Raw genomic sequence first — 130342 nt, 5'->3', positions numbered from 1 at the left:
CTAAACAACACACACATACAGTGCCACGCAAAGCCCCCCCCCTCCTGCACCTCAGTGTAAAATTCTAAACCAAACAATTCAGATGTGATTAAAATGCACATTCCAGACTTTAATTTAACTTAGTTTTTATAAACTTACATTTATTAAGACATTACTTCAGTAAAACATGTATTTTTCTTTTATTATAATTTCTGTTGATATAATACCTAATTCATATCCAATTTGGAACTTGTAATTAAACTTCCTGCATGAAAATACAGATGCTGATGAGTAGTGAGACTAATATTAGCCCTTTTTTGCCATATTTAGCATCAGTGTGAACAGGACCGAGGTCAAGCAGCCCTCCTCACACCAGCATCCCAGGCAAAAATAACTCCATTAACTGTTTCCCATGCACCATCCTCTCCACTTCCTGTCGTCCCCCTCATTCCTCCAAACACACACTCTATATCTTCGTGTCTCTCTTTCACAGACACACACAAACAGTGCACACACACACACACACACACACACACACACACACACACACACACACACACACTTCCTGTCATGACAAGGCTGAAATTGAAAAAGTCTGTTAGTTTGGATCCCTCCACAGCTGACAGTGAAATTAAGGGCATATTCTTACAGGCTTTAGTAGATAGTGTCTCTCATTAGTGATGAGATACAATGTAGCAACTTTCTGTCAGTGTGTGTTTTCACGTGCAGCTATAAAAAATATCTGGGATTAAGTAAACAATGACCTATAAGCAGCTTCTGCTTGTAAAGCCATGAAAAAATACCCGTCAGCCAAGTTTGAATAGTCTGCCTTTTTTTCTCCGCACATGAGCATTGTAAATAATACCCTGTAGGCAAGGCTACTATAAGCAAGATGTCTTTCATTACACAGTGTCACAGTCTGTGTGTGTGCACGTGTATGTATGCGATGCAAATGTGTGATTCCAAAGCAGCTATCAGGGAAAGAGCAAACAGATACAGGCTCCTTTCGCTGACCTTGTGTCGAAATTTTGTCAGAGAGACAGACGACAGAGTCTAATATATTCATTTGATAAAACAATTAAGTCGATGCTTTCATTTTATTCCCGATATACAGTGATTTAGTAGATTGCTCAAGTATTTGACTTTGGATTTAGTCTGACTCCTGAGTTCCAGCAGCAGCTGGTGACTGTTTCTACTAAAACTGGGATACTAGCTTGTTATGTGCAAATAATCTGTGGGTACAAAGTAACAGAACAATGTTGACAAAAAGAGAGCATTTTATTTTCACTGACTGAATTAAATAATGCGCCCTGGCAACACATAACTATATTACCTGTTGTTATATTCAAAGACATCTGACAAAAGATCCTCGGGAACAATGCCCATAATTCAGACTTCACCTGTAGTTTTTTAAAAACACAATCTTTTCTTTATTTGCAAGAGTGAGATGATAATATTGGTATCAGTCTTATCTGGAACTGGCAGACATTGATTATTAATAGCTCTGAACAGGAAGGTAATTATACAAGCACCTTTTTTCACATTTTCTTTTAATTTCTTCTCAGATTTTGCTCAATTGAGGATGAAAAAAAGTTTTTATTTTTATTTTAAAATATTTGGAAAACTTGGAAATCGTATCTCAGGAATACTGATAGCTTTAGAGATACATGTAGATATCATTTCATTTATGTTAAAATATGTGAATATGGAACAACATGAATGATTAGGAAATGCTAAAAGAATCCCACAATCTATTTTTTTTTGGTAGTGGAATAGAAATAATTCCACTGTTGTGCAATCACACTTGTCCAGGAGAAAAAATCACCGTGAAAAAATTTACTGGCTATGTTTGTCTTTTTGACACAAAACTATCTGAAAAGGGGAACAGTCTTGTTGAAGCACAACAAAGGCTGACATAACACACTGCGGAGCAGATAGTTGATTTCACTCCAGTTTCAGCAAGTCACTATTTACATGTAACATGTAACTAAGCGATGGTTTTGGCTTCCTTCGTTGCCGGTGGAAAATCCCCACAAGGTTAGAACACACCTTTGTATGTTCGTGGGAAATAGCTCAGTAGAAACCTGTCAGGCTGGTTTTTTTGTGTGTTGCCGGTGGTGACTGGGTGTGGCGCTGAGTTATCACCATAACATCACATGACACTGCTCCACTTATCATTCACACACTGATGCTCAAAACTGAATTCGGTAAATAGCTGAACACTGCCACTGTGTGGAGGCTTAAAGAATTGATGTGAAATCAGACCACAAAAACATTTTTTTCATTTATACCCAGGGACCAACTTTCAGGGTGAAAACTGGTCAATCTAAGCAATCAGTCCTGCAATGAATCCTCATTTCATGTGCAAGCTGTATCGTATAATACTAACCATATGATCCTTTGGTCAGGGTTGATTTTTTATTTACTTTTAAAAATAAATATAATTTCAGTTTGGACTCAGCAACATGTTTCAAATATGTTAGTATTGTAGCAATGAATTCCTGGAAAAGCTGTGTAATACTAAAAGAGAATGCAAAATGACCCCACAAATAACTGATCTGTCTGGTAAAGTTTTAATAACATGGTCTTACATTAAGAGCATCCCAGTGAGGCGGATCATTTCATGACAAAAGGTTGGGCCATTCATTCAGAGCCTTCAGTTATCAGGCCCCTCTCTTGTGGAATAAGCTGCCAGTAAATGTCCGGGAAGCAGACACCCTTTCCACTTTTAAGACCAGGCTTAAAACTTTCCTTTTTGATAAAGCTTATAGTTAGGGATGGCTCAGGTGATCCTGAAACATCCCATAGTTAAGCTGCTATAGACCCAGACTGCTGGGGGGCCTCATCTGACACACCTTTCCTCACTTTACTCTCTTTATGTATATGTGATATTATTGTGGTCATTAACTCGTGTTTCCCTGTTCCAACAGATATCCTTTGAATGGTGTTACAGTGCCGCCCCCCCCCCCCTTTCTGTCTTCTCAAACCCCAGCTGGTCAAGGCGGATGGCCACCCTTCCTGAGTCTGGTTCTGCCAGAGGTTTCTTCCTGTTAAAAGGGAGTCCTTCCTTTCCACAGTCGCCTCCCTGACATTTGCAAGTTCTCCGCGTGTATGCGTGGGTTCTCTCCGGGTATTCTGGCTTCCTCCCACCATCAAAAGACATGCATGTTAGGTTAATTAATGGTTTTAAATTGTCACTTAGATTGAGTGTGAGCGTGAATGGTTGTATGATAGTCTGGCGACCCTTCCAGGGTGGACCCTGCCTCCTGCCCAGTGACAGATGGTATAGGTTCTAGACCCCCTGCTTCCCTGAATTGGATTAAGTGCATATAGAAAATGAATGAATTGAATTGAATCAAATTAACGTCATACTTTATTTTTTTTAATTAAACACATGATGTATCTTTACAGTTATTCCTTTACATTAAAAAAACTGCTATTACTGTTTTCAGCATCCCCTTCACCTTTGTTAAGAATGTTGGGCTTCATTATCTAAATGATTTTGGCAAATGCTCACGCTCACCTGTAAGAGAAAGGGTCCGCTTACTATTTATGCAGGACGAGAAGGGGTAAGAGAAAGAACAGCCCTTCTGAGCCCTTTGATAAAACCTGCAGTGCTCAACTCCCTACATCAACAAGTGATGCCTTTTCAGTATTTAGTGCATGTATCCAGGCATTTCTATTAACAAGTCTTTGGAGAGAACTGGTGACTGTAAAACATCATTTTCATTTACTGACCCAGTAACTCACAACAGTGCTCTACCTACTGGTAATTGAAAGTGACACACATTCAATTCAATTCAACAAATTTTTATTTATATAGCGCCAAATACAACAAATGTCATCTCAAGGCACTTAGAAAATAAAGTCCAATTCAAGCCAATTGGAATTCAATTAATTGTAATCATTATTATTTATAAAATAATCCAATTCATTTATATAGACCCAATTCAAAAACTATTTCCTAGCTAAGGAAACCAACAGATTGCACCTAAACTTGTCTTCAGTCCAATCTCCCGTCCTGAGCGTGCCTGAGGCAACTGTGGAGAGAAACGACTTCCTTTGAACAGGAAGAAACCTCTGGCAGAACCAGACTCAGGAAGGGTGGCCATCCGCCTCCACCAGCTGGGGTTTGAGAGGACAATAAGGAGGTGGGAAAAAAACACTGTAACAGCATTCAAAGGATATCTGTTGGAACAGGGAAACACGAGTTAATGATCACAATAATGTCACATGTACATAATATCATTTGAGAAATTAAACGGGGGAAAAAGAGAGTAAAGTGAAGAAAGGTGTGACAGATGAGCTCCCCCAGCAGTCTAAAGGCTGATTCATACTCGGCGCAACCTCGCTCATACTAGCTGGTCGCAAATGGCGCAAACGGTCACGTGTCCCAAAATTCCGCCACGCCCCCCTTCGCAAGCTAGAAAATCCTCGCGCGGCGCAAGGGCGCGCACACAACTTTTTTTCTGACTTCACGCGCGCTCAACCGGAAACAGCTGACCAAGAAAAAGAAAAAATGAACACTACAGAGACCGCGGTGACCGAGAGGATGCGCCTCTACAAACATCTGTACGACACGTCTATGAAGTTACACTGGGACAACGTTTGACAAAGTTCGTCTTGTTGCAAAGGACGAACATTCCACCTTCTCTTCTGTTTTTGCTGCAGCCGCTTAGCTCTGAGATACATATACAGTTCTACACCCAGAGTAAATTCATTCCTCATCAGATGTGCCAGCCTCTGCTGACGTGACACCACAGGTGGCATTGTGTATGCTTTCTTCGTATGCTTTTCTTCGTATGCTTTTCAGCTTGTTTCCTCAACAGTGACGCCCGCTGGTCTGGAGAGAACTGCAAATGTGACGCATACTCGGCGCAAACTGCGCTTATGAGCTGAAGGGACTGTGAAGGGGCTGGCGCTTTCGATGACGTCATTAATGGTTCTCGAGCCAGAACAGTTGCGCAACCTCGCTTATACTAGCTGGTCGCAAATGGCGCAAACGGTCACGTGTCCCAAAATTCCGCCACGCCCCCCTTCGCAAGCTAGAAAATCCTCGCGCGGCGCAAGGGCGCGCACACAACTTTTTTTCTGACTTCGCGCGAGCTCAACCGGAAACAGCTGACCAAGAAAAAGAAAAAATGAACACTACAGAGACCACGGTGACCGAGACGATGCGCCTCTACAAACATCTGTACGACACGTCTATGAAGTTACACTGGGACAACGTTTGACAAAGTTCGTCTTGTTGCAAAGGACGAACATTCCACCTTCTCTTCTGTTTTTGCTGCAGCCGCTTAGCTCTGAGATACATATACAGTTCTACACCCAGAGTAAATTCATTCCGCATCAGATGTGCCAGCCTCTGCTGACGTGACACCACAGGTGGCATTGTGTATGCTTTCTTCGTATGCTTTTCAGCTTGTTTCCTCAACAGTGACGCTCGCTGGTCTGGAGAGAACTGCAAATGTGACGCATTCTCGGCGCAAACTGCGCTTATGAGCTGAAGGAACTGTGAAGGGGCTGGCGCTTTCGATGACGTCATTAATGGTTCTCGAGCCAGAACAGTTGCGCGTTTGCGCCGAGGATGAATCAGCCTTTAAGCCTATAGCAGCTTAACTATGGGATGCTTAACTTAACTGCTTAACTTCCCGGACATTTACTGGCAGCTTATTCCACAAGAGAGGGGCCTGATAACTGAAGGCTCTGCCTCCCATTCTACTTTTAGAAACTCTGGGAACCTCAAGTAAACCTGCAGTCTGAGAGCAAAGTGCTCTGTTAGGAAAATATCTTATAATGAGATCTTTAAGATGTGATGGAGCTCGGTCATTAAGAGCTTTATATGTAAGGAGAAGAATCTTAAATTCTATTCTGAATTTAACAGGGAGCCAATGAAGAGAAGCTAAAACTGGAGAAATATGATCTCTCCTGTTAGTTCTCATCAGAGAACCCGCTTAATCTGCCGGTCGGGTCATGGGGGGGCTGGAGCCTATCCCAGCAGTCATCGGGCGAGAGGCGGGGTACACCCTGGACAGGTCGCCAGTAAAGTGACACACAGTCAACTCCAATTACTTCCTTATGACAAAAAAAACTAAAAGAAAAACTGCAAGAGATATGGAAACAATTACAGTGTTGTAAATATTGTGTTGCTGTGGTGTATTATTCTACATTGATCAGTTATAAGCATGAAAGAAGAACAACATTTGGGCAGTAGGAAATTCTCCTTTTAGAATTTACAATTTAGGACTTATGGCTCACAGCTAAACCTTTTAAGTAGAGAGGTTACCACTCTGTTATTTTCCCACCAGTCATGATACACTTCATCTTGAATGTAAACAAGACAAAGGAGATAACTGTGGTTTTCAGGAGTACCTGGGATAAGCCAAACACTATTTTTACTCTGGAAGAAGTGGTGGAGGCACTGAGTGAAAACAGATACCCGGGTGTTCACCTGGACAACAGATTGAACTGTCTACAAAAATAGACCAGTTTGTTCAGTTTCTTTGTGTCAGGGACACAAAGAAACTGAACAAACTGATAAAGAGGGCTGGCTCTGTGTTGGGGACTTCTCGGGAGGCCCTTAATTTTAGTCTACTCACGGCACTATACATCACTTTTAGATTTGTCAAGTCAAATTTAATTCAGTATCTCAATCTCAATGAAGACTATCTTGCATCAGTGTGTCCTATTTAAAATTTAGGTCAACAAAGCATTGATTAGTTTACAAGCCAGAATCAGAATTACAGTGTTAATTGCTAGCGGGACAATAATAAAGTGTTGTGGTTTCCTTTATTCGTTATCTATGCATGCAAGTGGGCCTGCTGTTACAGTCATCGTGTCCTCTTTGTGACAGATCAGCCACCATCCTCCTGCAAGTTGAGGACCCAAATTGAAAACAATAGGAAATCCTTTCCTTGATGTAGCTGCAGAAACTAACAACTGTCACCATAATCTTGCTTGAATGGATAATAAGTAATGTGAATCAGTTAATCATTTCCTCACAGCATAGTCTTAAAATAATGTGTTCTTATTCCTCACAGACTCTGGCTTTCTGGTCTGTTCCGTTTTATGTGAAATGAGTGCCTTCTGTCTCAGTGAAGTTATTTATCTACTCAACGCAACACTGCTGGCTCTAAGATCATATCAAATTAAAACTGAACCTAAAAACGTGCAATCGTCAGTATGAGCCAATTCAAAGCAGAGAAAAATTACACTTTGGCCTTTCTGCTGCTTTTCACATGGTGAGTTTAAAGGTTGAACAATTATTCTTGCATGTTACAACTGATAGACATGGCTGAAATTGAATTTAATTCGCTTCTCTGTGGTCTGCTACGATCAAATAATTCTTTGGTTACATCTACTCCATCTATTTACTCTGCTCAAATAATAAAATAATAGTAGGCTACTATTGAAATGAAATGGTCCCCGTTTGATTTGAACATGTTCTGAGTAGCCTTCGTTATGTTATCTGTACATGTGGACAAAGGTCTCCATGAATGACTTCTAGGAAAATCGAGGCGTGCCGCTGCATGGAGATAATATACATAGACGCCTCATGGCATGCTGGAACGTAATCCAGCGTCACTGCCATATTGGGTGGGTCTCCTCACTCTAGGCTAGCACCTGAATCAATTGGAGTCGACGGACTATGCTGGTTTACTGGTTTCAATAACCAGTAAACTGCAGTATTGATACCAGAACGCCTGGGATTACCTTTCACAAGTAAGATTGAACAATAACTTTGGTTATTTTACCATATATAATATTATGTCATCCTAACTAATGTTACGTGTAACGTTATTACAGCGGGAACTAGTACTCTCTCTCATTTGTCTCTTGCTGTTTTTTTTCTTCTTCTTCATATTTTGAAGGTTTCCCAGTGATACAGGCTTCAGGAGGCAATGGGAAGTTGCTATAAAACCGGAGGGTTTTGTTGCGACTGAGTTGTCAAAGCTCTGTAGTGAGCACTTCAAGCCTGAATTTGACAGGACGGCCACTTCCCCCCAGAAGAGCTGGAGGAAGTGGCTGGGGACAGGGACGTCTGGGTTTCTCTGCTTAAAGGGGACATATTATGCAAAACTCACTTTTTTGCGGGTCTTTGTGTTCATATTTGGGTCTCTACTGCTCCTTTAAACACTCCAAGCGGGAAAAAACCCATCCATCCATTTTCTGTAGGTCAGTAGAAAGACTTTGGTGTCAAGAAAAAAATGCTGCTGTGAGCCATTTGGCTGGCTCCCTTATTGTGACGTCACAATAAGGGAATTTGCATGTACCTGTCGAGTCCCCACCCACTCCCCACCCTCTACATTAGTTGAAGATCCGCCATCGTGCATCGAGCGTCGAGCATACAGCGCAATGGCCACGAAAGGAAAATCACACATGAAGTGTTGTGTTGTTGGCTGCACCTGTGGTGCGTTTCTGGAGACCCAGGTGTCCAGCGGCAGCTCCAGTCTCTGCCGGTGATATCTCCCGGTGGTTTTCACAGCCACGAACAGGTCAGCCTGTGTGAGCTGCTCCACCGGGGCCGAGGGGGAGCGCTCCTCCGCGCCGGGCCGCTCAACCTCTCCTCTCCCGGGCCAGCCGCCTGAAATAAGTTGAGAAAACATCCTCGCCCCCTGCAGCCGGCAGCCCATTCTGGTGTCCGCCAGTGAGCACTCGCATTCTGGCCACCAGCAGACAGGTGACCGCGGCGACAGCAGCGCGAGGTCCCGCTGTTGAGAAAACACTTCTTTTCTGTCCACGAGTCAAGTGGTGAACCCATCCACACAGTCAACATGTGGAAGCCTTCCGGGGGACCGAGGCTCGCCTTCAGCTCAGCGGGACCTCGCGCTGCTGTCGCCGCGGTCACCTGTCTGCTGGTGGCCGGGAGAGGCTCGTGCTCAGGGGACATGGTCGAAGCTCTGCCGGAGGTGGGAGTTGAAACTTACAGGGGATTCCGCCAGCCGTTCCCAACAGACCCTCACAATACGTTTGGGCCTGCCAGGTCTGACCGGCTTCCTCCCCCACCAGCGGAGCCAACTCACCACCAGGTGGTGATCAGTTGACAGCTCCGCCCCTCTCTTCACTCAAGTGTCCAGGACATACGGCCGCAAGTCCGACGATACAACCACAAAGTCGATCATCGAGCTGCGGCCTAGGGTGTCCTGGTGCCAAGTGCACATATGGACACCCTTATGCCTGAACATGGTGTTCGTTATGGACAGTCCGTGACGAGCACAGAAGTCCAACCAGGGCTCGAAATTAACTTTTTTTCTTTGTGTCCCCCAGTGGTCCCGAATTCTGTGTTGTATTGTCCCGAATGCAAGCAATAGTGTCCCCATTTTTCTCTTGTCTGAAATTGAGCGGAGTGGTTAAGAATCATCTGAATATTGTATTAGGCCTATATTTGTAACTGCAATGTTACAATAAAAGTTACAAAACGCAAATGACATGTCCTGTCATATACAATATCTTCTTCAAAATAAGACTTATTCCATTTCCAGTTTTTTTAACTTTGGCGACCGCACTGAATAGACACCTGTTTATTTAAAGGAGCCAAACAGCTCATTTAGAAAATGTTTCATCTCACAGCATCTGCACTACACTATAGTTGAAAACAACACCCCTTTCATGTTCATTTCATCTACTTGTACCTTCAATATTTGATGCTACTAAAGCTAGCCGCTCTCGTCCCGTTAACGGAAAAGAGCTACTGTAAAGCAGATATCAGAAATGCACTGCTGATAAAGAGTTGTGTTGCATGAATTGTGACAACGACAAACCCAAGCGACAACCACACAGTAGTGCAGACTCAGTACTACTGAGTTTTCCCATCAAAAGAACTTCACTCAAATGCTTAGCCAACTTTACACCACATATGCCATACAATATGTGCCTTAACACAGTACTTAACAGAACAAACAGATAGGTGGGAAGTCTTTAAAAGCAGCTTCAGAGCGGCGTTCTGAGAGGTTATTCAATTTCAGCTTTCAGAATTCGGCGCTACTAAAGCTAGCCGCAGTGAGTAACGCACTTCCGGTTTTGCCGTTTTGACAGCTCGTCACGGCCCGTTTTAACCACCTTAACATTTTCAGCCTTCAGCTCTTGTCACGCGTGTGAGAATGATTTGATTCTGTAAACTGTGTCTTGCACGTAGTAGACCTAGTACTAGCGTTAGTTCTAACTCTAGCAAGTGAGGGCAGACTTGGGCCAAAGATTCTAGAACATTCTAGAATGCGCTGCTCTGTACTGATGCACCGACATGCATGAACATCAATGTATTTTTCGCTGTTAGCTTTTTAAACAATTAAAATGGACAGAGGGGGCTTATAATAAGTAACTAATAATAATAACTTTTTTTTTTTTTAAAGTTTTTTTCTCATTGTCCCGCGATTGTCCCAGATATGATAATGTTGTGTCCCTGTGTAATTTTTTATGGTCCCCGGGACGTCGGGACACCGTTAATTTCGAGCGCTGAGTCCAACAACAAAACACCACTCTGATTCAGATCGGGGGGGCCGTTCCTCCCAATCACGCCCCTCCAGGTCTTACTGTCATTGCTGGCTCCAGGGGGAGGCCCCGGTGTCCAGGCAAGGGAAGACGGTGTCCATTTTCTTTAATCATCATAGAGGTTCTTGTGAGCTGTTCTTTGTCTGGTCCCTCATCTAGGATCTGTTTGCCATGGGTGATCCTACCAGGGGCTTAAAGCCCCAGACAACATGGCTCCCAGACTCATTGGGGCACGGAAACCCCCCCCACCACGGTAAGGTGACAGCTCAAGGGGAGCAAACCGTGTGAAAAAAAAATTCGGACAGTTATGATTATTGGAGTTGGGGATATACACCTTCTTCAGTCGAAATAAATTCAATGTGGAGGCATTGGAGACCCATCCAAGATGGCGGCCGCGCTGATACGTCAGCTCCTATAGGCAGCGTCAGTCTATGAGGCGTCTACGTTTATTATCTATGTGCCGCAGTAATAACAGTAATAGCATATTATGGTATGTGTTATGTTATGTATGATTAATAAGTTGAACAATTAAGAAATAATACATTATACATCCATATTAAAAAAACAATATCTATATCAAAATTGATTCAATTTGGCCTTATTGGCATGAATGGTCTCAACCATTGTTGCCGAAGCAAAACATGCCAAAATACAATTCAATTATAATACAATTACATTGAATTACTTACATTAATTATTATTTAATTACTCTCTCTCTCTCTCTCTCTCTCCTTTTTTCAAGTTAAACGCAAAAACATGACACCACCCCGCCCCAAACCATATTTACACAAAGTTGCTCATGATAGTTTAAATGAGCAAAAAGCCCTGAAAGAGGACTGTTTTGCAGAGCTTCTTTCTGCTTCCTTTCTGCAGGTCAAGAGAGGTGAGTTTGGAAATGTGGTGGCTTGGTGGCTTATGACTGGCTTGCAGTGAATCCTTCCCTCCTCAAAGCAACTTCCCACTTCTTGCTCATATCTTTGTCTTTGGGAAACCTTCAAAATAAAAACGGGATTTTTGAGAAAGTCAACACAAAAACATTTTAAAAAGGAGGTCAAGCTTAATTTCTTCATTCTTCATATTTTCTTCCTGCAAATTTCTTAATCCGAGGGTTCGGGTCAACAAAACTCCCATTTTGACGCATATCTGTTGATAATAAACCAAAGCTGCTGGAATTGTAAGTAAGCTTGTTTGCAAACTATTCTGCAGTCAGATGTTCTGCTGTCTGTATTTTTAAGTAAGTGGGGTGGTTATGAGACATGAGAGGTATCTTACTTTTGTAAGGATGAAAGAATTACATGTGAATAATACAGCCTGTGCCACCTGTGTAAAAAATGCTGGTCAATGTTATATCAGCAATATTTGCATTATTTCTATAATAGCATTCTTGTGTCAGTTGTAATCTAAGCCTGTGTTATGAAATATATGATTTATAAAGTCTCCGTTGGCCTAATAGCCGGGTGATCACCGGCTATAAACATAGCCTAGCTTAACGTTTGCTGGCTACGATTTCCGTGGCGGACATAAATACAGTATTCCTGTAAAATTCAACATTATTATTGATTGTATTTTGTGAATAGAATATTATTGTTGACTACTCTGCTGTCTATGGGTAGGAGCAGAGCTATGGAGAGTAATACTATTACTCTCTATATGCAACTTGAATCTGTTTTTGGGGTTGAACCAGGGCCCAGTGCTGTTATTCATGTGTGAAAATTTTAGTAATATGTTTTGAACATATGTTGTTTAAGTTTTTTTTTCCAAGATACAAGTTGAATGTATATCAGTCACTGTCTTGTTGTAGTGACTCTCATGTACCCACACAGTTTGGCCTGCATATGTGAGGTGTAAAAGGCATCTCATTTTGTCTGTGGAGTTTCATGCGTTCCTTCTAGGCGACAAGCAGTACTCTGATTCTCTTATCCTTTACATAGGAAGCCTATTTTGCTGTTTTTTTTTTACAGTTTGTAATATTTGTGTGATTTTGTGCCCAATGTTTAATTGTGTGAATTGTTACACTCCTCTGTATTTTGTGTAATTCTAGGGGGGAGAGTGTAACAGAGACAGTTATGCAGGTCGACATGTTGATGTATATATTTTTTTATATAATTACCCAAAATATGTTTAAAACGTTATAATTTATGTGTGTGCCCCATATTTGTCATGTGGGACTGTTCTCCTTTGTCCTTGTACCTGTGGGTCTCTTTGAGTGCAGCACCTCCCTTTATAAGCCACCACTCGCCCTAACCTCTGGGTAGGATGACCGTGCCAAGATGGCGGCCTTGTTTCTCGCGCCCCAACGGTCCATGCAGCGTCTACTCTTTCAATGCCGCTATGATGCCATTACGGTGCTTCCGTGTTACTTCCGTGTTCTACGGAGGTACGTGAGGACCATTAACGAGGAGGGTACATTCCGATAATTAAGTTTTTATTAGTTTTACTAAGCAGAACCAGGGTCATATGTTGGAAATATTTTGTTTGAAATATCAATCATCGCTTCGAGTGAGTTTGGAGGCATGGCTGACGACCGAGAAGAGGGGGAAACTGAGAAGGGCGCCGTGGGTGGAGAAGGTATGTGAAGCCATGTCAGAACACAGAGTACACAATTAGCTAAGACACAGTGTTGTTTTGATTCGCTTTGTTAATATGATAAAAAAAAAAGAAAAGTTAACAAGGGAACAAAGTATCAACACGAAATACTGGAGACACTGTTGTTTTTACATTCTCTTATTAAGAATGAGGCTGGAATTTACAAGTTACATTTTCGTTTCAACGTTGATCAACTCCCTCAAATTGCCCTATCCCCAACCATAAATATTTAATATAAACCCCTAGTTAACTCCAGCCCAATCTCCGAACCTGGTCCTATATTTGTGTGTGTTTCATATGTGGCCTGAGAGTGCATCCGAGGTTCGTTAGTCAGTAGCCTGGAAGTATCAAGCCCCGTCTTACCCGAAGTAATAACTAGTCTTAAAGTAGTAACTTACCAGAAAAAGTACTGTCACGAATGTTAAATGATGGTTGGATAGACATCAACAGAACACATGCCTTGTTTATTTTAAAGTAAAAGTCTCCCAATTTTGCTCCCTTGAAATACACGACTGGATTTTAGTTGGAGCCATTTAGTCTCTGCAAGTTTTGTTTAGGCCCTAAAAGCTCAATTCTTCATACAGGACCACCTTTAAGCTTAATTTGATGTAAAGTTTCATTTTCCTGTTGCTCATGAACATGTAATCAATCAGCAAACTGAGTTTATGAGTCGGGTTGCCAGCTTTCAGAAATTAAAAATAAGGGACGCCCATGTAGCTGCTCCGGGCCATGACCACAGGGGGGCGCCACATGCAGCAGATGTGTTTTTTGTTCTGCGAGTGTCTTCAGTAAAGGGGTGATCAGGAAAGCAATTACTCATACTTAAATCCCGAAATGCTTTATTACCAATGGACACATTTTTGTGCAACAGATGAACTTTTAAAATATAACCTAAATAAAGAACGTACATTTTGAAGTGGATAACTGTTGTTGCTGTGGGGACTCTTTGTGAACCCTGGGAACATTTTAAAATAGAAAAATAACACTTACAAAACATTACTCCTTCCCTCAACAGTCTTTGATCAGAAACTCCAGCTCACTGAGTTACTTCTTTTTCCAAATGTATTTCTTGTTACTCCTTGCAGCCCTGAGTAATGCTGCGTGTACACCAAGGGCGACCTACGCTGCCTGGCAGCGGAGGTCGCTGGAGAAGCTTCGCTTGAGAATTTGCTTTGGTAGCTTTGTTTGCTCGTGACGTCACATTTAGAATGTTCAATTTTTAAAGGCCCCGCGGCTGTGCAGCACCCGTGTGAAAAAGAACAAAGGAGGAAAGAGAGGGCAGGGACACGAATAAACCTGTTGTTATTTACAATTTGTTATACAAGATATACATCACGTTACAAATTATGTAAAACTACATTAGGTACACCTGAGAAGAGCAGGAATAGCAGAGAAAGCTGTGAAAAATTAAATCCGTAAAATCCGAAATAAATCCGAAATAAAACTTAATTGCAGTGAGAAAGGTATGCGTGGGGTTACTACACTATTGTATTGAAGCATTAGCCGCTTTCGGACAGAGTAGTTATAGGAACGCAGTTATCAGAACTGTCCTACTCGAATTTCGTTCTGATAACTGTCCTTCAGTTTTAGTCTGCATTCGCACAGAGTCGGGACCTGATAGGGACTGATGCGGTGCGCGCAGCCGTCTGCGTCAGTGACGTGTTAGCCGTTAGCCGTTTAGCGCTACATTCAACAACAAAACAAAACAGAAAGTAAGGAGAGAAGAAAAAACACCACAAAGAAGCTAATATGGAGAGCAGGGAGGCCACTGTGTTCACGGTCTGCATGATGGTGATATTAATCATGGACGATCACATCAGGCGTCTAATATCGAGGCTGGAAGACCTCATAGAGAGTCAGGAGACGATACTTTTTCATTTCATGAAGAAAAAAAGGAGAGCAGAGCGCTGCAGACAAAGGAGACAAAGTGTAAGTTTAACTTATTAAACACCCGCAGGTTGTGTCCGTCTCCTATGAGGAAACATTTCAGCCGTGATAGCATGACAAGGGGCGTAGCTACCGACCACCAAACACCTCCGTGTTCGTTCTATAGAACCATGAAAAGACCCGACCTCGGAGAAGGAGCTAAATAGTTATAGGAACTGAGAGAGAAAGCCCCGAGTTCCTGTATGTCCGAACACGGGAGAAAACGGCCCCGCGAATTAAAAGGTTATTAGAACTGCCAAAGGTTCCTACAGCCCGAAAGCGGCTATTGACACGGCAGTTGCAAAGGACGTAGGACTAGGAACCAAAGTTTACACGTCTGTTTCCGCGAACCCCACGGATAGTTTGTTCCCACGAATTCGGCGCTACTAAAGCTAGCCGCAGTGAGCAACGCATTTCCGGTTATGCCGTTTTGACTGCTCTCGTCCCGTTAACGGAATTTGACCGTTCAAATGGCGATGGGCAACGTCACATTACGTTGTATCTTGGATAGTTTGAGTGTGACAAGTAACCTCATGATGAATACTCAACATTTCGGCGAATCTAGTATGCATTAGGGGTGGCACGGATCACAAAACTCACGGTTCGGTGTGTATCACGGTTTGAGGTCTACGATTTACGGTTTTGTACGGTTTTTTTAACTTTTTTTAACTTTTAGCCCCGTAATACACACCATTACACCAGTGGAACACTGTAATAATCGCTGAAAAGATTTTACTACCAGGAAGCTAGTATTTTGAGAGAGAAAGAGGGAAGACAATGGATGATTTCAACATATTTTACATTTATTACTCAAAAAAAGTGTCAGGAATGTTTGCTGCCATCTGGTGTCATCTACAGGACAACCACAATAGAAATGGGAAAAAAAGTGACATACCGTGGCTCCAGCACCTTCAACATGTTTCTAAAGCCTTCAGCCTCCACCACGCTATAGGGCTGCATGTCCTTCGCAATGAATAAACCAATGGCTTTGGAAATTGATTTTGGTTTTGCGGTGTCCTCAGCCAGAGGCTGTTTAAATGCAGCGCTGAATGTAAAGGCTTTTTGGCAGGCTCTCCTCTCCTCTCCTCCCCTCCACTGACACACTTGGGTGATGTCTGCGCAAATGGCCGGACATATTTGAAGTGTTTCCACTAGCGTATGCAAGACGGGTTTTGCAATGCTTGCATGTCGTAATCGTTCGATCCACGCTTTTGTTGCCAGCATCGGCCCGACTTCACTACTTCCACTTGCCGTGTTTGTGCACGCCGCCACACCTCTTCGCTTTCGCTTCTTTGACGTGAATTGAAACCACGTGCTAACATACGGGCTACAATGCGAACGTCGAACGTCTGGACACAAAAAAAAAACTAACTAAATAAAATTAAACCGTGGTACGGTTTGCACACGCCCCGCCCCTTGAGAAGCAAACCGTACGGTTCGGAGCGTCCACCAAAACCGTTCCATGCCTAGTATTCATCTAGTGTACATCCGGGAACTTAAAAAAGTATGACTAGTAGGAATAGTAGGAGAAGTAGCCGGTTTCGAACGCAGCCTTGGTCTTTCAAAGCGCAACTCTGAACAGCACTGCTCAGGAGCTCACTCCTCATAAGCTCCATGGAGCACCTATTCCTGCAGTCACTCCACTTGATACACAGCATGTTAGGCAGGTCAGCTACCTCAAAGAGAGCCACCCACCTGGCAGCCACCCCTTAAAGGGCAGATTATAGTTCTGCGTCTATCGTCTTGACGTGTTGCTTTGCTCTGGTCGCGAACCACTTTTCATGTTATGGTTCTGCAACCTCGGTCTGGAATTTCTCGGGACGCACAGCAGTTTCCCCTCGCGAGAATGTCGGTGGGCGGTGACTAGGGATGGGTCCGATTCGGTATCGGGTTCCGATATCAACGTAATTCACCTATCGGAAATTTCTGATCCACACCCCGAGATTTCCGATCCACACATTATGCTGAAAAGATTCTCCGCGCACAGTTCTGGTATGCTGCTTTGCTACTGCAAGATGTGGAATGGATTTCCTAAACGGGGCCATCTCAGTGATCACAGTATTGCACAAGCACGCCTCCGTTCAAGAATTCCATGCCATAATTTGCAACAAGCCAGCAGGCGAACGTTGAGCTGGGAGCTTCAAAGTAAGATGAGGGTTGATCTACTACTGTAGACAACAAAGTATATGCTATATTCTACATGATTTTTTATGAATTTTTATGTTGTAGAGTTGTGAATTTATTTTATCAATGGAGAAATTGAGCAGCCTTGCTTTGTTGTCTACAGTAGTAGATCAACCCTCATCTTACTTTGAAGCTCCCAGATCCCTGAAGTGACGTCGACGCAGCTTTAGCTGCAGAAAAGCTATCAGGCTTGTGTTGATAATAATAAACTCCTGGACTATGTACAAACTTCCAAATGCATCGTTTGGTGAGTACAGACCATATTTGTACTACTGTAGAAGTTTGGTGTCATGGCATGTGATTTTAGTGTGGTAATTTTGGAGATACTGCCAGGGTCCATTAGCGCTTGTACTAAGCTATTCGGGATAACTCAGTAACTCAGCTGATGTTCAGCCAAGATCGGAAAAACTTCGGGTGGGCTACTTGGCTGGATTTCACGGTTCAAATGAGGATGAATCTACTCCGAACTATCACTTTAAGCATTCACAGCTTGCACAGTCTCGCCTGGAAGACCTGCAGCGTGAAATGCAAGTGGGAACGGTGAGCCACTCTATGTTGTTGCCACTTTAGTGGACGCTCGATACAAGGACAGGTGAGGCATTTTTTGTTGCAATTTAATCAAAATGCTGCTGAATCAAGTGTTAACATATTCCTAACTTTAACGTGAATATTTCTTAATGACATTAACTTAATGTAAACTAAAAGTAATTGGATAATGGGGAAGTGTGTGTGTGTGTTTGCCTGCCTGCATGCCCAGCTGTATAAATTTGAAAGAACAAGACTGTTATCAGAGATATCGGAATAGTATAGGTATCGGCAGATATCCAAATTTAGTTATCGGAATCGGATCGGAAGTGAAAATATGTGTATCGGTGCATCCCTAGCGGTGACGAGAACTTCGGCGGCGCCGGCAGAAGTGTTTCTTTCAAAAAAAAAAAAAAAAGTGTATGCAAGATATGGATCTGGAGTTGCTCGACATCGAAGAAGAACAGCTTCTTTTATTGGAGTTGGCGAAAATGCAAAGGAGGAAGCCACACAGACAACCGGAAAGGCACACCGAGGACCAATCACAGCCGCTTTTGTCTGCGCACTTCCGTTGGTGGTCTGCGTGCGTCTGTCGCGTAGTCAGGATTTTTCTGAGGTGCACGACAACGCGCGCAGAGCCTCTGCGTGGGGGAGTAGTCAAGATTTTGACGCTCGCAGAGGCTCTGCGTCCGAGCGTCAGAGGCTTTGCTTCTGAAGCATAAATCAGGCTTTAGACCTCCAACCAGTGGTTGCGCTAGGCTTTTTCACTGTCCGTCATTTTGACGGACAGGGTCGTAAAAATTCCGTCATTGTCCATTATTATCCGTCATTTTATTTTAAATGGTAATATACAGGCTTTTAAATGGTAGGCTAATATACAGGCTATATCCTAATGCTTATATTTAATAACTCGTGTTTTATTGACTTATTTTCATTTAAAAAATAATTCACAGAACAAGTGTGTATTATCTAATATTTTTTTTATTTATGCATTTCTTCAGAGATTGACGTTCGATCACTTGTGAACTCGTTTTTTTCGCTGCTAAAAACATTGCGGCTGTTGGGCATATGAACATGTTATTTTATAACGTAGTCGAACGAAGAAAATTGTAGTGAAAATACGAACAGTCCACTTAGAACAATTGAAGTGAAATATGAACAGTCCACTTAGAATGGTTGCAGTGGTAATCTGCAATTGACCTGTTGTAGCTCAAACCTTCCTTCTGGCCTGCATTGATTTGAATAGGGAGCTCGCTTATGTGTAATCGAATGCATCAATTGAGACTGCTGCCGAGGCGATTGTCATTAAATTTTGCATCCTTGCCTCTGACAGACGACTTCTCATTGAGGTTTTTATTTTATTTTGAAGGCTGAACCCACGCTCAGGAATGACCAGCGCCACTTCAGCCAAAGCTCTGAAGTCGGGAAACATGTCTCCCAATGAAACGATAAGAAGCCGGCAAGAGCCTCTGAACGTTGGATTTCCCGACCCTGCCAATACTCTCTTCATCGGGAGAAAATCCTGCAGCATGCGGTCTTTCTGTACAAGAGGTGCAGCTGCATCCCGCGGTGTCCCGTAGTGGTCACAGACGCGTTCCAATGCATCCAGTCCATGCGTCTTCAACGCGCTGTCAGCAGTCGGATAGCTGGGTGCGCAAATTGGAGAAGGCCTGCGCGTCTGGCTGTGTGAATGTGATTCCACAGAATCTGCCGTCTTGTGATGACTCTTTGAATTTCTTCTCCGCCTCACCTGGCTCATTCATCAGGTCATCTAGGCTAGCGAGTGTCATGTTCACCACTGGCTGGATGGAGGAGATGTTAACCTAATCTTTTTGGAAAGGTTCATGCGGTTCACCACAGCTAACACGTGCTTTTCCATCTGCACACTGTCTTGTCACCGCGCAGGCTTCTATGTGGCTGTGGCTGTTTTTGTGGTCATTTAGGGCCGATTTCTGCATAGTCGTGCAGCCCTTAACAAACCCATTGCTTACTTTAGCCCTCCTGCAGATGTCACAGAACATTTTGCCCCCTTCTGCCCTAAGCCAACTAAACTCTGTCTCCCACTGAACCCCGTACTCTCGCCTGACCTCCTTCCCGCTCGTTGCTTTCCCCGTAGTACTCGCTGCTGGTGCCGCTGGCAGAACAGCCTGCCCTTCTTCCTCCTCCATCGCATCGCTCCCTCTCTTCTCTCCTCTCCCAACAAGACCACTGGAGTTGGGCTTTTTAAAAAATCCCTTTACACTGAGCTGCCTTGACATCTTGCTACATTGAATGGTAATGCTGCTGTGCTGATCGTAACTCGTAATGCTGACCATATGCTCGAGCCAGATAGACAACGAATGCACGTGCGGTGAAAGAGATGACAGCTAATCAATCGCTAATAAATTGCTAATTATATGCACGAGCTCGCCACCACCAGGTCGGGCGTGAGGTTACCGGTAGGCTACTTTTATGATTCATCATCTGTCAAAGTTACAGACGGGCGGCTATCAGAACGCCCTCGCGCAGCTGGCTACAATTGGTCCACTGAACACCAAAGCTGCGGCTCAGATTGAAAGTCGGTGACGGCAATGAAACTTATGTAGAGTAAGAAAAATGTCATAACTTGCCTATGATTTCAATTGTGTGTTTTATTTTTATTTTTTTTATTATTGGTAATGGTCAAATCCGGACGGCCTTCAAATTTTTCCGTTATAGCTGAAAAAAATCCGTCAATGACGGACAATTGTCGGTTAACGCGACCTCTGCCTCCAACCATCTTCAGCATCTTCTTTGAGCCTCTTCAGAATGGGTTTTAAGGTGGAGCATTCATCATAAAGTTCATCCATGTTGACTTTGCGAATGAGGTTGAGCTCTGTGGTCACCCTCTCAATGTCACTGACGGTCATGGTGCCATGGTACAGAGAGAGCTATTGCAGTGAGAACAGTTGTCTTCTAAAAAGTTGATCCATTTCTCAACATATGACAGTGTTGTGTTGAGAAATGCTGTGAAATCTGCCCTTGCCATGTCTGGATCATGTGGAAGGAGACGCCGCTGCTTTATTTTAGTTAAGTAGCCATAGAACTGGTCATCTTGTCTCTGAGTGAGTTTTTGCTTGAAGTTTTCCATTATGGAATATAACTCAACACAGGTGGTTTTGTCACTCTTCAGCTTCTTTACAACTTCCTCAAAGAGACGGAGGATATTATTGCAGAAGAGAAGGTAAACCTCCACAGTGTCTCCATCTTCCTCAGTTGAGTCCTCTCTGAGCTTTAATAAAGCTCAAAGTTGTTTGGGACACTCCTCTCCCCAGGCTGGTGAATAGGACTTCAGCAGCGCAGTCCAGGTTTGCATTAGCCGGGTGATGGCTGGATTAAGAGAGAGCCACCTGGTTGTGAGACGTCGTAGAATTTCCTGGAACTCAACATCACTAAACCTACAAAACTCAGTGGCCCTCATTTATCAAACTTGCGTAAGACGAAAAACGTGCGTAGGTCGTGTGTACGTTCTTTTCTGCGCAAAGGTTGGCATTTATCAAATCCATCGTGAACGCAGGAAAGATGAAATCGCCACGACAGGTCTGAGGCCGTGTACGCACTTTTCCATTTTGACTTGCGGTGACTGCAATACAGCAGCGTCACTAGTGCGTGCTCAGGAGTCGCAACAAATCCCTTGGTTAAAATGACAGACTTATCACTTTAAAGAAGGCCCATGTTTTATTTGACTTCAACATAAATATAAACATAAACGCAAATTAAATAAATTAAACAAGTACAACTCCGTAATTGGAAGAGTGATGGCTCATTATTCAACCGTGCACCCTCACACCGAACAGGAGAGGCGCTTTAACACTGCGCATTCGCGCACGCGTGCCACTGTGGAGAGGTGTATAGGGCTCCTAAAGCTGGATCTGTCTCTCGGCTGCGGGGGGAACCCTATCCGCCCGAAAAAGGTATGCAATATTATTATTGCATGCGGGGATCTCCATAACATTGCCCAAAAAAATGGAGTGCCATTTCCAGATGTACATCCAGAGGACCCCGTACCCAGAGATCCCTTCCACCAGCCTGCACAGCCAAGAGCGCTCAGGAGGAGAGAGGAACTTATTCAACGATTCTGACTTTCGGTAAGCATTCTGTTATTCAAGGAAAAAAGAAAGGAGAACAACGATTTCTTTCAGCATTTATTCTGTGACTTCAGTGTTTCATTTATGTCTTTCAATGTACTGTCGATAGATTGCATGGTGTGTGTTAAAGCCATCATCCACTTCACGATCTCTGTTTGTCTTTCTAGGACCTCTGTGGTCAACACGGCTGGCCGGTGTGACGCTGCAGACCGGGGGGCAGAGGCTTCGGATGTTGACGGGGCCGCGTATTCGTTGCGCGGGTCAGGTTGCCCGGATGCCACTTCGGATTCATCTGTGAATGAAAAATATTAGTTTGATTAGGAACCTCATTTGTGTTGAAAATTAAAGCAACTGTTTTATTTAAACGTCTTGGGTGTGCAGTCATTCTTACCATTCTCGAGCTCTGACATGGGCGCATCAGTGTCAAGTTTCCCTGGCACGCCTGATGAGGACGTAGCTCCGATCACGCCAGCCACCCTCTCCTCCAAGGCACTCAAATCCAAACCTGGATTCTCCCCCGCCCCCCCCCCCCCCCCCCCCCCGTTTGTGACATGCTGCATCGGAGAGCTGCAACCTTCTTTTTTGGCCAATTTCATATTGGACCACTTCTTCCTGATCTTACTGGAGAAAAAGTAAAACATCGCTCAATTTTAGATTTAATTTAATCTGGAGTTTATCACATTTTATTGACCATCACAGTAGGGGAAAATACATACCTCGTCCGCTCTGCGATTTACATCGCCAACGCTGTTGACAGCCCTCCCAGCTGTCAACGCTGTTGACAGAATTTCTTTGCCGCCTTTCGTCTATCCATGTCGCAAATTCTAGAGGTGCGGCCTCTCAGCCCCCTTTTGTAGAAGGCGTGGTTAGGATCATTACGATGGATTTCAGCCACCGGATTTATCAACAGCCGCTCGGTCTTACGATGGGATTGGTGTGGTACGCATGTTCTGTAAATCTCACTTGAGCCTCTGCGTACGACGAGTTCTCCGCTCATATCTACGATGCTTTCTACGACGGCTTGATAAATGAGGGCCATTGAGTGATTCTCTCTTTGGCAGATGAGGAAAAGAAGCCATAAACCTTCAGCACAACATTTTCCACATCGACAGTGAGCTGGTCAAGAGCACGCTTCACTGTGTTGTGCTTAATGTGGGCATGGCAGTTTCCTTGCAGCAGATCTTTTTGTTTCTTTCTCAAGTTGGTGAAGACAGAGTTGTGAATTCCGTAATTCACATTAGTATTGTCTGCACTAAATGCTTTTATTTGATCAAATGATAAGCCAAATTTGTCAAGCGACTGCTCTATGAGAGCTACAATCCCTGCAGCAGACTCATCTGTATTTTCAATGAAATCAAGCATTTTGTTGGTGACCCCACATTCTGGAGTGAAGTATTGAACAGCAAGGGCAAACATCTTCCTGTTGCCTTTATTTGATGCATCTGTCTGTATGGAGAATGGGGGGGGGGATCTGATGTTAGGGCCTCGAGAATATCACCCACTGCATTTGGAGAAGGAACATCTAACCACTGCCTCTGCCTTTGTTCTCCCAATACTCATTTTTTTCTAACATTTTTGAAACCGATAAAATGTTTTGATCCAGTTTATGTGCACAGTCAGCACTGTTGTAGCTGAGATTGTGTTTGACTGTGTGGTACACTTGTGCCACCTCTCCTGCGGTAACCTGGAGGGGAGGAGTGGGATGAGAAAGTGTTAATTAAACTGAACAGTATTTGTCTGCTGCCTGTTTTATGACTTGAAAGGAAGTCAGGTCATCCTAGTTAAACCACACTCATAGAATAATTTATGTCATGATCACTGAACAATGTATTCCTAAAAATATGAACATTTTGACATAAAATACACATAAAACTGTACAAACATTTCTAATCAAGGAAATGTAGCTTATATATGTTAAAGAATAAAGCTTTTCTCTTAACAATATTTATTTATTATCTCTTGATTAGGGGTGGAACGGTACAAAAAACTCACCGTTTGGTACGTACCTCGGTACGGACCCTACGGTTCGGTACATTTTCGGTACAGTGCCGAAGGAGGCGTGTAGCGAGGTTCGAGCACATGTAATAGATATCTGAATCCTGCCTCTTCTACAGTGGAATATGGGCGCATAGCAGATGCGATGTAAATTCCAATTGCTTCGGTAATTTTTTTTTGCTCTGCATGTATTCGTGTCCAGGGGTTGTTGTAATACATTTGGGAGACGTAATTGGTCGGGTCTTTTCATGGTTCTATAGGAACACATCTGACGGAGGTGTGTGGTGGTCGGTAGCTACGCCCCATGTCATGCTATCACGGCTGAAATGTTTCATCATACCACACAGACAGAACCGGCGCGTGTTTAATAAGTTAAACTTACACGTTGTCTCCTTTGTCTGCGGCGCGCTGCTCTTCTTTCTTCCTTCATGAAACGAAGAAGTATCGCCTGCGCTTGATCCTGACTCTCTGTGTGCTCTTCCAGCCTCGATGTTAGACGCCCGATGTGACCATGAACACGGTGGCCTCCCCGCTCTCCATATTACCTTCTTTGTGGTGTTTTTTCTTCTCTCGGGTTTTGTTTTGTTCTGTTTAGTTGTTGAATGTGGCGCTAAACGGCTAACACGTCACTGACGCAGACGGCTGCGCGCGGCGCATCGGTCCCGACTCATGTGCGAATGCAGACTGAAACAGCTCCGCTGGGGAATGACAGTTATCAGAACGAAATTCGAGTAGGACAGTTCTGATAACTGCGTTCTTATAACTACTCTGTCCGAAAGCGTATATCTCTACGGACCAATCAGAGCTTGCATGTGGCAGTATTTAAATGGGTCCTGAAGGAAACTCTTGCAAAATAACAGTTCCGCGTTCAGAAAACTTCCGTACCGTGTGTATTCTGCGTGGAAATGCACGTACCGAACCGTCACGGTTCAGTACGAATACATATACCGTGCCGGCCCTACTCTTGATCCATTACTGTGATTTGTTCTTTAAATGGCCATGTATAATATTTATATTGGCTAATACTACTGTATATTCGTCTTCAAAAATTCAACATCCTCAACAATTAATCAAACCACAACAGTCTTGTGAAGTAGGCAATGCGCATGCATGTACTGACATCTTCTGCAAAAGTGCAACCAGATCAGAAATTGAATGAATCATGACATATTTGGGTAGGGTTCTGACTTGTCTGCACTGTTGCTCTCCTGATGCATGCTGTCTTATGTCAGACAGCCTGCCGTGCGCCACTGAAAACACGCGCCTGCATACTTTGCAATTTGTTTTGTGACGGTCTCCACTGACGCTGTCCAGCCAAGGATGGGCCTCCTCCCACTAATTTCGGTACTTCTGTAAGCGTTTTCGCTTCAGGGGAAACGCAGATGTTGCGGACAGTTTTAACCCTGTAAGACCCACATATAGAAGAAAATGAGCAAAAACATTTTAGACCTCTCACATATTGTTTAAGGAGGCCTCTGATGTAGAAATGAAAGGATTTTCAGATTTTTTTATTTTTTATATTTTAGTAAGTTTTTAGGGAAATGTTGTAAATTTTCAACGTTGGGCATAGTGGGGGGGAGAAGAACTGTCTGGGGTACCACCTGCAGGCATTTCTCCCTGAATGAATTCCATTTCCATCTCTGACACAGTCAAGTTGTTTATCATACTATAAGGAACTCATGCATTCCCCCAGAGCACTTAAAGATTCACATTCCAGACCATTCGCACTTGTCCCTAAACAATGCCACACGCATCCCCCCAACAATTGCAGAACATTCAGAACCTGTTTTCTATCTCCTAATGCTACTAACTGCTGCTTGGGCAACACTGAGAAAAATAGCTCAGGATCATTTCAAGTTTTTAATCTAATTAATCACATGATTTCCCTGATTAATCACGATTAATCACATTTGTACGCAAAATCCAAAAATATGAATGATGAATGAAAGTGCCATAACATTTGTTGTGCAAACACACTTTTAACATCAGCATCTTTCTGTAGTTTTTATGTAGAAGCCTCGCTCCACTGTCTGTTTCCTTGAATGACTTGCTGCTATCAGTTGTGTGTTTTGCCTTTAAGTGATATTTTAGACTGGAACTACTACGCTGAGAAGACAATTCAACTTGGCAGTGTTTACAGATGACTTTGGTTCTGTCGACTCCGCTGTCTGGAAGAACTTTAAAATGAAAATGGCCGAGTAAAAGTTCCGTACCCTTCTCCATGTTTGGTGGATCCGCCGATTACTTTCTTTTCCGGTTCCACAGCAGACTTTTGCAATAATAAAATAAATAGTAAAACCTGCGTTAATGCGTGATAAAATATTTACCGGCGTTAAATAATTAACGAGTTAACTCGCCCAGCCCCAGTTAAAAAACAAACAAAAAACTACAAAGATAGTTGTTTCAAATACTGCTATAGATGCTGGAGTTTCAAAAATCCAATTTATTCATATGTTTAATTATGGTCTAAGCTAAACTAAAATTTAACAGAAAAGCACATTTAGCGCTTAGTTGCAATGAATCATCTAACACTTTAAATTTCTACTACATTTTGTTTTCAGTTAGTGATCGTGTGAGAAGTGCAGTGTCCTTATGTAATGTGTAAGGAGCACAGGCAATTTTGACTACCACTGCTCTAAATCAACAAGCTCTAAATCAAATTTGATGAATGTTTTTCAAAATAACTAAATATGTACATGTTCTACACATTGTAATAAACACAAAAATTATTTAAGGAATTTTACTTACTTGAATCCTGACAAATCCAGTCCAAAAAAAGATGAGCTCAGGGAAATTTGCAGGTAGAGTGAGTTCTTTGCCAGGTGACCGGACCTATAAACACTTCTTCTATCCAATAGCATTGTGACCCATTAACAATAGCCGCTTTCGGACTGTAGGAACCTTTGGCAGCTCTAATAACCTTTTAATCCGCGGGGCTGTTTTCTCCCGTGTTCGGACATACAGGAACTCGGGGCTATCTCTCTCAGTTCCTATAACCATTTCAGCTCCTTCTCCGAGATCGGGTCTTTTCATGGTTCTATAGAACGCATCTGACGTAGGTGTTTGGTGGTCGGTAGCTACGCCCCATGTCATGCTATCACGGCTGAAATGTTTACTCATACAACATGGACACAACCGGCGCGTGCTTAATAAGTTAAACTTACACTGGTCTCCTTTGTCTGCAGCGGTCTGCTCTCCTTTCTTCCTTCATGAAATGAAAAAGTATCGTCTCTTGACTCTCTCTGTGTGCTCTTCCAGCCTCGATGTTAGACGCCTGATGTGATCGTCCATGATTAATATCACCATCATGCAGACCATGAACACGGTGGCCTCCCCGCTCTCCATGTTAGCTTCTTTGTGGTGTTTTTTCTTCTCTCCTTACTTTTACCGGGTTTTGTTTTGTTTTGTTGTTGAATGTGGCGCTAAACGGCTAACGTAACACGTCACTGGCGCAGACGGCTGCGCGCGGCGCATCAGTCCCGACCTGGTCCCGACTCATGTGCGAATGCAGACTGAAACAGTTCCGCTGGGGAAGGACAGTTATCAGAACGAAATTCGAGTAGAACAGTTCTGATAACTGCGTTCTTAGAACGGCTCTGTTTCCGAAAGCGGCTTATGTAAATGTGGTCTTGAGATACAAAACATTTGCAGATGATGTTGTAAATATGCAACTGTGGGTCTTACAGGGTTTAAAGGTGCCGTTGTTGTTCGTAACTATGGTAACAGCACCATCCGCAGGAAGCCAGAAACAGAGGACTGGAAGTCCTGCGCAAAACCTGCCCATAAAGTCAACGATTCCACCACGACAATTTTAGCCTTAGTTTTTCCTGTAATGTTTTTCAAAATATGGAAAAGTACGGAAACAATACAGGACGTGACATTTAATTGCCAAATAAAGGACGGTTCCGTATTTTACGAGACGGATGGCAACCCTACTTATGAGAGTGCATGAGTGCTGGCATGAAGTGGGAGACAGTAACTGGTTGTTAGAATAAGGTTACTCCAACCTGCAACTGTCATGACATTACAGGGAGACATGTAATAAAGTTTAGTTGGATAGTTGCTTTTGAATTTCAACAGTGGCATCATCGCTGAGCATTGGGGTATGTTTCAGCAGACACTGTGGCTGTGAGTACTTTTTCTGTTAACATGCATCCTGGCGGATTCATCACAAGCTCAAATTTTGTGAGTTTATATCTGGATTTCAGATGCATCTCCACATGTGAGTGACCACTTGTGACTTATTGTCTCTTCCCTGCTCTATCTGTAAATAGGTTCAGCAGGCAGTCAGGTGTGATAGACCACAAAGAGAATGCTAATAGGTTGTTGATATGTTTGCATAATTCTGAACTACAGTCAGTCACCAGAACATAATATCAGGTTCAGGTATTATCAGATTACAAAATCACCTGAGTCTTATTAATATTTGTATTCTGACAAATAATTGAGTATTCCTTGCCAAGCAATAAATGCAGTGTGAAAGAGCAGTATATAAAGAGCATGAAGTTGTTGCAGAGCTCAGTGTCTGTGCACCAGTTCCGTCTAAATACAGCCAAAATGAAGCTTTTAAGCTTTGTATTTTTTTGCTCTGAGCCAGCCTCTGTGCACAGATGTAAAAGCCTTAGCTCGCATCCAAATTCATGGTAGCTGTCTTTGCGTCCAAATCATCTGGAACTCTGTTAGGGCTGAGCAGTGTACTGACTTTTTCATTTTTATCTGTAATTTCTTCAAAATTGAATATAAAATATAAAATTTTCCTCACTCACAGTGCTGATCCACTCTGGGATTGGCACACCCAGGTGCACATGCCAATGTTCACTGAGGATGGTGTAGTTTGTGCAACGAGACTGGACACAGCTGACTTTTTATTCACAGAAACGCATGCTTACTGGCCATAGCGTCTCAGATGGGAGCTCTGAAACTGACAGCCCCAATTCAGTTACAAAAAGAGAAGAGATTTATTTTACCACCCACAAACACCACTGGCAGCTCACTCAAGTGCTGCTTCGTGTGGTCTGCAGTCTACTTACAAATAATTAACTAGCCTAATAATCCCAGAGAACTGTGATTATCATTACATTACATTACATTGCGGTCGTTTTGCAGACGCTTTTATCCAAAGCGACTTACAATAAGTGTGTTCCATATCGCTAGGCAAAAGAACTTCAGGTCACAAGAAATCATAAGTGCATTTCCTTCCAAAACAAAACAGCTAAGAGTATAACTAGTGCTAGAGTAAGTGCAGTAAGTTAGGTACCTAGACAAATGGGAAGACAGTTTAGAAAACAAAGACAATTTAGGAAACAAATAAGTGCGTAAGAAGCAAGGATGAAGCACGTGATGTCCTAAGAGGGCGGATCAGGGTATGGGAGTGGATGACAGAACCAAGAGATGATGTGTAGAGGGAGAAAAGAAGAGGACCCAAGACAGAACCTTGGGGAACCCCAGTGGTGAGCCTACGTGGCTTCAAGACAGACCCTCTCAGTGTAACCAGGTAGGAGCGACCTGTCAGGTAGGATGAGAACATGGAGAGTGCAGAGTCAGAGACACCCATCCAGGGTAGAGAGAAGGATCTGCAGACAGGTCCAGGAGAATCAGGACAGAGGAGAGAGAGTTAGCTCGAGCAGTTTGGAGTGACTCAGTTACTGCTAGGAGGGCTGTCTCACTTGAGTGGCCCACCTTGTACCCGGTAGGGGTCCAAGAGGGTGATCTAGTGGAGGTAAGAGGACAGTTGTTTAAAGACAGCACGTTCAAGAGTTTTAGACAGGAATTGTAGAAGGGATCTGTAGTTCTTGATCTCTGAAGGGTCAAGAGTTGGTTTCTTTAGAAGAGGAGTGACTCTTGCAGTCTTGAAAGCAAAAGGAAAAGTCCCTGATGTCAAAGATGTGTTAATGAGGTGGGTCAGGTAAGGAAGAAGATTAGGTGCAGCAGAATGAAGGAGAGGGGAAGGGACTGGGTCAAGGGAACATGTGGTGGGGCGGCTGGATGATACATGGTGAAGGACCTCATTTGCAGAGAGGGGAGAGAAGTGGGACAGAGAGGGAGGTGGAGAGGGAGAAGGTGGTAAAGAGGGAGGGTAGGGAGAGTGACAAGTGTGGGTGGTGTGGTCAGCTGGGGGGTGAGGGAAGGAAGATCACTTCTTGTCAAAGAAGTCGGCGAAATCGTCAGGGAGGAGGAGGGAAGAGGGGGTGGGGGTTGGAGGAGGGACGAGAAAGTTTGAAAGAGTTTTTTGGGGTTGGAAGCAGAAGTTTGAATTTTGTTACAGAAGAAGGCAGTTTTTGCAGCAGAGAGAGAGGAGGAGAAAGTGGAAAGCAAAGACTGGAAGGCAATAGGGGTGGCACGGATCACAAAACTCACGGTTCGGTGTGTATCACGGCTTGAGGTCTACGGTTTACGGTTTTGTACGGTTTGCCGGACATATTTGAAGTGTTTCCACTAGCGTATGCCACTAGCCCCATGTCATGCTATCACGGCTGAAATGTTTCCTCATACGACACAGACACAACCGGCGGGTGTTTAATAAGTTAAACTTACACTTTGTCTCCTTTGTCTTTGGTGCTCTGCTCTCCTTTCTTCCTTCATGAAATGAAAAAGTATCTCCTGACTCTCTCTGTGAGCTCTTCCAGCCTCGATATTAGCTGATGTGATCGTCCATGATTAATATCACCATCATGCAGACCATGAACACGGTGGCCTCCCCGCTCTCCATATTAGCTTCTTGGTGGTGTTTTTTCTTCTTTAATTACTTTTACCGGTTCTGTTTTGTTGTTGAGTGTAGCGCTAAACGGCTAACACGTCACGCAGACGGCTGCGCGCGGCGCATCAGTCCCTATCAGGGCCCGACTCATGTGCGAATGCAGACTGAAACAGAAGGACAGTTATCAGAATGAAATTCGGGTAGGACAGTTCTGATAACTGCGTTCTATAGAACGGTCTGTCTGAAAGCGACTATTAGCCGAACGTCGAACGTCTGGACACAAAAAAAAAAATAATAATAATTAAACCGTGGACCCCGTACGGTTTGCACACGCCCCGCCCTGTGAGAAGCAAACCCAGTGTTTCCCACAGATGTGAAGGCAATGTGTGGTGGTGGGCCACGGGGGGGGGGTTGGGGGTTAAAAAATAAAAATTCTTAAAAATAATTCCTTCGTTAATAATTGGTCACACAGAACTTTATTGTATTAACCCATAAGAACCCAGACCCATTTCTACTTAAATGCAAATTAAAGGGGTTATAACACAGACTAAATAGACCACATAGAACCCATTTCAGAATTTTTTTCCAGAATACCACCCCCCACTGTCAGAGATCTGTAATGTGACATATATGTCACATTGGGAGTTAAGAACCTGGATAATTTCTCCATCAAGGAAAATTATGGGGGACGTAAGGATGTGTGACACCTGTGTCACGGTGGGTGACACAGGTGCGGCTTCTCTGCAGATTTTCACATCTTCATTGTTGTAGCGTGCTCTCAGGAAAGACAGAGCACAGAGATGTTTACATAAAGATCCAACCTTTCTTGACATCAAGAAACGTACCCTCTTTACGACCCTCTCAACGGATCAGCTCAAAGGAGATAACGGAGCCAGATGTGAGACCAACTAAATGGGGTTCTTTGTTTCCGAGTCTTCTCTCCCCCAGACCAGCTACGAATAATAAATTATGTAGGACACCTCCTGATAAGGGAGCAGATGTAGCCTTAAATGTCCTGCTGGTCCAACCTGAAGGAATGCCACACTTCCCTATTTTCAGAGAGTGAAAATTCCACTATAAACCTCGCTTTCCGTAGACCGAAAGTGTGAAAATCATTACTGGACAAACCTACAGATCATTTTGAAACATTCGCCATTCTTGTACCTTCTTCAATTAGCAAATTATGAAAATTGGATTTAAAAGGGATCCCTCTCGTGGAGCCACAGTGCCCCCCAAAGGACATGGATAACGGACACTTTTCAATATGTCAGCCTAAACAACCATGGACAATTTCAACTACGGATGTTAATGTTCTCATTATGTGCAAGGCATGACCTAATAGGGTTTAATTCCACAGGTATTACTCAAACAGCTGCAGATCATTCTAAATTAACAGCAAGCAAAGTTGTCATTACCATTTTTGTCATGATAATATGAAGTATTGTATGCTAATAAGTGTTTCATGCTCATATTTGTGTTTATGCCTGCTTTTATGTGACATTATTGTCTGTTAAGAACATTATATTGTCTAAAATCACTGTCATATGGGTTAAATACGGTATAAGAAAGGAGCAGAATCCCCCCTTTTTGTCTCATGAATTCAGCATGGTCAACCCCCCTTTTTCCCTTGGGTCAAAAGCCAGCTGAACTCTGATTGGACGAAAGCTGACATGTGACCTCGAGTTTAAAACCCGAGCGCACCAGAGATTCTCTCTCTCATATCTACCATCTTCCCCCTCTTAGCTCGCTCTTACTGCTTACTCTCAAAATCCGCAACTCTGGGACCTCCCTGTGGTCCTCCAAGCCTTGACCACTCCCTTTGTCCCCTAAGCTTATGCTTACAATTTTCGACCTCTCTCTTGTCTTATCGCTTGCTCTTAGCTCAAGTCTTCTGTCCTCTCTCTATTTTACTCCGTAACTATTAATTCCCATTTTTTTTAGACTTCCTTTTTTTTATAAAGTCTGGTCCGATACACGCGAGTGTTTGCTAAATCACACCGCCCGGCCCAAGAAGAACAGCCGACTAAACGTCACCCAGCCGGTCACCAAGGAAACGTGGTCTCCAACAACGACGCCCAGCCGCTGGTAACCAAGGAAACGTGGTCTCCAACAACGACGCCCAGCCGCTGGTAACCAAGGAAACGTGGTCTCCAAGGACTGACGCTCACCTTGTAAATAACCACGATACTCTACGACAAAGTAAGGTGCTGGTTTGAGATCTTTTGAAACCGTGGATAAAGTGAAAACTTTCTCTGGAAGCGACGAATGAACAGACCTACGCGGGCAGAAGACTGTTGGCACAATATCCGTGTTATGAACCAGATTTAGTCACATTTTTGATAGGTAACCCTGTTAATGGCCTGCTCCTTTCTTCCCTATTACCCTTTTTTTGGTTTCCCCAATAATTCTAATTTCTGTCTCTTTATCAATTGTTTATACCCCTATATACCTGTGCAATGTTGAATAAATGTTTATGTTAAGCCACTTAAGAGTGTCACAGACAGTTACTAAAGCCGGTTACCAATCCAAATAGGACGCACGACTCAGAATGAGACTGATTCTTAAAATAACATACTAGGATTGCAAGATTTTAAACAGTCTTCCTCTTTGGACTGTAACGTAACAAATTAAAATAAAAGAGGTGGTGCCCTACTATTTTCGAGGTAAATATTAATTAATAACGTGTCAACGCTACATATATTTTGGTGCTCCGTCCGAGGCTATTTGTGAAGTAGCCGCGCTTAGCAAAACTGCCTGTGTGTGTGAGCATTGTTCTACAAACTGTTTGTTTCCTGCAGTTAAGAGTTAACGAAAGCAAAGATATAGAGCCGAATAACAAACTTTATGGACGCATAAACTTGTTGTTTGAATTGTTTTTGTAGTAAGAAAGTATTACAAAAACACAGAAACGGAACACGTCAGCGCTGCCTGAGTGTGCTTCCGCCTTAAGTAATTTTGCATGCAAGAGCGTGTTAAAAAAAACGCTCAATTATATATATGGCCAAGTGGGGATTAATGGTGCGAGTATCCATCATTTGATCTAACCGCTCTGAGAAACAGAGATAATTATCCGCGAGATTCCGGTGATCATCTGCTGAACTCAGGACTCCGTGCTGAAGCTAGTGTAGCTACATAGCCAGCAGCTGGTTTGTTTACAAACAGCCAGGAGATTAGAGGCGGCACGGCGAAGCTTCCCGTGACCGAAAAGTGACGCCTACGGCGTATATTGTGACCTCCCGAAGAGAGGGTAGTTATAGTCAATTTTGAAGAGTTGAAGCCTGTTTTAACTTGGTCATCGGAGAAACGCTCACGAGACCAATTGAGTCAGCACGTCGGCAGAAACTCTGACGTGCTTAGAAGCCCCTTAAAAGTTTAAGGTGGAAAGTGGAGACTGCCACGTCTCGCAAACTGCTGCTGTCTTTTCTGCAAAACTGTGTTAGAAACCGCCGTGTTTCTTTTTGCTTGTGACATGAATGTTGATGTTTAAAAGCTTGGTTTTGATTCTACTAAAGCTAAATTGCTGTGACAAAGAAAGCCACACGCTAACGAGTCTTCCTGAGTGGGAGGTGCCAAAGTTGTCAACATCTGACGTCAGCACTTTCTCACTCTTCCCCTGGAAGTCCGCTGCAAATAACGCAAGAACGAGCCTTAGCGTCATCTGCTGGTAGCTTGGTTAATTACAACAAAGTGAAGGAATTCTGGGAAATGGTGTTTGACTAACAAATCTGACCAGCGCCATTGTAACTTGTGGTGAAGTGATTGAATTGAAAAGCAATCACGTGGTTCACAACTAATTCCTGTACTAACAATGACTGTTTGCATAACTTGTTTAAGGGTTTAAGAGAAAAACGATTCTTAAATAAATAGGAAATTTAAAATCAGAAAACTCAACAGTAACTGATTTTTAAGGTTAAAAGAGAGTCAACCTAAAACGGTGGATTATATCCACAACTCCTAAATTGTGACACCCCAATCAGCAACCCCAAAATTAACATCATTAGAAAAGGAACGACACTTGGAAGAAGGAAAGAACTTATCAATAATTTGGCTTAATCAAGTAAGATAAATTTTATTAAGGAATACTTCTTTCTGAATTTTCTTTTGTTTGATTATTTCCATCTTGTTGTTAGTTAATTTTGTTTTAAGTTTAATTTCAAAAGCAATTTGGAATTAAATAATTTTAAGCGATAAACTTTTAAAACATTTTTTTTTTTTTTTTTTTTTGATCATTAATTTTAATTTTAATTTTTAATTATTTATTTTTTTTTTTTTTTATTTTATTAATTTTAAATTGAAAGAATTTTTTTTTTTTTTTTTTTTTTTAATTTTTTTTTCCTTTTCTTTTTCTTACTTTCCTTCCCTTCTTCCAGACACGCTAAACTTAGTCTATAACTTGCCTAACTGCTTACCACGGTTACGCCTAAACAAATAGATTAACAAAACTTTTCTCGACAAATCAACATGACTTCTGACACGTCCAGTCAGGACGATCCATTCGAAGCAATGGAAAACACCCTGATGGATTTGACTGAAGAGCTAATTCCAGGTTATGTCAACAAAATAACAGGCACTGACCCCAACGAGCTCGGGGCAATAGTGTCAGAACTTATTGCAGGAGTGGAAGCGAAGACGCCCAAAGACAAAACTTTAACAAAGTTATTGGGGAGCTTAGCTGTCGTCTTCTCCGCGCGATTCAAACATGCACATAAGGTGGTGGAGCAAGCCGCTGAAAAACTCAAAACTCGGTCGCAAACGATAACGCAATTACAGGAGGAAAAGAAATTCCTCCAACATAAATTAGAAGTCTCTGAAAGGACAGCAAGCCAGGCTGCTGACCAAATAGAGAAATTAACAACCCAGGTTGAACAATCAGACAGAGATATGAATCAACTAAAAGGGATAAACGGGGAGCTTGGGGAATCGCTCCAGCAGTGCCAACAAGAGTTGCTGGCTAACCAAGCTAAACTGGAAGAGGTTGATAAAGCCCATAAGGACTCGCAACAACCTCTCCACGATGCCCTGCAGACAGTGCAGGATTTGAACACTGAAGTCGCATCCTATGAGACGCATCTCAGTGCTAAACAAAAACAGATACAGCTTTTGCAGGAACACCTCGGCGAAGCTAAAGACAAAATCAATGAAGCGTATCAGCAAAACGAACGCCTAACAGGAGAGTTGATAAATGCAAAGAGAGATTTACGTCAGTCCTTGGAGGCTGAACGCAAACTGAAAATGCATGATCCCTCTCAACCAGAAAAGGAAGGCCGTTTTAGCTATAAGGGAGCCCAGGGGGAGTCGTTCTTTCCCCCAACAGGGCCAGCTACCCCAAATCCTTTCAGAGCCCACGGTGAGTCCCCAGAACCAACCAGACTGGATCAGTCGGTCCTTGCTCTGGGAAACCACACACCGTTGGGACCTTCTGACCGAGAATTAGACAAAATCGCTCGCAACGTGCCAAGGTTCGAACCCACTCCTGGGGGGCCGCACGACACCCGAGCTTACTTAAATGATATTGACTTCTATTTGCGTCGATTTCCAAACGCATCCATTACGGACAAAATCTACTTGATTAAAATCACGTCCAGCCGTGAAGTAAGTAGATTCATCGAACGTCAGCTTGATTCCATCCAAAATGATTATGCACTTCTCTGTCAAACGATGGAGAGGGAATTTTCAGATGAGCTGTCTCAGTCTGGTCTAAGTACCGCCATGATGGTTAAACAGGGACGTAGTGAGCTGCCTCAGCAGTACTATTACCGTCTCCTCAAAGCTTATTTTGGCTCACGCAACGACAAGGGAATGGAGGAAGATATAAATTTCAAAACGCTCTTCATCCAAAATCTCCATCCCGTTACTAGTCACCACTTGGGGGTCATGGCTAATCCGCGAACAGCCACAATTGTGCAGCTCCGTGAGTGGGCCACTTTAGGTTTCCAGAAACACAGACAAGCTAAACAGCCAGAGCATAACACTGTTCTGACGCTGAACGCCGAACACCCACCTATGGAGCTCGAAGGAGCCCAAAGGGGTAAGGCACCTGGTCACGACACCCGACCACAACGGTCTAGTGAGAGTCACAAGACATCACAGACTCAACCGTCTCATCCGAGAGACGGCTACTCGAAACCTCACTGGCCCAGTAAAGAGCGATCTTACTCACGTGTAGAACACAACGAACCTCCCTTTAACCCTCACAGAGGAAAGTTCTTCCCAAACCGGTTTCCCAAATACCCAGCTCGGGAGAATCAGGGTGACTATAAAAATAGGCCTCGGGACACACATCCACGCACGGAATGGTCCAAATTATCCCAACAGGAATCGAATGATTCACACAAAAGGAGCAACAAAGACTCTCCAGGCATGAGATCTGAAAAGGAAAAAGAAGCCTTTGGTCTCAGCCAGGATGAGATAGACAATATTAAACGTTTGTTGCAAGAAATGAAAGAAAAGAAAGTTAACAAAAAGTCTGATCTTCTGTCTATAACCACTGTGACACAGAACCTGGCCCTGCCAGCTGATTCCCTTTCACAGCCAGAACGAGTAGCCGAGCCAACTCCAGAATCTGAGCTGGACCCACAACAGGCTCAAACAGAGTCACAAACTTCTGTGAACAGCACAGAAGAAGAGGCAAAAGATCCTCTCCCACCTAGCGCAGTCTTGGTTGTACAGCTGGATCAAAAAGAGATCTCCTCTGACCAGGATGCCTCTCTGATACAAGTTGAACCACCTGTACACCAATTTCTTTGCAACCTCTCTGAAAAGGGAGTCGCACGCAAGTTTTACATCTCACTAACCTTGGAAAATGTGCTGAGACATGAAGCTCTCCTCGACACCGCCGCGGATATAACTTTAATGTCTCTATCTCTTTTTAACAGACTTCGTAAGGCAGCAAACCACGGCAATAAAGAGTTAAAACTCCAACCTTGCTCTCTGGAGGTGCGCCCGTACGCCTCTAATAACACTACGCTGTCAGCAGTATCTCTGATACAACTGTCAATCGGACCAATGACTCTGATTCATCCCGTGTATGTGTCATCGCTTGAGTCCATTCCTTTGCTTGTCGGAAAAGATCTTCTGAACCGTTTCGAGCCTTTACTCGATTTCAAACGATTGAAAGTGTGGGCACAAGTGCGAGAACCTCTGACGATTACTTTTCCGTACAATGAAGATTTTAGCTGCTATGTCCTTGAAAGTGAAAAGCATAACTCTGTCCAACAGATAACTTTACTCGAGCCGTCCGAAATCGTAACACACGATGAGGTTGTCCACAGCAGTCCAGCCGCTCAGGCCGACCCTGACAACCTGGTGACGCAGCTCGCGACACAACGAGACACTTTCCTGTGTGCATTACAACCGTCAGCCACGCAGGACGAGTACTGTCCACAGGTGCTCGGAGGTCTTGAACTGCAAAAGTCGCAGATAGATGATGTGATTATAGCTTTATGGGCTGATAAATCCGCAATCAGTAAGGATCTGTATGAGTCATTGGCACGAGAAAACGCCAATCTCCGGATGGTGAAAAAGACATTCCGTTTCCCATCAGATCCTACACCAACCACAACACTCACTGCCATGGGTGTTTGTGCTCTCACAGTAAAGTGGAATAACAGAATGCTGGTTCACACTTTTCTGGTTATTCCCGACCTTCCACACTCAGTGTACGTAGGAGGTGATATACTGGTGAGACTGGGAGTCCAAATTGACACAGTAAATAACATTCTGTGGTCACTAACAACCGTGCGTGATTCTTCTTATCTGCCTGACGCAGACAACCTGAAGTCAGGACAGACAATTCCAGAGGTATGTCAAGTAGCTAACTCCCAACATGCCACAATTCCAGCGCGCACGGCGAATGTCCCTCTCCAGATATGCATGCAACCAGGCCAGAGCCTTAACCACTCACAAGCTCTGTTTCAACCTTCGCCATTGTTCTTCGAACTTGGACTGTCCCTGGAAGCAACTCCTCTTTTGGGCCTAAATTCTAGGACCACATTCTTGCTGATCAACAACATCGGCGAGGAAGCCATACTGATCCCAAAAGGCACGCCACTGGGCTGGCTTATCAGTACTGACTTCCATGACTTTGAGCTGGGCATCCCAATACTGGGACAAATCCCAACTCCACTCTACCCAAAACATCAGACAACTCACGTTGTCTACACAAAGCCTTCAAGGGCGATCGCACTCTTTTCGGTCGTGACTCTCGACCAGAACTCAGTCAGTCGCATTGATCTTAGTCATGATGAACAAATGACACTTCACACGGTTGACGTCTTGGCGGTTACATCAACCCCAGATTCTCCCGACGCACAGGAAAAAGTAACAACAGGGCCATCCCCTAATGTTGCTGATCGAATCGAAGAAGTGGTAACGCAAGCTAACGCTCTCGTTAATGACGAGGAACGCGACAAGCTACGCCAAACCCTTCTCAAATATCAGGATTTTTTCTCACTTGATTCTTCGGATTGTGGGTTAACCACAATCCACTCAATGCGCATTCCTACTCCACCAGACGCACCGCCAACTTTTGTGCGTCAGTATAAGATTCCTCTAGCATCACAGGAGCCTATACAAGAAATAATAGACGACCTGTTGAAAAACGGGATCATTCGGCCTTGTAACAGCACTTACTCGGCACCGCTCTGGCCGGTCGTGAAACCCAATGGAAAATGGAGACTCACGATCGACTATCGAAAACTCAACCAACAGGTCCCTCTCTCGAGATGGCCAATGACTCAGCTTGAACAAGAACTTCCTCGCGTTAAAAATGCCAAATACTTCTCCACTCTAGACGTGGCGTCAGGTTTCTGGACCATTCCAGTACACGCTGAGGACCAACACAAGTTGGCATTCACGTTCGCTAACCGTCAATATACATTCACCAGGTGTCCTTTTGGCTACGCCAACTCACCTGCTGAATTCAACATATTTCTGAACAAAGCATGTCCTGATGCCGGCGAACGAGGTAACCTCATCTACGTCGATGACATCCTCCTCCGTAGCCCCAACCTGGATGCACACATTCAGGAAATCGACCATGTCCTGGGTCAACTCACCACTGCGGGTGCAAAAATATCACTCTCAAAATGTCAGTGGTGCAAAACCAAAGTAGACTACGTCGGTCTCCTAGTAGGACCAAGTGGTGTCGAGCCACAAGTTAACCGCATCCAGGGCATCAGTAACATCAAAGTTCCCTCAAACGTCTCTGAGCTCCGCAGCTTCTTAGGAGTCTGCAACTACTCTCGACAGTTCATTGAGAGCTATGCCGACATAGCAAAACCTCTAACTGAACTACTTAAAAAGGACACACCTTTTATCTGGGCTGAGCCACAACAAAAGGCCATGTCCACCTTAAAAGAAAAACTGTGCACAGCACCATGTTTAAACTACCCTAACTGCGACAAACCATTCCACCTCGAAGTGGGCTTCTCAACTCACTGTTTAAGCGCTGGTCTGTATCAGAAATACGACCAGGATAAGAGAGTAGTGGCGTACGCCAGTAAAACGCTAGCTATACCCGAGCTGAAATATTCTGACTGTGAAAAAGCTCTGCTTGCCACAGTTTGGGCAGTTAAACATTTCTCCAACTACCTTGGAGGCCAAAAGGTCATTGTAGAAACACAACACCAACCTACCACGTTCCTTAACAGCCAACGTATAAGGGATGGAGTTGTAACAAATGCCCGTGTGGCCTCATGGCTAATGGCTCTGCAAAGTTTCGACTTAGAAGTCCGCTACGCGCAGAACAAAAAGAGCCCTCTCGGCACCGATCTTGCTGCATGTCAGAACTGCACTGCAGATACACCTCCACTCTGCGCAATTACAGATAAACCCTCACCTGTAACCAACCCCCACCATCACTACTACGATGAAAACGTGTGTAAAAACATGACTACTGCGTATGTAGATGGGTGCTCTTTTCATCATGACACGGTTACACGAGCAGGTGCAGGCGTCGTTTGGCTCCAGAACAACCCCTATGAACCTCAAAGCTTCCAGCTTGGTTCACAGTCGTCCCAATACGCAGAAGTGGCAGGTGTCCTGATCACGGTACAACTCGCTGCAGAAAAAGGTGTGAAAGACTTATTGATTTGTACTGATTCAAACTACGCTCGTCTCAGTTTCTCTTGCCACCTTGCCACGTGGAAACGCAATGGTTTCCTGACTTCCAGCAGAAAACCTGTGAAAAATAAAGAATTGTTCCTGGCATGTAACCACGCCATTGAGTCCAACAACATGCAGATCTACTGGAAAAAGGTCAGAGGCCACTCACGTGTACCGGGGCAAGACAAAGAACTGAACGACCTAACTGATTCCTTGGCAAAACAGGGAGCGATGCATGGCATCCCCTGGTCACTGGATCCCTCGTGGCTAACCGCAGCCACCGCGGACTCCTCCGAACCACAGATCTGTATGGTGACGCGTTCCAAAACGAACCCTCCCGCCCAGACATCTAACGATGGATCAGTGTCAGTGGAACCAGCGTTCACCGACACTGACCTGGTCACCCTTCAATCGCTCGACCCTGCCATCAATAAAATGGTGTTGTTCGTGTCTGACGGCTCAAACACACCCTCTGAGTCTGACCTCAATAACATCCCTGATTTAAGGAAACTCTTTGCCACTCGATCAGCCCTGCGGTTGGTCAAAGGTGTCTTAGTTCATGTTTCCGACGCACTCTCTTCACCTGCGTTCGTGGTCCCTCGAAACCAAAGGGGGGTGATGCTCGTGCACGCACACGACCTTCCCGCGGCTGGACACAAAGGTGTCAAAGCAACATACAGCGCGTTAAAACAAGTGGCATACTGGCCAAAAATGAGAAAAGATGTAGCCGACTACATCAAAGGATGCCTTGTGTGTTGCCAGTTTCAGCCGACAAACCCGATACACCGAGCTCCGTTGCAGAGGAGAGGCATCTCATTCCCATGGTCAGACCTCCAAATTGACTGGGTGGGACCTCTCACCAAATCAACCAGAGGCAACAAATACTTCCTCACGGTTACATGTGCATTCACCAAATGGGTAGAATGCCTACCAGCTGCAAACGATACAGCTGAAACTACCGCCTACCTGCTCATGAACCATGTGTTCTCAAGATTCGGCCTTCCGAGTCGTGTCAACTCAGACAGAGGAACACACTTCACGGCAGAAGTCATGCAACAGTTGTGGCAAGCTCTGGGTGTGAAAGCAAACTTTCACATCAGTTATCACCCGCAAGCCTCAGGTCAAGTAGAGCGAGCCAACCGAACTGTGGTGAACATACTCAAGAAGTACGTTGCATCCAACCAACGAGATTGGGATGTAAAATTGCCGTTGGTCTTAATGGCCATCAGAGCAACACCACACGAAGCAACGGGAATCTCCCCGTTTGAAATGATGACAGGCAGACAGATGACAATGCCACTGCATCTGCTCTACCAACCAGGTGAAGCCAGTGTAGCAACAGCGTACACCACTCACCAGTACATGAAGGACCTCAGCAGACACCTACAGGTAACCTTTGCATTCGCTCAGAAACACCTGGAAAAATCGGTCGAGGGAAGAAAGAGCTATTATGACCAAAAAGCCTCACAGGAGGAACTCCAAGTGGGGGACAAGGTCTGGTACTACAACTTCACCAAAACCGGTGAACAGACGAGTCACAAGGTTGGAAAGCTGGCCAAAAAGTTCCTTCCTCGATGGACAGGACCCCACCTGATCACCGAAAAACTGTCACCAGTGGTGTATCAGATAAAAATCAGCCAAGGACAGAAAGAAGCCAAGTCCAAATGGGTCCACAGAAACCAAATTAGACCACATAAAAGCTTTAGGGGACCCGCTGAGGACAATCAGGTCTCAGCAAACCCATAAAACCGAGATCCACAAGGGGGGGAGCAAAAGCCTTAACAAAACGATAAAAGAAAAGAACACAGAGCTCCCTCCTAAACAATATTATTAGCAAGGAACTAAAATCAAAATAGGCAAAACCAGAATAGTTCAAACTAAAGTCCGTCTTCCCGATCCGACTGCCTGTCTAATAAAAGCTACTAACACACTAACTGCAAGTGGGGGTGAACTAGCCAACTCTAACCTCCGTCCAACCAAAAGTGTATCAATTTGAAATAAGCCCTAATATCCATCACTGTTTTTCACCAGGATGATGACACTCTGGCTCATACTTGCGACGATGGGACTGGCAACTATTCCCACTTGGACTGAGATCGTTGAACCCGGACCAGACTCCGGAATTGTTCTAATGGAACAACCCGGACTCCTGATCACCAACTGCCGGCTACACACCCAGAAGGTGTATGTCCGGTTCAGTCCTAGTGTGCTGTGCACGAGGAACGTGCCTAGCTCCGCCAAACTGACTTCGTGGGCCGGCGCTCGGTGGAAGAGAGAAGTCATCACTCATGCGGAGGTAGACATCACCCATATGTTGCAACAACTCCAGAAGTTCACCATCACTCAATCAGAACTGAGTGGGGCGAACAGAAGGGAGAAACGCTTCATTGGGGGACTACTGGCAGCCGCATCCGCCGTCGGCTCCCTATTCAGTTTGGGGGCGTCAGCCGTGAATGCCGTAAACATTGCCGCGATAAAGCGTCATATGGGTGAGTTGCAGGGTGAAATCCCGGGCATCCAACAGCAACTAGACTTGCAGAGAGGACAGCTCAGCACGGTGACCAAAACTGTGGAAGGCACGGTCTTGGTTTTGAACTCCCATAGTGAAACCCTGATGAAGACAGTCGCAGCAGAAGACACACTGCTGGGAGTTTTAAAGGTTGATTATGCTCACACACAGCTGGTAACTATGCTCATGTCTGATCTGATAAGAGATGTTAGCTCCTCCGTTGATACTCTAGCTATGGGAAAAATCCCTCCGTACCTAGTGTCGCTAGCCGTAGTACAGGACATTCTGTCCACGGCCACTAGAGAAATTGTTAACCCCTTGCAAGCACATCTAGCTTATACACTAGGCAGCGCAGTCCCCATTCACGTAAATCCCGAAGGCCGCGAAATAGCCTTCCTCATTAATCTTCCCATAGTTACCCTCGACAACATCTACCGACTAAAAGACGTCATCAACGTAGGAATCTGGAAAGGTGAAACCCACGTTAAAGTGCACACACCAACAGTGGTAGCGTACCACGATAGTTCTCCAGATCTCTACCTCGCGCCCAATTTAAAAATGTGCACCCTTACCAGAGACATTCATTATCTCTGCCCCAGCAAACCATTCGTTAGAGACGACACTGGGGGCCTCTGTGGACTTAAACTTCTCACCGAAGACTCCCAGTGCCAAACAACTCTCACACCAAAATACCAAGTAACTAACACCCAAGCAGAAACTGTGGGAAGTCGCTGGTTGGTTAACACTCCAGCGAAGACCGCCACTATTAGTTACGATCAACACGACACGTCTACCAAAATGGAACTACCAAACCGCACATTGTGGGTCACAGTTCCTGAAGGCGCAATCCTTCACATAGGAGACCTGGCCCTTTACCACCTTAATCCTGACCAATACGACGGGGAAATAGAAATCTCCGATTTCTACTCAAAGCAATCCCTGGAGCTTGAGGCAGACACGGTCACTCAACTCCAATTTGAAGGTTTTAAAACCATTGACGTCAGTCCCATAGAGAACGTGCTGAAAGAAATAACCTCCAGCAACAAACCTCCCCGACCAACTATATCCTACTCGTGGTCAGGCCCCGACACAGTAACCGCGACTATGGTTGCCCTAGGCTACCTCCTCACCTTCGGAATCGCTTACCTATATTCTCGACGCGCTAACGCCCTCCAGGGCCAAATTAACCTACTCAAATGGACCACGAGACGTAACAAACGTAAGAAGCCAGATCAGGACAAAAACACCACCGATCTAGTGACTTTTGATGAGGAGACAGAATCGGAAGAACCCCGAGTCATATATTCCCCCGCAGTCCACGAACTAGCGAATGAAGTATAACTCTAAGCCAACTTTTCTGTCACCTCTGCCCCTTTTTGATTTTTCTTTGTTACTTAGTCCATTTACCCTTTTATAAAGAATTAGCTAGAAGATAGGTTAGACATTAGTTTCAGGCTACGACTATAGTCCCTTAAGAAAGCGTAGTTAAATTCGTTATATCTTTTTATATGTTTTTCTAATTCCATAAGTCTTACAGTAAAATAGTACTACAAGATAGGAAAAGCCAACACAACCACCTCAGAGAACACCTCAGCCTCTTGGACCTGAGACCACTGGGATTACTCCTCCGTGATTCCGAGATCTCCCCAGGACACCTCCAAATCAAGTGGGGGATATGTAGCGTGCTCTCAGGAAAGACAGAGCACAGAGATGTTTACATAAAGATCCAACCTTTCTTGACATCAAGAAACGTACCCTCTTTACGACCCTCTCAACGGATCAGCTCAAAGGAGATAACGGAGCCAGATGTGAGACCAACTAAATGGGGTTCTTTGTTTCCGAGTCTTCTCTCCCCCAGACCAGCTACGAATAATAAATTATGTAGGACACCTCCTGATAAGGGAGCAGATGTAGCCTCAAATGTCCTGCTGGTCCAACCTGAAGGAATGCCACACTTCCCTATTTTCAGAGAGTGAAAATTCCACTATAAACCTCGCTTTCCGTAGACCGAAAGTGTGAAAATCATTACTGGACAAACCTACAGATCATTTTGAAACATTCGCCATTCTTGTACCTTCTTCAATTAGCAAATTATGAAAATTGGATTTAAAAGGGATCCCTCTCGTGGAGCCACAGTGCCCCCCAAAGGACATGGATAACGGACACTTTTCAATATGTCAGCCTAAACAACCATGGACAATTTCAACTACGGATGTTAATGTTCTCATTATGTGCAAGGCATGACCTAATAGGGTTTAATTCCACAGGTATTACTCAAACAGCTGCAGATCATTCTAAATTAACAGCAAGCAAAGTTGTCATTACCATTTTTGTCATGATAATATGAAGTATTGTATGCTAATAAGTGTTTCATGCTCATATTTGTGTTTATGCCTGCTTTTATGTGACATTATTGTCTGTTAAGAACATTATATTGTCTAAAATCACTGTCATATGGGTTAAATACGGTATAAGAAAGGAGCAGAATCCCCCCTTTTTGTCTCATGAATTCAGCATGGTCAACCCCCCTTTTTCCCTTGGGTCAAAAGCCAGCTGAACTCTGATTGGACGAAAGCTGACATGTGACCTCGAGTTTAAAACCCGAGCGCACCAGAGATTCTCTCTCTCATATCTACCATCTTCCCCCTCTTAGCTCGCTCTTACTGCTTACTCTCAAAATCCGCAACTCTGGGACCTCCCTGTGGTCCTCCAAGCCTTGACCACTCCCTTTGTCCCCTAAGCTTATGCTTACAATTTTCGACCTCTCTCTTGTCTTATCGCTTGCTCTTAGCTCAAGTCTTCTGTCCTCTCTCTATTTTACTCCGTAACTATTAATTCCCATTTTTTTTAGACTTCCTTTTTTTTATAAAGTCTGGTCCGATACACGCGAGTGTTTGCTAAATCACACCGCCCGGCCCAAGAAGAACAGCCGACTAAACGTCACCCAGCCGGTCACCAAGGAAACGTGGTCTCCAACAACGACGCCCAGCCGCTGGTAACCAAGGAAACGTGGTCTCCAACAACGACGCCCAGCCGCTGGTAACCAAGGAAACGTGGTCTCCAAGGACTGACGCTCACCTTGTAAATAACCACGATACTCTACGACAAAGTAAGGTGCTGGTTTGAGATCTTTTGAAACCGTGGATAAAGTGAAAACTTTCTCTGGAAGCGACGAATGAACAGACCTACGCGGGCAGAAGACTGTTGGCACAATATCCGTGTTATGAACCAGATTTAGTCACATTTTTGATAGGTAACCCTGTTAATGGCCTGCTCCTTTCTTCCCTATTACCCTTTTTTTGGTTTCCCCAATAATTCTAATTTCTGTCTCTTTATCAATTGTTTATACCCCTATATACCTGTGCAATGTTGAATAAATGTTTATGTTAAGCCACTTAAGAGTGTCACAGACAGTTACTAAAGCCGGTTACCAATCCAAATAGGACGCACGACTCAGAATGAGACTGATTCTTAAAATAACATACTAGGATTGCAAGATTTTAAACAGTCTTCCTCTTTGGACTGTAACGTAACAAATTAAAATAAAAGAGGTGGTGCCCTACTATTTTCGAGGTAAATATTAATTAATAACGTGTCAACGCTACATTGTAAACAAATTAATAACATAGCTAATTACACTGGTCGGACTGTTCAGCTGTTTCAGACTGATACCTCCGGTTCAGGCTGGTCCTCATCCTCAACACGTCTCTCTTTCAATCGCGGCAAATATTTTTCAATACTCTGGATTGAAGCAGTAAGAATTCAGTGTAAGAGTTTAAAAAAACTACTTTATTTGATTCACAGCTGCTAGTGTTTTGACCTCGACAACCCAACTACATTATTTTTATTATTTTTTTAAGACAAAACTTGCGACTAGTTAACTTTATAAAGAAGGCGTAAATCGCGTGTTTGCTTTGGGACGGGACAACATTGTATTCAAAATATAAAATATTTTTATAGGACTTTTTAATGTGTGATTTTATAAAGGTGCACGTGATACCAACCTTTCGTGAATTTCGCCAGCCGTGTTCTTTCGGTTGAGCCACAGCTATAGAGCTAATCTTACGCGACGCTGAAGCTAGCAAGCTTCCAGAGAAGCACGGAGGGGAGGGGCTGTGTGTGTGTGTGTGAAGGCTATGCGAGAGAGACGCAAGGGACAGAGAGACTGAGGGAGAGCAGGTTAAGGAAATGCAGCTGAACGAATACGAGTATTTTTTAAATAGCGTTAAATTAAAATAATAATAACGAAACGCAATATGTGGCGGCTGGTGTTGAATCTGTGGCGCACCGCCACAAATTAGTCTATGTGTGGGAAACACTGAAACCGTACGGTTCGGAGCGTCCACCAAAACCGTACCATGCCTAGAAGGCAAGAAGGTCCTCAGGTAGTTTACTTTTCCTCCATTTGCGCTCAGCCGCCCTCAAGCTCCACCTCTCAGTACGCAAACTGTGGTCAAACACAACTTTTAGGATATAGTGTAATTTACGTTGTTTTAGGTCTGGGAGGTAGTAACCATTTGTAATCCACATATCACTCTGAGAGTAAATACACTGTTTCTGGCCATGGGAAAAGATTTTTTTAAGCAGGCGAATTAAAAAAATGTGCATTAGAAAATATTTCCTCCTTCGCCTCTCTCAGCCCAGCAGAGCAGCAGCTGCTTATGTCAAAGTTATTTTACATTAAAGTGCAAATCATATTGACATTGCGTTTATGAGATCAGTCACTCCTTGTGTAGTTTGTTATTCGATTAGGTATTTCTGAGTCACTGTGCTGTCTGATAACAGAAACAAACAAAAAATGCAAATAAGAACTTTTCATATTCTTATTATTTCACTGAGAATGCAAATGCTTACTATTCTGTTGTATTAACATCAGTATTATGATAGTGAATATCCAAAGAAAATACAGATAGATTCAAAGTAAACACAAGAAACTTGTACTACAAAAAAAAAAAATTAACCAGACTGAATAATTCCCTAAATTCAACAAGGCTAGACGGTAATCACTGGCGTCCCAGAGTCACTACCCTAATGTCAGCCATCACTGCTTTTCCCACCACAAAAAACATATTTTCTTCCACAACCAAAAATTACCCCAACCTCTCATCAACTGCACATCAGTCATAACACACCCTCCACTTAAATATATCCTGGATTTCGTCCTTGCTTCTTCCAAGAGTGATTACCATAAGTGCTCCCCCTGCTGGGCCCCCAGCTGCTATTGCTTCTTCTAATCCAAATCCACTGACTGGACTTTACTGCCTCATCTGACATTTCCTTCACTATTTTCATCACACTCTGTCCACTTACACCCAGCTCCCTCAACAATGAGACCACAGACTTTGTAACATATCCTCTACATCCTAATTCCACTGGACATATCCTAACTCTCCATCCTCCCTGCTCTGCTTCTGCCCCGAACTCAACATAACAAAGCTTTTTCCTTACATATGCTTCTACTACTAATTCCTCCCAAGGAACAGTCAGATCTATGAAATAGACTCTCATTCTACTCCTAGACCACAAGACTATATCAGGTCATAGATTTGTAAAGACTATTTCCTGGGGAACAACAATCTTTCCTCCTAAATCTACCTGTATCTCCCAATCACAAGCATCCTCTAACCGCCTGCAGCTAAGCTTCTTAATACTTGTTTATGTCGCCACGTATACCGGCCTTAACAAGGCAAGGCAAGGCATCTTTATTTATATAGCACATTTCATACCACAGGCAACTCAATGTGCTTTACATAAAGACAAGAGATTTAAAAGAACAGCATAAAGCAGCATAAAAACAAGCAATTTAAAGAGAAAAAAAATAGAATAAAAATTAAAGCAATCAAAGAAGAGGGGAAAAAGAAAAATATAAACTCAACCCATAAGCACACTGAAAGAGAACTGTTTTTAACCTTTTTTAAAAGTGCTTTACAGTTGTGGCTGATTTTAGTTTGTTCCAGTTGTGTGCAGCATAACAGCTAAAAGCTGCTTCACCGTGTCTAGTTTTAACTCTGGGCTCCACTATCTGACCTGAGTCAGTAGATCTCAGAGCTCTGCTGGGTTTATACTCTGCTAGCATGTCATTCATGTATTCTGGACCTAAACCGTTCCGGTTAACAGACTAACCTTACAACCTGACTAAATATACCTTAGAGTTGCAGTACCTGAACATAACAAACATATGTCTGCAGTTATAGTGCTATTCTGTTTGAAAATACCAAGGTGTCATTTTTTGGTATTATTGCCCAGTAGTAGGTTATTTTCATACTGCAGTTTGGGTCAGATGTGCAAAAACTTTTCATGCATGCACATATAACCAACCTACAGTCATTCTGCATTGTGGAACTCTCGATAGTGGTGATTTTCTCCTCCCACCTCAAAATAACGATAATGTTTAGAGTTTTTGAGCAGCATGCTGTCGGCCTCAGAGGGACCTGGTTGACCCTCACATACTTTTGCAGATGTCATCCACAGAAATTGGATGTGACATCCATGGGCTGTGTGCATGCCACAGCACATTCCCCCACTGCTGTGATGGTCTACCTTAAAGTCTGTTATGTTACATAAATACATAAGCCCGGGAAGCAGTTCAGCTTTCAGCATTCAGATGGTGGAGTTAAAGGTGGCTGGAAGGACTTGCAGGATGGAATCAAAGCTTTGGCTTTATGCTTAAAACGGTTTTATTCATTTATCCATGCAGAAATGAACAAAAATGACAAGAAGATTTCTCTTAAAAATTCAATCTGAGCTTATGAATTGTAGAGATGCACCAATCAGGATTTTGGGGGCCGATCGCCGATTACCAAAAGCAGTATCTGCCGATCCCGATTTTACCGATCACAGCGTCAAATGCATAAATTCTTCAATATTGTTGTCTCATGTGCACAACATTGACACTGTATTATTAAGTATAAAATTAGGAGATGAGAAAGTGTCATGAATTGACCACTGTTTTATTCCAGGCTGTGCAATATTTCACACTCTAGAGACTCTCTTGGACTCAGCTTACATAGAGTAAAGGTAGCTTACTAGCTTAAGCTTTCTTGTGGCAATAATTATGTGTACAACACACAACATGTGCAGTGCACCCACACAGACAACAGTAGACATTTCACTCTCAAGAGTTGATACAAGTTGTAAACTGTAAACCTTAGTTTTCCTGTGGAAAAAGGAATTAAATCTTAAAATAAAAAATGGATTATGTGCACAACACACAACATGTGCACCATAATAAACATCTCACTCTCTCGAGGCTCTTTCTTAGAGACACAAATTGGAATTTAGCTACAAGCTTTTTTTGTGGAAAAATAAAATAAATATGTCATACAAATGAGAATAAGAACACTGACGTATGTGCAACTGCAACATTATCTCTAGAGACACTCTTGGACATACAACTTGGAGCTTATTCTACAATATTGTAGCTTTCCTGTCAAAAAATAAACCCAAACTGCAACATAAACAGGCTATAGCCAAAATAATATAATAAAATAATATAGTTCCAAGACAATTTGTCTGCATGTAGGAGATAACAGACAATAGTGTGCAAACAAGTTCACAGCATTAGCAATAATCAAACTAATTACTCAGCATCGACATGGTACTCACACTAGAGCTCCAAATGTCACTTGTGAAGCCGACTGACACAATCTTGTCGTCCTGCATAAGGCTTTGGATGTGACTGTATATAGTTTGGTATTGCTCCGGCATGCATTCATCAGTGAAATATTTACGACTAGGCAGCGTGTACCGTGGATCCAAGCAGTTAACAAGGCGTTTGAACCCGATGTCTTCTGCAACAGAAAGCGGCTGATGATCAAGGCATATGAATTCCATTACCTTATGATTTAGTTCTTTCTTTTTTTTGCTGTCGTTGATGTAGGGTTGCTGTCGTTTATATGTGTCTGTTACAGTCAGCTGAGTTAGTGGCGTTGCTGCACGCTCCTTTTCTTTCTCTGCCTTAGCAGCAGCCAACTTCGTGTTGAAATTCTTTTGTAGCATTCCTCCTCGAGGTATCTCCTTTGCACAAGCCTTGCAAACGGCAAATTTGTTGTCATTTTCAGACACATTGTAAAACTCCCATACCGGTGTCGGCGATGCCATTTTCAGTGTTGTTTTTTTTCCTCTCACCCTCCCTCCTCTCCTGCCCGGCTTTCAATGTAGAGACTGCCACGCCCCCTTAGGAGACCTGGGAAGTGGGAATGCATGCCCTGGCGGCGGTTTGTTGTATTGTATGTATAACGTCATCTGATCGGCCTGTTTTGATCTATTTTGAGAACCATCAAAACCGGCCGATTGCGATCAGTTGCCGATTGATCGGTGCATCTCTAATGAATTGTGTTTTCTGCCTCTTGCTTGTAGGGAGGTCAGGCAACTTGTGGTCCTTCAGCGTGGCTATAGATACCTTTGCATTTCCATTGTTTGTACAGCATGCGTTCCCGACCTCTTTCAAATGTGCTCTGACCAAACTGATCTGAATTTGACCAAATTCAGCCTTTGTTGTACATTTGTCCAGTTGTAATGAAATCAGCCACACATGTTAATTGCAGGTGTTAAAAGCTTCTGTAAGAAATCTTAAATGGATAAGAAATACTTTAAGAATCATGAGTCAAATGAAATCATCCCCAGCCCAAAACATGGCATTAATTTCTTTCTCAGTTTCTAAAATTGTTTTGCTGTTTGGGCCACTTACCATGTACTCTTAGGGCTTCCTCCCACAGTCCAAGATTTTCATTTACCCTCACATATTTGCTGGGATGGCCTGCTTTTTAAAATAAAATTACTGTATTTCTTTAATGGTGAAGATGGCCACACAAATATCATCTTAAACTCTGATGAACTGTGACCTGTGTTTGTGCTTGATAAAGGTCAGTGCAGAAAATGTCTTTTAGCATAAATACGTAGATCTAAAAGTAAGGAGTTGGATTGGGGCTTTGGATAACCCACTGTATTGCAGTGTCTTCTGGTATGCACCATTTGAAAGCAATCTGTCATGTGTGGTTAGAGGAGAGGTCCAACATGGCATCTTCCAGCTCCAGTGACAATTGTTGCAAACTACAACGTGTAAAAGGTTGATGAATCTGGTCGTTTGTCTCTGGTGTGTCCTTTTCTGGGAAGTATCTGTTTAGGCTGTCAAGCAAGCATAAGGAAGTGAGTTACAAATTGAAGATGAGTTCTTTATAAATTGTTTAAGCCAATTTATTTTGAAAGTATTATTTATAGTCTAAAAAGTTAATGCCACCATTATCTTATGAGTTCATTATTACTGATCTTTTTTAATATAGTGTTTTTTGTTCCTTCATATAAAGTTTAATAACATCTTGTCAATATCTTTTGAGACCTTTTTGTTAACATTGAGAGATAAAGCAGCATGTGAGACGGGATATTCGGGGGTGGTTGGTGGCGTAGTGGGTACAGCAGGCACCCCATGTACAGAGGCTACAGTCCTCGATGCAGCTGGCCCCAGTTCAAGTCCTGCACCAGACGGCCCTTTGCTGCATGTCTTCCCCCTCTCTCTGCCCCCTGCTTCCTGTCTCTCTCCAACTGTCCTGTCAATTAAAGCCCCCCCCCAAAAAAGGACGGTATTTTGCATCAAAATATTCTTTAATAGCAGCTCGTTCGTTGTAACTAGCAGTGCTCATATTTTGAAAACATGTCAACCATAGTCCTTCCGGTTCAAAGGATGGACCACCACCAGTCCAATCAGCGACAATTCATGACGCCCGGGGGTACTGACCTTTTCCGTTTTGGTTAATATCGTTGTCGTTTCTCTTTTGCCGTTGTGATTTGCACTTCAGGGCCACCGTAGGATTGCCCTCAAAACGGCTGATGAGCCAGTTGTCATCATGTGCCAGAAAATCCTCTCTGTCTCTGAACACACGCTTTCTTCGAATTGCACCATTTGCAAAGTCTTCCAACACCGCTAACGCAGCCATTACTTTTAATAGTATGCATTGCACCACTTTGCGCATGCTTTTATATCCACTCGTGTAATTGCAAACACATGGGTGTGTTAATTGTTTATCAGTGTTAATTTTTCATGTGTCTCACATCACTCAGGCTACGGCTACACGAAAACGTTTTTCACTGTAAACGATACTTTTTCTTATCGTTTGGCTGTCGCGGCCACACGGAGCCGGCATTCCCACTACCCCAAAACGATAGTTTTTGAGAACGGGTTCCAGAGTGGGAAGATTTGAAAACGGTGTCGTTTCGTTTCCATTGTTACAGCGAAAACGGATTTGTTTACGTCTGCACAGCCACATGGCTAACGCCAGTGACGTATACACATACATCAGTGACCAGAACAAAAAGCGGCTTCTATTCAAAATCCGGAAGAAGAAGACAACACAACAAGGACAGACAGCGATCATCATGGACCCCACAACATTGATAGCAGCACTGCTGCAGACACTGCGAACTACAGCGGCATTGTTGAAGGAACAACGTGAGCTCCGCGCTGTTAGAAGTAGGGGCGTACACGCATGCGCATTGCTTCTTCTATTGTTCTGGTGTAACCGGTGGGGGTGGCTTACAGCGCACCTAGAGGTGTTTCGTGTGTACTGCATCGTTTTCAGCAAGCGTCGCGTTGTCATGTGGACAGAGAAGCTCCCCTGAGTGGTCGAAATCGTTTTCGTACCCGTTTTCAAAAAAACCCTCGTTTCGTTTTCGTGTAGCCGTAGCCTCAGTCTGAGGACAAATTGTCTTCACATTTATTTATTATAACAGTTTCTCAACATCATCTCTTAAGTGTCGCCAAAGAATCAGCAGCTGTAGAAAAGTGTGTACGCCAGTTATGAAGTTGGCGTGAGGCACCGCACATTTCCACGGTCATTTCACTCTTGGTACATCTGATCGTTGACGTGAAAAAGAGTGTAGCCATTTTTTTGTGCCTACGCACCCTTTGTACATGAGGCCCCAGGTGTTTATATTATTCACTTGGGTGTGTGATGTGACCTGGATATGAAGTCTTGATAGCTCAAAATGAATAATTCTTTCTTGATTTAACTTCAGTTCTGAGTAGCAAGTACTCTGAGGCACAAAGCGCTAAAGTCATACTGTCCCTTTTTTTTCCTCCTGCATGGCACTATGGCTCTTATAAACCCATTCACTGTCTTGGGACTCCAAGGCCGAGTCACTGATTTAGTTACACAAACAGTTTACTCTGAAATAAGATTTTTTGCCAGTTTTCTCCATTTTTTTTTTTTTTTTTTTTTTTTTGGACTTTGTCCCATCATGAAAAGAATAATTCTTGCTGTTATATATAAAGGACAACATCAACACCATAACACACGAACAGGATAACCTGTGACCAGTTTTTCACATTGGATCTGACACTGAATTGTGACCCTTTTCATGAAACTGTTGTAAATATTTTTTTTGCCACCATGTTGAAGATGCATATATATTTTCACTCCAGAAAAGGAAAGGAAAATATTTTTTTCTATTAACAAATGATACATTAGGTTGTAGCTGAAATATAAACTTGAAATAGTTTAGTTATTAGTTTATCATTTTAAGCTCTAGATATAAAGAACATTTGAAATCAAAAGACAGATATTCCTTTTTTCTATACAGGAACAAAAAATGGAAGCAAAAAGTCATGAATTAATGATAATCATTTGATTTTCCAGATGTCATCGATGATCCCATCTTGGAGCAAGGAGCAGTGGTTCTCAGAGCGTAAGTCTCAACACTAGCAAAGATCACGGCAATGTTTTTACAAATCTCATACATTTCACATCCTTTCTAAAACTAGAAAACTTGAGGGTGTATAACTATTCTCCTCCTCAAAATCCAGTATTTTGTAGAGCCACATTTTGACGCAATTACAGCTGCAAGTCTCTTAAAGGATAAGACCGGTTTTTTGACATTGGGCCCTTAATTTCACATTATAACATGATGTTCTACTCACCCCTGCTTGTTGTTGGTCATTTGGAGCTGTTCCGAAGATATTCGAGAGGCGTCTGGCTGCTCTCTTGAGATATTCGGCCATGAAACGGTTTCCTATGGGCAAGCTTATACAGGCACAAACTATGCTGTTTATAATTTATTAATTACTGTACACTAGCACTGATAACGTGGAGGTGCGTCGCTTACTTAAAAAAATCCAGGTTATTGTAATTTAGATTTTTTTGTCGTAAAGTGGGTGTTACTGACGTCATCGTCGTGCTACTGCCACAGACAGCCCACAGACCTGCTGCCTATTTATTCATTCGGCTAAAATTCAAAATTAGTAACCCGGATTTTTTTAAGTAAGCGACGCACCTCCACGTTATCAGTGCTAGTGTACAGTAATTAATAAATTATAAACAGCATAGTTTGTGCCTGTATAAGCTTGCCCATAGGAAACCGTTTCATGGCCGAATATCTCAAGAGAGCAGCCAGACGCCTCGCGAATATCTTCGGAACAGCTCCAAATGTTCAACAACAAGCAGGGGTGAGTAGAACATCATGTTATAATGTGAAATCAAGGGCCCAATGTAAAAAAACCGATCTTATCCTTTAATGTGCGTCTCCATGAGCTTTGTACATCCATCCACTGGGATTTTTGTCCATTCTTCAAAGCAAAACTGGTCCAGCTCCTTCAAGTTGGATGGGTTCTGCTGGTGTTCAGCAATATTTAAGTCATGCCACAGAGTTTTGGCTTTGACTTGGCTTTCCTCTTAACCACTTGAACCACAAGCATTATGCTTAGCGTGCAAACCCCGCTCTACATAGAGGACACTGCTGTGGAGATCGTCCCACACATCAAGTTCCTGGGGGTCCACGTAGCCGACAACCTACCCTGGTGGCTGCACACCTCCTCCACACTCAAAAAGGCTCACCAGCGCCTGCACCTACTGGGGAGGCTAAAGGCTCTAGCATAGTTGCCGCGTCTGCTAGCGCGAGCAGTGTTGATGACGTCACGATTTCGTGCCGGCTATATATAGTGGCGCAAGTCGATACGCCAGTATTTGCAATTTTCTCCGTCACAGAGGTGGCGCTGCTACGTGAAGGTTACCGCTACTCTACAACCACGAAAGTCGAGAAGAAAACAATGCCACAGTCAAGAGCAGGATTAGTCAGTAATAATACTGCTGCAGTATTCGGATCATTTAAATTTTTTAATTCTGTTAAAAGAGGTGAAGGTCTGAAGCCCCCGGCATCACCACTTGGAGTCTCTGCCCTCTTCTTTGCCTTCACGTATCTGTCCCATAGCTTCTTCCACACATTCTTACAGAACTCTCCCTCTTTCCCCAAAGTTCTGCCCATCGCTGTCCACGAGTTTTGGGAGTTTAGGTGGTCCCTGTGCTGTTTCACTGCAGTTTCGTACAGGTGCTGTACAAACGCACCTCCTGACAGAGCCTGGTCTCAAAATGGTCCATCCGGTTTGTCGTTCTCGGCGCAGCCAAGTTACAAAAACCGACTGGTGCACGACAACGCGCTGCGCCGTCTTTTCAAGGTAAGCGCCAGGCCTGATACGTCATTTTGACGTCACGGTCCGCCACTACGGTGAGCGACGCGTCAACTGTAACTCCGGCTTAAAGGGAGTGCACCTCAGCCCATCAATCCCCACCACCCTCTACAGAGGCACCATTGAGAGTGTGCTAACCAGCAGCATCTCTCTGAGGCATGAGAGCAGCAGCGCCTCAGACAGGAAGGCACTGGACAGAGTGGTGAGGTCAGCCGAAAAAATTAGGGCTGTGACTTGATTAAAATTTTTAATCGCGTTAACTACAGGCTTTGAAATTAATTAATCGAAATTAATCGCATTTTAATCGCATATACTTTTAGAATATTAAAATTTTCAACAATATTTCAACAAATACAGAACATATCCCTATTTGAAATCTGAATGAAGCATGCATGAAAACACAGTATATAGAATCTTGGATGTTAAGCTGCATTGGGCCCCCGTTAGCTTCCACGCTAGCTTCTACATGTTTAGCGTTGAGGTGATATTTGAGGCTTGATCAGCGGCGGCGCCAGCGATTTTTCGTTGGGATTGCTATGCAGTTGCTGCATGAATGTGAGGGGTTGCTAGTCAAAACAGCGCACACACCCCCCCCGCGCGCATCAACGCAACAACCTTACTGACCCATTACTCCACCGTCTGCATGCAGCCTTGCATAGTGTAATGTAGCCTTGCATACTGTAAACTTTAAGTTATCAGCGGACCTTACTGCTCACAAGCAGACAGATGTCGCACTGTGCGTTGTGGTGGAACAGCTGCATAGAGGGTCCAGGGGCAAGACAGCCCCAGCCCGTGTACGCAACCACACACGCACACACAGGCATACCTGTCCATCTCATTCATTCATAGCCCGTTCACTAAGGATAAAATAGCCAATCCACAAAGGCTACTTTGCCCACTGTGTTCCTCAAATAAGTTTTGATCAACTTCATGTTGGAAAAAAAGAGCTGGGAGTGAATGAGCTACAGTGCGGACTTTCTATTTCATCTCATCTGACGCACAACAGTTGTAGGCGACAACTTTCAAGAGATAGTTCTACCCGGCGGGCTTCCAACAGTAGCCTCGTACAGTGCTAAATCACACAGGCACAACATTACGTTCAAACTTGTTGCTCACACCAGTCTGTCCGCTGCCACAGCGGACACATAGCCTACTCAAGCCAATCTACTCGCATCACATTATGGCAGAGGAAGCACGCTGGCAACCTAACATAAAGTAAAAAGTGTGTCTGTTATTTTCAAAAGATGGTGTTAACTGCACTGACACTAGGCGACTTAGCAAGTAGCTCTAGATAGACTGCGCGCACCTAGAGTCGACTAACAAACCAAGTCACAAGTAGGGGTGGGCGATATGTATCGTTTGCGAAATTATCATGAATGTTGTTTTGACGATGAGTAATTTTGCAATATCGAGATATAGGCTATATATATATATATATATATATATATATATATGTATTTATTTATTTTATTTTTTTCAATCGCCAAAAATCAATAAAGTGCAGCGCCAGTGGTCCTCTGCCCTTACCACGGAGCCACGCCCTGCTTTGAACACTCTAATTTTTTCAAAGTAAACGCTTCGGACCCCACGGGACACTCAGCTAAGAGCATCGAGGGGGCGCCGAGAGGCAGGGGCTGGGACAGACGGTAGCTCGCCTCGCGGCGGACCGTCAGCTCGATCCCGAGGTCCAACTACGAGCTTTTTAACTGCAGCAACTTTAAGATACGCTATTGGAGCTGGAATTACCGCGGCTGCTGGTACCAGACTTGCCCTTCAATTGATCCCCGTTAAAGGATTTAAAGAGTCCTGTATTGTTATTTTTCGTCACTACCACCCCGAGTCGGGAGTGGGTCATTTGCGCGCCTGCTGCCTTCCTTGGATGTGGTAGCCGTTTCTCAGGCTCCCTCTCCGGAGGGAGAAGTAGCCTGAGAAACGGCTCGAGGTTATCTAGAGTCACCAAAGCGGCCGCTGCACCCCGAGAGGCACCCGCATGGGTTTTGGGTCTGATAAATGCACGCATCCCAGAAGGTCAGTTTGCATGTATTAGCTCTAGAATTGCCACAGTTATCCAAGTAACGGTAGAGCGATCAAAGGAACCATATCTGATTTAATGAGCCAGTCGCAGTTTCACTGTACCGGCCGTGTGTGCTTAGACTTGCATGCTTGTGTTCATTTTATTCTGATCTTAAAGCAAGTTTTAATTTTTTTTTTCAATATCGTCAAAATATCTTTATCGTGAAAATCCTAAAAAATATCGAGATATTTTTTTTTTGCTCATATCGCCCACCCCTAGTCACAAGAAGACTATTTGATAATAGTGTTTCGGCGAGCATATGAAAAACAACAGGGATTTCCTACCTTATTTGTGTTACTTGAAGAAAGACATTCTCAAAATCGCCATATTCCAGTTAGAATCGCCAAATATCCATTTAGAATTGCAGTTTAGCTATGTTATGAGTGAATGGGTGCTAAAATGAGAGGAAAACTGTAACATATGACTATTCAAAAACGAATTAAACTGAGAATACAATTAAATAGGGTTTCTAATTATCTCATAAATCTGCTTTATGGAAATATTATTTTAGACCTCCGATTTCCCCGGGTAATTTAGAACAGACGTGATTGGCTGACTGTAGAATGACATCACCACAGCTACTGTGGATCTAGGAACAATGTGGATAGCCGTTTCACCAGTAAAGCTGGTGTTTTATACCTTTCCATATGTATATTTATCAGCTAAAGAACGAAAAACGGGGATAGGCTACCACGCAGCAACATCTTTACTTCTTAATATTGTTGTCATTGTTGCACTGCACTTCTGTTCTTTGTGAGCAGTAAACCTGCCTCTAGCCCCAAAGTTGGGGTAGCTATGGGGTTGCTGAGCACATTCTTGGGGTTGCTATAGCAACCGCAAGCAACCCCTTAGCGCCGCCTCTGGGCTTGATACGCTGTGGTGATACGCGAATTCCTTGTTGCATAATCTGCACACAACCACGCTCTTGTCGACGCTTCCATCCGTCTGTATTTTAAAAAATTTTTTTTTTTTTTTTAAATAAATAAAATTATAGTGTGCGATTAAAATGCATTATTTTTTTAACGCGCTAATATGTGTGTAGTTAATTAATCGAAATTAACGCGCTAAAGTCCCAGCCCTAGAAAAAATGCTTGGTGTCACGCTGCCACCGATACCAGAGCCGAACGGTGAATGCAGAACGGTGCGGCTCCGTGACAGCTTCTACCCAACCACCATCAGACTTTTGAACATCTGCAAAGAACCTCAGACTCTTGTTTTACATTCTTTTATCTGCCTCTGTTTATCTATTTATTAAGACTGTTTGCAAATACTCTTTGCACAGACATTTTTGAAAAAAATACATTCTATATTTATACTGCCTCCTTTCTCTGACCTGGTTTTTATTCTGTATCTTTATTCTTTTTATTCTTTTTCATATTCCCTTTAGGATATTTATCCAACTGTTTTGATCTTGGCCAAACACGTAATTTCATTGTGGAGTGCATCTCTGATGTTATGTTGAATGACAATAAAATAATATCAATCTCAATCTCAATGTATATATGTATATAAATATATATACACACACAAGGTTCCCCACTTTCAAAATAGTATCTACTCCGCTGGCTGTAGAATTTGGCTTTTAACTAGTGTTTTATTTATACATTCATTTAATTATTTTAGTCAATTTATATTTTTAGCCCTTTTATTATTTTTACTTTTTACGACAGAGTTCATTTTAGCTATTTTAGCTGCTTTTAAACATGTATAGCACTTTGTGCTACATTTTAATGTATGAAAAGTGCTTTATAAATAAAGTTTGATTTGATTTGTTATCATACAAGCCTAAATTGTAGCTGCAGTTTAGCCCCTGCTGGGAGTCTGTCCTAGCTCAGCAGGAAGCCCATCCTCAACCACTGCCACCCTCAGGAAGACGAAGGTGGCTGATGTCTGCAACATCTTGAGGCCATTTAGTGCACCTCTATTAGCATTATATCTACTTAGTAGTGGTGCAACGGATCATCATTGATCCGTGATCCGTTCGGATCAATTATTTCGGTTCGGCACACACATGATCCGCGGATTGATTTATGAAAAAAAATAATAATTGTGCGCATGTTCAGTCCTCACACCGCCGTTACAATTCCTGCTAGTTCCAGGGACAGAGCTACTTTCCACGCTCTGGGTAAAAGTCTGCAACAGTTCCCTCTTCAATTAGAAAACAGTCCTATGGCTCGTTTGTGATTTATTGTCCTCAGCGTACAACATGTAGAACAGTGGGCATGGAAAATAAAAGTAGGCTAGACTTCGGTGACTACTGTAACAATAACTGCTGCCTCTAGTGCTACGTCTGTTTCCATATACTTGCGCTGCCACACCAACCTGTCGCCTAGGTTACTACACAGACATAACACGTAGCTGACATAGCGATAGCTAACATAAAGAAAACCCCTAACCTGCAACGCAGCATGGTCATGGCGAGCGGAGGAACGCCCCACGTCATTTAAATCCCCTGTTTGGGAGCATTTTTGGCTTCCCTGTCAAATTTAACGAAGAAGGAAAGAGGTTGATGGATAAAACCGTGACGTGTGTAGGCACTGTGGCACAAGAAAGCCACACAGTGGAAACACATCGAGCATGGCCACGCATTTGTAGCGACATCAACCCGGTGTTTCACTGACAGGAGTGAAACCGAAAGCGGCTCATCACCGCGGTGTTTAAGCAGCCCCTTCCTTCACAATCACTTCACTATCAGTGTGTTTAATTATAGGTGCAGACATGAGGCCATATTCAGTTGTGCAAAACAAGGGCTTTAAACACATGCTGAACGTGCTCGAGCCACATTAATAATTTAAAAGTGTTAATAAACAAAAAGACAAAACATGTTTATTTGTCTTGTCTATTTATTTATTTAATTTTTTTTGCTGATCCGAAAAATTATCCGATCCGTTAGTTTTTTGATCCGTTGCACCCCTACTACTTAGTCTTAAAGGTGGGGTATGAGATGTTTTCTGGAGCATTTTTCATCATATTGTCTGAAAACCTCCTCACAACCCCATTGCACCCACTAAAATAGAATGTTTGGAAAAAAAAAAATATTTGAGTCCATTGTAGAGGAAATGTCTGACCAATAGAAGTAATGATGAGAGTTACTTCTATTGGATTCTGACACGCCAATCAACCGTCAGCCCCACCCCCCCCTCGCGTTCACAGACTCGTGACTCGTTCATGTGTTTTGAAGGCGTGGTTTCTAGGGGTGGGCTGAAGGGAGAGGCAAGGTTGTGTATATTCAAAAATATAGCTTGCAGGAACCGTTTTTCCAAGATCTCATACCCCACCTTTAAGTAGACTGCCAATGACACGTTGAGCAGATCTTGCGCTTCTCTGCCCGTACCAGTAGAGGTCCCTCTAATTCCATCATGAATAAGAGAGCTGAAGACTGTGATGCTGTGTAACATCGCAGTCTGCTGCAGCAAGTAACTGTTCAAAGAGGCGTATGCAAAATGTTGAGCTGGTTATGAGATGTAACCTTATTTTTTATTTTTTTTCTTCAGAGCTTTTCATCTGCAAGTAGATAAATCCAACAGCACCAGCTCTTAGAGAGCTAAGCCCACATTCACAGTGTCAGGTGTTTATCAATGCTAACATTTGTGTCATGTAACTGTTTGGTGGTGAACAATTGTAACTGTCACAGGTATGTGATCGAGCGTATAAACACAGTGGATCCTAGTCGGCATGTCTGCTCTGAGGATCTGGGAGGAAGGCCAGATGAACAACAGGATCCACAAATCAAAGAAGTGGTGGAACAGCTGCTTAAAATAGCGGAGGACTTAAACAGGAATGCAGAGTTCCAGCGGTAAGTAATTCATCATCTACAAAAACAAACAATCTCAGTCTGTTGATCCTTCACTTGCTTTGTTGTTAAATTGTTTTCATTTCTAGTTTCTGAATGATTCTCAGTCTATGGGTTGAATGTTGAAAACTTCCTCAAAAGTTTTCACTGTCAGCATATAGTGCAAGTTGCCAAAACGCTTTCTAGAAGCATACTACACAAAAAGCACACAAAGCATAAGAGCTGAACGACTCTCTCTTTTACCATAGAGTAGGCACAACTTATGTCTTCATTTATTAATACACATTTCTGGACTGTAGCATGTGAACTGAGGCTCTGAAACTGCAGCATCAACCCATGGATTGATTTTACAGTCCGACCGTGTAGTCTGACCTCTGGTCCGTTTAAAATCAAACTGCTAACAAAGTCGTGAGTGCCATGCTGTGTTCACATTGCCCCCAAAAATCCCTTATGGTACTCAAGTATATTAATGGTGTATAATGGTGGTGGTGTTACTGTAGGTTTATTGTAGTGAACTAGATAGATAGAACTTCACTATGAATTCTACTTTTAATGCAAGACATATCCTTTAAGAGATGATTTGTATGTTATTTGAATTTCTCCTTTTCTTCCTGTCAGACTGATCAACCAGGTTCAGGGTAACTGTGCTAAGGACATCTTCATGAAGGTGGCCAGGAGCATCTTTACTGATGGCATTAACTGGGGTCGAGTGGTGGCTCTCTTCCATCTGGCCTACAGACTTATATACAGGGTAACGGATCCAGTTTAATTATTAGTTTCTGTACCAACAGAGCAGACACGTGCTCAGAAATGATGTGCTCCTGCTGTTTGTAAGAATTCACTTTAGTTTGATATCTCCCTGCAGGGGCTATTATCAGTCCAGTCACATACTTAATTAGACAGTAAGATAGGTTGACTGAGGCCGATTTAGATTTATGCAAATTGATATGAAAAATAGCCTCTGTCTGTGCTGTAGTCATGCTAACACCTTTCTATGAATGATGCTTGCTTGTTATGCAAGTTAAATTAATCGGATCATTATGTCCTTTTCTAAAGGCATTTCAGTATGGAACAGATAGTGAAGTAGATGAAGTAGTTATGGTAAAAGCTACATATTATACTTGAGATGAAATGGGTGAGAAAAAAAAAACGCTCCTTGTTAGTCTTTTTAGATATTAATAAAAAAAAATAAAAAAAAATCCATGTATCAGTTTGAAAAGGACATACATTTTCGTAAAACATTAAAGGCTGATTTATGGTCGCCTACGGACGACTCTCCCGGAGACGCTCTCCGTAGCTTGCGTGTGTCGGCCATAATTCCTATCTATCTATCCGTCGAGGCGACGGAGACAGCAAGGGTTGTGATTGGTCGGCTAACAACATCATTTCCGGAATCATCACGGTTTAGCTCCTTCCTCTCAGAACAACAACACCGCCATTTTTGAAAGAGTTTACTGTGTGCCGGTCAATATTTGGTCAAAATTATTTGCATTTCAAAATCAACAAGCTCCAACTCCAACAACAGTCTTTCTCACTCGCTCGCCATCGTTCACTGTGAGGAGTGGAACGGAGCCGGAAGGTGAACAATCAGTTAACGACTTTCACGATAGACGTCGCGAGATTGAGTCGTCTAACGTAGCGACGCCTACTGATCTGGAGGTGAACTGCCTTGCGTATCGGACAGCCCGACGGAGAACTTCGAAAGGACGGACTACGGAGGCGGATTTTTGGATAGCGACAGAGAAGCATACTGAGGCCTTAAGGCTGAACTTTTCTCCAGTAATGTCGATTTCAGTCAGAAATTCCTTTAGCTTTTGCTCCTTTAGTCAAAAACAGTTTTCAATATTAGCAGGACTTGTTCAAATCCTGCTCTCCATAAAGGGTATGCACCTATGTCACTGTTCTATGTAGACATGCTTATAACGCTTGAATGGCTGGTTCCCGTTCCTGAGGCAAAACATTCAAACGAGTTGCTCCGGCTGCCCGTGGGATTGGGAGTATTACAAAGAAGTATCATCTTAAATTAAAGGCCGTTGGTCTCGACCAGGATTTTTTTTTATTCCTCTAAGGTTTTCAGGGCAAGCTAACGCCCAAGCATCATTCAAAATGCAGACCCAAAAAAAGACACTGTTACATGCTTTTTCATCGATATCCTGGATACCAGTTGTCTCTTTAAAAGGCTTCCTCCATTTGGCTCACTTCTCTTAAACTTTCAAAAAAGGAAAGCCAGACTTCTCTCTGAATCTGTTGGTACAGTCCATGTAAAACAGCTCTTCACCATTTTAGATATGTTTTATGTGTATTCCAGTCAGTCAGCTGTCTTTTTGCAACTCAGCGGCTAATAACTGACCATCCCAAGTACAATCACCTGTCTGATGACTTCATACACTCTTATTGAGTAGGCTTTTACAAGCACACAGGGTAAAACATGAGCTGTACTGCTTTTAGGTCACAGTTTTCACACACGTCATCACACAGTTACTCAAGGCTATATATAGTATTTCTGAACGTCTGTTTTGCTTATACATGGTGTTACCTGCTAGCGTATCTTTTTAAATCTGTTCCTGGAAAGTTGTTTTTATGCATGAACTGGAGTCCTAAAATGTTCTAACTAATGTTTCGACTAACTGTAAATGTAAATGTAAATGTACTTTATTTATACAGCCCTTTACAGACAATCCTTACGATGTACCAAAGTGTATTACAGCAGGTAATAAAGAAAGAGAAGAAGAAGTAAGAACAAATAAAAACAATAAAAGAACAGTGAAAGCAATAAAATACAACAAAATCAAATAAGATAAAATACGATAAAAGTGCCATCATACTACTGGGTATTAAAAGCAATCCTAAATTAGTAGGTTTTTAGCCTAGATTTGAAGAGGCCCAGGTCAGGAATAAGACGCAGCTGGACGGGGGGCTTATTCCAGAGCCTGGGGGCAGCTTTGGGAAAAGGCTCGGTCACCCCAGGGTTTGTAGTCTGACCTGGGCACTTCCAGCAAAAATTGATTTGTTGACCTCAGAGCTCTACCAGGATTGCGGACTGTTAAAAGCTCAGATAAATATGATGGGGCGAGGCCGTTAAGAGCTTTAAAAACAAACATTAAAATCATTTCTATAAAGGACAGGAAGCCAATGGAGGGAGTTAAGAACAGGAGTGATGTGCACACGTCTGTTAGTGTTGGTTAAAAGACGGGCAGCAGCGTTCTGCACAAGTTGAAGGCGACTGAGAGAAGACTGGGAGACGCCGACATAAAGTTTGCGATAGTCTAATCTTGAACTTCTAAGGGCATGGATGGCTTTCTCAAGGTCATGACAACTTAAAAACATTTATACTGACTTTGATTGGCTGGATTAGACCTAAACAAACGACTTAAAATACCCAACCCTACTGAAAGCTATGTGCTTCTGACTTGTTTTGAAGTACACCAACCTTGGTTATGCACATTCATGGGCCTGTAACCCCCCTGAAGCACCCAGAGGTTGAGACACCACACTTAAGAACTATGGTGTTCTGTCCGGTTCAGCATTTTTGCTTTATGGTACCACATCAGACACCAGAAAAAAACTGCAACAAACAACGCTGTTGTCGTTCCAAAAAAAAAAATCATTTAAGAATTCAAAAAACTGCGTCAGATGCAGCAGACACACCCAAGACAATAATATTAGAGGAAGAGATGAAGCATACGAGCAAGACATGAGACAAGAATAAACATCAGATTGGATTTTACTGCTGGAGAGTGCTCAAAGAAAAAACAGAAGGACAGGTAGATGCAGAGTCAGCTTCATTGTTGGAGGACAGACCAGATGAGCTGCCTTGTTGGGTCGTGCCGGCTTCGCTTAGTTCTGTCAGGGAAGTTGCTGACTTGAAGGTTTAAATATATGAAGAATGCGATCATCATTCTTTCTCCCTCTGTTATATGTAGGCTGTTAATCAGAGAAGATTGAAGCTATTGACTAATAAAAGAAGTAGCATTTTTAACTGTCATTCATCAGATGTAAGAAATGTAAGTGTTGGAAGTGTACAGCCTTTCAAACTGTTTGCTGCTAAATTCCAATACTTTAAAGTAGGGCTGGGCAACGATTAAAATTTTAATCTAATTAATCACATGATTTCCCTGATTAATCACGATTAATAGCATTTGTACGCAAAATCCAAAAATGAATTCAAAAGGAGTGTATAGCCTTTAGCATTTAGATCTTATTTTAAATGTGCTGCCATATGAATGAAAGTGCCATAACATTTGTTGTGCAAACACACTTTTAACATCAGCATCTTTCTGTAGTTTTTATGTAGAAGCCTCGCTCCACTGTCTGTTTCCTTGAATGACTTGCTGCTATCAGTTGTGTGTTTTGCCTTTAAGTGATATTTTAGACTGGAACTACTACGCTGAGAAGACAATTCAACTTGGCAGAGTTTACAGATGACTTTGGTTCTGTCGACTCCGCCGTCTGGAAGAACTTTAAAATGAAAATGGCCGAGTAAAAGTTCCGTACCCTTCTCCATGTTTGATGGATCCGCCGATTACTTTCTTTTCCTGTTCCACAGCAGACAGCAACAGACTTTTACAAAATAAAATAAATAATAAAACCTGCGTTAATGCACGATAAAATATTTATAGGCCTTTAATAATTAACAAGTTAACTTGCCCAGCCCTACTTTAAATACATTGTGCATTACATTGAAAATATTCTGATTTCACACTAATGCCACATTTAGGTTCTTCAGAATTGTAAATCAGATAAAAACAATCTGTTACAGATAAACCAGAGCCTTTTATTTTTCTACTTTTGTTTTGTCATCTTGTGAGCTTGTTTATTCATCACATTCATCAGTCTGTATAAAAATGTGCAGTTTTATTCTCAGTAGGTCCTGTGACATTACCCTATTAAGTCTTCCATATTAGTTGGTTTCTGGAGGTGTCATTTGTCAGTCTCTGATTCACATGTATAGCTGTGTAGCTACAGGGTTCAATAAACCATTTTCACACATACACTGGACTCCTGAAATGTTGCAAAGATGTTCCAGAGTGGTGGTGTGTAGGAACGCAAATGTCAGCATCATGAGCAGCAGGTGAGAGAGTGCAAATGTGTCAGCAAATTTTTCTGGAGCATTTGCTGCCACTTAGCACGTGTGAATGCTGGTTGGAGGCTTCAGTATTTCTGAACGTCTCTCACTGCGAAGCCCATGTGTGAACAGACACTGCAGAAAAAGCCTAGACCAAGTTGTTTGCACTTTTTTTTTTTTAATTCTCTGGTGTTCAATTGTGAAAATGGCTACATAAACTTGATTAGCAGCACCTACGGTATTGATGCAGTATCTCATGATTATCTCGGGTTTTTGTGTTAAAGGCTCTTACCACCAACCATTTAGACAACATCCGAAGGGTCATCAGCTGGGTTCTTCAGGTTATCAGAGAGCAGCTTTATTCCTGGCTAGTGCAACAGGGAGGCTGGGTGAGTGATTCATTGTCATGTAGCTGTTACATGGTCTTTATGTATGCACTTGTCAGGAAGTGACTCTGCTTTCTTTTTGTTTCCAGGAGGGGGTGATCCGTAGTTTTTCACGATGGAGGACAGCAGCCATTGTGGCATCAGTTGTTTTGGTGGCAGCCTTTGTTTACTACAGGAAGACACGCTGACACATTCGAATCTCACAGCCTCAAACGCAGGGATGTAGTCTCAAATCCCTCTCGATAAAGACTTTCTGTCTATGGGACATCAATTACAATCACTCCACAACCTTCATCTCATCATCAAGAGGAGGTCAAGAACTGTGCTTTGAGGTCAAAATCCTCTCTTTTCTCAGGTTTCCAAAAACGAAAAAAGGGCTTTTGCAACCAGCCGTAGGCGGTATCTCTGCCTTTCTTCACCAGCAATTAATCGGTGCCTTCCACAGATTTACACACCCTCTACCTGACATGTTGAAAGCTCTCAGCTGTTATGTAGCAGTGGCTGGTGACTATGTTTAGGGATATTGAACATACTATTACTGTCATCAATCTGACCTCAGGACTCAACCTGGCTGTACATGAACCACAATTGTGGCTCACACCAGTTTTGGGTGGAGTCTTGGATCTTAGCAAAATTTGGATTGGACCTTAGAGCACCTGTAAAGACCTTGGGGGGGTAACAAACAAACAAACATTTATTTAAACTTTTAGAATGAATCAAGTTACGCAGTGTGGTGAAAATTTCATTGCTTGTGCCTGAAATCGTGATATAAAAAAGCCATAGTCATGTTGTTTCTGGATTTATGAACTGGCTTAGGTATTTTTATATGAATGAACACAGATGCAACAGGGCTCTAAAGTATTGTAGTTTCACCATGTTGAGAGCTTTTATTTTCCTAAAACATTTTTTTTCCTTTTTCCAAAGGACTGGTTCCATCTCAGTTTCAGGTCCTTCTCACATCAGTAGTTGTTTCCCACAATTTTAATTCCTTGTACTAAGATTTCTCAAAATACTTTCGAAGATTTGCAAGGTGTGCAAGTGAACTGTTGTAAGAGGATTTTTATTTGTTTTTGTTTTTGATTGGTTCACAAATGCAAGGCAGGAGTCTCAGTTAGTTGGAAATTATTTTGGAAAAGAACCTAAAAGTTTTACAGTTAATCAGAGCATTACCAAGTTGTCTGTTGCAAGCGATCTTTGTCTCTGCAGACATGGTGATACAAAAATGGCAAACTATGAAGTGCACGCTGGCTCACTGCCACGCTTTTAAAGGACCTTTAGGGTACATAGAAAAACAAATGACATTTTGAACTTAATCACTTGTGTCAGTTTAAACTTCAGTTTACAAAAATGAAACTGTCATTGGATGCTTGTCCTGCCACAGTTACCTCAAGGTGATGATTATCTTGCCTAATCATGTTTTTAATGTACACAAGTCTGTAACTGGGATTGGGGGAGGGGCGTGTTGATTTAATCATAAACTGGAGATTGAACTGAAGATATCGTTCACCGAAGATTTGAACACATTCTTTGCATTAGATATGTGTGACTTACTTCCAAATCAGTTCTCTCACTTTGCAGCACTGCTGCAGATCTTTTACAGTCTGAAATATATATTACCGAGCAGACAGAGTTAACCCAAAAGCAATTTTTTTTGTCTGGTCATAATGATTGCATTTGATAAAACACATCCACTTTTGTCAGGAACACATTCTTAAAAAAAGTTCAGTGATTTTCTTACTCATTTGTTGACGAGCCAAAGATTCTATGTTCATCTTTGCTCTTCAAAAACCTGCCGATAATCTCCTGGTTATCACTTTTCAGGGATTTAAAATCAACTCTTTTTTTTTTTTTTTTTTTTTCTTTCTTTTAACCTCACAACTAGTCCTAAATTGCCCCTGACCCAGCTTTCTTTCCAAAGTGTTGCAGGCCTGAAATGCAACAATGTATGTATATTTCTTAATGATTGATTTTTAAGATTTTCTTACAGTGAGACTCAACATGACATTTATTGGGTGAAAGATGGTTTGTAATTAAATAAAAGTCATAGTAAGTGTAAGAGTCCCCTTTTTTTTTTTTAAGCCAAACTGTGTTAGCAGAAACGGTCTAATTTTCTATGATTTTCCTTAATGACGAAATTTAAGTGTCTGGATCATACTGTGGCGTAGACGAGAAAAGAGCTTGAAAATACTAATCTGGTGGTGTAAGGCGTCTGCTTCAGCAGTGTGAAGAGATCAACTTTTGTTGCTGCTATCTGGGATGGTCTTCTTGTTAATGTGAATGTGACACCTGCTGCGGTCAACAAACCCCGGTTAGCCTCTTCCCAACTAACCGGAAACTCTTTGCCATCCAGTCACAGGGAGCAAAACTTTCATGAACAAAAGCTGTTCTGCGGGAATGCTGCTCTGATAAAACGCTAACTCTTGAACGAGTGCTTTTTACTTATTGCTGTGTGTAAGAGGTAGCCAGAGAATTTAATGAGTCATTTTTGCTGGACCACTGGCTCCGAGCTGTCCGGGGATCTGTTATCTAGTTTCCTGTGAGCCTCTTTTTTTAACCAAACTGACTGCACTTTAAGTGGGTATCATTTGTCAACTGTTCTGTGGTGAGACTTGTTTGATTGGACTCATTTCTGTGAATAGATGGTAATATTGAGGTCATGTTCAGCTCATGGAGAATCTAGAGGGTGACACGGATTGAGTCCAGTCCTTGCATTTATTTGTTTTCATGACAGTCATGTCATGTGGTAAGAAGCCACACTTATATCCTCCTGTGTTGTTTATTATTTGTATCCGTTTTTCCATTTTTTTTTTTTTTTTTTTTTTACAGCATTCAGACTCTCATGTTGGGAAATTTTGGGGGGGATTAAAGCAATTGAGAACAATCTAAAGGGTGTTTTAAAAGATTCTTCAGTCCTTGAATGTGGTATTGAAACTTAGAACCATTGGTGACCACTCTCACATCTCTCAAGTCATTTCAGTGCGGTTGATTTGAGAAAGAAAAAAATATAAATTTTAGATAACGCTCATGATGAACAGTTAAAGAATATTTTAGTGTTAATTGACAGCATATGTGACCATTCTGGCTCTTTTGCCCAGATGTCCTTTAAGGACAAAGTGTCAGCTTCCCACAGAACTAATGTGTTTCACAGATAGTACTGCCACTGAGGCCTTTCCTCCAACATTCCTAGATCCAGATTACTTGTCCCACTATCTTCTGTTCATGATATTTGTTACTTGTGTAAATTTGATATGGAATAGTCCTAACATATTGAACCATGCTTCTTCTCTAACCCTCTGGACATTTAAATCCAGAGGTGAATGGGCTTTCAAGGTTGCAACTATTAAACTTTCGAATGGCCTTCCTTGTTCCACCAGATCTACTGAATCTCAGTTTCTTTAAAGGTTCCATGGCATGAAAATAAATGGAGGCTTTTATATATTTTTATAGGCTTTAGTGGTCCCCTTATACTGTATCTGAGTTTTTTTCCCAAAAATTCTGCCTTGGTGCTGAATTACAGCCAGTCCCAAAAATGAGCTTTCCTTAGGATCCTCAGAATGAGCTGTTTAGGGTCTGCATCATTGAATCATTATCCTGATGAAATGCACTGAATTTACGGATTCATTCTTCTTCAGGAAGCTTGAAGTAGGGGGTTTTGGTCTAAAATGAGCGAGCTAACCATCTCATGGGCATGCAAACACCTCCAACAGCCCAGTTGGCAGAGATAAGAGCTTGCAGATGCTATTAGCTGCATAGCTAACGATACAAACCCTTTCTTGTGGTAACAAGCGATATAACTATACTGTACATACAGGAAAGCAACACAATTATAGAGCGTTAAATTACTTTCTCTCGGGAATGAGATCCTTCCCCAAGTGAGGGGCGAATGGAGCAGGAGATTGACAGACGGATCGGTGCGGTGTCTGCAGTGATGCGGGCTCTGCACCGGCCCATCGTGGTGAAAAAGGAGCTGAGCCAGAAGGAGAAGCTCTCATTTACCGGTCAATCTATGTTCCTACCCTCACCCATGGCCACGAGCTGTGGGTAGTGTCCCAAAGAACGAGATCGCGAATACAAGCGGCCGAAATGTGTTTCCTCCGCAGGGTCTCTGGGCTCTCCCTTGGGCTCGGTATTGGCCCAAGTTCTGGAAACATTCGTCGGTGAAATGTTTGGCGCACACATACACAAATCTCTTCGGTTCTGTCGTCACTTTCCCAGAAAAAACTAAATCTGTCCACTGGCTCTTTAGAGGAGCTCTAAACAGATTTTTTACATCCATATACAGAGCAATGAGCTGGCCAAAGAACTGTTGGCGGGGAAAGGCAGTTTATTGGCTCTGGGGGGAAATAACCTCCACGTCATATGAGGCACCACTGGGGGACTGCAGGCAGGCTAAAGGAACTCATATTAATGTTAAACAACCTTAAAAAGTGAAAATTTCATGCCATGGCTCCTTTAAAAAAATCAATTAAAAGCTCCTTTTTTTGTGGCATTATGCTTGCATTTACATTTATTTATGTAGAATTGGTCCCATTTGTTTTGTGACTAGAAAAATGATTAAAATTCTAATTGTTTACTGATCATGTTTTGACATTGTATTAGCCTACTGTCAGTTATTTATGCTTTAGTGTATGTGAGGTAGCAGCCACTGTGTATCATGAGTGAGGCTTCCAGCTTTTCATCACAAAGTGTATGTTTGTTCTCCAACTGTCTTTACTATACTATAAGGAAATTTACTGTAATTTTTTGTCTTTCAAATGACCAACCTCATTAACAGGCCTGAAAAATACACCATTGGATGTCCTTCAATCTCACATACACACATCTCTCTCTCTCTCTCTCTTTATTTATACATACATACATATATGTATGTATATATATATATATATATATATACACATATATGTGTGTGTGTAGAGAGAGAGAGATAGAGAGGCTCCTCCATCAGATTGCCAGATGGAGAAGCGTGATTGGTCACTCCAGAGAACGCGTCTCCACTGCTCTCGAGTCCAGTGGCGGCGTGCTTTACACCGCTGCATCCGACGCTTTGTATTGCATTTCCATGAAGCTTCTTGAGCTAATCTGAAGGCCATATAGGTTTGGAGGTCTGTAGTGACTGACTCTGCAGAAAGTTTGGCGACCTCAGCATCCTCTGACCTCGCTCTGTCATTTTACGTGGCCTACTACTTCCTGGCTGAGCTGCTGTCGTTCCCAATCGCTTCCACTTTGTTATAACACCACTGACAGCTGACTGTGGAATATTTAGCAGCGAGGACATTTCACCACTGGACTTGTTGCACAGGTGGGATCCTATCACGGTACCACGCTGGAATTCACTGGGCTCCTGAGAGCGACCCATTCTTTCCCAAATGTTTGTAGAAGCAGTCTGCATGCCTAGGTGCTTTAATTTATACACCTGTTGCCATGGAAGTGACTGGAACACCTGAATTGAATTATTTGGATGGGTGAGTGAATACTTTTGGCATATATGTATATATAAATATATATATATATATATATATATATATATTGACATGATAGCATCACGCAGTTGCTGCAGATTTGTCAGCTGCACATCTATGATGCCAATCTTCTGTTCCACCACATCCCAAAGGTGCTCTATTGGATTGAGATCTGGTTACTGTGGAGGCCATTGGAGTACAGTGAACTCATTGTCATGTTCAAGAAACCAGTTTGAGATGATATGAGCTTTGTGACATGGTGCATTATCCTGCTGGAAGTAGCCCTCAGAATATGGTGCACTGTGCTCATAAAGGGATGGACGTGGTCAGCAACAAGGTAAGCTGCAGAATTTAAATGATGCTCAACTGGTACTAAGGGGCCCAAAGTGTGCCAAGAAAATATCGCCCACACCATTAGACTACCACCAGCCTGAACTGTTTATAGAAGGCAGGATGGATCCATGCTTTCATGTTGCTTATGCCAAATTCTGAGCCGATCATCTGAATGTTGCAGCTCAAATAGACTCGTCAGACCAGGCAACTTTTTTCCAACCAACTATTGTCCATTATATATACATATATATATATATATATACATATATATTTGTGTGTGTGTATACATTTCAAAATCAACAATAAAAATCAGACAAAATTCAAAAATGTATCTTTTTCTACATGTATTAGGAACCATGAATACACACAGTAGATTAAGAGGTACTGACGAAGGATAAAAAGAAACATTTACATAAAAAAAATATACATATAAATACAGCAAGTAATGCTAGACCACAATACTTTTTGCTCTGTGTGAAATCTGAGCTTCAAACGTAGTTATTTTACCAACATACTAATTAAGTGTTTTGTCCTCTTCTTGAGAGAGGCAGTACAGACCATTAAAGTGTATGATTGCTCCTTTAAGGTCACAGCATATTTCTTTGGCAGTCATGTTACATTGTATTTTATTTTCTAGAATCAAATATTGTACCATCCCTTTCCCTTTTCCTGCATCTGCTGCTCTTTGGAAGGAAACCTTCACCTTATCCCACCGCACATGATGTTTGTTTTGTTTTTTTTCCAAAGAGGCAGAAGGAGCCTAGGCCCGATGTCTTTTCTTCAAAAATTTGAAACAATTTTGCTGAGTAAGGCAGGATGGAGCATTACATAGTGCACAGCGATCATTCTCCACTCTGAAGGATGCTGCACTTGCATTCTGATCAGTCATGTCTGACTGGACATTCCTTGCGACCTCCTCCTCAGGTGCTGGCCGACCAGCCCTCTGCTCAGTAGCTGGTTTTGCAAATTGTAGGGAGGAGTGCATGAGCACCCTGCGATGAATCCCTTCTTAACAGTTGACCCAGAGCTGTTGTCTCATCTCTTGTGGAAACTGGGACTGTGAATTGTCTGTGAAAGCCTTCCAAATGAGTCTATCGCATCCACAGTCTCTTCTGTTGGCGCTGCACTTAGCTGGTCAGGAACGTCCCGTCCTGGTAAGCTCTGTTTCAGGGTACTGATCCTTGGGAGGAACTGGGCCAGACCTGGAACGCTTCGGTCTAAGCCCTGCAGTCTCTGCTGGTGGTTTCCCAAACTAAGTAGCGCTCCGTGTCTCTCTGAGATGTAGGTGTTGTACCCGTCTGCTAAGATCTGTTCTCTGAAAGTGCAGTCCTCTTCGTTGTATGTGTGCTAGAGAAGATGAAGGACATCCACATGTAAAAACAAGCATGTTCATGTCATTTATCAGCTCAAATGAACAGTGAATATGAGAAAATGATTTAATTGTGTTTGTTTGACTTAAAGTAACTCTTTGGAAATGTATTGAGTTGTTGGCGTTCCATGCACCTTCTGTATCTGCACTTACACTATAACTGAAGTACTACCATAGTATATTTTCTCTGATGTCTGGAGTCTGTCCCAGCTGACTTGGATATGAGATGGGTCACGTTTATGGATAACAAGATATTTCATTTGATGAGTTATTATAATCATATTGCATATTGTCATATGTTTATAAAAAGGAAAAAAAACATGTAAATGGTGCTTTAAGTTCTTGGATGGTTGTTTGCTTTAGGAAAAGAGAGCCAGCCAGAGGCCAAGGTTGTTGTTGCTGCTGCTGGGCGTTTTCATTCAGGTTTTTCACTTTGCAAACACATTCTAACCTGCACCACACTGGACAAAGGTTGATGAACCGGTCGACTGCTTGAATGGATGACTGACTGGCATGCCGTGTTTTCGGAGCATGGAAGTTAACTGACAGCATGACAGAGGAGACCTCAGGTCAGCAGATATCTTTCTGGAAAAATGATTTTCCTTTGAAAAAAGAATATGGAAAATTTCTGTATTTGACTGTAGGTCCATTTCTTTATAACCTTTTCATTAACTTTTAAAATTGCTGACTGACTAATCTAACTGAATCTAAAAACATTATTGGGCACTAATTTGTAGTCACGGTGGCCATGGAAACCTTAGATATAGCCTCTAATGATTCAATTAATTGTGAGATAAGATTATTGACAAGAAGTTGACATGTTAACTGGACTCTATGCACTGAGTCACAGAAAAGAATATCAATTCAAGTCGGGTATTTAAATGATCAATTATCAGTTCCTGTCAGCCTTGTTGCCACCACATCGCTCGTCCCTTGTTGAGCTGTTTACACTTAACAAGGCCAATACTGGATAAATGTAAGACACTAAATAACATTAATAGTAACAATAGTAATCCACATATCTGACACTCTGGAGCAAGACTGTGGGTGACATCTGAATCCATTTGAGCTTACTTCTGTAATAATTTGCATTTCCTTTTGTTGCCTTAATTGAGTCGCGCCTCCTTTGCACCATCAGTGCTTTAGTCATTTTTAATAGGCCAGTGAGGTGCTAGATCGTATAAATGCTGTGCAGTCACAGGCAACAACACATCTCTGTGTGAATGCTCAGCTAGAAATTCAGCTGAACCAGCTGTTGGCCTTTATTCAGACACAACTTTGCAGTTCTGTAACATCAAAGAAGTCCTGGAAAGAGTCCTGGAAATCTAACACTTCCATGAAGAAAATGCTCATACGAAGCTAAAGATTATGTTCTACGTTTGTTTGGCTACCCTTGTCAACAGAAAGAATCTTCTAAGATTCTGAAGAAATATCGCTGGCTGAAAGGGACGCAGGCTTGAGCGAGTTGTCCTTTGTAAAAGGAAACAGGAAGAAGTAACATGGGCAATATTACTTTTTAAAAAGGTATAATTATATAAAACCAAATGTTTGGCTCAAACATGACCCAAAATTTGCCTTGATTGAGGATATTGACTGAGGATGAGTGTAGCTGCCTAAACTCAGCCACAGGTCCCCCAGACAGGGCCCAAACCTGCTTTACTTTATAACCTTTGGGCCCTTACAACACTTGCAGTAACCCAAGGCCAGTTTATGACATCTGGGCTTCATCTGGCTCACACAACACTTACAGAACTCAAGTTATGCCCAGCCCCTTTGGGCCATAGCCCACTCAACAGTGTCATTACTCAGCTAACAGTACAGAGAGTAACCCAGACTGGGCTCAGTTGTCTGCTATCCAGAGACAGTCCAAGTAAAAATCAATCTACTTACAAGAAGATTTCATATGAAACATTTCAAACAATTCTTTTTTGTTACCATTGTCATTCATGATCATTGATTTCATGCCATTTGTTCAGCCAGCTTAATGCCCGTATGATCTCTGTGTACTTTGATCAACTGATTAACTGATTTTCTGTCATGTGAAAACAAAATATAACTAATTTCACCAACAAAAATATTGGGCTTTTTTGTGTAGGTGTAAAATGATGACGATGGTATTTTTTGGTGATGGTAACAGTTTTATGATACACAGATAGATAGATAGATAGATAGATAGATAGATAGATAGATCATTGTGATTTTTTTTAATGTGCTTACCGATGAGTACAGCCTGCCATCGCCCTCTATGCAGAGAAACCTTGTGGTTGCAACTCCTCTGATCACAACACGGCCTGGACCCACCGGACGGATCTCCAGCAGGCCTACAGTTCAAATATTCATCAGTTTGAAAAATCCCAGCAAGGATACTGCAGTTACGCAGCAAAGCTTTGCAGTGTTTTTTTCTTCTTCTTCTAAAGACTGGACTTACTGTGCAGAGTTTGGTCCGCAGAACCGTGAATCTGTCCATCCTCACTGATCAGTAGATGCAGTCCCGGCTTGGCAGCATACAGGTGCCTGAGCCGCACCACCTGGCCCCAGCCGTGATCGATGTGCGGCCCCTGGTCCGACAGCGGCATGCAAAATATTCCAACAGCAAAAAGCACGTTGGCAACGGATACAGCGACAGCGAGGAGCAGCATGATTCGTCCAATTCCCCGATAGCGCTGTGTCTGTTCCTCTCTCTGCAGTTGGCAGTGAAATAGCTGGTCCCTTTCATCCTATCGCAACCTTTTAAATACTGCCCTTATCTGCTGCAGATAACCGTCTTTCCCAAACTCAGTTCTCAGAAGCGGACCACAACACACCCCTGCACGTCATCCAACTGAATCCCAGCTCTGTGTTGGCCCCCGACAAGCCCCGAAGGGGGCCGCTGTCTGCGCGAACCTTACTGAAAACAGTCATAAAGTCAGCACATTGGAAAGTTTTGCTTTATCTGTTTCACCAACTGAAAATCGTTCCCATTTTGATGGTAACGGCATAAAGATATTTTTTTTACATGGTGTTTTTCTATGTTAAGAAATGTAGGCTGATTGGACATGAGTGCTCCTCTGAATGTCACAGAGCTATATTTTTTACGGAAGAGTATTAGGGCCAGGCATAAGAAAAAATAATAATATTTTGCCTGTCGAGATTAAAGTCAACATGTCGAGAATAAAGTCCACATGTTGACATTAATCTCGACATGTTGATTTATTCTCACATGTATTCACATAATTTCAGCTTCATACATTCAATGGGCATAAAACGGGCTCTTTGATTGTGTGGTGATGAGCACTGTTACCAAGAAGGCTGGATCTTTCTGTTTGGAGTTTGCATGCTCTTCCTGTGCTTGCACGAGTTCTCCATAGATACCCCACAGTCTGAAACTATGGATGTTGGATAGGGGTAAGTATACATGTGGTTTGTCTTTGTGATGGCCCTGTGATGGACTGGCAATCTGTTCAGGTGTATGGTTGCTCTTGCTCGGTGGAAGCTTTGAAAGGCTCTCGACACCTGTGACCCTGAATAGGATGAAGGGGAAGTGGAAAATGAATGACTGAAGGGAATCATAAAACCCTCCCAGATATCTAAAGTGCCATTTTAATCGTAAAAGCAAGTTAACACTCTAAATCCAGACATCTGAGGCTGTATATTTACTAGCTTCTATAAAAAGTTTACATTTTATTTGTCACAGTTTTCTTTTAGTTGTTCAGAATTTGATAATCCGGACAGGTTTTCATTTGGATATCTGAAATTATATTATATATACTGGATAATAAACTGGAGTGGTCTGCCAACATAGACGCAGTGTATAGGAGGGCCCAGAGCCGTCTCTTCTTCCTGAGACGGCTCAGGTCCTTCAATGTCTGCAGTGATATGATGTGCATGTTTTATCACACTATCATTGAGAGTGCACTGTTCTATGCTGCTGTCTGCTGGGGGAGTTGCACTACAGACAAAAACTGTAGGCGCCTGGACAAACTGGTGAAAAAGGCTGGTTCTGTTGTAGGCAGAGGGCTGGACCCTCTCAGTGCTGTGGTGGAGCAACGGATGAGGAGGAAGTTAGATTCTGTGATGGAGAATAATAAACATCCTCTCCACAGCATCCTGCAGGACAGAGGAGCAGCTGCAGTGAGAGGCTGCAGGACTGAGAGGTTCAGGAGGTCCTTTGTCCCCACAGCCATAAGGCTTTATAACAGTGACTGCTGAGTTCTTCCCAAATTGATCGATTTATAGTTATTTATTTATTTGTTTGTTTATTTTGCCATTTAGTCATTTATTATTATTTAGTTAGTAGTAGAATTATTATTGTTGTTTTATTGTTGTTAATTCAATCATTGTAAATATTTAAAAAAATGTTGAGCTACTTGACAAATTTGAATTTCCCCCATTGGGGGATAAATAAAGTATTTTTCTATTTCTATTCTATTAAACCTATGACTCGCAAACAAATTTAGACTAGCAACAGATTTTGATTTGGTCTTCATTGTGGTAAAATATCCAGTCTTTATTCTCGATATCAAGCATGTAACTGTACATATATAAAACTGAAAGCCCAATCCACATGACTGACAAAAGTGTCCTTGGAATAAAGACATTTCAGATATCTTCAATGATTCTTTTGAACAGGAATAATGGCAATGATAATAATAATTTTCAACAGAAAGTGAAACTATTCAGTGATATGTTAAAACAGCCTTCCACAATCACATCCCCATAAAGGCCTAACCAGAGAATAGCTCTGGTGTGAGTGTGTGGATGAATGAATGATTTCATCTACATAATGATTTAAAGTCTTGCTTAGTTGAGTTCCATTTTTTGATAGAAATGAATCTGAATAAGTTAGGGAAAGTTAGAATTTTGCTCACAACCTGTATTATTTTTCAGTTTAGAGTCAAAACACATGGGCATTTAGAACTCTCATTGCATGACAGGAGACTAATGAGGGCTGCCCTTGTTACTCCAGGGGGCTCCAGAGATCACAGAACCCACCACAGAATGCACACTTTACAGAGACTCAGTTGCAGTTCTCTCCTCAGAGGAAAATTATAATAAGATAATAAGAACTGGCACAGTCCAAACAGAATTTCATGAAAATTAGGTCTTATCTTGGTATGCAGACTTTCATAAATCATAATGAGAATTACTAAACACTAATGTGCTTATGACTTATTAAGAGGTCTGTTTTACTTCCTTAATACTTGTGATTCAACAACATTTTCCAAGCAAGATTGCATTTGCCATTTTTACACTGGCTTTGCTACTTTTATTATATACTCCCCATTAAATTAAGAGTGTCAGCCTGTTTATTGTTAGGCCTAATTGATATCAGATTAACATGACGTGTGAAATGCAGCACTGGTGCTAGCAGCAGAAGTCATAGCTAAGGTGCAGGTGGTACAGCTGTGCTATCTTTTAAAGTGGTAGAAGTTATATCCTGTTGTTTTTGTTGTTGCACTCAGTAGTTTGGCAGATAGAAGAGTCTAAGTAAACAGAAGCTGTTGCCTATAGACTCCATTTGTGTTGCATTAATGATCATATTGCATAATTAGGTTACATAAAGTGCTTCCAAGCTTTGTCAAATTGCACATTTTTATTTGTGAACAGGTTAAAGTCTACAGATTGGTCTGAATCCAAGCAGAGCTGTGAGACTGGGTCATTCTACACTCAAATAACAGACTTCTTTCCGCTCTTATCACATTCTGGCCTGTGCTTCCGCTGTGCTGCCTTCATTTACATACAAGTTAAACTATAATCCAAGCAAATATCACCATTCACCAAACTGCCCCATGAGTCCCAGATTGCAAAGCTTATCTCTGAACAAGCTTTTGCTTTTGTAAACTGGTCCTTTCTGAGCTAAGATGCTGATTAGTCCACTTCTGGATGTTATTTTAAAAAGTTACCCCTCTGTATTATTTTTTTATTCTTGAGAAAATGTTGCTTGATGACGTATTTATTTATTTCCTTCAAGCACGTGAGGAAATTTATGTTATTGCAAAAATGTAAAAACCTTATTTAATGAATTTATTTTCTCCCCTTTGACAGATCGAACAGCCTGGAAACTCTTTTTGTATGCAGCTGAGAATCTTTGTGATCGTGGTTGCCCTCTCTACTGCAGATCACATTGGGTACATAGATAAATGATGTATAAGATTTCCTTGCAGGTTTCCTAGAATGTTACCATTTTAACTTGTTACTGCTGAAGTATTTGATTGTTAAATTTGAGGTTTGCACTGAATAACTGTCCACTTGTCGAAGCCTCTTTTCACTCTTTTATAGTTTCACTGCAGGACATTAATACCTTTGTAATTGTACCCATGCAGTGTTTCCTTTACCACACATTGCTGAAGTAGAATAGCTGCCCTTCATTCAGAGTACCTGGAAAGGAATGTCATTTCAATTTTAGACCCTAAGTCAGATGAATCTCAGGTTATTAACTGTTTGAAAGTTCAAACAATACATTGAGGTCTAATCATCAGCAGATTACTGTTCTTGGCTTGATTTGCAGTTCTAAGCAGCAGAGTCTATATGAGTAAAAGGGTACCAAAACCATTTTACTTCCCTGAATTAAAGTGTTTCTTCTTTTCTTTTCTTTCCTGAGTAGAAGTCTTTTAACATTTGGGACATTCATTTGCACACCTTGCCTGCTTGTTTAATGTTTAATGGGTATTACAGTTTTTTTCAATCGCTAACAAGCGCTTACCCATACTTCAGATACTTTTTCTAAACTCTTAACACAGACTCACACCTACAAGGCAGTTTTTTGGTTTTTTTTAATTTATTAAGCGGTCACACTTTTATGGAGGAGGACTGTTTATGAAGGAGACTCCAGTTTTGTGATGAATGTTACATGAGTTAGGCCTGTTAATGTATTCTTAAAAAAAAGAGAAATGTTACTTGTTTAAGTTAGATAACAAAGGAAGATTATTTCGATTTAGTATTTATACTATTTTGGTTAATTATTTATATTTCAAGAAAATGTTTTTTATTCTTATGTTGAATTCAACTGAGGTTAAAAAAAAGAGACAAAAAGCCTGAGAATGTTATGTTCAAGTTAAGGATTTTAAATAAAATGATTTTCATGTAATAACCACTGTGTTGCTCTACTTTTGGAGAATCATCGCACGCGTTGTATGTGTGAGGGGGTACTCGTGGTGTGACAAGAAGGCTCAGGGGGTGCTCAGGCCAAAAAGGTTGGGAAACACTGGTCTAGATGGTGTCCAGCAAACAGCGTGGGCTACAGAGATAATTGGCAATCTTTCTGGAGAAAACCTGGTCTGATGAGGAGAGACGGCATCCATCCCACTTTGGAAGGAGTTGCTCTCATTTCTAGAAATATGGATGAATTTATTTGCCACCCTAAAACATGACAACCCAGGGCTCAGACCAGGATGCAGAGTTGTAGTCTTACACACTTCTCTGCAGCTTCCCACCTGCTGCTACCCCCCCAATCGATTAACACAAAAGGAGCAAATCCTCTTGTGCAAAAAGAAATTATTAAAACAAAAACTTTAACTGAACAAAAACATCAAACTATTAAATGTGGTTTGCTGAATATCAGATCTCTCCTTTCGAAGTCTCTGTTAGTGAATGAGTTGATTTGTGATCATCATATTGATATATTTTGTCTTACAGAAACCTGGCTGCAGCAGGAGGATCATGTTAGCATTAATGAATCAACTCCCTCTGACTGTTTAAATGTTCACGTTCCTGGAACCACAGGCAGAGGAGGAGGAGTGGCAGCTATTTTCAGATCAGGGTTACTCATCAGTCCCAGACCCAAGATTAGTTTGAGCTCTTTTGAATCTCTGATTCTCAGTTTTTCCCACGCAAAGTGGAAATCACAGAAACCTCTTGTGTTTGTTGTTGTGTATCGTCCACCTGGCCCTTATTCTGAGTTTCTGTCTGAATTCTCAGAGTTTTTATCCCAGTTAGTGCTGAGTACAGATAAAGTCATTGTAGTGGGTGACTTTAATATTCATGTAGATGTTGAAAATGACAGCCTGAATATGAACTTTAATTCTATATTGGACTCTATTGGATTTTCTCAGAGTGTTCACGGACCGACTCACTGCCTTAATCACACCCTTGATCTTGTGCTGACTTATGGCATTGAGAGTGAACAGTTAACAGTGTTCGCTCATAACCCTGTCTTATCTGACCATTTTCTGATAACCTTTGAGTTTACATTACTTGACTATACAGTTTCTGAGAAGAAATGTACATATAGAAGGTGTCTATCAGAGGATGCTGTAAACAGATTTAAAGAATTAATTCCATCATCCTTTTCTTCACTGCCATGTGCAGATATGACAGAAGACGACGACCTAAACTTTACTCCAGCAACACTTGACTCTCTTGTTGACAGCACTATAGTTTCAATGCGTACAGCACTGGACAATGTTGCCCCTCTGAAAAGGAAGGTAATCAGTCAGAAGAGGTTGGCTCCTTGGTATAATTCACAGCTGCGTGCTTTAAAGCAGACTGCAAGAAAGCTGGAGAGACAGTGGCGTTCCTCTAATTTAGAAGAGTCTCAGTTAGTCTGGAAAGATAGTTTAACAATGTATAAGAAAGCCCTTCGTAAAGCTAGAACTGCTTATTATTCATCATTGATAGAAGAGAATAAGAACAATCCCAGGTTTCTTTTCAGCACTGTAGCCAGTCTGACTAAGAGTCTGAGCTCTGCTGAGCCAGTTATTCCTTTAACTCTCAGCAGTGATGATTTCATGAGCTTCTTTATTAATAAAATTGTTTCTATCAGAGAGAAGATTGATGGAGTCCTTCCCACTATTATCAGTGATGTATCATCAAGTACAGCAGCTTTAGAAGTATCTTTAGAACCTGATTTGTATTTAGACGGCTTCTATCCAGTTGATCTCTCTGAACTAACAACAGCAATAGTCTCTTCTAAACCATCAACTTGTGTTTTAGAAACAATCCCAACCAGACTGTTCAAGGAGGTTTTCCCATTAATTGACACTTCCATATTGGATTTGATCAATCTGTCTTTGTTGACAGGATATGTACCTCAGACTTTTAAGGTTGCTGTAATTAAACCTTTACTTAAAAAACCTACTCTTGATTCAGAAGTGTTGGCTCATTATAGACCTATATCCAATCTCCCTTTTATGTCTAAAGTTCTTGAAAAAATAGTTGCAGCTCAGCTTTGTGATCACTTACACAGAAATAATCTGTTTGAAGAGTTTCAGTCAGGATTCAGAGTGCATCATAGCACAGAAACTGCACTGCTGAAAGTTACCAATGATCTCCTCTTAGCCTCTGATAGCGGACTTGTGTCTGTGCTTGTCCTGTTGGATCTCAGTGCTGCATTTGATACGGTTGATCACAGTATCTTATTACACAGTCTTGAACATGTTATTGGGATTAAAGGATCTGCATTAGGCTGGTTTAAGTCATATTTATCTGATAGATTTCAGTTTGTTCTTGTAAACGAAGAATCTTCCTCACACACCAGAGTAAGTCATGGAGTTCCCCAGGGTTCTGTGCTTGGACCGATTCTTTTCACTTTATACATGCTTCCATTAGGTAACATTATTAGACAGCATGGCATAAATTTCCATTGCTATGCTGATGATACTCAGCTGTACTTATCTATAAAACCAGATGAACCCAATAGGTTGGTCAGACTACAAGCATGTCTTAAAGACATAAAGACCTGGATGACTCAGAACTGTCTGCTTCTAAATTCAGACAAAACTGAAGTCGTTATCTGGACCTGAGCGTTTCAGGGAGAAATTGTCTAGCTATATAGTTACTCTAGATCAATGTTCCCTCTAAGCTGCGCGCCTGCGCAATCGCGCAGTGCTCGCACATTCTCAGCGCACGAGAAAATCTATGCAGCGCATAGAATAAAATTCACCATAAACGTATTAATTGATATCTAATACCAGGCGTAATGTTTTTCTGTACCATTTTTCAATGTAACGCAATGAGTGATAGGTGTTCAGCCAATGATACGAGTTTACTTACGCTATGCAGCCAATCATAGCATTGATAGTGCTTGCATATGTGCCCTGCCCATATGCGCCGTGCAGGTTAGCTAGCTAACTAGTGTTGCGGAGCTCGCAACCCCGCAGCGACAGCGACACATCCACTCACCAAGCCAAAGTAAAAAAGAAATGAGGTTCTTCTAGGATGGAATGGCTGTCTGAGTATGTGCAAACAGAAGAACCTTCGGTGAAACTGGCTGATATTTTTTTTCTTTTTCGAGTGAGAAAGGTCTACTCTGCAAAACATGCAGGCTGCAAGCATGACTCTCACATACACATCTCATGAACAACAAGATTTTTGTCTTTTTCTTTATTAAGTGGGCCAAATCACTTGTATTAAAAGTAAACTAATGAAAATTGCTGCTGTGATTTGATTCTTTTAATAAGCCATGTAACTTGCTATGATCCAAGGTTTTGAACAGATGTGATACTGGTGTGTGGCCACAGCGTGCACATCTGATGTTGCTCACAGTGGTTCTCAGTGTGCTCAGGGAGCTTGTGTGTTTGCCCAGACACCTGAAAAATTAGAGGGAACATTGCTCTAGATGGTATTTCCTTGGCTTCTAGTTCTACAGTTAGGAACCTTGGAGTTATTTTTGACCAGAACTTATCATTTGACTCGCATATAAAACAGGTTTCTAGGACTGCCTTCTTTCATCTTCGTAATATTGTTAAAATCAGGAACATCTTGTCTCAGAGTGATGCAGAAAAACTAATTCATGCATTTGTTACTTCAAGATTGGACTACTGTAATTCTTTATTATTGGGCTGTCCCACATATTCTCTGAAAAGCCTTCAGTTGATCCAAAATGCTGCAGCCAGAGTTCTGATGAGAACTAACAGGAGAGATCATATTTCTCCAGTTTTAGCTTCTCTTCATTGGCTCCCTGTTAAATTCAGAATAGAATTTAAGATTCTTCTCCTTACATATAAAGCTCTTAATGACCGAGCTCCATCATATCTTAAAGATCTCATTGTAAGATATTTTCCTAACAGAGCACTTCGTTCCCAAACTGCAGGTTTACTTGAGGTTCCCAGAGTTTCTAAAAGTAGAACGGGAGGCAGAGCCTTCAGTTATCAGGCCCCTCTATTGTGGAATAAGCTGCCAGTAAATGTCCGGGAAGCAGACACCCTTTCCACTTTTAAGACCAGGCTTAAAACTTTCCTTTTTTATAAAGCTTATAGTTAGGGATGGCTCAGGTGACCCTGAAACATCCCATAGTTAAGCTGCTATAGGCCTAGACTGCTGGGGGGCCTCATCTGTCACACCTTTCCTCACTTTACTCTCTTTATGTATATGTGACATTATTGTGGTCATTAACTCGTGTTTCCCTGTTCCAACAGATATCCTTTGAATATTGTTACAGTGCCCCCTCCCCCCCTCCCCCCCTTTCTGTCCTCTCAAACCCCAGCCGGTCGAGGCGGATGGCCACCCTTCCTGGTTCTGGTTCTGCCAGAGGTTTCTTCCTGTTAAAAGGGAGTCGTTTCTCTCCACAGTCGCCTCAGGCACGCTCAGGCCGGGAGATTGGACCGAAAAAGTTTTCAGTGCAATCTGTTGGTTTCCTTAGCTAGGAAATTGTTTTTGAATTGGCTCTATATGAATGAATTGCATTATTTTATGAATAATTATGATTACAATTAATTGAATTCCAATTGGCTTTAATTGGACTTTATTATCTTAGTGCCTTGAGATGACATTTGTTGTATTTGGCGCTATATAAATAAAAATGAATTGAATTTAATTGAATTAACTTTACCAAAACACTGGAAATCTGACTCAAAAGGAAATTATTCTGTCAAAGAATAACACTTGTTTACACTTCACTAGGTACATGCAGTCAAACAAAGTACACCAGGTTTCAAAATACTGGCTATTGTTGACATTAAAAAAACTGCATAGACTTTTATGTTTCAGTTTTACACGTATTTGCATGCAAAACATGAAATCCACCGTTTTTTCACTACATTTCTTGGTTGGGAAATGCATGTCCACATGTAATGTTCACATTCAAAGGCATTCCAGTAAAAAGCAAATAAGTTTTTTTTCCTTTACTGTTTACTACAGGAGGTACAGTAGAAATACTGTTTACAATATGATAGAACAGAAAACAGTTCACTTACAGTGAACAAAATATCCATGAAACACGCAAGAGCATTCTGAACAAAAAAACAACAGCAAAAAGCCCAGATAAAAAGGGGGGAACTAAAAAAAAAAAGCACAAAATTACTGTATCTAATCTCTGCGATCTTCAGGGTTAGGCCACATGTTTTCATCAACATCGCATTTGATATTATGTCGGATCCACCCTTGGCAATCATCAACTGTGATGTCCCTGCAGCCAGCATCCATGGCTTCAAGGAGGGACATCTGGTCATGTGGCTGATGGTCATAAACCTTCCACCTCCATGCAGAAAAGAACTCCTCTATGGCGTTGAGGAAAGGTGAATAGGGTGGAAGGAAGAGACGTACCAGTCTTGGGTGGACTTCAAACCATGTAGTTATGGCTTGCGAATGATGGAAAGCCACATTGTCCCAGGTGATTACAAAGGTCCTCATGTTTTCACCCTGCTGATCCTGCTCTGGAACCAGGCGCTGGTGGAGATCATCGGGAAAGGCAAGGAGGCGCTCGGTATTGTAGGGTCCAACCTGGCATCTGTGAAGGAGTAATCCTGCATTTGCAATTGCTGCACACATGGTAATGTTTGCCCCTCTCTGACCTGGCACATCAACTGTGGCCCTTTTTCCACTTACATTTCGTCCACGTCGACGCCTTTTGGCCAGATTGAATCCTGCCTCATCTATGTATATGAATTCATGAGGGGCCTGGTTGGCCTCCAATTCCATAACTCTCTGAAACAAAGTTTATGTAAATCTCATTACTGTATACCATACTGTACTGTAACCTATTACTGTGTAGGTTACCTACTTGCAAAGTGCAAAGCTTATAGAACTGGACATTGAATTGAATATACAGTACTATACCTGGATATATTGTCGTCGTAGTGCCTTGACTCTCTCATTGTTCCCCTCAAAGGGAACAGTGTAGAGCTGCTTCATCCGCACTCTGTGTTTGGACAATGTCCGTGTAATGGTTGTGAGGCTGATGCTATCGATATTGTCAAATATCTCATGGTCCTCCACAATTCTAGTTTGAATTTCACGTAGTTTTATTGCATTATTTGTAACAACCATTTCTACAATGGCAAGCTCTTGATCATTATTGAGGAGCTTTCCTCTTCCCCCAGAGGGAGGAAGACGTTGTATTCTTTAGAGGGACAAAAAAATCAACATATGCATTACTGTATGCCCTTATTGACATGTCAAGTGGGAATAGAAACAATTAATGTAAAATGCAATACTTACCTGTTGGTTTGTTGAAAGATGCGGATAAAGGAGGCAACCGTTGACCGCCTCAAATTGGGCTGCTCTCATTCACCACCCTCTCTTAGTGTGTCAATTATTCAATTGTTTGTTTATTATCAGCTGAGATATATTGTTTTTGAACTAATACCTCTGCAGAAGCAGAGGTTTTTACACTGTATCTAAGGTTTGGAATATTGTTTTTGCTATTGTGGGATGTTGTGTGTTAACATTCGTAAATAATACAAAAACAATCCATAATTTTGTTGGGGGGTATAGCTTGTGTGTTAAGAAAATGTGTTTGACTGCATATTGTGTGGAAATGACATGAAATGTGTGAATGTTATGGCCACAAAATACTGATGCTGGGCTAATTGTGTTTAGAGTTTTGAAAATGTGACAACTGTTTGGACAGACGTTTGTTAGCGAATGAAAAAAACTGTAAAGATACACACACTTACAATGTCCTCACAACTTTTACCAGTAGATGGCAGCCTGTTATATGACTATATTTCCTTATGGTATGAGGGGAAACTCTTATTAACACCTCATATTAAACCCGTATGGATACAGTTAAAGCTTCCTTTACTGCCTGATTAGACTTTGTCATGGACAGGTAGAAGGCAAGGCAAGTTTATTTGTATAGCACAATTCAACTACAAGGTGATTCATAGTGCTTTACAGATACATTAAAACAGTAGAAATAAAAAGCATGATTTAAATTTTAAACAAAATAGAAAGAAATAAGAACAATAGATAGAATCAGATACAATCAGTAGTTAAAATGTGATTAAGTTTTGAGCTTTATTCAAACTCAGCTGAAAATAGGTGTGTCTTCAACCTGGTATTAAATACACTGAGTGTTTCAGCTGATCTGAGGCTTTCTGGGAGTTTGTTCCAGACATGTGGAGCATAGAAGCTGAATGCAGCTTCTCCTACAAAGTACTTGATGAACTATTTTGTTTTCCAGTTGTACCTGTTATTATCACCACCACCACCTGCTTCCTCTTCCCTTGTTTCATAGTCGAAATTGACCACTTTCAGAAGCCTTGCCATGAATTCTGCTTCTATTTGTTCTGATCTTACTGTACACACGGGATGAATTTTAAACAAATTGATCTGACTCTAAGATAGATATATTAAGGCGTACATGTTTTGTGTGACTTCACAGTGGCACCTCATGACAGCTGGTGAGTTAAACTTCAAATAAACAGTCCAGACTCAGCGTAGTCTACTCGTTAACGATGAATTTGTTAACTGGTAACAGTGCTCCTGCATTCTTGGCCAGGACACTTTTGGTGCCAATGTGACTTTTCCTTGTTAATAAAAAGGTGAAATTGCTAAAAGATTTATGGAGCACTCATCGAACACCAATTGTGACCAATTCTGACAAGCAACAGAAAATATCCTTCCAGACTGCAGAGCTGCCTTGTACATGATCACCATGTAAATCTTTTCAGGTTTCATGTCATTGTGCTGAAGATGTCTTTGTTACAGCAGATATTTGGACATGCGTGGTAATGAAATTAATACAAATGAATATATTAACATTGGGCCTCACAGCAAGAAGGTTCCAGGTTCAACACCCAGTTGGGGCCTTTCTGTGTGGAGTTTGCATGTTCTCCCCGTGTATGCGTGGGTTCTCTCCGGGTACTCCGGCTTCCTCCCACTGTCCAAAAAAATCATGCATGTTAGGTTGATTGGCATCTCTAAATTGTCCTTAGGAGTGAGTGTGAGCGTGCATGGTTGTTTGTCTCATATGTCTCTGTGTGGCCCTGCGATGGACTGGCGGCCTGTCCAGGGTGTACCCCGCCTCTCGCCCATTGACTGCTGGGATAGGCTCCAGCCCGCCCGCGACCCGATCGACGGATTCAGCGGTATAGATAATGGATGGATGGATGGATATTAACATTGGCTCCCTCATGTGAAGTTCTTTTACAGGGACATACAAAAGGGTGGAACATGAGTAATGCCTCTGAATTTTATTTTTTAATCCCAAATATTAAATTTGGTTTGATGGTTGCACAGTACAGGTACATCATTCCTAGAAACATCAGATAATCTGGACCGAAGAGATAATCTTAGCGTTCAGAACTGAATGAAACAATCAGGGAGGAGAGTTCTGTTCTGTATCCAGCTCGTCACAAAGAATCGCAGTGCACGAAAGAACTGGAAAAAATGATGAAAAAGCAGAGGGGAAATCTGTCTCCTTTCTCCCAGCAAAATTCAATGAAGTTTTAAATCTATTAAGAGTGCAAAAATGCTCAAATGTTTGAACACACTTTAACATATTGTAACACAGCCAAATTATCATCTTATGAAAATGTCAGTGTACACTGTGATCAACAGCTCTGTATAGCATGCATTTAAATGAAATCAGTTTTATAATCAGAACAAAAGTTTCACCTTTGACGGAACAGTGCATGCGTTTCTCTGTACAGTGATATTATTTGAGGAATGGTGTTACAAAGCTCAGGGAATTAAATACGAGTACTTTGTGAAATGTTAAAGCTGTTTGCTAAGATTTGTTTACTTGGTTACAGGCGCTGCAGTCCAGCTGATGAAATGGGTTTGCACAGCAGACTGTTGGAGTGTGGCTTGACATTTGAGAGCATGGCTTCCTTGTAATGTTGATGCGGTGGTTTCAGTCAGCGCCGTTTGTTGGCTGAAAAAAATGTAGGTCTTAGCTTGATGATGTCAGGTCAAATGATTGGGCTTTCGTGCACGATGATCGTTGCATCTCTGCAAGCAAGCTGGCCGTCCACACGCTCATTTCCAGCAGAACTGTGTGTTTAGTGGTCAGCGGTGATGTGACATGAAGCCAGGATTTCATTTGTCTTCCACAGTATGTTGAATTTGAAAATGTATATGTCACTACGGTAGTGGTAATCCCTGACCAAAATGCACTTATTTCCAGTTTGGCACAGTCTCTTCAGCAGACGGCAGTGGTGAGGCCTCCATGAGGCAGAGTGCACTGAGGTGCTGTTTAGGTCGGGGTCCAAATTTGCAATTATGTAAACAAGATAATTGGCTTTCTGTTTGTGAATGTTGGTACAGCAGAATCTCTGGACTGTGACTAAATCTGAGGTGATGTAAACCTAGCCTTTATTTTGTCAGGATTGCTGGCATATTTCTGCATCATTATCGGACATCCTGGATTACCTTTATTGAGCCCTGAAACGTTTTCCCCTGACCCAAGTTTGTTAAAATTAGTTCAAATCTTGTGACTTTCCTCCACCATCATTTCAGTCATATTATGAAGACCTTTTTTCATATGTAAACACCCCAGGTGATGTTGTAGGAATGAGAATGGGTTGGATGACTACATCATGGAGCAAGGTAAAAAAAAAGCTTTCTGCCTCGCAGTTTCTTTGCAACTAGTCAAGTGTTTACATTCATCTCTTTCCTGAAATCATTACATGGCCTTTCCTTAGCTTCTCGTACTACAGTGAGGAACTTTGGAGTTATTTTTGACCAGAACTTATCATTTGACTCGCATATAAAACAGGTTTCTAGGACTGCCTTCTTTCACCTTCGTAATATTGTTAAAATCAGGAACATCTTGTCTCAGAGTGATGCAGAAAAACTAGTCCATGCATTTGTTACTTCAGGATTGGACTACTGTAATTCTTTATTATTGGGCTGTCCCACATATTCTCTGAAAAGCCTTCAGTTGATCCAAAATGCTGCAGCCAGAGTTCTGATGAGAACTAACAGCAGAGATCATATTTCTCCAGTTTTAGCTTCTCTTCATTGGCTCCCTGTTAAATTCAGAATAAAATTTAAGATTCTTCTCCTTACATATAAAGCTCTTAATGACCGAGCTCCATCATATCTTAAAGATCTCATAGTTGGACATTTTCCCAACAGAGCACTTTGCTCTCAGAATGCAGGTTTACTTGAGGTTCCCAGAGTTTCTAAAAGTAGAATGGGAGGCAGAGCTTTCAGTTATCAGGCCCCTCTCTTGTGGAATAAGCTGCCAGTAAATGTCCGGGAAGCAGACACCATTTCCACTTTTAAGACCAGGCTTAAAACTTTCCTTTCTGATAAAGCTTATAGTTAGGGATGGCTCAGGTGATCCTGAAACATCCCATAGTTAAGCTGCTATAGGCCTAGACTGCTGGGGGGCCTCATCTGTCACACCTTTCCTCACTTTACTCTCTTTTTCCCCCGTTTAATTTCTCAAATGACATTATGTATAAGTGACATTATTGCGGTCATTAACTCGTGTTTCCCTGTTCCAACAGATATCCCTTGAATGGTGTTACAGTGTTTGTTGTCCCCTCTTTTCTGTCCTCTCAAACCCCAGCTGGTGGAGGCGGATGGCCACCCTTCCTGGTTCTGGTTCTGCCAGAGGTTTCTTCCTGTTAAAAGGGAGTCGTTTCTCTCTACAGTCGCCTCAGGCACGCTCAGGCCGGGAGATTGGACTGAAGACACGTTTCAGTGCAATCTGTTGGTTTCCTTAGCTAGGAAATTGTTTTTGAATTGGCTCTATATGAATGAATTGGACTAATTTAGAATTTAATTAATTGGATTTGATTGGATTATGATTACAATGAATTTAACTCTAATTGGCTTGAATTGGACTATATCATTGAAGTGCCTTGCATTATTTTGATTTGGTATATTTGTGATTTGGTGATTTGATATATAAAACTGAATTGAATTGAATATCACATGTAACAAAGATGATAGTTTGCTAAATGTTTTTTGCAGTATGTGTAGTTTTGTTTTTGCAGTAGAGATGATTCTGATAAAAGGCGATGTTCTGACCATGACAGCAGACAATGCTTCAAATATGAAAATGAATATAGCTTATTATAGATTTTAGAAATCTGGATTTGTAACGCACACCTGGCAGTAAAAAAAAACAGTCGTATAACACGATTAGATAAACACAACTTAAAAATGAGCATCAACTTGTGTCGCTAGTTCAAAATCCATAAAAAATACCAAATATGGTTGTGTTTTTTTGGTTCTGACAATAACAATGGCAAGTGTTTTTGTAAAACATTGTGATGCCAGAGTTAATATGACCATTGACTTTTTTTCACATAGAATGGAGGCGTAAAAACAGTGCTTTTGTGTCAAAATCTTGTGTGAGCATTAAGTCAACTTTGTTGATAGCAGCAATGTTTTTGCCACATTGTATTGGTATCCATTTTGGTAGTTGCCATGATGTCCACAGAAAACAAATAATAGCCTTATAAAGTTTTCAGCATTCTTGAATGAAAGCATTGGACTCAATATTTGAATGTCAAGCCGCCCTAAGAATTGTAAAAGTGTTTTAGAGATGAGCTCTTGATAAAGTGATGCTGTCAGTCAAATGATACAACAGCTTTGGCTGCCGCTGTGTGCACCGTGAACGCAGAGTGAGGGTTCACATCATTTCCTAAAGTCACACATCAATGACAAGCAAGTACTAAGGAAATAAAAGGGAGAAATGGCTGGGAGAAGGAGGGAGTCTTTAGAAGTGCGTTCCCTTTACAGCTTAACATCTGGAACACCACTGCCAGGCAGATGATAAGTGCCCCTTTCCCACAGAGGCAGACAAAGGAGATTTTTCTCTAACAGGAGAGAAAGAGTTTGTGCTAATGACTTGTGGAGAGTTGTGTGCACCCTTTTAACTGTAAGTTTGTGTGCCGTTATATCTGATATCTGAATGCTCTCTTAAAGCAAGTGGAAGGTGTCACAATCTAGACTTAAAAAAATAAATACAAAAAACTTTTACATCCTTGATATGAAATGATTGTGTTGTTTTGTATGTGTGACATTTGACAGCTCAGCGGCAGGAAGTGTGCTGTCAGACAGATGACGAGATGCTCAGTACAAGGATCTGATCTAATTATGATGAAGCTGTTAAATCAGCTGACTTGACAGGAGAGAAATTCTACATTTTACAGTCAAACCAACATCCAGTACCAAAGGTAGTTATTAAATGAGCTAGATTTCTTAGTCCTCTGCTTTCTCACCATGAAAACACACACACACACACACACACACACACACACACACACACACACACACACACACACACACACCTTGGCTGTAAAACCTTCTCTTTTTTTTCGATCTCTTCAAACCTGAATCTTTGAACAACAGTGCCTGAGTGTGTGTGTGTGTGTGCGGTCTACATTTGTGTGTGTAGTCAGGGATGGAGAGGCGACGTATTTGATCTGAATCCCCTCACCTATCTGTGTGTCCACTCAGACAGCAGTAAATAGCTGTTAAATCGCTTTACTTTGTAAGCGCAGTTGTTAACTTTATCTCTTCACATGCTGCTTCGCTTGAAGGTCCAGATGTTTCGCTGCGCAGGTGTGTGTTTGGTGTGCTGCGTGTACCATGGGAAGCTTTCAGACACTGGAAAAGAGGAGGCTGGACTCTAACTTTAGGCAAGTTTACAGCCTTTCACCATGCTGGCCTTGGTTTTGGCAAGCAGAAAGCTGTCATTCTGTCATTCTTTCAGGCTGTGAAGAGGCCTGTTTTAGCACAGGCTGCAGCTGAATGGAGGGACAGAAATACATATGTAAAGAAGTTATGTGGACACCTGTCCTGTCCCGGTCTGGCCAAGGCCACAGTGCAGAAGATACACAAATAATGAACTCTATAGCCAAGAGAATATAGGGAAAATATACACAGGCTGTCTAAATGTAAAGAATAAGTTTGTAATGACATCTTAGTGACTCTGTAGAAGCAGGTATTATAACTTAAAAGTGGCACCTCACCAAGATCCGACATGATGAGTTTATCAATCACGAAGAGTATCATTAACAAACTTTGGGTTGTAGAGTTTGAAAGATGTGTGTCTTTAAAAGTAGGGATGGGAATTGATAAGATTTTTACGATTCAAATCCATTTTCGATTCTGCTTAACGATTCGGTTCTTTATCGGTTCCCTTATCGATTCTCATTTGGAGAAAAAGGACAACAAACCGGTCAATTAGCATTAACTTTGTTTAGTTTAGAAGTAACACGAGTCATGACCTTACAAACCCAACAACGGTGAGGTCCACATTGGTCTATCCTGGCCTGGGTAATTTAACTCTTCCCTGCTCTGGTGAAAGGAGAAGCTGGAGGTAGAGGTGAACTGGGGGTAGTACCACCAGCCTCTGGCTCTGAGCCAGTCAGGCTCTGTCTCTCATGATTTCATCTAAATGTAATGCCTGAGAAGGCATTCATTTAACCTTAACTGTTACTAACAGCAGCTTTTACAATGAGGCAAATGGCGCTAACATGATAGGCAGTGTTTGTTAGTTACCTGCAGTGTTAGCCGAGGACATGCTAACGTTGCTAACGTTGCTGGGTTCAGATTCACCAATGTTAGCAGATCGAAAACGCGACATTCATTCACTACTTTCTTGTAACAATCTGAGCTCTCTCTCCTTCTCATTCTTAAGCTCTCTTGACCACCACAGCTCCAGTGAGCTCTGTTGAAGCTGATTGAAGCTGCATTAATGGCTGATTTTTAATGTTGTGTTTGCACACAGTAACAACTATCCCTGCTATACAATCTAGAGTTTGATTGATTTTATGAGCTATTGTGGAAATAGAGCACGAGACAGAAATATCCAGCGCTACAAAGGTTTACAAAAATATGCCTCCGACATGTTGTTGGAGGGTTGAATATCTTCAGAACTCTGTATAATGAAACACTACCGTAGCATCAAAGTACACATAATGACACCTTTTGGATGTCATGTTTTTTATTGTCAACTTTACTTAAGTTGAACTTTAGCCATGTGCACAGCACATACAGTGTTACATTTCAAGACCTGTATAAAACTACAGGACAACTCATAAAAGTAGTATATACAAAATTATCATAAGACCACAGGACTCAGATTCAAACATGGTACAGTATCATATCATCACTTTTCCTGAATGCAGACCTCCAGGCAGCAGAGTTTGAAAGGCATACAGTATATAAACATTTTACAGTTCATCAACAAAAATACAACTTGAATTCAGTCAATTTTAAGAATGATTCACTCATTAATGCACACCTTATGCTGGACCACTAAAAATATCATATCTGTAGATGTTTAAACTTTTGGGTTTTGCAACATTTAAGAAGAAATAAACTAACACTTTTTCACAGTTGAGTCGAAATCGAATGAGTTCACGGAGTAGAACTTGACAACTTTAATAATCGGGTTCTCAAATGTGTTTGTGAAATTTCCCCCTTCCTTTTTTTGCTCTCCTTTCAGGATTTTTAAAGTAGCATTAACAGAATTTCACAGCAGCATTTAGAAACAGTGTTCCTGTCATTCCTGCCATCGCCTTGCTACCAGTGACAGTTTCTACAGCAGAATAAAACTTATTTCACAATGGCCATAACATCAGATCATATTATTAACAGAAGACATTACAGAGATGGATGACTCAGAATCTGGATGCATAAAAAAAAAGCTATTTGCATGACTACATACCACCAGGTGGATGTAAATCATATTGTTTGTCATTTTGTGAACTGACCCAGTAGCAGTGGCGTTGGAGGAAATTTGGAGACTAGATTGCCACTGGGGCATAAATCCAATCAGTGAGTATATCTTTAAAATTTTAACCTTAGTCACTGAGAGTTCGCATGTCATCAGCAACAGTAACTGTGTGCATCCTTGGCAGAAAGTGTGCTACACCATTTGCAGGCTGCTGACTTAGGAACTGCTCTGCTTTTGCTTAGGCAGCAGCTGGATAACCAAATGAGCAGGTGGAATAGTCGGCTGGCCCTGGGTCAGTGGAGGCCAGGAAGGTATTCTACTGTAAACATGATGTACGTCATGCAAAGCAGTGAGACTAGGGAACAGTGAGCCCAGCTGTGAGCACCAGACTCCTCAGAATACCTGCATGTATGTACATTACTGGTGTCAAGCTGGGATGCTGGAGAAGAGATCTAAACAAGCATGCTGTAACAGAAGATGTTTTTGGAACAGCAGACAGCAACTTTGGTATTCATTTTGACAGCTTCACATGTATCTCACAGTGAGACTGCAGAGCTTGGATCAGTCTCGATATCCATGCTGGTTTGCAGGAATCAAGTCCTAAAGCCACTACAGAAACAGTTTGCATGATATTTGCTTGAGCTATTTGCAATTGAATAGCTAGTGTGTGCATGCAGCATGGTTGGCCTCTGTGCTAATGTATCATCTCTCACTGAAAGCACTCTGGCTCAACAGAGAGAACACTACAATCCCAAATGGTAGTCGGGCTGCTAACAATATATACCATCTTAAGTGGAATGTTGGGGATATCAAACCTCTTACCGAAAAGACTAAATGAGAAAACAGGAACAGAAACAGAACGGGTAGCTATCTCCCAAATCCCATTTCTAACCAGGGTTATTGTTGATGACTCATGACTTATTTATTGATTTCACCAAAGTGAGCCAATGAAAAGCACCTTGGACAAGGCCCTCAGACAACCATTTCCACCCAGCTCTGTTAATTTAAAACTGTCTCTCCCTCCCAAAAGGAATACCAGCACCTTCGGTTACTGAGAGGTTATATTTACAAAATATATAAAGAAAAATATAGGGTTACTGACCCTAGCATATAGTACAGTCCAACAGCTGTCTGTAAATATTTCTCCCATGATTATCTTTCCTAAAAGTATATCACAGGGTAAAGATAGCCGGAACGTGACAAGGCGCAACTAGGACAACATGGCCACCAGAGCTGAGCTGCAGTGAAGCACAAGGGCTCAGAGAGACAGAGGCAAATGCAAGAAAGAGGGAGTGTGGAGGAAACTGACAGTAAACCGAGCCAGGTCCGAGCAGCACCTGCTGCGGGAAATTAAAGCAAAGAAGGAGCGTTGGTTCATTAAAAAAGACGATTCACAAAAGGCAACGGGAAACGTGTCGTACCAGAACTGTGCCAAAGTTTGCATCCTGAACAGAATGTGCAAGGAAAGCACACTAAGCACAGGGCACTAATGTATAGGCTGAAAATACAAACGGAAAGAGTGCCAGGATACACACACTTAAGATGCTCAGATTGTAACACCTGAATCAGACTTAACTTGCTAGTAAAACTTGAAACTAGGTAACAACTATCCTGGCTTTGTCCATAGTTTAAAAATGAAACCTTTGAGTACTGCACTTCAGCTCACCTGCACATTACATCTAATTTTAATCCATTCAAAAACCAAAATGTAGACATATTGCAGGATGCTCTTGTAGTTGGATCCAGCAGCTTCCTCACAGGTTTGCCATATCTACCAAACAAACAGCCTTCTGAGTTTGATTGTTATGTTGTACCAGCCCAGACTCATTTAACCATGTGCAGATTGCTTCAAATGTACAAACTGGGATACTTTCCTTGAGTTTTCATAAACGTTCTTCCATTACATGGTATGGTACAGTAAAGGTTCAACTCGGCACGACTCTTCGATGCTTTGTTTGACACTACGTACAGTATCCCCTTTATTCTGAGTGGGATCAGCTGTTTATCATCATCTATGTGTGAAGCTGCAGCTACACAGACAAGACACGCTGTTTTACTGTGTGGTTCTTTATGACATTATGTTGATTAAGCTAACATTCTTTAAATCAAAACAATTTACATGTGTGCATCTGAGTAATTTTTGCACTGGAGAGGTTTGTGTCAAACTTTTAGTTAAGAAAGATCAAAGAAAAGAGAAAGAAAGATTTGCTGCACTTTCATACAACCTCTCGGAACAAGTGTGTTGGCACTGCTGTAGTGAGTTATTCAGACCCATAGGTGATGATTTTTTCTGACCAGTGCTATGCAGTATTTCTATGTCACTGTATAGTATCTGCTAGGCTCACTTGGAGCCTAAGCTGCGATAGTCCCAAAAAAAGTAGCAATTTATATCAGTTATGTGATATTACCCACAATGGAAAGTAATAACAATTTAAAAAAAAAACGCAAGCCATGTCAAATTGAACTGTACCATATCATGTAATGGAAAATCACTCAAATCTTCCACTTCAGAGGAAAATATAAAAGTTTTTAATTCACAAAATTTATCTGACAGCAATTATCTACTTTTGGCAAAGATATAGAAATATAATGAGCTAATTTGCTACAGTTCCCTCCAGTAATGTTGACAAACATTAAACAAAAAGCTTGGTCAAGTGTACAACTTGCATTCTTAGCTGCTACACAACATTTACAAATGCCCAGATCATCAATTTCCACATGACGCTAAACAACCAATCACAGAGAAGACTGTTTCTCCAACTCATCCAATCTCGCATCAACTTTGCTGCACAGGCAGAATGGCAGTATTATTCTTTCAATTTTTTTTTTAAAACAGTGGTCACTGTGGCAACAGATGACTTATAAAAGAGCAAAAGTTCACAGAATTGGGCACACTTCTATCATTGATCACATAAACATTCCAATTTGTATGTCTTATTCCTTTGTTCAAATGTCATAGTACTGTTTTAAATGATGGCAAAGATGACCGGATGAGGTCCATGATATTCTCTAGGGAGAAAATTTGGGACAATGCTTGCAAATTATTGTCCAAACTTCCTATCAGCAATGCTGTTGTGCATCAGATCTAGTTGAGCCACTTATATCTTCAGGTCCAACAGCTGCCTGACAATAAGAGACTACTTGAAAATAAGAATAGTCTTATTCGGCAGTCAAGGCTATTGCTTGTCTGTTGCATTTCAGCTCTTTGACCTTGCCTGTAAACTCCTAAATTCCCCACTTATATAATGCCAAAGAGGATTCCTCTCTCTAATGCAGGACGTATAGATCTGACTGAGATTGACGGTAGTAAAGTTCAGAGTTCACCCCCCTGGCAGAGCTATAAACAGCCACAGTGGAGGCTGTGGGGTTTCTTTGACTCTCCCCTCCTCCTCTCCTACCCATCCCTCTCTTTCTCCCTTCCTCTCTCTCTCAACAGTAAAATGATACTGTTTCAATTAGGCTCCAGTGCCACACATAACCCTTTTCAACCAACTTGAACCAGGTGCTGGTGCTGGGATGTTGCTAATTCCAAGTTAGAGCTTGTTCAGCTTTAGAAAAATCTAGGAGCTAGTTTGCTTTTCCATGTGCCATGAGCCATCACAGAGCCATGTCATTCTATCAATGTAAACGTCCATTACAAAAGGCTGGTATGCCACATGTGTTTGTGAAACCTCTCATATCTGACCGATATTCATAAGCACAAATTGTAATTCTGAATGCCACTCAGGACAGCACAAAGAGCAGCACTCAAATAACTGCCGGCAATACTGCTGCTACTCTGTTTCTGTGTTTTAAAAACAAACAAACAAACAAAACTTTCACTCTGGTTGGTCACCATAATCTGACCCCTGAGCCTTTGACGTATGAGGCTCTAAGAGCTAGAGCAGAAAAGAGGTGTTGCCTTTCTTGAAACTGTTTTCTTGTCTAACTCTTATTCTTGGTTTATGTTTCAGCATCAGATCAATGCAGAGCTTACGCGGGGAGTCTACTTAAGTGACCTGCGGGATCACTTATGCTTTGGACATGTAGCTGTGTTGCTCTGCAGTTTAGACACCCAAAGTCCTCAATCAATGGCAACTGTAAACAAGTTACTGGATGCAACTCCACTTCAATGAGTAAATGGGGACAAATAAATGAAACTTTTGTTGAAACTACTGCAACACAGAAAAGATGGATGATGTTAGAAGAGATGAGGGGATCAAGCTAAAATGAGAAAAAATCTGCAGGCAGAATGTTGTTATTGTGTTAGCAATTTGAGTAAACCTGATTCGGTTACATATTAGTTACATAGCCAGTTACATATTAGATTTTAGTTCCAAAGGGGTAAAATATGAAAACAAGCCGAGAGGACCAATCACACATCGCTTCAAAGGGTGAGCTGCCCGTCAGACTATGGGGAAGCCACACCGTAGGCTACCGTGTAGCATACAGGGTCCCAGCATAGTTTCTGTGTTGACCCAAGACTGAAGCATAGATATGACTTTAGGTTGTCAAAATGCAAAAAAAAATTGGTTCAAATTTAGGCTTTGGTGATGGGGTAACAAAAGAGCTGAAGTGTAGGGCAGTCAGTGCCACTTCTCTGAGCAATTATTTCAGTTTTTTACACTAAGACTCAATCTGGGTCTTTTCCGTTTCAAACTATTTAAAAAAAGAAAACATTAGTTCTTAACATCGTCAGTGCACTGTTGCTAATTTTCCCATCTGTGCAAAGAAAACCAACATCGAAAGACATGATTTCATTCAGTAGCAGCAAATGTCTGATAAATTAGAAAAAAAGAAAATATAAATAACGTGTTTAGCATTGCGACCCCATCCGCCACCCAACCCTCCTACAGCCCACCCACAGTGAAAAGACATCTGCTCCTATAAAAATACAAAACAGCTGTTAAACATAAATTAAAAGAAAAAACACGACTATGAACATAGCAAAAGATCAAATATGATACACTTGCATTTTAGTTGGTGTGAAAGTGCATCATGGTTTGGAGCCCCCTCCCCATCCCCCCACATTGAGGTGAAATCTATTTATGAGGCCGCTAGATTCTTGGCAAGAAATGTGTCACTGTCATGGCAGGTGACACTCGGTTTCCTCTTTTTGTTTTGCCGTTCTTACTCAGACCGATGAACATCCTCGGGTAGGCCACTGACTCGTAGGCGTTGTAGTTGTTAGCAAGGAGCTTCTCCCTGAACTTGCACTCGTTGCTGTAGTGTAACTGAAAGAAAGAAAGAAAGAAAGAAAGAAAGAAAGAAAGAAAGAAAGAAAGAAAGAAAGAAAGAAAGAAAGAAAGAAAGAAAGAAAGGAAAGAAAGAAAGAAAGATTATTTGGGAATACTAATTGTTTTGAAGGCAGAGACAAAACAAATATGCTGGGAATTTTTCAGGGGGATTTCAAGTCTGCATTGTCTGTTGTGATTTCTATCAAACAATTGCTTTATTTCTGACTGCAGGGTTATTATTGTACAGCAGCTGTTTCAGCTCTAGTTTACACAAAAAAACGATGAATGGTGTGAGTGAGGCAGGACTCAGGACACCAAGCTCTGGTTGTAATGTTTTCTCCTGGTCAGTGGAATAACTGATTGTGAGCTGGGATTCATAAGACTTCATGCAACTGAATTTTGTAATGAGCTCATGTCTTGTTATTGTGTTGTATTCTCCGTGAACCAAGGAGTGGCGACTCCTGACTCCTAAAAATTGCAAAACTTGGCAGAAGTGCACCTGGTATTGATGATCTTTCACTAGCTTTGTGTTTGCATAGTTCTCTGTAATATCTTCTTTTTGTCTATCGTCCTTGTTTATCCTGCAACATTTTGTAAACTTAATCCATACTTTCTTCAAACAAAAACAACAATGTATGTTTTGTATGTTGGTACAATTAGCCAAGTTGGTTAACTTTGGATGTGTGCTGCCATTTATTTGATTGTATTACTTCTTAATGAGGTAAATAATAAATTGACATTTATACCTTAGAGATTATGCATATGACTCCTAAAACTCACTTAGATTTGTAGAGTTTTCCAGTCATATATTTCTGTTCCAAGCCTGACACAGCTTCCCCCACATTTCAACACAACTTATTAATTAAACTTTATTTATGGAGGGGTAATAAGAAATTTTTTAAATTCATGGCATTAAAATTCATTGGCAATGAAAATCTGACCACACTAAGAAAGTGTCAACTTTTGCAGCATCTGTATACAAAGCTGAATATGATACCTTTTTGCCCTCTCTGTTTTTGTCCACATCAAATCTATGTCTGTATAAATGTGTATGTGTGCTTAGCATGAGACAATGATGTACAGTGGATCACAGTGTTTCCTGGACACTTACAGATCCATAGAGTTTTCCACGTCGGTTCATGGCCACAAAGAGACCGCTGCGGACGCCCAGCAGAGTCACCACTCCTCTCTCCACTGGAGAGATCTGCAGGAGACCTTCAGGGAAAACAAAGCACACACAATGAGAGACTCTGAAGTGATATGTGGATGGTAATGAGCATTCATTATGTTTACACACTTTACATTTGGTGTAGTATTTCAACTGTAACTCTTGTCAGTACATGGAAACCTATGAGGAGGTAATCAACACGTCAGGTGCAGGAAAAAAATGTTCAAACCAGCCTTATAATCTGGTGTAAGGTTAACTAATGTACACTGTGGAAGCACAACAAATCACAGAAAGACTTACTGATCAATCCTGCAAGACTTTGAGTATAAGTGGCACTGCTTACATTGATAGGTTATGCGAAGGTTTGAACCCGTGCTGATGCTTTGACAAGCAACAGTTTTGTCCTTTGTTCTTGCAATCCGTTTAAAAAGCATTACAATGCCTTTGAAGTACTCACAAGATTTTTTTTGTAAAGTATCTTCCTGAGTTTTAATGCCTTGTCTAAAAATAATTAGGTAAAGTATAAAAAAAACAACAAGCATGAAGTAGCCTATCTCAGAGCAACCTGTCAGTTCCACACTTGTCTTTGTGTCACTTTAGATCCACAAGTTACAGGCACGGGATGGAAAGAATTAGATCTGACAAGTTGGGTAAACAAGTTTGTAATTCTTCATGTCTGCAAACGTAAAACAGTATGTGAGTTGTCTGGCCGGGCCGCGGGGGTTAATCTGTCTTAACAGACGGGCCAATGCGCTGTGTCCTAACTTTAGGTACTGGCTGGCTCCTGGCCCGTATCACAGCGAGCTCTGGTTACGCATTAGGTGGAAAGCACAAGCAAATTTGTGATCAGAAGAACTGAAGGGGGACTCCAGATGTTGATACTGAGACGTGGAGCAATATCTGCGCAGTGTTCTCAGGGTGTGAGCAACATCTCCCTCGGGGATGTTGAACTAGTAAAAGTCTGTTTCAGATTTGAGCAGGTGGTGAAGTGTTAAAACGCTGTAAATTTAACCAGTGGCCGAAAACTTCAAGACAAAGTTGATGTAGTAATTTTGGTCTTAAAGAATACGTTTTTTTTTTTTTTTTTTAGAGATGATTATAACATAAATCATTCTATAACATTGATTAATTCTGCTTTATTCTATATCTTAATGTTATCTCAAACTAGGAAAGATGTCAAAAGTGATGAAATGTGAAAAAAAGAAGAATTGAAAGAAATCCAGCGCTTACTTTAAGTACTTAAATAAACACTTACTGTAACGATTTTCGCTGTGTACTCCCGTTATTCTACCATCCGGTAAGACTTGTATGTGAAAGCCGATCCCGACGTTGCAGTATAGGCGCCGCAACCTTTTAATGCCCAAGAGGTAGTCGCTGTCCCGGCTGATCTCATCCCGCTTCTCTCCTGGGATTCGCGCCAGGGAGCGGGAGTAGAGGGCCTCCCATCGGTCCCCAGTCCCATTCAAGCCAGGGGCGCATCCCGCCAACCCAGTAACCAGGCCCAGGACCAGGACGGTCTTCAGAGCCGACAAAGAGTCCATTCCGGGTCTGGTTCTGAAAGCAGCCTCTCGGCGTTTGCCTTTCCAGTGAAACGAGAAGAAAAAGAAGAAGCGGCGGCGCGACAGAGAGGAGCTTGTAAAAGTTGCGCTCATTCCCAGACCGACAGGCGCACTGACTTCAGCGCCGGAGCGACATTGATCTGCATGGGCGCTGAGCAGCCATGCCTCTATATTTATACCTGCCGACACATTACATCACAGCTCCACACTTAGAAGAAATCTACAAACCACACATTCAGAGACAGGCGCACCAAACAGAGCATGGAGCTTTATTGTAACCAAATAATAGCCTTCTTATCGCTGACAAAAGTCACGACTTTGTAGAAAATAAACGAATAAAGGCTTTATTATATTGGAAAATAAGTCTTTGTGTGAGGCTTTCATTATCAGCAGCAGAATATCATAATTTATGTATGGGAGGATGTAAAATAGGAAACAGCCAAGTTAACAGACCATGTTGTCGAGACAGGAGACAGATCTATATACGAACAATAACAGGAAAAAACACAGGTCCAATTCAACCAAATGAAAAAAAAAAAAAAAGAGTTCACTTAAGACTGGCAGAAGGGAAATCATATCCCAGGCTCTTTGCAGAAAACAATGGCAAGACTAAATAGACTTTGCAGCATGTTAAGTACTGTCATTGGTGGCCAAGACGTCACTCCGCTCTGTCTGTAGACGCTTATTACACTGAAGGCATTTCATGTGTATGAATGAATGAATGAATGAATGAACAAATACATACATACATACATAACAAAAGAAAGAAAGTAAGAGGTCTTACAAGTCATGTAAAAAATACATATAGGACAGAGTTTGGAAGAGCCTGATGCTGTTTTGAAAATGTGATTGCACTGCAATTATCTAAATGTAATGTTCTCCTCCTTTGATTTTTCTCTGTTCATAACAAGAAGTCACCACTTTCTATGCAATATTCAGGGCTGCTGTGAACAGCAAACCAAAAAAAGTAATTTAAAGTTTCTGTTTTGATTCATGAAATCCAACCCAAGAAGCATTCCTGAAACAAACACATGTGAAGAAAAAACACTACTGATCACAACTGGGAAATTACAATGAAATTCTTTGCTCGATTTATGATTATCTGCTGGTTTCTTGGCAGCATGTCTTTGATGTGTCCTCCTTGATATTCTTTCAGATGCACTGATGCATTGCTTTGATGTCCCACTGAAACAAACCAAGCTAAATAGCCTCCCCCTTTCTATTATTTCCCCATTTCATCACTGCCATTATTCCTGCTAAATCTATGTAAAGCAGTAACATTTAGCCTCTGTGCTGAGTGCCCTTTTATTTATCTCTACTGAAATACTGAAGGTCTTCCCTGTGTTTCAGCCCATGGGCACAGTAGTTCTTTGATCTCTGGGGTGGCTCTGTCCTGTTCCTCATTGATCATGCAGGAAACATTTTCTCACGTTCACATTTGACTGATCCTTCATATACAAAAACACTGTTTCTTTGTATGCTACAAAATGGCTCCAAGAATACAAGCAAACCTTAGAGCTCATCCCCTGGCATCTGGGCTGCTGCTTAAGGGCTGACATCGGCAAACCACCCGAACCCAGTGTGATAGACTGGGTCTTCGTGATGAGTGGGCCAAAACAATGTCCTGCTCAGGCCAGGGGAAAGTGAAGCTCTGTACTTTCAGGTAAATTGAGAAAATGGATCTTCAGAACAACTAGTGGATGTAGGACCACCTGGACCACTGAACATCCAGAAGAATTGATAGACTGATGAAGCTGAACAACAAGTATGGCAAGTCTTCTCAGATGACTGACTTGCTTAAATAATTAATTTGATTGAGAGATTTCTGTTCCTTTCGGGACATATGGGAAACTGCAACACACTGCAACACACACACATAGGAAAAAACATTGAGTCACTAACCCTCTGGGACAACTGATGGACTTTGAAGCACCCAAATAGTTGTATGACTACTGGACCATGTCATGTCAAGGAAATTGCATGGTTGGCATACCATAAAACCATCTGGAAAAGTGCTGGACCCTGTGTCTGCTGTGCCACCTGGCTAAAAACTCATCAGGCCTTCAAGGCAGTTTGAATACTAAGGTATTCCATTAATCATAAATCCCTCAGCCAGCAGACAAATAAAACACCCAGGTAGCTCGTGGATCCCTGGACCTAAAAGAACCATTTGGACCGGTGACTGATCCAAATAAACTTTTCTGAGCCATGTAGACGTGTACATCCTGTGCTGCCGCTGTCCATGGTTCTGTAAGCTCCTTTTATCATGTTGAAATAAAAGTAGGTTAAGCTGTTGGTCCTCAGTCATGCAGGGATTTGTATTTTCTGTTTATGTTGCACTATAGTCATTGTGGTTTCATGTTGCATGTATGCAATGAATTATGCTGAGGGAAAGAGGTTTTAGATTTCACTGGGTGGCAGCTGCAATTCAGAGCTTAAAATGTCTCAACATTCAATACAAGCATTCCTTTGTTTACTTGTTTATTCATAATCTAATGAAATGCCAATACATAGCATCTTCTTATTATACATAAAGATGGGGTAATGATCAAGGATCAGAATTTATATGTCATCAGAGAGCATTATTAGTGATTAAGACAGTGCTTGGACTGACCCAAATAGTAACCCCCCTCCTCTGACTATATGTCTTTTTCTTTCTCTTTGAATCTTTCTAGAAGCAGATATCAAAATTAAAGTTTGACAAATGTTTGGAATTATTTGTTTTTAAACACGGCTTTAGTTTGTTTGTGCTGATTCATGTATGCGTTTTCCATATGAATATTCTTGGGTAATAATCTTACACTGTACAACTGTTCATCAACAGCAACAACAAAAACCAATGAACTGGACGTTAAACATTATTTTCAAAAGTCTGAATGGATCGATGTCAGACGTGTGTAGCATATGTAAAGGAAAAGGTGTGATACCTGCATTTGTAACCAGGGTCTGATTCTGTAAATCCAAACTGAGGAAAGGGGATATTTCCTTTGATATTATTGGCACAGTAAAGTTGGGTGCTGTCCAGCCAGACAGCTGATACTGAACTGCATCCAGACTGGATCCACAAAGTGCCTTGATCTGGTGAATTTTCAACATAATATGATTATTTGTGTAAAAAACTCATCAACTGGTAAGTAAAAAGAGAAAACTGTTGTGCCCGAGGTTTTATTGTTACTTTATTTGCAGTTTTTAAACTTATGTCATTCTTGTCACGTTTTCTAAATATTCAGAATATTCAGTTAAATGTAGTGACCACTTTGGTTGAAATCACTTTTTGTTACTATTACTGGCTTTTGTTTGAGATAAGCTGAGAACAAAGTCTGTGAATTCTGCTGTGGAAAATATATTCAATGGATGAGATGTTTTTAGGTTATCATGAACTAAATATATGTCTTTCTCACTCCTTTTACGTTCTCATTTGGACTGATTGGATATTTCCTGTGTTTCTTGGCTGTGAGCTGCCTGCAGAGGGCATTGAGCTGCATCACCAAACTGAGACAACTGGATGGATATTGTCACATGATGGTTGTATGACTTCCAGTAATTAGGGACCATACAGCTATCTGCCCATAGAGGTCACTATTTACAACTATTTACAACATATTTGACCTGCAATCTACTGCTGGAAGCTGAAGCCATGTCTTTAACATCATGATATTTCTATCGTGGAGGTTTTGCCCTGAATGCCTCGTTGCTCAACAGAATGTTTTTTCTGGAAAAAACTATGAGTGCTGTTGTAAAGTAGTCAACACAGTTTATACTTCACACACTTTTGAAATATCATATTTTTTCTCAGCAGTTCCCTAAATTCCCTAAATGTAAACAACTGTATTAATCTTTTATAAGCCGTTTATTAATGCATTGATTTTTCTATAAACCTTGAATGAGTACAAATTCTAGGTTCAAATGATTGTTAATCCTTTGAGTGGTGTTTAGTTACATTTTCATTCTCATCTCACAGCACAGTCAATCAAAATAATTTTAAACATATCTATACAGCACCTTCAAATACACATTTGCACACCTATAAATATAAAACCATGCTCCAATAATTCCCTGAATTCTGACAGAGATCCTTTGTGTTGCTCTCACAGACTGATGGGTTCTGAACCTATTAAATGATTCATGTCAAAAATGCTCTCCAAGGAGACCTCATTCAGGCTCACCATCATCTCAGCGGGTATTGCAGATACTCAGCTGATAATCTAAATGAATCTTTGTAGGGCAAATCATTCAGATGGAGTTGATCAATAGAAAGAGCACATAGCAAAAGATTCAGAAGATTAATGCTGTTAAATGAAACAGACGGGTTTCTGACGGAGGCCACAATAGGCCCTAAACTCTCTGAAGTCCTGCATTCCTGTTGAGTAATATTAGAGTCTAGTATTCTTAACAAACCGTATCAAGGTGTTACATTTTGTATGACACAGTTTCTGCTTTCAAGAGGGCAAGCCTTGTTTATCAACTGCAGCTTTTGGTCGGTGTTTCAAAAAAAAAAAAAAAAAAAAAAAGCCTTAAAGTCTCAGGCGGAATCGCTTCCCAGGACCCCCTTGGGAGGAGCCTTTGTCCAGTCCGGGAAGCCTCCCCTGCCTGCAGGTATAGAATGACAAGGCTTTATATGCCGCTACCTATAGATGAGAATGAGGCAGGGCAAAAACTTGACGATCAAAATGAGTCCCTGTGCTGCTTGTGATGAACTTTGGATCGATGGCTCCTGTAGTTTCAGCTTGGCTATGCTGCAGGAACAGGTAGGTACGTTAACAAATGAACTACAACAGATTATATCACATGTGGAGAGAGATGAAGAGATGGAAAAAGAAGGGGAGCACAACTCTTAATACAATCCCCCTTCTTTCTGCCTACAATACACACACACACACACACACACACACACACACACACACACACACAATCACACACACAGAGAATCACACAAATACATACGGACTAGGTTGGTAAAAATCCAGCTCCTCTATATTTAATCTTCAATTTGAACATCAACTATGTTGTAGATATCACAAATTCATTATTAGACTCTACTCAAATTTGACCTTATCTTTAGATTTGAATTCTGATATATTGATAGTGTGATCAATATCACGGCTGAAGTGAAATTAATTTCTCATCTTAGTTTTTGAGGTTGATGCATAACAAAAGATTTAGCTGCTTATTCATTTATGAATTAAGAAAGTGAGGACCTTTGAGTCTGTGCAAATAACCATCAGGATCTAAATATACTATTGCTTGTTTTCGGCACCTCTATTTTCAGAGCGCTGAATGAACAGAGGAGGCAAAAAAAAAAGGAACATTGTTTCCCCAGTTGAAAGAATTAGTGTAACATAAAGGTTAATTTTCAATCTAAACAAAATATTTCAGTTTTCCAACTTTGTCAGCAGCTGCATTATTTCTGTTTGTCTGTGAAATCTGAGATGAATAGATCAGAAAACAGTTTGAGATAGTACCATTGTGTTTATGTTGGAACCAGGCAGTGAGGGAAAAGTAACAGCAACAATGATAAAATGCAGAAATAGTCATATCAATAACTTACAACTGAGGCACCAAATAAATATTCATATCATTAGTAAAATATACAAGTACGTATTTCAGTTTACAGACAGTAGACTCACATTGTAAGAAAGTCACAAGAAGAAACAACAAGTTCCTGTCTCACACATTTAGCTTCTTAATGTGAATCTGATAAAAAAAAAGTGCTTCGCTGTGTAAAGTCCTCTCTTCAGTCTCCATTGTGTTTGATAGCACTTCAAAGAAGCTAAATATTATGTTCTGTGTGTCCTCTTTGCTTATGACAAGGGAAATTCTGCTGTACAGGCCAACTGTATTTACAAAAACAGAACCACTCTCCAAAAGAGTTTTCCTCAGTGTGCAGTTGATGGGAAAGAGATTGCTTTACAAAACAGATTTTTTTTGTTTTGAACAAAATAAGATGAATATTTGGGGCTATTTTAATTGATTTGGTTACAAGACAGTGGCATTTGAAGAAATGAGACATCAGTAAATAGAGGATTATACAGCAGTGAAGTATATGAAATTCAAAGTCTCCCGAATGTGGCAGATTTATAATAGCCCTGTGTTTCCCAAACACTTTGGGAGGCATCTTTCCTTTCGCTATTGATTTAAATTTCTCTGTGCATCAACAAAAAACAAAACTTTCACTAATCCAGAGGACAAGATCCAAGCCATTTTTCCACATCCTCCAATGCAGTCGAACTATATGTGCCAACATCGAGGGTCCATCGTCAGACCATGAGTTTATATCCTCCCACTAAAAGTCTGCTGAGTCCTCTAGCTGTCGACCTCGGCCTTTTCTGGCTCGATGCCGTCGTCTTCGTCGTTCCCCACGGCGACCATGGTGTTGTATGTGGTGGTGTGCACCTTCGCTATCCCTCAGCCTCCTCACCATCTCATGGTCTTTGTTGCCAAGCACTCGTGGCAAAAAGAGGGAGGCTTTGTCAGTGCTTCGGGTTTTGAAGCCTCGCCGTGGCCGCCCCTTGCCATTAATGGAAACATACCATTGCCTCTTAGCACTGGCTCGACGCTTGTTGCTGCTGCCTCCTCCTGATGGCAGAGGCTGCTCTGTAGAGTGGTGACGGGATGCATAGGTATTGTACCCCAACTCATGGATGCGCTCCACAAATTCACACTCTTTGTTGAACACTTCCTGGGGAAAAGAGGAGCAAGAAAGAGTCAGCCATATTTGTCATCCATCCCACTGTATGTTTTATCCACAGGAGAACAGGAGGCATGTGTAAATGATGAGATGAATATGTACTGACCGAGGCATACAGCCTTCCTTTATCATTCATGGCCAGATATCTGCCAGAGAAAAGCCCTTTGATGGCTACAACACCCACATCCACTGCTGTTATTTCCATGATACCTGCAATGCAGAAAAAACACATTTTACTGACACGAAATTTACAGGCAGCAGCAATTAGTATACACTTAGTATAAGATTTAGAATAAGTGGAAGCTCATTCCGTTTTGTTGATCTACTGATTTATAAACGACACCATCAATGGATGAAGGTGGATATTAAATACAACAATCGTGATAAATGAAAAAAAAAGTTGTTTATTAACTTTTAAGGTAAATGAAAGTTTATTCCCATTCACAATAACCATTACTTTGTGCCTCATTAAGAATGTTTATTGGCTTTTTTAATCAGTGCTTGATTAGTCAATGTTCTATTCAGCGCTGTAGAAAAGCTCTAATAGTAGCTGTTAGATAAATACATCCGTTAAGACAGCGCCTTTGTCCCTCCTGGATGTAAATACTTTGGCTGATACACAGAGATTAACCTGCATGTTGGCAGCTTTGCGGTGACAAGATTTCACACGCAGGAGTCAACAGCCTGCGGATGCCTTGCTGGGCACCCAAGTGACAATTTATTCTGACGGATTAATCACGTCCCTTTCAATAAATAATCTAGATTGAAGAGAATTGAAAGACTTACATGATATACTAAAAAACACTGCACTGGCTATTTTAAGCATAACTTTGAATTTTATATTTAACCAAAAATAACTTTTTTGTGTGCGCTTCTCGCTCCTCCAGATAATCGATTTGAGGCATTACCCACGTTTATTAAATTCTTAAAAATCAGTTATGTTAAACTTCTAATTCTTCACACACATGTGAGGGCAGACTCGGAGATCTCTTTTAGTCAATCATGTCTGTGACAGTTGGTTTGTGTGGGCAGATATCTCTGTGTTAAGCTTAAAATCAAGAGAATACTCACTGAACGGGTTGTTTTCCTCCAGTGATCCATCTATTTTCCCATTAGGATGAATCTGTAAATGATATTTAGTGGCGCAGTAAAGTTTTCTGCGTCTCGGCGCTCCACCGAGGTGTTCATACACTCCTCCGCGGCCCCCGGCGTCCCGACGCTGCCGGGGGTCGCAAGCCTGGCCGAGTGCACAGCGGGCCCGGGGACAAACGGGTTCCAATAGACTCACCAACACCAGCAGAGGTATCATCAGCATTGTGGCATGGCCAGGAAGTGACAATTGTGGTGAAAAAATTGAGAACTCCTGCCCAGCCCTCCGGGTCCCATTAACGTGTCGGGGCCCTAACGCTGGAGAGCTCCAGCCTCTGCGTACATCCGAGCCCAACGGGGCAACTCTGACAGCACAGCCGCCTCCGAGTTGGGATCCTCCTCGCCTCTGTTGCTGGAAAGCCCTCCTGTGGAGCTGACTGAGAGCCTTTGCTCAGACTGAGCGCGGATATAAAAGAAGCTTGTGGCGACAATAGGCTGAACTTCGACCAATTGATACAAAGGAAAGGGGGAGGCAAAAGGTATCAGCCCTGTGTGAAGTGAGAGACAGCGGCATGGATAAAATTACATAGTGGCTGAGTGTGGAACGGCTCTCTCCTCTGAACTCCTCTGCTGAAATATCCTAAAAGAGCAATTAGACATCCCAAATTATACAGGCGGTCAGAGCCTGCCACAGCCACCGCAGCAGGTGAAGAAGACTGTTGCTGGAACCTCTCTACATCCTTAAGATAAAAAAAAAAAAAAAAAAAAAAATCACAGTTGTTTTCTGACACCTACATAAGCACAGGTCCTGGCTTCATTCTCTCCCATCAGAAGATTCCATCGCCTCTGAGACACCACTGAAACTTCTAGATTTCTGAAAATTCTGAAAAGCTTTTGTAGGTAAGGTTACACCTGTATCTGTCATACAGTATAAATGCTTTCATCCTATTTGAACATTTAACATGTGCTTGTCAGTCATACAGAATAAAACAATAAAGACAGGATGAGATGAAGTCATTATCAAATCTGTGTCATTTGTAATTTGCCTGGCATGAGAGCTCCTGGAATCAGCTCCTGTAAAGAGATCCACAAAGAGCTTCCAGAGGTGGGGAGGGGATGCCTCTGCAGGTTTAGAATCATATGTGGCCTCTTCTTCAGCATTCAAAAGTTTGTAATCTCCTTTGTTCTGAAGTATTTGTAGCCTTGGCTCCTCCTGACCTGTTAGCTTTGCTTGCCAGTGCCAACTACTGTTTCTGTTGAGGTAAGACAAATGAATGTTGTGTCATAGGGTTCCCTCCATGTGCTCCTCACACATAACCTCTTCGCTGAGCATTATTCTTTATCCTTCACCAATGGATTGTCCCAGACTTTTTCCATCTTAATGCCCCAGCTCCGGCTAGGCAGCAGCCGGTGGGCGGAAGAGCAGCAGGCTAAATGACTACTGCCTAAATTGCTTCCATCTTGGTCACATTATGGTTTGCATTCTGGTAATTAGCACCATCATCTACAAATCTCTCTGCCCTTTGGCGTTGCTCCACTGCTGTTATGGAGGCCTCTGCTGAGAATCCCCCAGAGAGTAGACGGTTAATTTGTCTTCCCCTCCCATACATCACCCAGCTAGCTGCCTCTGTCACTTTATTTACCCCGATGATCAGAAAAAGGCTGCACTTTTAATTACAAATGTGCCTCATGCCTCCAATACCCCTCACAAGTCAGACGACATACCAAAACATGAGCCAGGCCCTGTGTATCAGAGGTTGTTCTGGTGGCCATTTCTAAGTGAGATGCTCTTGATGTGGTTAAATGCTGAAAGAGGGAGGGACCTCAGATGTGGTGTGCTGTTTCTCTCAGAAACTATTTTAATTATGCTCCCCTCCACGCCGCCCACAAGGCATCCCAGCAATAAGCAGGGAAAATGCTCTCAATTTAGTACACACTCACATGCACATCATCCTCTTCACATCAGAGGTGGCATCTTTTTAAGTCTTTAAAAATTTTTTTTTTTTTTAAATTTAGTTACTGAAGAACTAAACAGAAGTTTTAGGACAGAGCCACATCTTGTATCCAGGTGTATTGAGACAGGATTGGCTGTCTTATTACTTTGAGAAACACCATAAAATAGCTAGTGTTCCCAACTCATTGCACTATAGTCCAGGCTTTTCTCAGTGGGTTGATTCAAAGAGTGATTTTCAAAGTTTTCAACAGTCCTTTAGGCTATTTGCATAAGAAACACCATGTGACCAAATCATAGTAGTGTGGTATAAGGCTTCCATGAGTCTAAAGTGCTGGGACACACCGGGGGAAAATGTAAAGCCTGACAGGCAGGAAATAATTATACAAAATACAGACCTGCTCTGAAAGGGACCTGAGTTCTGCAGCCAAAGCTGTGGAGACCTGATCAGAAGTTTAGAAAGCTCAAATACAAATGCCACTTACCCAAACCTTGAGGAGACAATGGAAGTGACATACTTAGTTATTATTATCAAGCAGATGCATTAAGATGACTAGCAGTATGAAATAATAATAAAATGGTATATATAAGTATAAACTAATTACAAACAAAATGTACATGTATTTCTGACAGATGAACTGATAATCTCAGTGAATCTCAGCTGTAAGGGTCCTGTGTCATTCCTATTTGGTCACATAGATACTTTTGGGAGGAACATGTAGGGTTTTGAACTCCAAACAATGGTCTTTTCCATACTCTAACCTCGTGGCTTTTAAGCCTAAAATTATAAAAACAGTGATCATAAAAAAGAAAATAGAATATTATCTTACACTGGAGCTACAAGAATAAGAGTATGCAACCATAGTATCCATTCATACTCTGTGTGTTTTATACCACTGACACTCCTCCAATCTCTACATGTGGAATTGTCCATTTGGCATGCATTCATGCATATATAGGCACACAAGCTTTCATGTTTGCTGGAGCCTTTGCTGAGATATGTTGAGATTATACATAAATGTGGTTTCAAGAAAAAAATTAACAATGTTGTTGTTTGTCAATTGGATGGGAAAACTTCTCTAAGCAAAAGTCTTCTGAAATAATACTTATTGGATCGGAATGACTCATATTACATTGTCAACCTGCCTGCATAGCATTGCCACCCACTGTGATTATGACGCTTGATCATTCAGCAACACATACTTCTTCAGTAAACATATTGATATATATATGAGAGATATATTGGGAGTCCCTTCTCCCTTCCTGTTGGGAGTTAAACCCCTGAAAGACTTCTAATGTACAGACAGCTAATGTCAGAAGAGAGGCTAAGGTAGGACACAGGTTAAAGCTCTCAAGAATATCTTAAATATGTTTTACAAATTCATCTTTGTTATTGGATTTCTGCTCACTTTTGAATTAAGGGAACTTTAAATGCAGTCAAACAGAAAAAATCCCATTGTTCTCAGCCAGAGAGTAAGAGAGAAGGGTTGGAGCAGCTGTTTGATACCTCAGCTTGGGTACCGACTTCACAACCTTTTCTGAATTGTTTGGCAGAGACAAATCAACTGTGTTTGGGGGCTTTGTCCCGCTATCTTCACAATACAAAGTTGACTAATTGGCCCTTCAATGTGGCCAGGGAGCCATTCGACTTCACATTACACTGCACACTCGCATTCCTGACCACCTCCCAATGTGACTGGAGAGATCTGATCCAAGCAGTCCTCAGTGCATTTTGGGAGCATTCGCACCAGTGTTTAGAAAAAAACAAACAAAAAAAAACAATGAGCTGTGCTTTTGCATCAGCAGTAAAGTTCAGCCAATTCTTAATTATTTACCCAACTGAAATATTTACAACCATTTCTTTGCCATTACACACTTGACAAATGAATCCAAACTTAGTCACAAGAAGTGCTCTGACACAAAACCAAAAAGCATACATTTTAACTTTCCCCTTTCTCTCCTTAGGCCACGAATGAAAGCAAGGATTTCAGGCTCCTTTTTTAATTGACCTCCCCAAAATTCCCCCCCTTGCCACCACCTCCCAAAAACCCTCTTGGCACAAAAGGATTTCTTTTCTGCAATAATACAAAGGTTATTAGCCAGGTCCTTTTCTTAGCCCCCCCCACCCTCCTCTTTAATGGAGGGAAAAGGAGGTACCAGTAATCCAGAGCAAATCAAAATGACCTTTGAACCCTTTCTGCTGTACTTTTTCTCATGGACAGATTTCTTTGGTGAGGCGGTGATCAGAGGGCTGAATCCAGCCGCTGCCTCTCGTCTCCTGACAAATCGCTGCTGAGCCTCTTTTGTCCCCATGACTTTGATCTCACCTGCTTGTCAGGCGCTTCAGAAAGAAGTCTAGTACAGTTCCAGCACACAGCAAACAAATTGGCAACTATTTTTCTCTGCTTCCCTCCTTCTCCCTTTCTTTCATTTCAACCCACCCTGGTTCAATTTCTAATAAGAAAATGTTGGTTTGCTTATGTACACTTTCAAAAGCTTTAAATCCGGACTGAAAGTCAAAGTTTAAAATACTTCTCCAAGGCAATATGATCTTTAAGGAACCTTTCTCATTTTCATTGATTTTATCCAAATGATTATCGTTTCAGACACATGTAACAAAGAAAAAGGCAAACAAAAAAGAGCAAAAAGAATATGTGGTAGACACGAATCTGGATTAGATATTTAACAAACTTTTTATTTTTTGACTTAAAGGCTGGATCTGTGTTCACAGTTGTATGTGTCCTATCTATGTTTCACTACAAACTAACATACAAAACTTCCTGCTGTCTTGATAAAACAATGATTAAGCTTGATGGCATTTGAATTTTCATTGAATGTTATTCACAAACATTTTGTTTAAACAACTTAATAAGGACATTTGGGGGGGGGGGGGGGGGGGGGGGGGGTTCACTTCCGAAACACTCCATAATGAACAATTTTCTTTGGCAGCACATTTTATTTGCGTTTTTCAATCATCATTCACAAAAAGGCTCGATGAAAGTTTATCGTAAAACAATTAAAAGCTGTCAGAGAACCATTGTGGTCCCATCTCAATGCCAACAGGTAAGAACATGAAGGGTTCATTGCTTAAAGCAGTCTTTTCCTAACACTTAACCGCAAGTCTTATTGGCCTTAAGCGTCAAAAAGTTGTTATCAACCAGTTAACTGTTTTAAACATTTCCCTTTAAATGAGGAGATAGGATACAACCTCACAACAATGCATGACATACAGCTTTATGTTGTGTCATTGTATATTCAACAAAATCTAAAGGAAAATGCAGCAGCAGTGTGAAAAACATCCACGTCATCATTCAACAGCTTGCAGAACCACCTTAAGCCAAAATAACTTTAAGTAATCGTTTTCTGTATTTCGTGACATTGTGGAGGAATTTAGGCCCTCTCATCTTTACAACATTACTTCAGTTTTTTGAGATATTTGTTTATGCACCGCTCTTTTTAAGGTCCCACACTGCATTTCAATGAAGGTGAGGTCTGGACTTTGACTATAATAATGTCCCTCAGCCCTCCACCACCGTGCTTGACAGCTGGTGTGAGGTGTTTGTGCTGATATGCTGTGTTTGGTTTCCTCCAAACGTGCTGCTGTGCATTATGAGCAAACATCTCCACTTTGGTCTGGTCTGTCCAAAGGACATTGTTCCAGAAGTCTTGTTGTTTGTTCAGATGCAGCTTTGCAAACCTAAGCTGTGCTGCCATGTTCTTTTTAGAGAGAAGAGGCTTTCTCCTGCAACCCTTCCACACAAGCCATCTTTTTCTAACTTTGCAGTCATGAACTTTAACCTTTAACCTGCTAACTGAGGCCTGTAGAGTCTGAGATGTAGCTCTTCGGGGTTTTTTTCACAGTTTCTCTGAACATTGTACAGCCTGATATTGGGGTGAACTTGCTGGGACGTCTGCGCCTTGGAAGATTGGCAACTGGGTTGAACATTGATGGGCCCCAAATAGTTTGGAAATGGCCTTACAACCCTTCCCAGATTGATGGGCAGCAACAATTACGTCTCTAAGACCATTGCTGATGTCTTTCCTCCTTTGCATTGTGTTAACACACACCTGAATGCGCCAGACCAGCGGACTGACAAAACTTCTACTTTTATAGAGGTGCTCCAGCTTGACGATGAACAACTAACCCAGACTTCATTTGAATCAGCCTTCTAAAATCTCAGGGTTTTTCTGGCAAAAGTTCAACTGTCCACTCAAACATTTTACTCCTCTGTCACTGAAGAAACTAGAAACATGACATAGAACATTTGAGAGATTAAACATGCTGTTCTTTAGTTGAGTTTTTTTTAATAATTTGTGACTTTAATCTCATGTCTATCCGAATTTAAGTAGTTTGAGTGTCTTAGAAATGTTGAAACAATGTGGACATAGCACCAGGCTCAAAAGATAAAATGACTTATATTGCTTCAGGTCATAATAGGTTAAACGGGTTTATCAAATAATCAATTAATTAGATTTAATGTGCAATACCTAGCTACTACATACCCTCTTAATTCTTATATGAGCATTTTTTAGTTTTACACACACATTTTTGCTAGGTTTTATGTCAGGTGTTGTTCCTCTGTGGCTGTATTTACCTCAGTTTTCTTTCATTCATCTTTTTATGTGCTAATATTGAACGCCTTAGAATTAAAATAGCTTGTAGTTTTTTTGTATATATGGGGATACCCCTCTTTACACGACTAATTCCTGCTTGTGCCATGCACAGTTGCAGGACTATGCAGAGAAATCATCTTGCGTAATCCATTTTTCTTTCGTGTAATTATACAGTCTAAAACATATTCTAACAAGAAAAGGACAGATATCAACTGTTCTATTCAAACTCACTTCACTGCTATTTGTATCACAACACTTGTCATACGAGGGCACTTCATTTGTAATATAGTATTACAACATTCGCAAGTTCAGAAACAAACCTCTTTGGTGGATAAGTATAACTACACAGCAGTCCCATTAGCCAGGACGGAGACAGGTCAATGCAGAGAAGGTGCAGGTAGTAAGACTTAAAAGGATACCAAACACCAATTTTAGGTTTAATGACATCGTACATACGTACTTACATCTCTTACATCATCAGTCAATCAGATTGTTAAATGGTAAGCTTTGTCAAAGACCAAATTCATTGACCCAATTAAAACCATACTTGGTTCGCTCCATAGGTTTAAGCCCCCATCCCTGCTGCACTAGTTGTAAAATTGTTAACATATACTCTGCATCTCGATGTCAGCATTTTCAGTGTGGGGTATGTTGGTATAGTGACATTTCTGTCATATGCATCAAATCAAAGGATCATCTTCATTAGAATAGGGAGAGAAAGACAAACAGTGGGGATTGTCTATGTCTCCCATGTTTTCATTGTGATATCAATTGGTTTGCATGCAGAATAGAGGAAATGTGAGTGAACTGACAAATGCCACATAAATAGAGAGAAAGGGCTGAGGAAGCAGTTGTTTTCTCTTTTTAAGAAACTATATATTTCTTCAGAAGATGGATTAGAAAACAAATCTGTGTAAAGTTTTTGTCCTTTCTCTTTCTTACATGCTTTCTCTTTCTTGCTACTCTCCCACTGTCACTCTTTGTCTCTCATTCACTCGCTCGGCCACTGTAACCAGATAGGTCTGTCCTATACTCCTACAGCTCTTTGATTGTTAGCTGCAGGTTTCAGATACCTGCAGAGCGGCTGCACCTTCCAACAGGCAAATGATTGTGGAAGGATGAAACTTTAGAGGCCATCAATGGCTGTGACACACACACATGCATACACACATACACACACACAAACACAGGGCACTCACACATAGTTACGCACACAACAACACACTTAAAAGCATTCACACAAATTCACGCAATTATTAAAAAACAAAAAAACAAAGCACACTCACAACTAGACCTATACACAGATTACAAGTTATGTATTGTCAGTGTGTGAGTTCTGAGGCGTGTGACAATCAGTGCAGAAAACAACATTTCAGTTGTGCTGTTTAAGTGGCAGTTTCTGAAGTTTCCTTCATAAAAAGAACAATACATGAGTTTAATCTATTATTGTAACAGTTTTTCAATGTCGAAGATAAGAAACAAGTAACACTGGGATATACAATATTAGATGGAAATTCTACCATGTTGTTATTACTTTTTCAAATTGGTTCCAAACATTTCCATGCACTGCAGTCATTTTAAACAGGGTTTAAATTCACTTCAGGTGACTGACATGGGAAGTGGCACAACAGCTCATTTTTCATCGGAAACACTGTCAAAAGACTCAATGCACTTCCAATTCTTATTTGTCCATGTGTAGATTTAGCAGAACAATGAAAATAAAACGTATTAAAAATGTATTCAAATCCAAATAGATTTTAGAATAGTATACATATATACATATACATAGAATTGATACTTAAAGTAATTAATTAAATAATTGTTAAAAGGCTTTTGTATCATTTCATAATCTCCAGATTGAAGGTGTCATTGTATTTTTTTCAGTCAGAAAGATTGAAGACGGAGATAGAGATAAATCGGGCATATAAATTATAATTATCAGTCACACACTTAATATTTTTGTATTTTTACAAGTAAGTAATAAGTGACATTGTCTTGTTTGACGACGATGTGATTCTACATTCTTGTTAGACCAGTGTGCTCAGATCAAATGCCAAACAGCGACCTGCACCCTACACATGTCTTTTCCTCAGTATGTGCCAACAGTGGGAGCATTTGATGGACGGGTGGAAGCTCCCTCCAGCTGACAGTGATGAAGTACCTGCTGGAAGAAGCTCATTTGAAACTGAATGTCATTTAATTTCCCTGCCTGCCCCTTGACCATTTACAAACCTTGGGTACTCCACAGGGGACGCTGCGTGAAAAAGCATTGGCTGAGGGAGGAGAAGATGGATGAGGCAGTTTTCTATTAAGGTTTTTTAGTTGCAAGAGATTCATGCTGTCAGTGCAGGTGAGTCGAAATGAATTAGTCCTGTCATACATTTATTTATGAATCAAATGAGCTGATGGATGACAGCTCATCTAATTCACTTGAATAAGAAGAACAATGTGTTTTCTGTTAGCTTTGCTTGACACCTTTATTGCAGGCTCACTGCCTATCAGAGTGACCTTTCTATCACTCACTAAGCTAGCTGACCAGATGACAGTCATCTGTCTTGAAGCTGCTTGAGTAAGTGATCTGTTTGCTTTTGTCTTTCAGCAGACATGCTGCAGCTATGTTAATGCCTTTCTAAGGCCTCTCCATGACAAGCAATCTGCCAAAGCTTCTATTTCACCTGCATACAATTGCTGACTAATACCCTGAATAATCTTCTTGCCATGATCCACAACATTCTGACACTCGTGAAAGCAGCTAGAACTGGATAGGAAAAAAACAGAGTTATTAAACTTAAATCTGAAAATAGTGCGATCACAGAAAAGTTGCCAAGGCAGTGATGAACTATCGGCTGGAGCTGCATTTTTACATAACCTTTTCGTCTTTCAGCTTAATAATCAGCTGTCCACCTACAACTCTACTGTTCCAGGAATGGGGGTGGAGGAGAACAGGTTAAGAAAGAGGTACTGAAGGGAGTTTGAGGCTAGTCGAGGTTGAGGGGGATTGAAAGAAGCTGGGCGGAGAGGGAGGAACAATGAGTCTGCAGAGAGGAGGGAGTCTGCAGCATGGGAGAGAAGGAACTATTCGCTCACAGCATTGGAGTAGTGTTTTATATTCTTTGGACTGACGTTGTTGATAGCGGCATGATGATTTTGTTTTTTCAATTGGAGCATTTGAATTTAATGAGGATACATGCTTTCTAAAGAGAATATGGAGTTGCACATGTAGAATACACATTTTCTTGCAATTTCTGTTTTTATTTTTTGCAATGATGATTATGCTTCAAATGAGGTTCCCTGCTTGTGTGGGCATTTGCAAACAAATCAAACAAGCTAGTGATGAAAGAGATCAGTTAATTAAGTAATGTTGTCTTTTCTAAGATTGGGGGCCATTGTGGTATGTAATGACACTTGAAGTGATGTGACCTGGTGAAGCAATCAGAGCAGATTGGAGGATGCTAAAATTAAGCCAAAAAAACCCCCACACACAGTCTGGAAAATGTTGTGGGTCACTATGTAATTCTATCACGTTCACATCAGGCATTCAAAACAATGCAGCACCAGTACACACCGCTGAAAATGTAGGTGGGTCTGTCTTGTGGGACCCATGACACACCACACTTCTTCATGGCCCTTTTTGTATGGCCAAAGTGTACAAATTACAATATATATGCTCACGATGTTCACTTCTCTCACACTGTGACATGTCCAAAGACCAAGATGATGTGATTCGCTAGCTGTTTCCAGTCTGAGCCGACAAACAACAAACTCACATGAGTGACTGGTGCCCTGACATGATAAAGTATGCCAGATATTTCCAGTAAAAAGTGCATTTGGTGAATAAAATCATGTCTAATTACACTTAACTTAAACAGCATGGAATTATTATTTACATGGTTGACATCTTTTAAAGTAGCCACCTTTAATCATTACACTAATTAATCATGTACTTGCTCATGAAGATAAGCGGTGAAAGAGACCATTAGAAGGTTTTTCACACGAATTAAAGCAATACTATGTAACATTTCTACCTTAAAATAACAGCTTGAAAAAATTTGTGTGGCTAGAATGAGTTTTAATATTACGATTGGCCTGTCTCCTATGCCCTTCGGGGGTCTGAGTTGGAAAAACTGCGCTATGTAACTTTGCTGGAGCGGCCCGGTGGCGGCCCGGTGGCGGCCCGGTGGCGGCCCGGTGGCGGCCCGGTGGCGGCCCGGTGGCGGCCCGGTGGCGGCCCGGTGGCGGCCCGGTGGCGGCCCGGGAGCTGAGCGTAAGTACTTTGACTTGCTTTCTGGCACACCTACCGCAAAAACAAATAGACCCCTCTCACGCTCCCAGGTACATTTGATTACTCTTACCTTCTTGGTCGACATAGCTTGCACCTTCTAACTCCTCGCCGGTTCGTCAACAAACGTGAAAAGTGAAAGTGAAAGGGTGTTGTATTTACGACAGTGTAACCGTACATTACCTCCAAGCCTGTAGGGGGAGCTCCAGAGTGGGCTTTTTGAGAAGTTACATTGTATCGCTTTAAAGAGCTAAATGAGAAAATGTTTTTGAGCTAGATGTGGATTTTCAACCACCTTACACTACAAAAGCTGTTCTCATAGGGCAATCCCAGAATTTGTCAGTGTGGGCTCTGTTTTCCCATGGTTAAAACTGTGACTGAACAGACTGGGCAAAAAAGAAAATCTTTGCCCCCTGTAGTTCAGACCAAAGGCAGATGGAGCAGCTGGGATCTGCTGGGATAAAGTGTAGAAGGTTGAAAAACACTTTTTTCTGTTTATCCATATGAGATTGACTGCTGCTGACCACACACACTGAAGTGAAACACTTGATGATGTGTATGTGTGTTTTTGGTGAACATGGTTCACGAGGATCACAGAGATTTGTCAGCAGACAAAAGCTGCACATCTTAATGAGGTCTACATATATGGTGCAGCATGGTGGGCTGTCTAATAAAAAGCAGACCAATGTGTGTACGTGTGTGTGTGTGTGTGTGTGTGTGTGTGTGTGCGTGTACATGTGTGTTTGTGTTTGAGTGAATTGCATACCTCATGGAGGAGGTGTGACACTATAATGCTTCTCATTCCCCAATAAACACATGGCACTTCCTGTTTCCAGACTTCATACCAACAGGAAGCTTTGAGGAGGAGTTGCTCATGTTGTACTGATGATTTAAGGATCATTAGTGTGCATCAGTCCACTGCCTGTGTTAGGAATACAATTCTACAATGAAAAAATATACTGGTGCATGAACATTCATAAACCAGGAATAAATAACCCAAACAAAATGTTGTAGATTTCTTTTTTCTTTTTTTTGACCAGCTCTCGGAAACCACTGCACTTTATTGTCCATGTCACGGATAAACACCATGTATCTCTGTAGGATCTTATCAGAATTTGTGCTGGGTCATGATGGTTTGTAAGATAGTCACATTGGCCATTTGGACGGAATAAAAAAGGTGATGGTGTAAGAAAAAAAGATCCCATTTAAAAGTATGAAACCTCTGAAAAAACCAGGTGGAAATATCAAAGCATGGATGTTCTAACTAAACTAAACTTTAATCAATTTCTACCCAGTTTCCTCAACAGACAATAGTTTCTGTACGATGCTCTCCTTCACGTTTGTTGTCAGTTATTTTCCTTTTCCAGGCTTACCCATGTTGTGTCCCCTAACTTTACTGCACGTGGTATGAAATCAACGTTTTGATGTGTTCACATGTAGCGAATGGTAAATGCATATCAAACTGCAAATCGACCTCTAAGCGGGGCCATTTGCGACCAACATTTGTCCGCCATGTGAGAATCATACTTAAAACTCTGTAGAATGAGCTTTGCTTAAGTTCACTCTACAAGAACTTTGGACCACTTTCGCCAGGACTTTATCAACAGAGGCTTTCTGCCTTTAAAACCCAAACTAGGAGTTACTTTACAGGAGAGCAGCATGATGGTTTTGTTTTAACTTTAGGAACCACAAAAACTGTCAGCATGCACAAACTGTCATCGATGTTTGAGCATCACTCAACTTCCTCCATGAGCTCTGTTACAGTAAGAGGATGCTAATTCAATTCATTTCAGTTTTATTCATAAAGATAAATAATTACAACAAATGTCATCTCAAGGTACTTAGATAATATAGTCCAATTCAAGCCAATTGGAGTTCAATTCATTGTAATCATAATCCAATCAAATCCAATTAATTCATTTAAAAATTAATCAAATTAATTCATATAGAGCCGATTCTAAAACAATTTCCTAACTAAGCAAACCAACAGATTGCACCTAATCTTCTCTTCAGTCCAATCTCCTGTCCTGAGCGTGCCTGAGGCGACTGTAGAGAGAAAAAACTCCCTTTTTTTTTTTAAAATAATTTTTTGGGCTTTTATGCCTTTAACGGACAGGACAGTGAAGAGAGACAGGAAGCAGGGGGCAGAGAGAGGGGGAATGACATGCAGCAAAGGGCCGTCAGATGCAAGACTCAAACCGGGTTCAGCTGCAACGAGGACTGTAGCCTCTGTACATGGGGCGGCTGCTCAACCCACTATGTCACCGACCGCCCCAAAACTCCCTTTTAACAGGAAGAAACCTCTGGCAGAACCAGAACCAGGAAGGGTGGCCATCCGCCTCAACCAGTTGGAGTTTGAGAAGACAGAAAAGAGGGGACAACAAACACTGTAACACCATTCAAAGGATATCTGTTGGAACAGGGAAACACGAGTTAATGACCTCAATAATGTCACATGTACATAATATCATTTGAGAAATTAAAAAAGAGAGTAAAGTGAGGAAAGGTGTGACAGATGAGGACCCCCAGCAGTCTAAGCCTATAGCAGCTTAACTATGGGATGTTTCAGGATCACCTGAGCCATCCCTAACTATAAGCTTTATCAAAAAGGAAAGTTTTAAGCCTGGTCTTAAAAGTGGAAAGGGTGTCTGCTTCCCGGACATTTACTGGCAGCTTATTCCACAAGAGAGGGGCCTGATAACTGAAGGCTCTGCCTCCCATTCTACTTTTAGAAACTCTGGGAACATCAAGTAAACCTGCAGTTTGGGAAACGAAATGCTCTGTTAGGAAAATATCTTACAATGAGATCTTTAAGATATGATGGAGCTCGGTCATTAAGAGCTTTATATGTAAGGAGAAGAATCTTAAATTCTATTCTGAATTTAACAGGGAGCCAATGAAGAGAAGCTAAAACTGGAGAAATATGATCTCTGCTGTTAGTTCTCATCAGAACTCTGGCTGCAGCATTTTGGATCAGCTGGAGGCTTTTCAGAGAATATGTGGGACAGCCCAATCATAAAGAATTACAGTAGTCCAATCAGTTTTTCTGCATCACTCTGAGACAAGATGTTCCTGATTTTAACAATATTACGAAGGTGAAATAAGGCAGTCCTAGAAACCTGTTTTATATGTGAGTCAAATGATAAGTTCTGGTCAAAAATAACTCCAAGGTTCCTCACTGTAGAACTAGAAGCCAAGGAAATACCATCTAGAGTAACTATATAGCTAGACAATTTCTCCCTGAAGCGCTCAGGTCCAAAGATAATGACTTCAGTTTTGTCTGAATTTAGAAGCAGACAGTTCTGAGTCATCCAGGTCTTTATGTCTTTAAGACATGCTTGTAGTCTGACCAACCTATTGGGTTCATCTGGTTTCATAGATAAGTACAGCTGAGTATCATCAGCATAGCAATGGAAATTTATGCCATGCAGCAGCCAGAGTTCTGATGAGAACTAACAGGAGAGATCATATTTCTCCAGTTTTAGCTTCTCTTCATTGGCTCCCTGTTAAATTCAGAATAGAATTTAAGATTCTTCTCCTTACATATAAAGCTCTTAATGACCGAGCTCCATCATATCTTAAAGATCTCATTGTAAGATATTTTCCTAACAGAGCACTTCGTTCCCAAACTGCAGGTTTACTTGAGGTTCCCAGAGTTTCTAAAAGTAGAATGGGAGGCAGAGCCTTCAGTTATCAGGCCCCTCTATTGTGGAATAAGCTGCCAGTAAATGTCCGGGAAGCAGACACCCTTTCCACTTTTAAGACCAGGCTTAAAACTTTCCTTTTTTATAAAGCTTATAGTTAGGTCTGTTGAATCTGATAGTGTATCTGCTAGTGTGTCTTGTTCTGCCTCCACCTCTGGCACCCTCTATACTTTCATTACCCCCTACCCGAACCAGGGTTTGAATCCCATTCCCACTTATCTTACCTCTTTTATTTCTCCCCCTACCCGAACCAGGGTTTGCATCCCCACCCCGCTGTGACTGGTGTGCAGTTGGTGAGAGGCTGAGGTAGCTTGTGGCTGTAAAAAGATGGTTGTTGTGGTGTGAGGAGCAGATCTATATAGGGAGTAAAGGGAATTACTCACTGAGTCTGGTCCTTTATTTTATTATTTATTTTTTCGTTAGCACAAGTTTCTTGTGTTTACCTTGAATAGGGATGGCTCAGGTGATCCTGAAACATCCCATAGTTAAGCTGCTATAGGCCTAGACTGCTGGGGGGCCTCATCTGTCACACCTTTCCTCACTTTACTCTCTTTATGTATATGTGATATTATTGTGGTCATTAACTCGTGTTTCCCTGTTCCAACAGATATCCTTTGAATGGTGTTACAGTGCCGCCGCCGCTGCGGCCCTCCCCCCCCTCCCCCCCTCCCCCTCCCCCCTTTCTGTCTTCTCAAACCCCAGCTGGTGGAGGCGGATGGCCACCCTTCCTGAGTCTGGTTCAGCCAGAGGTTTCTTCCTGTTAAAAGGGAGTCGTTTCTCTCCACAGTCGCCTCAGGCACGCTCAGGCCGGGAGATTGGACCGAAAAACAAAAAGTTTTCAGTGCAATCTGTTGGTTTTCTTAGCTAGGACATTGTTTTTGAATTGGCTCTATATGAACGAATTGGATTATTTTATGAATTATGATTATTATTAATTAATTGAATTCCAATTGGCTTGAATTGGACTTACTATCTAAGTGCCTTGAGATGACATTTGTTGTATTTGGCGCTATATAAATAAAAATGAATTGAATTGAATTGTCTAATAATGTTACCTAATGGAAGCATGTATAAAGTGAAAAGAATCGGTCGAAGCACAGAACCCTGAGGAACGCCATGACTTAGTCTGGTGTGTGAGGAAGATTCTTCTTTTACAAGAACAAACTGAAATCTTTCAGATAAATATGACTTAAACCAGCCTGATGCAGTTCCTTTAATCCCAATAACATGTTCAAGTCTCTGTAAGAAAATGCTGAGATCGACTGTATCAAATCTAATTAGCTAAGCTAAAACTTTGCAGTAGTTTCTCTTGTATTCTTGCAGGAAGAGGAGGAAGGAGAGTACACAAATATCCATCGGCAGGTAACCCTACCTATCCCTGAGGAGGGAGCTCTGCTCCTCCCTTGTCCAAGAACCACACACTAACTCCTCCATTAGCTGCAGTAATAGTCCTCCAGCACCGCTCAAGCCATTTGTTGGCCCTTTTGTTATGATACCTACTTAAAATATCAAAGCGGGCAGAGCCTTCAATGAGACATCTGAAAACTGAGAAACACTGGTTTTATGTGTCAATGTAGCCCCCCCCCCCCCCCCCCCAGCAGTCATTCATGCTCTGCTCTCTGTCTCTCTTCTCTATCTGCTTTACCCCTGCTCGCTTGCTCTTTGCAGGTATCCGCAATTGCGAAAGGGATAGAGTAAAGGAGTAAAGCAGGCTTAGGGTGGGACATGAATGGTTGACACGGTTGGGATAAGAACAATAAGTGGAGTCAGAAACTCAAAGGGTCTAAATACAAGGAACCAGGTCATAGGCATTGCCATGCTTTTTTTTTGTGTGTGTGTGTGTGAGTGTGTGTATAAGTGTGTGTTGAGGTTAATTTCTACTCTCACAGAGCAGCTATGTGCACCAGATCTTCCTGACTACTTCCTCTGCAAGCCATTAGACTGACCAGACACAGCCTACCTAAACTGCCCTGTGTGGATTGATGCATGAATTTGTGTGTGGGGGTGCGTGGTCTTTCGTGTGTGTTTGGGTGTGTGAATAGAGGGGAGACTATTAAAGACCTGAGGTTATTGAAAATACCAAACTGGACTAACATTTAGTTTGAAACATTAGTTTAAAAATGCAACGTGTGCATGTGTGTACGTGTGCATGGTGCCCAGTCATTTTAGCCATCACTCCAGTCTTTTCTCTATTTCCCATCTGTGAAGTTATGTTCATCCACTGGGCCACACAAGTACTGCACAACTTTCCCCTTCTTCATAATTAATATATATTCAAATGTTTTTTTTTTATATTCAGTTGGTAATCATTGAGCTTTTGTAGCAAGTTGCTTAAATATGTTTTCTTGTGTTCATACTATCATTGTACCCATGGTCACTTTTTCTGCTTTAGTCTCAAATGACTTTACGAACATTGGACAGAAAGAAGGAACTACATAAGTTTGCAGTGTTTCTCTCTTGCATGTGTTTTGAAGTTTGCAGCGTTTCTCTCTTGCATGTGTTTTGGGGTTTGCAGCGTTTCTCTCTTGCATGTGTTTTGGGGTTTGCAGCATTTCTCTCTTGCATGTGTTTTGAAGTTTGCAGCGTTTCTCTCTTGCATGTGTTTTGGGGTTTGCAGCGTTTCTCTCTTGCATGTGTTTTGGGGTTTGCAGCGTTTCTCTCTTGCATGTGTTTTGGGGTTTGCAGCGTTTCTCTCTTGCATGTGTTTTGGGGTTTGCAGCGTTTCTCTCTTGCATGTGTTTTGGGGTTTGCAGCGTTTCTCTCTTGCATGTGTTTTGGGGTTTGCAGCGTTTCTCTCTTGCATGTGTTTTGGGGTTTGCAGCGCGTGTACTCCGGTCGTTTTTGTGATTGCCGCATTTTTCTCTTGCAGCGTTTTACTGTTGGATTTGTTTCGCCGTTTGCACGTGTCGGCCACCGTAGCTTTCACATTCTCAGAAGGGTTCTGAGATGTTGTAGAGATGTTGTGCAGTTGTAGCATGTGAGAACGCAAATGCAACTTTTGCGCTGGACTTTTGTGGAGATTTTCCATTCAACTCTCTGGTAGAACCGCCTGGTCATCACTGGCTGAGACAATGTAAAAATGTGTAATTTTCAATTGCCGTGTACATGTGTGTGCTGGTGAGTTTGTTATTTCTGCTGACCTACATGCTGCTCTCTGCTCGCTCCTCATTATTGTGAATACGAACAGATTCATGCCAGGAGAATGTATCCTGCTGAAAAAAGACTGGATTAAATTGTCTGCTCTTTCTCCTAAAAC

The 130342-nt window shown here is 41.7% G+C and overlaps 4 protein-coding genes across 4 annotated transcripts; 1 reads left to right on the top strand and 3 right to left on the bottom strand.

Moving 5' to 3' along the window:
- Positions 1-12815: 12815 nt before the first annotated feature.
- On the top strand, positions 12816-70751 carry LOC142379265 (apoptosis regulator BAX). The gene is made up of 6 exons (XM_075464438.1): positions 12816-13035; positions 54730-54778; positions 62261-62422; positions 63038-63170; positions 67769-67873; positions 67960-70751. Exons 1-6 carry the CDS (start codon positions 12981-12983, stop codon positions 68056-68058), a joined length of 603 nt encoding a protein of 200 aa, XP_075320553.1. The 5' UTR covers positions 12816-12980; the 3' UTR covers positions 68059-70751.
- Positions 70752-74056: 3305 nt separating this feature from the next.
- fgf19 (fibroblast growth factor 19) lies at positions 74057-77670 on the bottom strand. Its single transcript, XM_075470084.1, has 3 exons — positions 77460-77670; positions 77249-77352; positions 74057-75009 (listed from the first exon to the last, which is right to left on the bottom strand). The coding sequence occupies exons 1-3, from the start codon at positions 77668-77670 to the stop codon at positions 74698-74700; spliced, it is 627 nt and encodes a 208-aa protein (XP_075326199.1). The 3' UTR covers positions 74057-74697.
- Positions 77671-101854: 24184 nt separating this feature from the next.
- Positions 101855-104854, bottom strand: fgf4 (fibroblast growth factor 4). Its single transcript, XM_075470057.1, has 3 exons — positions 104458-104854; positions 103146-103249; positions 101855-102031 (listed from the first exon to the last, which is right to left on the bottom strand). Exons 1-3 carry the CDS (start codon positions 104852-104854, stop codon positions 101855-101857), a joined length of 678 nt encoding a protein of 225 aa, XP_075326172.1.
- Positions 104855-110234: 5380 nt separating this feature from the next.
- On the bottom strand, positions 110235-113071 carry fgf3 (fibroblast growth factor 3). The gene is made up of 3 exons (XM_075470069.1): positions 112521-113071; positions 111556-111659; positions 110235-111440 (listed from the first exon to the last, which is right to left on the bottom strand). The coding sequence occupies exons 1-3, from the start codon at positions 112762-112764 to the stop codon at positions 111045-111047; spliced, it is 744 nt and encodes a 247-aa protein (XP_075326184.1). The 5' UTR covers positions 112765-113071; the 3' UTR covers positions 110235-111044.
- Between the last annotated feature and the right edge of the window lie 17271 nt (positions 113072-130342).

Source organism: Odontesthes bonariensis, chromosome 1, assembly GCF_027942865.1.
Source record: "Odontesthes bonariensis isolate fOdoBon6 chromosome 1, fOdoBon6.hap1, whole genome shotgun sequence".
In the NCBI taxonomy this organism is placed as follows: Eukaryota; Metazoa; Chordata; class Actinopteri; order Atheriniformes; family Atherinopsidae; genus Odontesthes; species Odontesthes bonariensis.
The sequence above is the reverse complement of the archived record's forward strand: the minus strand, read 5'-3'. Positions and strand labels throughout refer to the sequence as shown.

Excerpts from the sequence above, each read along its gene's own strand:
- LOC142379265 (XM_075464438.1), top strand. The coding sequence starts at position 12,981 with ATGGCTGACGACCGAGAAGAGGGGGAAACTGAGAAGGGCGCCGTGGGT. Across the intron at positions 13,036-54,729 it reads GGGCGCCGTGGGTGGAGAAG|ATGTCATCGATGATCCCATC; the intron begins GTATGTGAAGCC and ends TTGATTTTCCAG. Across the intron at positions 54,779-62,260 it reads GGAGCAGTGGTTCTCAGAGC|GTATGTGATCGAGCGTATAA; the intron begins GTAAGTCTCAAC and ends TAACTGTCACAG.
- fgf19 (XM_075470084.1), bottom strand. The coding sequence starts at position 77,670 with ATGCTGCTCCTCGCTGTCGCTGTATCCGTTGCCAACGTGCTTTTTGCT. Across the intron at positions 77,353-77,459 it reads TGCGGACCAAACTCTGCACA|GCCTGCTGGAGATCCGTCCG; the intron begins GTAAGTCCAGTC and ends TTTGAACTGTAG. Across the intron at positions 75,010-77,248 it reads ATGGCAGGCTGTACTCATCG|CACACATACAACGAAGAGGA; the intron begins GTAAGCACATTA and ends CATCTTCTCTAG.
- fgf4 (XM_075470057.1), bottom strand. The coding sequence starts at position 104,854 with ATGAGCGCAACTTTTACAAGCTCCTCTCTGTCGCGCCGCCGCTTCTTC. Across the intron at positions 103,250-104,457 it reads ACACAGCGAAAATCGTTACA|GTCTCCTGCAGATCTCTCCA; the intron begins GTAAGTGTTTAT and ends TTTTCCCTGAAG. Across the intron at positions 102,032-103,145 it reads GTGGAAAACTCTATGGATCT|TTACACTACAGCAACGAGTG; the intron begins GTAAGTGTCCAG and ends TCTTTCTTTCAG.
- fgf3 (XM_075470069.1), bottom strand. The coding sequence starts at position 112,764 with ATGCTGATGATACCTCTGCTGGTGTTGGTGAGTCTATTGGAACCCGTT. Across the intron at positions 111,660-112,520 it reads GGAGGAAAACAACCCGTTCA|GTATCATGGAAATAACAGCA; the intron begins GTGAGTATTCTC and ends TCTGCATTGCAG. Across the intron at positions 111,441-111,555 it reads AAGGAAGGCTGTATGCCTCG|GAAGTGTTCAACAAAGAGTG; the intron begins GTCAGTACATAT and ends TCTTTTCCCCAG.